Source organism: Phyllopteryx taeniolatus, chromosome 18, assembly GCF_024500385.1.
Source record: "Phyllopteryx taeniolatus isolate TA_2022b chromosome 18, UOR_Ptae_1.2, whole genome shotgun sequence".
NCBI classification, from domain to species: domain Eukaryota; kingdom Metazoa; phylum Chordata; class Actinopteri; order Syngnathiformes; family Syngnathidae; genus Phyllopteryx; species Phyllopteryx taeniolatus.
In genome coordinates this window covers 9232313-9354208 of record NC_084519.1, presented here as the reverse complement: position 1 = coordinate 9354208, position 121896 = coordinate 9232313, and the positions used below count along the sequence as shown (strand labels likewise).

The window sequence follows — 121896 nt, the reverse complement described above, 5'->3', positions numbered from 1 at the left end:
AGAAACCAGCATCCTTTTGTGTCTATTTTTATAGGTGTTGGGTGAGATAGATCCAACAATTCATTAGCTTCAAAAGAAAAAGACTGAAACTATTAACTTAACTGCATATTTCACTCGTTAAAAATGTTCTCTTTTTTGAAAATTTTTCTTTGTGACGCACACAAATTCAACTATTAGACAAACACGACAACGGAATAATAACTGAGCCCTTTTTTTTTTTTTTTTACATTTTAATAAAGTAAAAGTAAAGACAGTGGGTGCACAGAATGCGAACGTCACAAATCATAAATAAGTGTTTTTGGGCTTGGAATGAGTTAATAATAATATATCTCAGCAGGTAAATGAACACAAAGATTACAGATGAGCCCAAAATTAATCATACCATTGACTTCAAATCAAGATCTGATCAGCGTATGAATCATTGTGGGCCTAACAATCCGTGCTAAATTTGTAGAATCCTCCTCGAGAATTCCAAAAGGAAATAATTCAGCTTACTGCTGTATTTTTTCCGCTTGGGCATCCAAAATAAAACATAACAGTTTTATACAACGAATAGTAAAAGACTTGACGTACAACATAAAAGTGAGCTCACTGTGTGGCGAGCACCCTTATGGCTGGCACTTAAAATCAAAACTAAAAAAAAAAAAAAAAGAATTTAACAACCTGTGGAAACTGGAGATGCGGGAACAGACGTTGGGATTTTCAGGGTTCATGGACATGATCACAAATGGAGAAGCCCCTTGTTGCGTCGAGCATGATGGAACATCTGCAACATAAAATTCCATTATATGCATACATATTTAAATAGATTAAACAATAGAGACAAGGGTGTATAATCACAATATTTTGTTCAACATATTTGACAAAATGTGTTGATCAGTGGCAACTCTTCAATTAGCAGGCGTTAGGGCGCCGCCACACCACGCACGGTGGTCACCACATTACATTCCTTGAAGACAAACATTTTTCATCTAAATATTGTTATTAAAAGAAAAAATATTTTGACGATTTTTAGATGAGCCGGATACATACTATATAGTTAATGATGAGAAAAGTTGTTGATCTCTGTTTTGTGATTTTGTGATGTATTTCCGGTCTGGGGCGCAAAATTCTTTACGCATCGACTCGGGTTAAAAGTTTGACATTTGACAAAACTCCTTTTCAATGCAACAAATAGGACCGAAGTGGGGCGCAATATTCCAGCTTCCCGAGCTGGCTGACGTCACATCTGACTGTCACGGCTCGGTCTCTTTGAACATGTCAACTTCTAATCAAAACCATTTCAATAAACTAAATCAGTAATTATTTTAAAATACAACTGAAGTAAATTTGGTTGCTCAACAAACCTTGGGTGAGTCCGGACTGCCGAACGGCGAACATTCCAGGGAATTCTCTTTGTCCGAAGAATTGTTGTGACGATGCTGAGCAAACTTCCTCTTGAGGGCCTCGGCTATCAGAACCACTGGGTCGTTCGCAATGGTCGCGCCCCCTTTGATACACCTCCTCGGGACTGGCGTGCCACCTGGTGATCTGCAACGGGAGAAATTGTCCTTCCTTAAATGTAAACAGGTGAGTGTCAGGATTGGGTATAAAAGGAACTTTCCCGAAAGCCTCAGTTGTTCACAAGCAAGGATGGGGCAAGGTTCAGTTTGAGTTTCTTCAAAGTAAAATTGCAAGCAATTTAGGAATGTCATCATCTACACTCCATAATCTCATCAAAGGATTGAGAGAAGCTGGAGAAATTGCCGCATGTAAACGGCAAGGCCGAAAACCAACTCTGAATATCCGTGATCTTCGATCCCTCAGGCTGCATTAAAAACTGACATGATTGTGCGAAGGATATTGCCACATGGGCACAGGAGCACTTCAGAAAACCATTGTCTCCACAGTTTGTCACTACATCTACAAATGCAAGTTACAACTGTAACTATGCAAAGATCAACAGCTCTGTGCCTGAGCTCATCTGAGAGTGAAGTGGAAAAGTGTACTGTGGTCTGACGAGTCCACATTTCAAATTGTTTTATATAAATAATGAATGTCATGTCCTGCGGGCTAAAGAGGAAAAGGACCATCTGGATTGTTGTCAGTGCAAAGTTCAAAAGCCAGCATCTATGATGGCATGAGGGTGTGTTAGTCCCCATGGCATGGGTAATTTGCACATGTGTGAAGGCACCATTAATGCTGAAAGGTACTTACAGGTTTTGGAGTGAAATATGCTGCCATCCAAGCAACGTCTTTTTCAGGCACATCTCTGCTTATTTCAGCAAGACAATTCCTAGCCACATTCTGCATATGTTACAACAGCGTGGCTTCGTATTAAAAGAGTGTCAGTACTAGACTAGCAGACTAGCTGCTAGCAGTCCAGACCTGTCTCCCATTGAAAATGTGTGGCAAATTATGAAGTGCTAAATACCAATTCCCTGGTGATATAACACAGTGATAAACATACTGTACCCGTCCCAGTTTTTTTTTTTTTTTTTTTTTTTTTTACGTGTTGCTGACATCAAAGTCAAACTAAGTGAATATTTAAAAAAAAAAACTGAGTTAATCAGTTTGTACATTAGATATCTTGTTTTTGTAGTGTATTCATTTGAATATAGATTGAAAAGGATTTGCAAATCATTGTATTCCGTTTTCATTTAGGTTTCCGCAACATCCCAGCTTCATTGGAATTGCCGTTTGTATAATGAATACAGAGCAGGGATTCAACTGTCAAACTAAGGCCAGTTTGTAAACAGTTGGTGCTTCAATTCAATGGACATTATGCTGATCCTTCCATTTATTCCTTGACAATTTTGTCATGTTGTTTGTGGTTCAGTTAAAAAATAATGCAGTAAAGTACACTGTATGTGGCCATGTTGTTTCCCGATAAGAACACCAGGGGTTACAGTTTTTCAGTTGCAAAGAGTTGGTCTGAGTGCAAGGGTTAATTCCCGGGTGTGCGGGTGTGAGTCGCTGACTGTGATTCACTCATGATGCCGTGTGTGTGCAGAGATTTTTTTTAATCTTTATACTTTTGTTTTTGAAATAATTTCCATGGTGTGTGTCTATCTGGATTCTTGCTCTATCGGGCTTGCTGTTCCTGTTCTGTCCGACTTTCTGTTCCTGCTCTGTTCGAACGCCCAACCTGTTCCTCTTTTGTCCGACTACCTGTTCCTGTTCTGTCAGACTTCCTGTTCTTTCTGACTTGCTGTTCATGTTGTGTCCGACTTACTGTTTCTGCTCTATCCGACTTCCTGTTCCGTTTGACTTCCCGACCTGTTCTAGATAAGTTGCTGTTCTGTCAGACTTTCTGATCCTGTTCAAATTCCCGATCTGTTCCTGTACTGTCAGATTTTCTGTTCCTGTTCGGTTGCTGTTATGTCGGACTTCCTGTTTCTGTTCTGTTGGACTTCATGTTCCTGTTAGAGGGTGGGTAAAAATACTGATTCATCAATGTATTGCCATACTTCCCCTGCAATTCAATATTGATTGAGCAAATCCTCTGAATCGATTCAATGCCGCAAACATGCTACTTAGTGAGGTATTACTTAAAAACCCTGTAAATCATAATAGCAACCCTAAACCTAATAAGTATAGAAATATTCTTCAAGTATACGTGCACTTTACTTTTTCAATACAGAGCTGTCATCATGTCTTTACTTTTGTACTCTATAAGCACAAATAACTAATTGGCAAATTTTTACTTTTATTATTATTTCCAAAAGAAAATGAACTTTATTTAAGTTTAAATGCACTTTACTTGTTCAGTGTTTAGGGTTTATACACAGCTGTCACTTTTGAACTGACCTCTCCACGGAGCGCAGCTTCACTTGCTTCAAGTCTTTGAGTACATCCAACATGGAGGGCGTGCTCTGAACAGCTTTGAGCTGTTTCGTGTCCGTGTCCTTCCCGTGACACTTGCGTCGTCGGATCAGCTCGCCTACGGACGACGAGCTGGGACATAGCGGCGGAGGAGGAGGAAGAGGCGGCGGAGGAGGAGGAGGCGGGGGAGCACAGCAAGGTGTGGATGTGAGAGCCGCAGGTGACATCAACGGCGTTCCGATTGCATTTTGGGACTCTGGGAGATCTACAAGTGTTGAAAACATCTACAAATGAGTATTGTTGTATCCTCTCTTTGTATGTGTTGCTGCCCTGTGTGTGTTAAAATAGCAGTTGCTTGAAGCTTTATATTCACTGTGACATCTATGTGCATTGCCTTTAGCCCATTTATGGCTAAGAAAAATAAGTTGAAAAAAAATATTTTAAAAATTGGCAAAAATCTGGGAATTTTTTTTCTTTTCTTGCGTACCCGTGGCCTGAGTGGCAGTAACAAGAATGGCTATCTGAGCTTGCAGCTTGAACAGTTCGCTCTCCAGCGCAGAGATCTTCTCCAAGGCTTCCGGGTTTGTCTTTTGGCCAACGCATCCGCCTCCCACCAGTCGTCGTCCTGGAGGCTTCTTTAGTGGTAGATGGTGCCTAAGAACGTGCAAATTGATCAACAAATGATAGCAAGTAGCCGGTGTTTTGTTTGTGTTCATCATGGTACCTGGTCTTGGCAAAACCATTCTCTTCATCCTCAAGTACCCACAGAACGTCAGCGAATGATGGGATGGCTGACGTTTCCATGGCGACATCCATGTATCCGTGCGGGCTGGAGGTGAGGAGCGGGAGCTGATGTGCCAAATGCGGAAGGAATGTAACGACAATGAAAAGTTGGAATTGAATTAGATGACATATTAAATCAAATTTTATTGTATTACCGGTATATAACTGTAAATAAAGGCACATTGTTGAATAAACAAGATTTTTTTGGAACAAAGGCATTTTTAAAAGATAATCTTCTATAATTATTACAGTATTGTTATTATTATTAGCAGTAGGGCACTTCTCAGAGAGGGGCGTTCATATATACAAAAGCGGTCTTAAAAATAGTTATGCTTTTTGCGATAAGGTGTTTATTAAAGAGACCTTTATTTTTAAACATTTTTATAAGAATATCTATTATAATTACTATTATTATTATTAAAAAACAAACAAAACAAAAACTTGCACTGCAAACAAAGTGAAAATTGAATATAAAACAAGTCAAGGTAGGACTGTACAGAAGTACTACCTGAAAGTAGACCCGTGCCGTGGGTGTCAGAGGCAGGTTGGACCCGATCATTCTCACAATGCTGCGATACTGTCCACACAGCGGACTGTCCCACACTGGCACCAGCTACATGAAAAGCACAAGAGGAGACAATAAATAAAAACTGAGCAACCATTCTCTGTATACCGCATATCCCTCACTAGGGTCGCGGGAGTGGTGAAGCCTATCCTAGCTCACTTTGGGCGAGAGGCGTGGCAATCATTCATTTTAAATCAATAACCCAACTCACCATTTCTGGAGGCACTCCAAAATAGTCCAGCACCATGTGCAGCACGTCCAGTGCATCCTCAAGCAAAGACATCGCAGCTCACTTTTTTTTCTGCTGACGGACACAATGTGACAACATCTTAAGTCACACGCATCACACCTGATGAACTGCACACAATATCGTGGTGCCTTGAGATACGAGTGACCCCACTTTACAGTTTTTCAAGACACGAGCCATTGGTCGGCTGGTGTTTCACTTGTAAACATTCAAGATATGAGCGGTGTATGGTGGCAGTAAACTCAACTCACTTCCCAACAAGCAGCAGTTGTGGATAGTGAACAAATCTTTAGCTTAGCGTAATGCTAACACATAATGGGAAACGCCATAGTGTTTGTGTAATGTATAGCATCCATGCGGAGGTGTTGTAAGGCTTTAAGGAAACAGATATTTGAACACAAACGGCGAACAAACACATGTACACCGATAATATAACAGTATTCACGGTTTTGTCAGCTCTTCGGGCAACGTGGCCAGCCCATTTCCATTTAAGGTTTTTTCTTTTTTGAATGATGTCGGTAACTCATGTCTGCTGTCTATCCAACTACATCTTTTCTTGTCGCGAATGCTTATTTTCAACATTTGGCATTCCAAACAATCTTCCTATTTGCTTGAAAAAGAAAGTTTTCGATCAATGTATGTATATGTATCTATATCTATATATATATTTAAATATATATATATATATATATACATACACACACACATACATACATACATGCACACCTCACAGTTCTGAGGACCGGGGTTCAATCCCCGGCCCTGCCTGTGTGGAGTTTGGATGTTCTCCCGGTGACTGCGTGGGTTTTCTCCGGGCACTCCGGTTTCCTCCCACATCCCAAAAACATGCATGGTAGGTTAATTGACAACTCTAAATTGCCCGTAGATGTGAATGTGAGTGCGAATGGTTGTTTGTTTGTATGTGCCCTGAGATTGGCTGGCAACCAGTACAGGGTGTACCCCGCCTCCTGCCCAATGATAGCTGGGATAGGCTCCAGCAAGCCCCCGATCCTTGTGAGAAGCGGCTCAGAAAATGGATGGATGGAGATGGATATATATATATATACACACACGTAAGCAAACTATAATAAAGTGCTATTTTCCTTCTTAAAATTTGTTTTTTTTTTAAAGTTTTTTTTTCCAGGGAGGCTTGAACGAATTAATGGAAATTGCATTCATTTCAATGGGGAAAGGTGATTTGAGGTTGCGACTGTTTTGAGTTACGATCATGGTCACAGAACAAATTTAAACCGGTATCTAAAGGCACCACTGTATGTTAAAAAAATAAACATTTTGTGAAAACTGCATCATAATCTTGGAAAACTGTTATTTAGAAATACTTATCTGCATTACCAATACCACCTGAACGTATCACAACCGGTCACTCACGTTGTGCCTATCCACCCTTTTGATTCTGATTCTATGCTTAAATTAAGCACTTTAACATGTGCCATAATTAGGTTTAAAATAACAAAATGCCAACAAAACCCGCATTCTTCCATTTGAGGAAAAAGCAACGCCATAAAACCACACAAAAAACAGGACATTTACAAAAATGCAAAACTCACCGTTTGTTCTTGCTTTAGTTACAACCTTCCCCATTCGCCCTCGTTCAAATTCTTCATTTTATAAAATTATAGGTATTTTTTGCAACTTAAAAAATGCAATAAAACCTTGTTTCATGCTCGTTCGGTTGACTCCGGAAGTCTTACTAAAGTCAAATAAAACGTTCAACTAGTATAAACCTCTCTGAATGGTCTAGAATGCGGTCGCCAATTGTATGAGCTGATGTTGCGGCGTAGCACCTCCGTTGACCAATCGCGTGTCAGCACTGTGATATCCTCCCAAATTTGTATTTGTGTCCACGAGCTGCTTTTTTCCTGGGTAAGAAAAACATGACCAGTCAACTTTAAAGCTTCATTCTTTTTAACAAAACAAATTCGTTACGCCAAGATTACTCGTTTGGAACATTCAGCGTTATTATCACGCTGATTGTTGATCTACTTTTATGAGTGTTAAAAGTAGTTAGCCACAATGCTACCGCTTAGCATTTGACACTTGGTTCAAATGTGTACTTCACGACCAAATAACGTGTATTGATGTGATTGGTGCATAATTAAACGTCTTGACAGTTTTTTCAAGATGATGGACGCGTTGTCGGTGGTGAGCCAGCTGCGGGATCTGGCCTCGGAGCCCCAGAACCGAGAGGCCATCGTGCAGGACCAAGGCTGCCTCCCCGGGCTGGTCCTCTTTCTGGACCACCGGAGCCCGGAAGTGCTGCTAGCCACCCTGCAGGTGTGGAAGTGTGTCTCACTTAAACACTGGCTCGAGCTGTACAGGAGATATTACTACAAACTACTGTATTGTCACTCGCTCCTAATTTCATCCTTGTAGACGATCCGGTACTTGGCTGAGTTGTCCCCCAACATTCCAACCATGAAGAATGAGCTGGGGATGATGGTGAGCCTGGAGAACCTTGTGGCTAGGTGAGGATCTGTATTTTTTGTGTGCCAGTGTTGTTAGCTACCTAAATGTAAGTTTTCCCCATTAATTGTTTTTTTTCCCCAAAGTGTATCTCAGCCAGAGACGACATACAGTGTTTGCCTGCCTACTTGATAATTTCACTGATTTTGGGGGGAATCTATCCAGTCCTATGCCTAAAAATAAAGAAAAAATACTCTTTGCTGTTTTATCCTGTCTTTGAAATGCTCTAATATACCACTTGATGCCACAAGGCCTGTCTAGTTGAAAAATTAAAAAACCCAAAAATTTAGAGATGCATGCTTGGTATTGGACAGCAGCCTCGTGTAAACTTGACCGAGTTAAATTATGTCTACCTTAACAATCATCAAGTAACACATAAGAATATACAAAAAAAAAGTCTTACATTTCTAGGATTTTATTTTCAAATGAAAAACATAAAAATAAAAAAAAAAGTTTAAGATTTGAAAAAAAAATCCCCAAATTTGGGGATACTTGTTTTGCATTAGACAATAGTAGATTACATAAATATCACAGTAGATAAAGAGAACCAGGTAAAATATACACATTGTTACCGTCCAATGAAAAGGACGCATCTCCAAATTTGTTTTGCTTTTTCAAATCTGGAAATGACAAAATTACATTGTTTTTGTTTTTCAGATTAAAAACAAAGCACTTAGAAATAAATGCATTTCATTGGACAAAAAATGATCTTGCCAAAATATTAGGACAGCAATCACCAAACTGATTTTGAAAGGTGATAAAAAAGCTTTTTTTCTAAAATGTTATTTTTTTTCTCTTGATAATTTGAAGTGAATAGAATACATTTTTATTTTGTTGAATTATGGCATGTGTAAACACTATCAAAACCACTTGCTCAGTGGGTCTTTAACTGTCAAGAACCACGCATTCCTTGTAGTACTAGTTGGATAGTACATAATGGTCATAAAGTAAACATTGTTTCCTCACATAGGGACGAGCTGTCTGTCGACGTGACGAGTTTGGCGAAGGAGGTGTATGGAATTCTCAGCGCGCCTCCTCGTCCTGTCCATCGTACGACGGAGAGGAGGCAAAAATCGCAGTTCTTCCTCAACTCGTCTAACAAGAAGGCCAAGTGCGTAACATTGCACATTCAGGGCCTGGACAGCGTTGTGAGTTGACATGAGACAGTCATACCTTGACTTACGAGTGCCCCAACTTGGAGTTTTTCCAAGTTGTTGTTTGGTCGATATAGATATATTTTTAAATTAGATTTTTTTTTTTTGTCGTCAGCCAGTTAAAAGACAGGTGCTAACCTGAGCTCACGACAGCCAACTCTACATTCTCATTCACTGCCTCCCACATCACTCAGCCTAGGTGCTGCCTTTTAAAGCCACATATTCAAAGTCACAGATACTACAGTGTGTTGAATGGGAGGATGGCAACCCCAAGTGGTCAAAAATAATACCTGCACCTAACATGCATATATTGTATTATGGTTTAATAATTTAAAATAAAGTTTGAATAATTGATTCTAAAAATATTTGCTAAATAAGTAAATTATGTGCTTGGTCACAGAACAAATTACACTCAGAAGTCAGGGTATCAATTTAATTGTGACGTGTTTATGACGCAGCACCAGCGAGGCTTGTGCGAGGAGGCTCTGCTGAAGGTCCGAGGCGTGATCAGCTTCACGTTTCAGATGGCCTCCAAGAGATGCACCGTGCGCATTCGCTCCGACCTTCCCACTGAGGTGAGGTGACACTTCGACGGGTACACTTGAGAAGCTTTGAATCGAAATATTACTCATTACTCGTATGTTCGCAGAGTCTGGCCTCAGCCATCGCCGCCACCAAGGTGTTGTCTGCCCAACAGGTGGTGAAAAATGAGGCAGGAGATGAGGTCAGTCCCACTTGTACCATCAGTAAATTACTAAGTAAAATTACTCAGTTTGACCGTGACAGACAGACAGACGTAATGGAAGGGTTTGTGACATAGTAAGTTCAATTTCCTGCTCTTTGCTATCACTGGTGTCATCAGAAAAAGACACAAAAAGCAAAACACTTTCATTTCATCCTGTTTATGCTAAAGTTTCCCAAGATTGAATCATTGTCCACTTAAATAAGCGGCTTCCCTACAATAATTTTCTGGGCCTCCTCAGGAAAAAAAGAACTCATACCACCCTTAGGAGAGTATTTGAATGCATTTCTAACAATGATAATACCACTCTAGAGAGAGACTTCTGAGCCGCTTATCCTCACAAGGGTCACGGGAGTGCTGGAGCCAATCCCAGCTATCATCTGGCAGGAGGCGGGGTACATAATAGCACTCTATAATTTAAATTATGAAAAATGTAAAGAATTTGACAGTTTTAGCCACACTTTTTGATCAATGGCCATTGTGCTGCTCCTTCTAGTGTGTGCACCTTGGCTACCTGGGGATAGTATAATACAGATGTACATAGACGGTCACTCAAAAGAAAAAAGCCGCAGTCATATTAGTCATTCTTCGCAGAGGATAAAGAATATGTCTACGTAAAGGGATATAACACTGCAAACACAGATGCTATTTTGTAAGGCTGTCTATCGCGTTTGTCTGTTATTTTTTAGCAATAAGTTAGCGGACTTTAAAGCAGTTTTGTTTGTTTTTAGATACACAATGTGTAATATACAGTATAGCAGGGGCGTGAAGAACCGCGATGTAGTGAAAAATACCCAGCAGATACTGTATATGAACCATAAATGTTGTTTACAGGTTCCAGTAATGAGGAATTAAACTTAAAAAGGTTGATCTTAACCAATCTACAATGGCTCCTCCTCGGTCAGGTCTTCATCCCGCTGAGCGCCTTGGGAGGGGCGGCGCAGCGCGAGACTGCTCTGCCAGACTACCTCCCTGAGGAAGAGGAGAGGCCAGAGAAGGAGGTGGACTGTGCGGTGTCGCGGACCGCCGGCAAGGACGACCCGAGCGGCAGCTGGCTTAATGTCGCCGCTGGTTTCCTGAACAGGACCTTCTACTGGTGAAAGACAGCAACACGGCCTCACCAGCTTCCCTTTGAAGAGCGAAAAATGTGTGCATAGATTGTGATTTCATTCAGACATTGGCTGTTTTGGTTTGTGAAGTGGCTTGAAAACTGTGCACTTGGTTCATGTAAATATTTCTGTTCATTCTGATTTGACACTTTTTAAACATTTAAGCTTCCTCTCTATACCTAATTTCCTCAAACAGACCATAAACGCCTTACCTCAAATAAACCTTCCCACCTCCCCTCAAGAAAAACTGTTTGTGCCAATTGTGGATTTTTGTAATAAACATCCACGCCCCAATGATTTGTCAGGTGGATAGTCTTCTTGAAAAAATAAACGCCAAACCTCAAATAAACCTTACCACCTCCCCTCAAGAAATGTAACTGGTATGTCTGTACCAATGGTGAATTTTGCGAGTTGTTACCCATGCCGCAATTAATCATGTACATAGTCTGAATCAAATGCTTCACCTCAAGTAAACCTTTTGTGCCACCAGCATTAAACAGAATTGCAATCTATATTTGTGTGGGAAATTGCCCACATTTTAAAATTGGATTTGTAAAAATAAAGGCCTCCCCCCTTATCCCAATCTGGACACAAACTTTAGATTTAAATGCTGTCTTTGCTAATGGATTACCATGTCCCAATTAACTGCCAGGTGCATTGTACATTCAAATAAATCAACGCCTCACCTCAAATAAACATCCATCACCATTGTAAGAATTGTATATATACACTGTATATTTTTAGCTGTGAGTGGAATTATACTTGGTATAAAAATGCCTAATAAGACACCCATTAACCTACTAATCACCAAGTACATAGTCCACTTGAATAAATGACTTCAATAATTGAATGGGCGGCACGGTGGACGACTGGTTAGAACGTCTGACTCACAGTTCTGAGGACCGGGGTTCAATCCTGTGTGGAGTTTGCATGTTCTTCCCGTGCCTGCATGGGACTTTTCAGGGCACTCCGGTTTCCTCCCACATCCCAAAAACATGCATGTGAGGTTAATTGAAGAATCTAAATTCGCCGCAGGTGTGAAGGATTGTGTGTTTCTATGTGCCCTGCGATTGGCTGGCAACCAGTTCAGGGTGTACCCTGCCTCCTGCCGGATGATAGCTGGGATAGGCTGCGGCACTCCCGTTACCCTTGTGAGGATAAGCGGCTCAAAAAATGGATGGATGGATAGAATAATTGAATGCCTCACCTCACAAACTTTTTTTTTTTTTTTTTGCCATTTCAGGAAATAAAAATGATGGGGGTACCACTAGCATTATAAACTATTTAATCTATTTTTAATTATGTGGGAAAATAACAAAAATAAAGCTCCTGGCCACAATGTGAAGATTCTTTTTTTGGATGTCCATGCCTCAATTCATTGCCAGGTGCATCGTCCACTTGAGTAAATGCCTCACCTCAAATCGATGGGGTGGGGGGAATTTTAAAAAGCATTTGTAGAAATAAAAGCCTCTCCCCTTATTGAGGCCTGGTACTCTGCATTTGAGTAGATGCCCCTTGTCACTGCAAAGAAATGTGGTACAAATACATTTTAAAATAAACAGCAAACAGAAAAGTTAACGTCAAAGATTTATTTTCAAATAATACAGCTGGAATAGATTTTCCTCTTTTTACTCTGGTTGTTCTTAGTAAAATATATTTACTTTCATACATTATTTATAGAATTGCTATATGGTATACACATTTCTGTTTAAGCCATTTGTGAGCTCACTTCTTTACCAACATCCATGTTGGCAGTACTGCACGAGACGCATGTCCAAGTGGAAAGGTTGTTTTTCGATTATCATCTTAACTTTATACGTGGTAAGGCGTCCGAAAACAATTAGCAGCATGTATGCCAAAATATTCACAATCAAATGAATGAGATTTAACATCTCGGGAGCTCGTCGTGAGCGTATGTTGAACAGAAAGTTGGGTTACAGCAATAAAGTTTGATATGTACAACAATTAAATAAACTAAAAAAAACAAAAATCTAAATAGATCTGTAGTAGCCCGTCCTAGTCCAACCCAGCACCTTGCCCCCAATCACTACTTTTTTCTTTTAAACACTGAGACCAGCTTAATGTCACGTGACACAAACCTCTTCCAACGCGTTTTTCCTGTAACATTTCTGAAGAAAACAAAAAGGTTCCGCTTTCACCTCGCATTGCTGACGTTGCCTGTCAAACTAGGAAGAAGAAAAACCATCAAGTTTTAGAATCAAAGACTTTACAACTCATCTTGGTTTGCTGTCACTGGTGGAGTAAATTTCAAATATTCCCCCTCTGGTGGTTATTTCAGAAAAGGGATAGAACCCAAAAAAAACAAAACAAAAAAAACATACTGCCTCAATCAGTATCCTCTCCTGAGATATTTAAGGGCGACCTTTGGGGTTACCATCTTTGGGGAAACGGATGCTCTTGTCACCGTGCAAGTGTCCTGAAAGGCGGAATTGAGCACGTCTACAATGCTCTAAGAGCCTTTTTTGGATTTCACATGATCCTCCGCATCCAACAGTCTTCCTTCCTGGTTCTCCATGGTCGGCTCATCCTGTCCGGACACACCGTCAGGCAACGTCTAAACAAAGGAAAATAAAGATGACTTAACTCAGTATTGCTACTTTGAAAGGCTCTGAATTATCTAACTGTGCATAACAATGACGTGTGGTGAGGATCATGGCTGGTGAGGCACCGAGAGAGTAAGATTTACAAATTTATTAACTAAAAAGAGTTGCGTATTTGCCGTAAAATACTGTAAGTAGCAGGACATTAAAAACCGGTAGACTTGCATTTTTCTGACCTGATAGTTGAAGCAGATATTTAATCTCTGGCGTTGGTCTTCGTTTATTAACCAGATCCCATTTTGATTGGTTGCCTAATTTTGAGAATTAGTACAAAGTTAGATATACGTAATATCGTCCACGTTTGGCTTTCATTTGGAGCAAATTTTAGAACGCAGGGACAACTGTCACCTCTTCACAACCGTGCCAATAAGTTGGTATCTCTTCCCTAATCAAATCTGCAACTGCGCAGTCAGAAGATGGACTAGTCCATTAGATAGGAAGGGGGAGCAGTTCAATGATCATAATAAAGAATTTAAAAAATGGTCGCACACTAATTAAGACAAACAATAATTGCTTTTGATCGAGAGGAAAAGCCCTTTTTAATGAGACGTTTAGAAAATTGGATCCCAGGCAAATTGCCTGTGCTTGCCTAGAAGTAGACTGCCTTAGTGAGGCAGAATACTGTCTGCCTCACCTCGTGCGTTTGTCTGGTTTTATACGATCAGTATAAATATTTAACACAAATTCTAAGTCCAATTCTGCTTGATGTCCCCCGCCCCCCCCCCCCAAAACGTCAGAAACCTGTGTTTTGGGTGAAACCAACCTATGTTGTAGTGCTAATTACTAAAGAACAGAAAAAACTAGAAACAAACCTTTATTTTCTGGTGAAAGTCTAGACCCTACTTTGTCTTTTGGTTGATTCAGTGCTTATACTGTAGCAGAACACAATATACTGTGGGGCGTGAAAGATCAGTCCAAATGCTCTAAAATGGCTGGCAATATGGGGAACTGTGCTTTGAAAATGGCTGTCAGTCAATGAATTAAGGACTAATGAATGATGAATTGATTAGGAAGAGTGTCCCAAGACCTTTGTTAATAAAGTGTATGATTTGATGTGCTTATGGAAAAAAAGCCACCTGACTTACCTGCTCCCTGCTGGGCTGCTCTATCGTCTACTCCACTGCCCAGAGGCTTTGGGAGGCCGTTCTCCCTGAAGGCCATGACAGGAACTCTCTCCTCGTCTTCCTCTCCCTCCTGCTGCTGCAGCTCATCTTCCTGCAACCTGGGATGCGAAAGCAGTTCAAGCACCTCCTCAAACTCTCCGTTCTCCCTGGGATATGATGAGGGGGAAAAGAGGCCTAGCACATTTAGCAGTGTACATACAAACATCATTTTGTAAGAATATTTCCTTTTATAGGGGGTCAGGCATGTTCATTTACTCAACTGCTGAGAATCAAACATCTATTGGAAAAAGGCGTTTACAATGGTACCTTGACTTACGAGTGCCCCAATTAAGAATTTTTTTTAGTTTTAGTAGCCTTCACGTGTTGATTTTTTCCTTTGTGTTGCGACACACGCCGTCATTTTTTGCGTAAATACAGTCTGCCAAGGAGGTTACGTTGATTACTTTCTGACTACTCTCTAGTGTAGAATGATGTGTGTGTGTAAGTCTACCTCTGCACAGGAGGGCAAACTGTGGCAGTGCTGGCGGTCAGGTTGGGGTCCGGTTGGCAACCGTTGCCATTACGATGCAGGGTCGGTGTCCCTTCAGATGGGCTCGGTGAGGCGGCGGCCACTGACAAACATCAAATTGATGCAAATGCTGATGTTTACTGTGCTTGCAATTCTTGTGTTGTCTATAATTCAAGTATTATAGTGCAAATACGAAGAAAAACATTAGGTTGAGTTACCTAGTCCGTCTCTGTTGGGGGTTACTTTCTAGAAACAGAAAACAACAAAAACTGATCAGCCATACAGGTGAATTTCAATGCATTTAAATTTGGTAGAAACATTCATCTATTTTAGTATTTTCCATTCATCCATCCATTTTCTTCCGCTTATCCGAGGTCGGGTCGCGGGGGCAGTAGCTTTAGCAGGGAATCCTAGACTTCCTATATGTTCAATCATTAACCACCACCAGGAACCAGTTTTCCGAAAGTCAATCCTTAATGTCTATATAAACATTTTCACTGGTGGCCATTTTCAAAGCTGCATTCCCTACTGCCAGCCGTTTTAGAGCATTTTGACTGATCTTTCAAGACCCACTCTCTATTGTGTTCTGTCACAATATAAGCAATGAAATAAAGGATAGACTCCCTTTTTTCACCCAAAAAAATAAATCAATCAATCAAAATTCTCTTTATTTCCTCTCTTTTGTAATCAGCTCGAGAACTTGGGCTGGTTTACATTCGTAAATAAAGCGGAGAAAACTTTTTTTGCGAAAAGCAGAACAGTGACTTTGACACTAATATTTTTTGCTTTTGTGAGACCTTAAACTATAAAAAAAACAAGTCAGACTGGTGTTTTTAGGATTTTTTGGCCTTGGCGGCGGTCTGCTGTGCCACATTTCGTCATTTGGTTACCTTATCTGTTGTGTCAGACCGTCTGGTCCTCTTCATTATCTCCTCCAGACGCTTGTGATGAGAACAAAAAGCGGCTTTTTGGTGCACATCAGGATAACGTTGAGCGTTTTAAAAGTGTTTGAAAACGACGTGTCACCTTCTTCCTTTCCAGCCGCTCGGCTTCCTCTTTCTGGAAGTGCTTCTCCCTCTCCTGCCTCAGTCTCTCCGTCTCCTCTTTCTGGCGAGATTCTTCCTCCTCTCGCTGATGATGAAGAGTGAGACTTTACTCCGGAATGGTTTCTTCACTGTCACTGCTTGTATTTCTCTGACCTGCTTCTGGGCTCTCTCTGCCTCCTCTCTCTCTTGCTGGAGTCGCTCCTCCTCCATCTTTCTCTCCTCCTCTTCCTTCAGTCTCCTCTCTTCTGCTTGGCGCTGGGCATCCTCCTCTCTCCTCACTCGCTCCTCTGCCTTGCGGCGAGCAATCTCCTCCTTGGCTAACCTGAAGAGATGCAGATTTTGATCTATTACGGGTGGGTCTATAATAAGGGTGTCAAATTTACAGCACAGTGAGAGAACATGAACCTGATTCCTCCGAACTTTGAGGCGGATGTGCTAACCAGTCGGTTACCGTCCCACCCATTTTTTTATTTATTTCAGTATTTATTTAGATATATTTCTTCATTTATTTCAATATTTATTTCAACATTTATTTAATTCCATTGTTTCTCATTTATTTGTTTGTTTGTTTGTTTTACTTGAGCTCAGATTGGGGTGAATGAGGTCCCTGCACTAAAAGGAGTTAGACACCCCTGGTCTATAACATACCCCCCCTCCCCATGTTAAACTGTACCCTTTTGGTACGACTTCGGAGGTTCCACTGAAGTCTTCTTGTGAAACAGCTTACCTCGCCTGCTCCTCTTGCTGCCTTCGCTCCTCTTCCTCCCTCTCTCTCTGCCCGCGGACCAGTCGCCGGTTCTCAGCTAGGATGCGGCTTGCCTCCTCTCGATCCATGGTCCCGGCAAAAGGCTTGAGAGCTGGGTCTGTAAAAAACCATAAATTAAAAATCAGCTCACATCAAATCAACATTTCAATCCCCAAAGAACTCACCGCTGGTGGTGGTTGTCATCATTTGCTCCGTCTTGTTATGGTCCGCCGGCTGGGGAGGACTGAGGACCTGCTCGTCTTCCACTTCTTGGGTTTTGCTGGGCGTTGACGGCTGCACAATCTCAGGCGACACCTTGACAGGGCGCAGGTTTCCGGGATGCTCTGTCCCGGGAGACTTGAGCATCTTTGGGGTTGGGGGGCATGCTGTGATTTTGTGAGGAGACCTGTTTGCAGGAAACAAACAGTGGTGAATGGTCTCTACTGACCGACATTTACAACCTAAATTCTAATAGTGGTTCCATGAAATGCATTTATTTATTCCCAACAGTCTGTTATATTCTACTCATTTCGTAGTGTTACTCTTGGCTGCACTGCTTCCAGTACCGTGTAGATTTTTTTGGTCCAATCAGATTTCAGCCTCCATGTATTCCCACGTCAATCTAATCTGCTCAAGGCCTTCAGAATGAGTAGCGCTGACCCAGGTAACTTTCACTATAATAGCAATGGGACTGCTTCTTTAACTAATCAGATCTGCATTTTGTCCTCACAGGCCGAGTTGATGACGTCAACATTTTTCCATCCTCTGGATGGATTGGTTGATCAGAGCAAAACTTGTTACGGACAACTTTGACTACGAAAACACATCTGTAGTGATATGTACTGAACACATTAATAAATTTAATATAATTAGCACTACTGGTGAATATGATGTATTATATTTTACATTTTTTGTCATATTAGGTAAATATTGATGAGAATTTATGTACATGGCACAGTTGCGTGCTGTTTTATTGTTTTGGTATACTGTATGCATGTATGTAAAAATGATAGGGATGTTTTTTTTTTAAACTACATCGACAAAAAAATAAAACAGCAATCTAACTGCATATTACTTTACCTGCCAGGAGAGGGCGCTGTTAATTTACTGTTCCTTTTGATGGGTGATGAGGACCGCAATTTGAGGGGTAAGGTAAGAGCAGGACCCAGGGGCAGCGACAGGTTGTTCCATGACTTCCTGGCAGAGTCGCGGTTCTTCTGCGGTGTCTGTAGAAGCAATTGAAAAAAGAGTTACCAAAATATCAAAGACAGCAATTACTCATCCTTAATCCGAAACTTGAATTGCGCTCTATGTGAGAGCCCACAAAGATGTTCGATCAACAAAGATTTGTTTGTCACACCCACTCACTGAATCCTTGAAGACCTCATGTCTCCACAAGGGGGCGCAAAATCCCCACGCCAATGATTTGCATGTCATGCCAATAGAAAAACATTTTACGTAGTTTTTATTTATTTATTTATTTATTTATTTTTCTTGTAGTCTGATCCGGGCATTACGTGTTGTCTGTCTCAGACGTGTTTTCTGTCCCACACCGCCGACATGTTTTTTTTTTGGGCCGGTCAGATATTTACAGTACTACGTCAAAAGACACGCGACAAGGCTAAAAGCAAACTAGCTTTTGGATTCAAATATACTGTGCACGATGGCGACGCGGAGTAAATGTCTTTTGCGGGTCATTGATGGGATCAGCAAATGATGATATTAAAGCCGATCACCCGACCAGCATAAAATGCTAATTATCTGCTGATACCGACAAGGCCGATAAAATTGGTGTAAAGTCTATTATAAAGTAATCCATCCATTTGTGAAAAAGTGAGACTTCAGCCAATAAGACAGCAATGTCCGTCAGACTCACCTGTGTGGTCCCGGTGGTCCTCCTGCGGGCAGGCGCGGATGAGGCCGTCTCCCTGCTGAGGCTGCGGTCATGGCTGCGGCTGTGAGAGAGTGGGTGGGCCTGCAGGGTCTTGAATGACAATGAGCCCATGGGGTGGCAGGACACTGAGCGAGGACACACAAGCATGGCTATGGTAACGAACCAGGTGAAGGGCGGGATGGTTTACATGGTAGTATAGATAGACGGGAGCCGGAGCAAAGTGGCAGGAATAAATGAGTGGAAGGAAGGAGTGAGAGTAAGGGAAGGAGAAAGGTTTGAAGGAAATTAAAGCATTAGTGCCACTAATTACATGCCCAATTCGATCAGACGTCAGTCCATGGTTTTAGTTAAACATGCAGTAAAGAAAAATATACACTGTTGTTAAAGACTGGCATGAAAGCTAAGAAGGTCATTAGTGAACAATAGTCCAAATTTCAAGTGATAGGAAGCAAAGAGAAAAAGGCAGGAGGAAAAAAGTATCCACCCCAATTCCGATCAGAGCTCATGTTGTATAGGTTACTGACAAGAATTCAATTTCCGAAGGTAAATTGAAGTCATGTAAAAGGAAGACAAATTGTGGAAGCTCTAAGGTCTAACATAATCAATTTTGAGGTATAAAAATACTCCATTCCATTGTCAAATAGTAGCATTTTAGCATTCTTAAATGAGTTAAGAATGCTAAAATGCTACAATTTAAGCAATGACCAAGGTCAGTTAGGCATTTTAGCATTCTTAACTGAGTTAAGAATGCTAAAATGCTACTATTTGACTTCACTTTGATTGTATGACAGTTACTGTCATAAAAGTGAAATCAATTAGGGCTGTAGATATCGAATACATTTAGAATCAAATTTTCTAAGTATTATCTCATTTATTATTCTGATTATAATTGATTTTGGATTATCAAATACAATAACATTTATATGTGAGGTGCCAGTACTGTATTGTATATGTGATATGATGTGCATATGTATAGTGAGGATAAGCCGTACAGAAAAGAGATGGATGGATGGATAGTTTTAAAAGGCGGGGCTTGGCCTGCTCAATGACATGGGCGTCACCAAATGAAAGTGTAGAGCTAACCGTTAGACAGTCTGTGTATTGAATTACTTGGCGTGAGCTGCAGCCATCTGCAGCTGTGAGAATGAATGTTTGTATTGTGTGTTTCTTTTCTTACTGATTGTTCAATAAAGCGATTGAAAGTGCACCGGTGGCTGTTTCTATTCTTGACCCCTTGTGGGGCGTTACAATATGCTCTTAACAAGTGATGGCATAATAAATATATAAAATATATAATAAATTAGCTAACACCAAAACATTACCTGTGTGTTGGCAATTGTAGACATGTTGTTGTGGTACACATTGCACTTTTTCTTTCTAAGTGTGAAATGATCCTACACTTTGGACATTCACTGTCTTTTACGGACTCCTCTCTTGTGGGCATCACGACAACTTATCTCTAAAAGGAGTGGTGCGTGCGACTGCAGTAATCTTAGACCGTGTGGAATGTTTCAAGGCAAAAATTTTGCTTAGACCTTTTTTGTAATCAAATAATTTGTTATTCGAATAATCTTTGCAGCCCTAAAATCAATAAAACCTTTACTTCTCTAAACATTCCTGTTGAGCTGGAGGCATAAAAAAAAATGTCTCACAAAAAATCTTAACTTTGATAACACGTCTTAACACTCTTGTTGAGCCTGGAGGCTATAAAAATGCCCCCAAAAGTCAAAGAAAAAGCTTAATGCAAAATTGCAAAATTTGGAATCTAGGACCTCAGGGATATTGGACTTTCCAATGTTCATGGAATTCAGTTTTTTACTGGCAACGAGGCAATGCAACAGTCAGGACGGACATCCTGAACTGCTTATGTGGTAAATGTGTGTGTGCGTGTATCTGTGTGTGCGTATGTGTATGAGCTATGAGTGCCTGATACAGGAAGTCGAAGGAAGTTTCAAACAGTGGTAATGCTTTGAGTCGCACCAAATCTGATTAACATGAAAAATTGTGTGGGTCAAGAGAGCAAACATATCAACAATGGCAGCGTTCCTATCAATGGCGCCCTCTTGAGCTAAACTGTGTGCATCAGTGCATTCCCATTAGCTGCCACAGGAAAGGTGGCAGGGCTTTTCGGCTTACCTGTTTGCTCTCCAGAGAGACTCACAGCACTGCAACTCCGTGCCAGGTAGGAGTGCGTGGGCTGCTGCAGGCGGTTCACCATGTTGCTCTCCCAGGGTGTCAGAGGAAGGCGGCGTGGACCTAGTACGTGCGCACACAAACACAGCAGACAGAGACACAGACCCACACACAGTTAGTGTTTTGATAACAACTAACTGCTAAACATAATTTAGTTTAGCAGCCAGTCAAAGCTGATTAACAAATGCTGCTGAGGCCGACTCAAACCAAGGTGCTCGTGGTTGCTGTGCAACACCCTCACCTGCATGTGCCAGCAAACTGCCTGGACGGAGCGAAGCACAACCCCCAAAGCAAACAAAGGAAGCGGAAGATTTAGAAAGGGAGTGCGGGGAACCCCCAAAAATATCAGACTTAAACCAGTAAAGTGTGGGTTGGGTGGCTTAGAGGCAGGAAAGCCCAATGGTGAGGCCATGCACTTCTGAGGCACATTCCAGAATAGTGCACTCAATTAGCCTGATAAGCTGCATGCATTGGACAAAGCACAGATCAGCTTGCTTTCATATTGAAGGCAAAAACTGGGCTGGAACCTGAATAAATTGATGATACATTTTACCAATGCTAAAAATGTGTGACGTCCGTCCGGATATAACAAACACCATGGAGTGTTTCCACAAAAACAAAAAGATTATCCTTCAGAGGATTAGAGAAAGGGGTCAGGCAACAGTGGGAGGCCCTTTGGACGCATTCTGTACATACACTACATTTTGAATATAAGACCATATGTATTTTTGTAGAGACTTAGTAGTGGACTACAAGAATGCAGACACAATGGTATCTTAAAGGTCCTACGCCATAAATTTTTTTAATTTAAAAAACATATATAATCTTTGATGTTCTTTCAGGTTTGCAAGATCATTTAGTTTGAAATTGCCCAGGATGCCCTTTTCAAGCTATTCTATTCTTTTACGCCTGGCATTTGAAACGGTCAGATTCCACATTAACATTCGACATGTAAATAAGCTTTGCTCTGATTGGATCCTTGATCGCCTCAATTTAAATATGGACAATAGCTTTGCTCTGATTGGCCGTTGGCGATTTTTTGGGCGGCCGAGCATTCATAGCGACTGATCGTTCAATGTAGGGTCTTCCTATCATTGTGAAGCAGAATTCACCAAGGATTGGATTGTTCACCCACTAATAGAGAAAGTGAGTAGAAATTACTATTTGACTCATAACCCCAACGATGAGGGGATGTGGGTGAAAATAAAAGAGGAGAATATTTTGAGAGGCTGGTCCTGGGCCCCATTCACACGCTCTTGGACGTTTTGGCGACAATGACCGCAAGCTTCGCTATTTAATCCACAGTTACAACACACATTATAAATTTAGTCAAGTATTTTTGTACAACACAACACATGCATGCTTTTACATACTGCATTCGCATGGCTTGGTGGCAGACGGCTGTTTCTCGTACAATCAAAACCCGAGAAATGCACTTCCAGTGTGTGTGAACGCTTATGATTACAAAGGCATCCTCCACAAAATGTGCCTGGACACAGCACAATTCTGGTTCTGAAATCCTGAGGAATTTGTCCCACAATAAAATGAAGCCATTTATTCCTCAACTCCTCAGAGTTTGGCAGGTGCTGCAGAGTTTAAACTTTGCAAAAGACGCAGCCGCGTTGTCACTCAGCCATTTTTACTAAGATGAACAGGCAAGTAGCAAAAACGAAGTGGGCAGGTACATGTATAATGAGTGACATTTCTACGTCCCAATGACAGCAAATTAAAATCCTGTCATTTGCAAACGGTTTGGTGTTCGAAGGCTATTGCATTCAATCGACAAACCACATAGATGTCAAATTCAAACCAGGTCACTGACTCCTTTTGAGCCATGTTATGCATAAAACAGTAGAAAAAAAAAATTTGATTTTGATGGCATGGGACCTTTAACGTTTGAAAACATGTTCCGGGAAGATGGCAACAGCTAATTAGTTCAGATATCAAAACATTATTTTTTTGTATCAACTCATTCAACTGCCATGGACATTTATATTCATCAGCTGGAATCCAACCGTTCACTGCCATCGACAAATATATTCATCAAATATGTTTTTCAACTGTTCGGCGTGGACGGGGGGCAGCTTGTCGGTGATTTTCAAATTTGTAAACCCCTGTAATGATAACAGATGCCTGTGAATGACTGCATTGCATTGCTTTGGATTTTAGATCAGCACAGCTTTTGAGTCGAAGATAAAGACGGTGAAACTCGGCTTGTCACATCGATTATGAAGGAGAGAAATGCCAATACGTTGGATGGTGGATGAGTTTAGGCACCTCATACTCAAACAGAGTATGTATATGTGTGGAATAAACAGAGTACGCATTGCAGTAGTTAGTTGAAAGTGTGTCTCGATTGTTAAAAAAGATGACGCAGTTCATGGAGTGAATGGCGAACGCCATGTAAAAAAAAAAAGCCACTGACGTTCAACTACTAGAAGCATGTGGTGAGTTGGCGTCATTGACGGCCTGTTTCTTAGTTGTATATCTGTAAATAATTTTTGACATCAATAACCCTTTCTCAGTATTGTTTACATTGTTTTATAGTTTGAGGTGTCACACAAGCAAAAAAATATTAGCATCAAAGTCACTGTTCATCTTGACATGCCATTTTTTTCTGACTTTAGTCACAAACCACTGTTTTGGGTGAAACCAACCCATGTTTTTACAGCTGATTTCTAAAGAATGAAAAGAATAGAAAAACTTCTGGTGAAAGAAGAGTATACGCTTTCTTTCAGTATAATCGGTGCTTATATAGTCATAGAAAAGAATATTCTGTAGGTCTCAAAAGATCAGTCAAAATGCTTTAAAACTGCTGGCAGTGGATATGGGGAACTCTGCTTTGAAAATGGCTGGCAGTGAATGCGTTAAGAAAGGTCACATGATGGTGACACATTGGACATGGAACAAATTAAATCACTTCCCATTGTTTCCCGTGGGAATTTTTTTTTAAAATCAAAACAACTTTGGAGTCAACCAGCTTCACAGAAAATCTTGTGTTCCACTGTAATTGTAGTTACAAGATTATTAATCTCAATTTCTTTCAATAGGTAAAATCTCAACAGTTTCCAGCCCATGATCTTTTATGAATAGCAGCTAATCTTTTATTATTGTTGGCATCAAACACCTGTGTTTCTGTGGTGGGTGGTCATCCCCTGGTTTAGACAGGTTTTGGACGGAGCTTTGTTTATGACAGGGGTAGAGGTTGTTCTCGCCTTTAACCCTGTAACATGTAGACATTTAATCCAAAAATAGAACATGTCACTGCATTCTTATAATAAAAACAGTCAGGGCCTTGTGGTGAAAAACGTGTTTGGTGGCGCATCTGTAACAACAACCTTTAGACAAGCTGTCATCACATTGTTCTCAGGTAATTAGAAATATAATATCTCGTGCCCAGCATACAGAGAAAAGGCCTTTATGTGGATGAGATGATTTTTTGATGGAAAAAAGTAGAGCGAAAGCAATGAGATTATCACCTGTACCGGGGGTAAAAATACACTTCTTAAGTTAATGGTGCAAGTAAAAATCTAATTGTCTTTTGATTTACCTCGGTCAGGCGAGTGGAGGAGCGTGGCAGAGGACAAGGACAGGCGCTTGATCATGACGGCGTCGTGCTGTTTGGATAAATTCACCGTGGACACAGACCTCCTGTCTGCATCTGGAAGCAACCAAAATAAAGTCAAGCCTCATAAAAGATGAAAAGATGAAAGAGATTCTTTCCTTATGAGCTTTACTAAAATTCAGGCAATGAATGTTTCTAAAGGGGGGAAAAGAGAAATTAGTGCTAATACTATATCATCTATCAGCTAAGGGACTGTTTCTGAATACAAAGTCACACAGTGAACGTTGAGAAAAAAAAATGTAAACAAGTACACTAATGCCCACGTGTTAAAGCGAGGTACACACATACTGACAATCATTTTTACTCCCTTGAGATGATATTAAAGAAGAGAAAATATATGAATTAATTCATACTTTTTAATTAACCAATCTTAGGAAAGAAATAGCAACTTCATATGTCTCACAAACCATTTGTCATGCTATAAATGTCAAGGAGAAGCGTTTTCAACGGCAATCTAGTTACTACATAAAATAACAGTTAGCACCATTCTACCTCTCACAGGTCAGTCATGGTACTAGGACAGAACTCTGGTTTGGGGGAGGACGCTGGCAATCGTTATTAGAGATGTGATGTGTGTGGTCTGTAAGAGCAGGAAGCACACGCAGTGATTTTTTATTTTTTTTTGCTTGTTATTTGTGGGGTCTCTCACATTTAACTCATTCACCACCACAGACATTTATATTTGTCAACTGGAATCCAACCGTTTTCTGCCACCGACGTATATATTCGTCAAATAGGCTTTTCAAAGGGTAGGCGTGAAAGAGTGTTCACCCATGAAATTCAGGATTTTTAAACCACTGTAATGACTAACAAATCCCTGAGATCAGCACAGCTCTCGAGTAGAAGATAAAGATTAGGCGGTGAATCTCAGCTTGTCACATCGATTGAGGGAGAGAAATGACAACATGGAGGAAGTTGGACAACTTCAGGCACTTCACACTCACAGTATTTATATGTATGGCATAATCACAGTATGTGTGGCGGTAGCTAGTAGAAAGTGTGTGTCACTAGATGACAGTTCAATAAGTGAATAATACCTGAGTAATACCTTTTTTCTGGTGAAACAGGTCTACTCTTTCTTTTGGTAGGTTTGTTGCTTATATTGGCAGAGGCCACAATATTCTGTGGGTCTTGAAAGATCAGGCAAAATGCTCTAAAACGACTGGCAGTATGAAGGAACTCTGCTCTGAAAATGGCCGGCAGTGAATGAGTTAAAAACAATGGTCAAGACGTTAAAAATCGGTATTCGTGTATCCCGCTTAAGATGTATATGGCAGGAAAAAAAAATTCTATGTGCCTGCCCACGAGCCAACGTTGCAATACAATATTCACTTTGGGATCTCATTCTGTATCCGCAGTGGACACTGAAAGCACTCGGCACATGCTCCAGTCCAGCAAGGTCGAGCGGATAGAGGAAAGCAAACTGGACAAAACCTGGACCAGGAGGGCAGAGGACAATGCAATGCAGAGAACAAAGAGGGAGCCAGGTGGAGGGACAGAGAGAAAGTGATTCAGAGAGGGCGGATATGTCAAGTTCAAATAAACATGCCTAAACAATACTGGCACAAGGGATATTGTTAAAACTAAACACTCTGACTGCAGGAAAAGTGGATAAAAATGTCAGCGCTCTCAAGGGACCTCAAAGCCAACATTGTGAATCACCATACTGTCCGCTGAGGAGGTTTGTGAAAATGTGATGTCAGGGAGCATACCGGTCGGCGAGCCGGAGCTGTTGGGGTGCAGAGGTCCACCCCAGGACCAGCGGTTGGTCTTTGGTCTGGTCACCTGACTACGCTCCATAGTCCGCCGCATCACAGCCTCATGACGAACCTTCAGTCACAAGGGCAATGGAGATTTATTCCGGAAAATTTGAATACAGTCACACCATATTTACCATCTGAAGTGAATTCAGAGATTTGTTTGCAAATTCATTACATGCTTGAACATAATTACTGAAAACGTGCAAAGACTGAGAACAATGTAGTCTTCAATTGTGGAGTGTTCATCACGATTTCAGTTTTCCAGATTTTTTTTGGGTGAAGCTAAAACGGCGCCGCATGACGCACTTTGGAGTCCACTGTCCCACTATATCAAGAACTTGAGCGCCTTTCTTTGAATCAGTGGTTATCTGGCACAATTGTGATGTGCAGTTTGCTAGCTAGCTATGTCCACACCCCAAAAATGCATCTTCCCTTTCGGAAAGTCCGCTGGCATGGCCAATTTAGGGTGTCTGGTTGTGCACGTACATCCTGTAATGAAGACATTTGCTTCGAAATAATGTAAATCTATCATTTACTATAGAAAAAGTAAAATTCTTTCAAATATAAGAGTACTGCATACTATGTAAAAGCTTGTAACACATAAATACGTAAATATAGATAGTAAAAAAAAAAAAGTAATATCAAATGTCGATAGAGTTAGTGTTTGTTTGTCAATGTTAAGTATTCAAAAATGTTTAACAATGTTCAAAATGAGAATTTTTTTATTTTATCAATAGCATCCTCAAGTATCATTATTTTGAATGAATGAAAATACAACAAAATTGAAGTTGTTTTGTCAGCCATGACAGTATTACACTGCTTTTACTGATATTGTAAGTTGTTGTTTTTTGTTGTTTTTTTTGGGCGCGGTGGAATTGTTTCAGTACCGGAAATACAGCATTTTTTGCCAGTGTTATGTTCACACATTTTGGTATGATCTGAAACCAAATTGTTGCGATCTTATCACCTTGTCATCCTCCAGTTTCTGTCGTCGCTTCTCCTCCACAGCCAATCGTCTCTGCTCTTCCTTCATCCGCTGCTCCTCCAGCTTCCTCCTCCTCTCCTCGAGGTGCTTCTCGTAGTGCTGCCTGGCTCGCTCCTCTCGCGCCTGCCACTGGGCCTCCTTGGTGGCTGGCACGTGGCACAACAACAAAAAGATGAAATCACGCAAAAGTACCAAAAAAAATGAGACGCACATGTCACACAGGCTTAAAGCAGTGGTGTCATGGGTCAGCTGTTGATCATGTGACTTGGCTTTAGTACACAGCAAATCCCTTCAGCCCCCTTCAGCAACTCGACCACCGTCCAATATTTACAACAACAAATGCAATTACCTGATTCACTCAAACACAGACATGCCACACATCTGTCGTGGTATGTCCCGTATACGCCATTCCCAACAAAAAACACAAGCATCAAACACATCAAAAACTTCAGCCCTACTGGCGCCCATCACATTATGTAATGAGGTTGCCTTGGCAACAGGGTGCCTGGCTTTTGGCTGGATTTTTATATTATGACTTGAAAAACTGTCACTTCACTCACTGTTACTTCACTCAGTAATTGTCTTCGCAAAGACAAAAAAATATATAGCCAACTATATAGGAACATAACGTATTTCCTCAAATAGCATGCCTGTGTAGATTTCCAGTCATCCAGGTCATAGCAATCCACAAAAGTCTAATCGAGGCAACTGGTCTCTTCTTGGGTGTTAGAGATTGTTCACTTTAAATTCAAAAGCCTTCTTGAGGTGAAATATTTTCCGGTGTGAAAAATGTAGAACTGAAGAAGCCTTTCACCAAGAAGAGTCCAGTTGCCTTCATTCAACTTTTGCAGATTTCTCATTTAGTGTTGCCCCTTTAAGCCTTTAAGAGATACGGTGCTTTCGCCCCACCCCCAAACCCTCTGCATTTGAGTATGTATAAAGAGACAAAAACACAGCAAACAACAATACACACCATTCAGCTTCTCGCGTTCCTCTCGACGCTCACGGGCCAGCCTCAGTCTCTCATCGGTTTTGTTGAAGAGCAAAGAGTCTGGACACAAACAGTTTCATGGAATTGAAGTGTGAAAGACTGATACTGTGTTACCTATGCCAAGGCTTTCATTGTTGTGTTTTTTGTGTGCGGAAGTGTTCTTACTTTGAAATATTTCTTGTATTGTGTTCAAATTTAAACTTCAAATCTCTGTCAAAGCAATTGTTGTATGTAAAGCAAAAAGCAGCAGTGTAACAGAACCTAACAGAAAGTGTCATTGAATATGTTCAAAAGCTTTTATCTCTGTCACATCTCATTTTAAATCAGGACTTTCCTTGTTGTGTTTATGTAAGGTCTTGTTACCATTGATACAGAAGACACTTCATGTAAGATCCTCGGGATATTGGGTTTTCGAGTACAGTACTTTACAGTACCTTTACAGGTGAACTTAATTTCTCTAGGCTTTAATGCACATGTCCAACTGTAAAAAATTTACATCAGGTGTTTGATCCATGAATGAACCAATAAATATTCTGGTTCAATTAGAATGGACAGTTTGCACAAGGTACATGATGATCTCACCAGTGATTGGCAAAATAGTTTCAAGTTAACTATGTGCTCCATTCACAACAGCGGGAAAATGAACGGACAGAAGAATTTGAGCGCTTTAACTGACAGATATATGAGTAAATATAATGCGAGTTATACTTTCAGCAAACAGTAGGTCAAATGACCATTGCTGTGTGCCACTTTGCACTGGATAGATTCGCTATAATAGCAAAATTAGCTTCCACATTTTCTTGAAGACCCGAGCGATGGTATGGAGTTTGCGACTAAAGCCTGTCTACCTTCAGCAGTACAATGAACTTGATCCTTGCCGATGTGTCCATAAACTAATTTGACCAGATTTTAATATAAACCAACCAGAAATAAATTTGCCGATCACTCGAAAGCCAAATATCCCTGACATTTTGAGAGTAATGTACAGTATTTGTATTTTAGCTGTGTAGCATGTTATTGTAGTGTCATGCCTATTTTGGGTGGTGGAGTGTTGCAGCTGGGGCTGTTGCTGGTGGCCGCGGGGGTGGGAGTGGGCGTCGAGGTCAGGGTGGGAGAGTAGATTTGTCCAGAGAGCGATGAGCTTGGCCGGGCGGGTGAAGAGACTCTGCCATCGTCCAATTTATAGAAGGATGCTGCACGAGAGACAAACCAGCATCAGTAAACAAACCCCTAAGAACGGAGAACACCTATCACCTACAGGGCTTCCTCGGTATACGACTGTCCATACCATCATGAACGAGGAACCCAGTACTTTCGTTACAGTACGACAATGAAATTGTGACCCAAATGAGACCCAAGTAATGAAGATCCCTTAAACGTAACTGCATTTAGGACTTTGACCAGTGGGGTCAAGCCCCCGTATCTTCTCTTTCCCTGACTTACCCCGACCCTGTTTTACTGCCACTTCCCCAGAGGTGTTACTGTGGGGAATTCTGCATCAACCAACACGGGACAAATCCTGAGGAGAAACACTTCCAAGGAGACTTCTATCTGCAGCGCATTAATTAAGTTGACTCTCACAGCACCATACCATGTGATAAATGTTGCCCACTCTGCATCCATTGCGTCCATCCTCGAAGGGGGATGCATCCAATCTGTGATACCTTCTCAAGGTCCCCCTCCAATTGTTTTTTCTTAGTTTTCCTTTCCCATATTTGGGGGGGGGGGGGGGGGGGGGGGCTATATAAATAAACTTGACTTCGTTGACACTCCATTTTACTTGATGATTTTTAAAATATGCATGTCAGGTCATGTCCACAAGTATAAAAAATAAAAATAAAAACCTAGCTACAAGTTTAAAATTAAATCCAGCGTGTTTGTATCAAAGCATGAGCGAGGCAGGCCTCTGGAGAAACTAATCTGTCCCAGAAAGTTAAAGTAAATCCCCTCAACTGACAGACCTCAACAAATGGACTACATCCTGTTCTATATCTTCTTTTCCACACTGTTTCATTATCACTTCAGCGACATGTTATCTCAATGTAACTACACCACCACTTGTTAATGGTGACACAAATAAAAAGCAAATCGAGCAGTTCACACATTGACAACGCCACCCTTACATATTTCAATGTTTTATTCCCGAAAGGGCACGGTAGACAAAGATGCAAAGGTATTAAATGTCACGGTCTCCATAACATGGAGTGTGGAGAGTATGAACACGTCAACTCTGCCTCGGGGACTTGCTCAGCATTGGAACCGGTTTCATGTTGGCTTTTGGTAAAACAGGAAAGGCTGGGCTGGGCCAAGTTACAATGATGTCTCGTCCTCCTATCCTTTCCGCTAAAATCATTTTCTTCAAACAAAGGATTTGTTCATCAGTCATGATAACAATGTGTGCTGCCGGCAGACACCACACCGGACACGAGTGAATGAATGAATAACAAAGTTTTGAATGTCCGTAAAATGTGGCAACACCTGTGCCACCCAATACGAAAGAGGTATAAAGAATTCTGCATTTAAAAGGCTAACAATACTGTTTTGATTGACACTCTCAGGGAGGTATTAATTGAACGTGTTTATTATTGCTGTTGTAATTTACAGTGGTCTAAAACTGCATTGCTACACTGAGCTTCAGAATAGTGCTGCTGGAAACTTCAAAATTACCTCATAACATACGAATCAGTCAGCCCGAGACACACTAACAAACAACAAAAATGGAGAAAAACAAGAGTCTGCTGTATTTGCTTATGGACTGCGCAGCAAAGTGGAGACTGTGGAGTATAGTACTGCAGCATCCAGATCTAAGGCACAGCTAATGTTTGCATGCATGTTTACTTTTGTCATTTCTATCAATGTATCATGAAAGGTTACAATGACACTGCAATTTTATTCTAGAGGAGATTGAGGGCACCGAGCAAACAGACTGCTGCAGCAAAATGTAGATTGTGGAGTATAATTCTATTGTATCCAGGGTTAAGGCAGAGCATGTGTGTTTATTTTTGTAATTTCTAGTTGTGTACTCTCTCAAAAGTTACAATGACACTGCAATTTTACTCGCGAGGAGAGTGAATGCAGCAAGACAAAGCACAGTTGTAGTAAAGTGGAAACGGTGGAGACTACTACTAAAACAGTGTAAAATAATGTTAGCAAGTGTATATGCATCATCCATTTTCTAGATTTGGATTTTTTTTCTGCTCAAGGTTGCAGGGAGAAAATATCACAATGATGCGAAGATCACGAACATGCTCAACAAATGAGTGACCGACGGTGGTTTACGTCAAAGATTTTGCTTTTGACTTCGCATGCTTAGAACCGTGGCTGATCAGGTCCTATTTCTAGTACAGCACCTGGTCAGCTGGTATAGCTAAAGGAAAACACACAAATTGTTCCAACATTTTCGTCCACTTCTAAACCTGAAAGCTGCCAGCACCAGATGTTTGGATTCCAGTTAATTAATCCGGCTAAGAATCCACTACATCACACACCCAATAAAAAGCCCTTGTGTGTCAACTTTACACCTTCTGTTATAGTGGCTGTGACAGAGGTTTTGTCGTCAGTGCTGTTCTGAATCACACAAATGCACAAACTTATCGTATTAAGGCACATAAACGTAACGATCCGCAATGATGCTTAAAAAGTAGGAGCAGTAGTATTTTAAAATGTATTAATATGTTGCCGCCATAGTCATACATTTTAAGATATTCCTTCTCCTACTTCTCATCAACATCTTGGGCTCCACCTTACAAAAGCGTGTGCAGTCCATTTCAAATGTAAAGATCTATACAGCAATGCAACTGATTTCCTCAGTGATCCCAAATGTATTTACCTGAATTCTGCATCATAGCTCCAGAGGTATGATGTTTAAATAGACCTGCTGAAGCTCCTACTAGTCAAACTGGAGGCTCAATACCAATATTCGTAGGTTCTGCAAGCATTCTAAACAAGTAAAGATAAGTGTGCATCCAGAGTCCATGGTGTGATGGGGGTAATGATAACAAAAAGGCAGAAATTCCAAAATGTGGGAAAAAGGAGCCACTCAAAAGCCAATACGAAAGAGGGAGGAAAGTCAGCTGTGAACAGTCACAGACCTTGGGAGTCGACTTATACGAGACAGGTTGTGGAAACTCTCCAAAGTCCTTTGTCCATGAGAGTGTGTTTCGTACCAATGTGTGTAAAAGAGACAGAGAGTGAGACATTGGGAGAGTTTAATCTGGCCCTCCCTCCCCTCATGTGTGTGAATCCCAACCCCCTCCCTCATATCCCGTCATTCACTGGCAGTCAGATTAAACGGTAAGAGTGAGCGATTAATGCTGCACTGTCCAGGCCGGCAGCTAGCGAGCAAGCGCACTGCATGGCTACTGTGTTCGCCTGTAGACTGAGAGGATTAGCCCAAGCTAATGCTAAGCTAAAATCTGTGAACTCCAGCCAACACAGAAGCAGGGAGTGGTCAGAGACTCTTCCTTTCCAGCCCTAAGATGAACATCGAGGCTGAGGAGGAAGGGTGATACTATACAGACATTTGCTCTTTAGATTTTTCCTAGTCCCAAATTCTTTTCGGGTCAGGTCAAATATTAGTAGCTGTTTCTCTTTTAAACCCCACCGTAAATGTCAACTTTACAGAGGCTGTGTTGGGTGGTAGCAGTCGTGGCAAAGGTAATAAAAGTCCCCAAATTGCACCACCGTATTTTTTTCGTGATGGGGGAAAAGGGGTGTGTCTACAGGGGTCCTCAGTTTATGACAGTGCTGATATACAACATTTCGAGATTCCAAACAGCGTGTATTAACTACTTGTGCAGCCCCGTAAGAATATCACGCGGCACAAAAAGACACGCTCAGATACCATTGTACTTAACATTTTTTGTTTGATTGTAGGGCTGAGGCTATAGAATATTTTTAGAATTGACAAGTCTAGCAATTATCCCATCAATTATTCGACTAATCGGATGAAAAATTTGTTTGCATTAGTAAACAATACCAATCCAAAATATGCACGTGAGGCCCAGGATCATTTTTGTCCACTTAGGGATGCCATCCTCACGTATCTGTGACTTTCAACGTATGTGGCTTTAAATGCTGGGGCCTGGCCTGGTGAGTGATGTGGGAGTCAGCGTGAGAGTTTAGAGTGGGCTTTTGTGAGCTCAGGATAGCAGCTGGCCGTTTACTGGCTAACGTTTAGCCAGTGAGTCCTTGGACGTCAGTTGTGGCCATGCAGCTAGTGTATGAATGTGCTTATTACATGTTTATTTTGGCACACTTTGTTCAATAAAGCGATTGAAAGTGCACCAGCGGTTGTGTCTATTCTTGTCCACCCATGGATGCATTACAATATGTGATACATTACAATATGTACTAACTAGTGGTGTTAGGATATATTAAATTAGCTAACGATTTTTTTTACATTACCTTGTATTGCCAACCGTAAACATTCAGTTGTGTAAGCCAGATCTGCTTTGCAGTAGACACAGTCATCTTTCTTAAGTTTGAAATGATCACTAAGTTTGGACATTCTGTCTTTTACTCACACTTTCCTCCTGGCTCAGCGCCAACGCACCAATTTATTTCCACGAGAGTCTGCAGTAACATTAGTCCATGTGGAAGAATGATCAGTGCGAAGCTTCGAGGCAGAGATTTTACTTCGACTTCTTTTGTCATCGAATAATTCGAGTTCTTTGAATAAATGTTCCAGCCCTATTTGATTGAAGTGTTTATCATACAACTGTTTAGTGTGATGATGACTTTTTTATTGCGATAGCCTGTGTTAGTTATTACTAGACTACGACGCAGGTTCAGGTTGCCACCCTAGGAACTGAACGACGTTGAAAACTGTAGATCCCCTATTTCTAAATTATTGTAAATACAGGGGGGGAAAACAGCTTTGTTACTCTTCTGGTTGTGTCTGCAGTCCCTTCGTCAACTCTCCTCTATTATTTATGCTCTAAGTGAGCAGCACATGAACACTTCCTCGCGTGTGGCTGCAGCCAAACCAGGAGGACCATGTCTAACACTAAAAGAAATGTATTTATTCAAAGCCCTAATCATATTCTTTCTGTGTCCCAGGCATAAGGACACAGACACAGGATAAACAGTCAGGCAAGAGTTTACAACTGCTTTACAAATCAACTAGGACCTATGGGAACCTCACTCAGTCTGTTGCACATGTGGGATGGTCGTCAATACAACCACAATGAACTCAGTTGTTTGAGTCAATCTGTAATACTAAACCGCATATAAAACAAACTACTGTAACGTGCACACTCCTTGTTATTCCGTACTATGGTTCATGGTTGTTCCTGGAAAAGGAACAAGTTCATTGAAAAACATTGTCAACTCTGCTTACTGACAAACTACAACAGCAAAGCTGTGTGAATCCGCTGCCCTTGCATTGACCCTTGTCAGTCTTGCCACGCCAGCATGCAGGTTACAACTCACCTGGTTACAAACTGCCCGTCAGCTATCTGCCATCCTGTCAAGCGATTTGACAGGTACAGGATATTTCTTCAGTAAGAGCAAAAAGTACACAAACAAAAAATATATATACTTTGACGAACCCTCCTTTCCATTGGTGGGACTCTCTAGACTTCCCTGACCCAGATATTAGCAGTTCTTCTCTATCATACACAAATCTTCATTTCTGGGAATACCTTTGGTCTTCTTCCTGATACCATCTCTCAGTCTCTGTCCCTCCTCTTCCTCAGTAATTGTGAAGAGTGTAGGGATAGCTGAGCGGCTGCCTCTCTTCCTCTGCCTTGGTTTTGAGCCCAGTCCTCTCCCTTTCCTCCATGGCATCTCCGCCTTCAAGCCATCCCAGCCCCTGAAGAGACTCAGTAGTGGTGGTGGTGGATGCCAGATGATGATGATGATCCTCTAATAGACTCTCCTCAATGACAACATGAACGCACAGAAGCTAATGCTCGGAGCCATTTCCGTGGGCTGCACATTACTGCACTTTGGCCGAGGGAGCAGGAACAGCAAGGCACACCGTCCCGAGTAACACGTCGAGAGGCCGGGCAAAGGAGCAAAGTACAGCGTGTGACGAGAGACCATCTACTTGCTATGTTACGTCCATCCGCAGCCAGCCAAGCCAGAAGCGAGAAGAGAGAGAGAGAGAGAGAAAGAGAGAGAGAAAATCAGGGGGCCTTGCCAAGGACGAGCTCTTAAAGTCAGGCTTAGAAAAGACGAGTTAATCCACAAGCTAAAGAAACACGGTTCTTTTAATTTTTTCACTCCTCACGGGATGCTGGTATTCCCAGCAACCCCATTTCCCCCTATTAAAACTCCTGTGACTCAGTCCTGGAAGCAGTCAAAGGAAAGCAGGGTCCGACATGAGCCAAGTTGTGGTGGCCCAAGTTAATACTGGCCCCATATATTCATGATATAATATGATAAATTTCAGTCATTACACTAGCAACAGGATGTGCTAGTGCCATCTTTGTGAAATGTTCTATTAAATAAAAATGAGCGCTTCAAACGCCCCTAAAATCCTCCATAAGAAATAAATTAACGAAAATCAATTAATTAAAAATTAAAGTATATGACCTATTCTACTGTCCATACTGCTCTTCTCACCAATAATGATCCATTTGCACGATTTAAGTGGAGTTTTTAGGGCAAGGGACACGTGAAACATAACAGTAATTTGGAAATTTCGGCCCGAACGAGGTTATTGGTGGATATTTTTAATTTCAACTTGTCAGCCAGAAGTATACGATACGAAAGGGTCGAGGAGATACTTTGATAAATAATGAAGTTATACTGATTTCCTCTAATTTGAAGGCGTTTTTTACCAGATTTTCTATAGCTGATATCACACAAAATTGTCCCCCAACAAGTCAATTACAGTATTTCTGACACAAAAAAACAACTTCTCCGGGAGCCATCTTCCGATTTTCAAAATTCTTGGTGCGTTGTACTCAGGTTGAAGTGGCCATTCCAACGGTCACATGAATGCCTCCACGAAATGCTTTCCACAACTTTTTTAATATTAAAAAAAATAACTCAATGCATACCGGCTAGCTTATTTTTTAAGGATAACCATAAAAGCCCGAATTTTTTTAATAATCTGCATACTGTATCATCAGGCACAACAGTGCTAACTTCCAATGAGTAGTCCACCAATAAACCTAACCATCCTTTAACAATAACTGGAAGTTCATCCATCCATTTTCAACACTGCTTATAGGGTGGCGGGGCGCTGGAGCCTTTCCCAGCTGACTTCGGGCGAAAGGCGGACTACATCCTGAAATGGTCGCCAGTCAGTCGCACATATAGACACAGACAACCATAACTTGAAGTCATGACATACAAATTCATATTCAATAATTATAAACAAGCAGCAGGTTTGTTACAGTATTAGAATCTGTGTTGAATTTGCATGTCATTGACATTGTATCTGCAAACTTTACTGGAGTGGAGGGAATGGGGGAAAAAAGGGAGGTCCGAATGCTGAATATGGAGCTACAACAGACTAGGAATAAAAGGCTGTAACGTTATCGCAGTGTGTATTATTAGTGGCCTGCCCACTGATACTCTAAATATTAGGACTATTTGCATTGGCGTGTGTGCGCTACACACTAAACTCACAGCTACCAAAAGAAGGCAAACATTAACATAACAAACAACCAGACCGACAAGCCCACATCTTAAAGGCCGGCTCAAGTGGCAAAAATAAATAAATAAATAAATAAAAAATAAAAATTCAAAGTATGTGAAATCAGGCTTCAAAATGGTCAAGAATTGAGACTTCTAGACGCTGTGGGCATGTCACTGAGTGCTCTGAAACCCTGGCCCTTGGAACTTTCAGCTGTCAGTCAAATACATATGCCTTCCAGGGGAGGAGAATTCCCAGATATGCACATTGTACATGTTCTCACAGGCTGCAGAGAAGGACAATTTTGCCTTCGTTGAAATTCAGTGAGCCGTGCGTCATGCTGCTATGGCATCTGAAGGTTCCACCATATGCGGCCACAGCAGTGCAATGCACCGCGCACCACCAGGATGATTTTTGTCCTCTGCTCCTCCTTGCCCCACGACTTCACGGTGGACAACGGTGAGGCTGACGACCCCAACGCTGTTGCACCGGACCGCTGGCGGCTACTCTAACCACCGGATCCCATCCAGTTTGAATGGATGGGATCAGTTTGTTATGAATCAGTTTGTTATGAATAAGGAATTGGCGATTACGCTGAATGGCCACTGTATGGAATACGGCCGCTTGGTAATTATATAATGGGGGAGAGGCCAGAAAGTATACACCCCAGGCCCAGCCCTCATTCGCCATGAGCTAGTTTTTAGACCTGCCCAAATAATCTAGCAAGCTCAGACGGTGAAAAAGAGTTTTAAGCTATATATCAACAATTCATGGCTATATTGTTCTGTCTTTGCACGTTTTTATCAATTATTTTCAAACATATTTAATAGACTTTACACCGATTTTATCGGGCTGATCGGTATCGGCCCATAGTTAGCATTTTATGCTGATCGGCTTTAATGTCATAATTCGCCGATCCGATCAATGACGTCATTGATCGGCTCCGCAAAAGACATTTACTCCGCGTCGCCATCGTGCACAGTATATTTGAATCCAAAAGCTAGTTTATTTTTAGCCTTGTCGCGTGTCTTTTGACATAGTACTGTAAATATCTAATGGCCAATGTTTTCAAAAAAAATTTCTAATAATCTTTTCGGCGGTGTGGGACAGACAACATGTCTGAGACAGACAACACGTAATGCCCGGCCGGATCAGACTACAAGACAAATTTGCTCTTTCACGATTGAAGTATGTCAGACTACTGCAATAAAATCTTGTATTCCGAGACCACATCCCGTTTTTTATGATCATTGGGCTTTATCTTGTCAACTCAAATGCGACCGGATACACTCGTTACCGTGGCAACGACAACAAGAGTGGAGCGCGCCGACTTTGTATTATAAGGACAAAATGGGGAAAAATGTGTGTTGGTGGTCACCGGTGCTCAGGACAGTAGAGGACGTTGGTTTAAGGCTTGCTTGAGGTATGTTCACATACTTTGAATACGATACAGCTCGCAAACAGGCAGCAAAACGTTACGTAGCCTAGCAAGCTAGTGGTACCACAAACGGTTGGACGTAAACATGGCGCCGTTCTGTCAAATCATGCTCCAAAGTTTCGGTGTGGGTGAAGTAATTTAATTAAAAATAAAGTAATTTAATTACAGTAAGTTAGCACCCATTATTTCTGTCATGTAATGTTGGTTTGACCTGACTGATTAGAACACACGATCTGACTAGAGCAGTGACTTCCAACCTTTATGGAGCCAAGGAACATATTTTACAATTGAAAAATCTCACGGAACACCAACAAACAAAAATTTCACAAAAAGTGGATACATTAATTACTGTATGTACTTCCTGCCATCTAACAGAAGACCATTTATCATTTGTTCTGTCTGTCACTACGCCTCACTGGCATAAATAGATGAACAAAGATACATTATTTATTGTAAATATAATTTTTTGAGCAATTAAGTACACAAGTATATACAGTAAATGAACAGGTCATTTGAATAGACGATTCCTCCATCTTGTGATTGGATCAGTGATCGTTATCATTTTTTTCAACTCGCTGATTGGTCCCAAAAATCCTGACCGTGTAAAGCCTAATATTTAATGGCTTTAGAAACAAATCAGAAAAATTAGTGGGTCTGTCAACACGGCACAGTGTTAAAATTTTATAACTTGACATAATGATTATATAGTGCAGTCTTAACAGCATTAATAGAGCAAGCCTGAAACTCATTTTGCAAAGCAAATTGCCTAATTTGAGAGCTTCGCTGAATATGTTTTACCATTAAACAAATAAAGTGGAACCTGCAAAGTCACAATTCCAAATTAAGGACATTCAACTGAGGGCTCCACTGTATTTTAATATTCCACAAAGCCAACCTGCTCTTGGCCCTCGCAGGATACAGTAACTGTAATCCTACACTCAGGTTTTAAACAGATAGGCCGGGCTTCACGCACGCATCGAAGTTGTTATTACAAATGGCTGTTCATTCATTATTCTCAAACATTGGATGTTCGTGTCACACACAATTCTTTACTTCCATGAACAAAAGAAAGATAGCCAAATATTTTGTTTTCTTTTGTTTGCTTACAGTGATAAAAGTCGTTATTTATATGGCAATTATTTAATAAACGCAATCTGTGTTCATGCATCGTCCAGGTTTTTATTTTTTATTTATTTTTTGGTGGGTGGGGGGGGTCTCCATTGCCTGCGTCGCAACTTTTTACTAAAGTTAAGCAGTGTAAAAATAATTGTGCTCATTTTAAATACTAAAAAGTATAGCAGTCTCTAAAAATAATCAACCTTGAAGACCGCCTGTGGATTAAAGAAATAAAATGATGAGTAAACTAGTGCACATATCCGTGTTTATCGGTCATTCTTCAATTTAAAAGAGCCAGCAAATGGCGTGCGGGAGGTTTTCAAACAGTTTTTTACTTACAGGCAGCAGGCTAAATTAAAACTATTGTTTTTGCTAACTGATTGCGGCTACACCTGTCACTTCCAGCAGAGTCGTTAGTGTAATGCAGTTGAACTGTCAGCGGCAGGTGTGTGCCTGCAGCTCCGGACTAGCTTAAAATATCAACAATGGCGGCCAGAAAGTACACGGAGCACAGTTTAATAGTTTTAAACAACAAGAGTTCTTTTAGTCAATGTAAAAGCAACCGGTGTCGTAGGCTCTTTTTTTCTTTTTCTTTTTAATCCTTCTCTCGTGACCGGCGGACTACTACCGTACTTTGGATCGCCTTCGTTGAAACACGAGGGGAAAACCAACAACTTGATGTGTCGCTTTTTTTCTCTCCATAATATTCACTTTTAAGACCAACGTCGACGGTCTTTCGGGGTGTTTGTGCAAGTTTGAGGCGCTCGGGGACTCACCTTGGGACGCTGGAGATGATGCGTCGTCGCTGCCATCCTGGTCCGCCATTTCTCCTGACGTCACCCGGATAACCTGCCCGGAGGATTCCGGCTCGGCTCCCCGCCCCCCTCACCTCATACGGCCAGGTAGGAGGCGAAAAAAGACGCCGTGGCCGGTTTTTAGACGCTCTGGAGCACTCGTCGTAACTTAAACAACTCCTTCACCAGTTGTGCTTGAAAATGTTTGCGTTATTAGCAGGACGTTTGAGAAAGACTTTCAGGCAAAACTACCTGTTGTGTTTACTATTGTGATGCTGACATCTACAGGAATTTAGGTGGTAGTCCACCTGTTGAGTCGCTCATTTAGTTTTTGTTAAGGAGGCGTGGTAAATACAGGCCTGGCTGTGATTGGCTGCTTTGTTGCTGCTGTCTTTCGTCACATCAGCTATCAATTAAATTGGCAGAGCCAATCATTTGCATTCTGGGTATATAGGGGTAAAACGTCACATTGAAGCCCAAACGGTAAGTAGAGCTGCACTTAATTTTTGTTGGATGCACACATTAGCATTGGCCAACAGCGTAAGATTCTGCTCGTACTGTGTAGTTGTGTGTAGTTAGTATATAACGTAGTGCCTCCACAAATGAAAATAGAATCCACTTGGAAACTGCTTTAGTGCGTGTGTGTGTGTGAGGGTGGGGGGACAATATGTCTCCATTTTATATATATATATATATATATATATATATATATATATATAAAATACAATTATTAACAACTGTTGTTGTTGAAACGTTGATTATTAACGCATCGGCATGATTTATTTTACATTTTCCAGCAGAGGGCGCTCTAACCTTTTGTTTAAAGTCAATTCGACTGCCAAACAATCATTGTGCACAAAAATGACAAGTTCATAATTAATTTTAGTCATGTTTACAAAGCATACTCATGGAACATTGAAAACTACATTGGAAGGGTTTGTTTCTACCTGACTGTTTATATTACATAGTCTGGTTTATCTACTATTTTGCCATGTATTGCCAACAATGAGCCAATTTAAGTTTGCCACTTCTGTCAATCAGTAGAAAAATACACACATTAAATACATTCCTCATATTAGAGGTTAAATTAAGAGACCTCATTAAAGGAGAGTAGGCCGTCCGCCTAAGCCGAGCATAATTGAGCAAGGCTTTAGCATGCCTGTCTGAACGTATGCTAATCTCTCATCTCGATGCTCCACTGTGTAGGCTTACCGTGCTGTGAACCCGCCGTGAGACGGCCACTGATTGGCGGCGGCGAGACGGAAACCATGGCAACCAGCTGTTTTGGCATTTCCAGCCACGGATGAGGAGGCAGACGGGGAGGAGAAATTGGCCTGCAGGTAAACAGACGCCAGAACCTGACTACAGCTCTTTGGCTCTCGAGTGTGCAGTGGGGCCTTGAGTTAAATTCGTTCCGTGACCACACTTGTAAATCAAAACACTCAAATCTCAAATCATCTTTCCCCATTGAAGTGAATGTAAATGGCATTAATCTGTTACACCCCCGCAAAAAAACACCCCAAATTATTTGTATTGTATTTGTATTGTATCAAAAGAAACATTGCACTCAACTGTATTTTACATATAAAAACACACAGTAATGTCATTTTCTCTTACCATAACCAGCAAACACAGAAAATGCAAGCACAAAACACAACTGTACCCAATGTTTTGGCCTTCCCTTTTTTACTGTGGTGCCTATATTCGGTTGGCAAAAGAGCGTCATGGCACCACCAAGCGATATGGTCTTTACACTTCAAGGAAACCAATGTGAATTGATGGTGGCTGGATGTTAGGAAGTTTGCTGCCGCCATCTAGCGGTGGGGGTCTGAAGCGCACTCACATCTCATTTGAGATACTTGTACTTGTTTCCCAAGAGAAAAAAATTGGCCAAGCCACAGCTCATATATCAAAAAACACGTGTCAATCTTATCTCAAGGCTCCACTTTATTTTTTTCTGGCCCGCCATGCATTTGTGAAAGCAAAAGTGGGTGAAAATGGATGGCTGGTTAAAGGTGAGACATCAGGTTTGGTTATTGCCCGAGGTGAATCTCAAGGTCGTCTGTCTTACTTGTTTTCACCTTTTATGATGAAAGATTCTCCAAATTGTCTTTAATTAGCTCCCAGGAGATTTGGTATTTTGAGACTCCCCCCCTACCCAGGCTCAATGCTTGGATGCCTCATCAATGAATTACTAAGGAATGTACACACTCAGCAATATTTATTATCTTCCTATTGTTTGGAAATGAAGACTGACATGGATTGTGTTTGTGTGACACGTCGATCAGATGGATGTAAGACATGTCCGTTTTGGTGTGTTGAGCCCCTTTTGTAATGCTTGGGCTTTTTCCTGCGCAGTGTAAAGCCAGGGGAGTAAGCACAAACTAGGAGCTGATTGATTTTGAGGGATTTTCAGAACCTAGTCTGGTTCACGGCTTTGCGCACTAGATGACTAGTTTGACAGTATTTAGACTTTTTTTTTTTTAAAGGGACCTATGATAAAACATTACTTATTAATTGCTTATACAGTGTTCCCCTGCTATATTGTGGTACAGTAGCAGTAGCAGTTCGACATTTGAAGGTCTTTTTAGACCCTATCCATGTTATTCACGGAAACTTTGGTTTTATTAACCGATTCCCCGCTTATTCGTGAAAACTGCCCGGTTGTAAAATATATGAATATGAAGTTAACAGAAATACAGTCGGAGGAAACACCGAGACAGGGCATGTCCGTGAAGTAAACAGACCGTAAAAGGGCCGTTACGTCCATGATGCAATGCAGCATGACGACACGTTCGCAAGCCCTTACAAGAAAACACTCAAAGTTGTGCATGTGCATGAAATGCTTCATGTGGATGCTTGGTTCCAGAAAATGAGTGACTGAGTACCACGGGCAGGTGGATGAGTTCGGTGAGGACTATTTTCAAACCACTGAAAAAGGAGTGGATGTACAAAAATCAGAACAATATTGTGTTGAAAAAGATTGCTGAAAACCAAATCTTATGAAATCTGGGGTGTACGAAAACCAAGGTTCCACTGTTCTTACTTATTGTAATGCCTTTGCACCGGAAATGCGTCACGAAATCAAACAACAGTGATGAACAAACAACTTTATTCATCATTAGTTATATAAATTTATTCTGCTCATCTTAATTTTTTATTATTTTACCACGTTGGTCCCATTGAGATTAAAAACGTTTATTTAAAAGAGACCTACCGGTAGTTATCTAAATGGAGATATACACACATTTTTTGTTTATTTCAGGAAAGTAATCAGTGTCAGTGGTGGGGCAGCACCCTAGCGCCCTCTATTGACCAGTCACCAGTCGTTAGATTTTAAAATGGAGCAAAACTATTGTTTTGGTCTTTGTTTTGGGGGTTGCAAATATTTGAAATTGGAAGACATTTGTGAAAAATACTGAAAATGATAGTCTTTAGACAGACTGGCCCTGCATTTTCAACATCCTGTTATTGCCAACCTAAATGGCAGCCAGTGCAGCAATTTCACACAAATGACTGCAGTGACATTGTTGCATATGCTACTTTTCATCGCTATCAGCCCTTTGATTTTTTTTTTATTTTTTGCTCTTTCAGGACTGACTCATATGCCCTTTGTCTCACTCTGTCTCTTTTTTCTCCATTTATCCTCATGGTACCTTTCCGCCAGCAGACAGGACCACCTCCATAACAACAAAACTTTCAGCTATAACAGTTGTGTTAACGCTGTTGGTGATTGATAGCAAATAATTGCCTTTAATTGTACGTGGTCTCTCTCTGATTGTTTGTTTGCTTGTCGCAGACAAAGCCTGTCGTCATACATCTACATGCATCTACACATTTCACTGGAAACAGATGGCGTGAAGTAGAATGATCTGAATTCACCCCCTGTTGATAGACTGATCCCCCCACCAGGACATAACCACTCCCCTCTATTGTCATCTAAATAGGCCTCGTCACATTCTACTTGCTGTATGTTATATGCCGAGATGACCAATCACTGCAGAGGAACACCAAAAAAGAACAGTTGATGCACAAACAAGCCAGTAGGCATATGGCAATTTGACCCAAGTAAATAGTGCTATTCATTCTTAAATCCCTGCTATTAATCCCTCTGATGCTCGTATTCTATTTCTACGCTGTGTTTGTTACAGCAGTTTTTACTGTTTATCACTAAGAGGTTCTTCTTGTGGACCTGTATATGCCCCCAACCCCCCACATAAAGAAGAAGAATCATCTTTTATTGTCATGAACATGCATGCATGCACGTACACGAAATTTGTTCTCTGCATTGAACCCATCACAGTGAACACATACACATGTTAGTGGAACACACTGGAGCAGGGGGCAGCTGAAGCGCCCGGGGAGCATTTCGGGGTATCGGTGTCTTGCTCAAGGACACCACAGCCGTGAGTCCGGAGGATGTTGGCGGATGGTCCCGTCGGGGTTTTGAACCTAGGTCCCCCACGGTGGCAGGCGATGATCTTAACCATTGGGCCACGGCTGTCACATATTACCATTAGTATCACAGAAATCCGGAGCATGATGCCACAGACGAAGTTTGAGGCTGCTTGTTTACTCCAGAAATTACATTAATGGCTCATTTTGTTGCAGTTAGCAGTTGATAATTAACTAGACTTTGGAGTCCAATATGTCGTTACCTTAAACCACAGGTGTCAAACTCAAGGCCCACGGGCCAGGTCTGGGCCGCCACATCGTTTTATGTGGCCCGCGAAAGCAAATCGTGTGTTTCAACTTCCATGATTCTTGCTATAATTTGTACCAAAATTTCACATTGATATACATAATAAACAATAACATTTATATTGCAAGCATTTTTTCCCCCAACCCCCATCCCAAACGTCTTCCATTTCAGAATTATGGAGGCCACTGTGCTCTTATGAACCTTAAGTGCAGCAGAAATTTCTTTGTAACCTTGGCCAGATCTGTGCCTTGCCACAATTATGTCTCTGAGCTCTTCAGGCAGTTCCTTTGACGTCATGATTCTCATTTGCTCTGACATGCACTGTGAACTGTAAGGCCTTATATACACAGGGGTGTGGCTTTCCTAATCAAGTCCAATCAGTATAATCAAACACAGCTGGACTCCAATGAAGGTGGAGAACCATTTTAAGGATGATCAGAAGAAATGGACAGCACCAGAGTTAAATATGTGTCACAGCAAAGGGTCTGAATACTTATGATTGTGTGATATTTCAGTTTTTTTTGTTTTTTTAAATCAGCAAAAATTTCAACAATTAAGTATTTTTTTTCTGTCAATCTGGGGTGCTGTGTGTACATTTAATGAGAAAAAAAATTTACTTAAATGATTTTAACAAATTGCTGTAATATAACAGAGTGAAAAATTTAAGGGGGCCTCAAAAGCTTCTGTATCCACGATGTGCATATATTTATAATTTGATAATATAATATTTTTTTTAAATATTAGTTTAAATTGAAGGTGTTTAGTTGGTGGTTCAAATCTGGGCAACATTCCATGCTTGCATGGGTGTTCTGCAGGTAATTTGGCTTCCTCCCACATTCCATCGATGATTTTAAATTTCCCTTAGGTGTGAATGTGATTGTGAAACAGTATGTGCCAAGTCCAGGGTGTACCTCTCGCCCAAAGGACGGGCTCTAGCTCATCCATGACCCTAGTGAGGATAAGCAGCACAGAAAATTGATGGATGGATGTTCAAATTGACAAGGTATATTACATTTATTGACCCAGCAGTGACAGAAGGGACTAGAGAGCAGAAATCACATTTCTTGATGGTTAAAAGTGCACTAGCTCACTTTGACTCTATGAACATTTTTACTGTAGCGAAGAACAGACATATCAGGAGGGTTAAAATACAATTGACTTTAGCTGGACTGTAGTTTGGTATAATACTGCTGTAGTAGTAGTAGTACTAGCAATGTTCATCATTGGCAAGAAAGCCTGTGCAATGTAGTACATGTCTACATATTTTATGCTTGAAGTGCAGCAGTTGTATCATTTATGTCTGACGCTGGAAAAATGAATGGACTCACTCTAGTGAAATTAAAGAGATTTCAAATCGCAGAGTTATGCGTCACGCACACGCATGCACGAATGAAAGCATACTCATACACACACACACAGGCATGCACACACACACACACACACACACACACACACACACACACACATTGTTTAGTAGGACATGCTTGTTAATGTAGAATTTATAAAGTCAAGAAAGGGGGCAGCTCAGTGGATTAAGTTGTACCCATAGAATAAAATATTTAGTTAATGGTCCAAAAACCATCTGGTTAGAGCAAGTGGGAGCTTATTGGTCGGAAACAACCTATTATGGAAATGGAAATACAGTGTTCCCTCGCCACTTCGCGCTTCACGTTTTGTGGCTTCAGTGCTTCGTGGGTTTTTCCAAAATATTCATTAAAAAAAACAGCCATATCGGCAGCCATATTACGGAAAGACATGTTGTTTCATGTTGATGAGCACGAGAGAAGGTTTCCCTGCATGCCAAACAAAGAGATGAGTTGACTCAGAGGCTTTGTACATGCCTGTACTGTACGGGGACTCATACAAGGCGCGTGATTGGTTCCCGGCGCGACATCGACCAATGAGAGCATGAGTGGATTTATCCCGTGAGCTGATTGGCTGCGCATCATCCCAGCCTCACCCAGCATCTTCCCTTGTAGTGTCTCGCCAGTCTCGTCCACGCTGTTGTGTTCGCAATAACTTTTTGATATTGCAGCCATTTGCTAAAATCATTTAAGTTAATTTTTTTCCACATTAATGTACACACAGCACCCCATATTAAAAAAAAAACTGAATTGTTCAAATTTTTGCAGATTTATTAAAAAATGAAAAAATGAAATATCACACAGCCTTAAGTATTCAGACCCTTTGCTCAGTATTTAGTACTGGATTTGGGGATCCTCTGCCATTCCTCCTTGCAGATCCTCTCCAGTTCTGTCAGGTTGGATGGTGGTGGACAGCCATTTTCAAGTCTTTCCAGAGATGCTCAATTGGGTTTAAGTCAGGGCTCTGGGTGGGCCATTCAAGAACAGTCACGGAGTTGTTCTGAAGCCACTCCTTTGGTATTTTAGCTGTATGCTTAGGGTCATTGTCTTTTTTGAAGGTGAACGTCTGGCCCAGTCTGAGGTCCTGAGCACTCTGGAGAATTTTTTCGTCCAGGATATCCCTGTACTTGGCCGCATTCATCTTTCCTTCGATTGCAACCAGTCTCCCTCTCCCTGCAGCTGCAAAACACACCCACTGCATGATGCTGCCACCACCATGCTTCACTGTTGGGACTGTATTGGACAGGGGATGAGCAGTGCCTGGTTTTCTCCACACATGCCACTTAGAATTAAGGCCAACAATTTCTATCTTGGTCTCATCAGACCAGAGAATCTTATTTCTCACCATCTTGGAGTCCTATAGGTGTTTTTTTAGCAAACTCCATGCGGGATTTCATGTGTCTTGCACTGAGGAGAGGCTTCAGTCGGGCCACTATGCCATAAAGCCCCGACTAGTGGAGGGCTGCAGTGATGGTTGACTTTCTAGAACTTTCTCCCATCTGCCGACTGCATCTCTGGAGCTCAGCCACAGTGTTCTTTGGGTTCTTCTTTACCAAGAGCACCAAGGCTCTTCTCCCCCAATTGCTCAGTATGGCCGGACGGAAGGGTTCTGATCGTCCCAAACGTCTTCCATTTAAGGATTATGGAGGCCACTGTGCTCTTAGAAACCTTAAGTGTAGCAGACATTTTTTTGTACCCTTGGCCAGATCTGTGCCTTGCCACAATTCAGTCTCTGAGCTCTTCAGGCAGTTCCTTTGACCTCATGATTCCCATTTGCTCTGACATGCACTGTGAGCTGTAAGGTCTTATATAGACATGGGTGTGGCTTTCCTAATCAACTCCAATCAGTATAATCAAACAGCTGGACTCCAATGAAGGTGTCGAACCATCTTAAGGATGATCAGAAGAAATGGACAGCTCCCGAGTTAAATATATGAGTGTCACAGAAGGGTCTGAATACTTATGGCTGTGTGATATTTCAGTTTTTCTTTTTTAACAAATCAGAAAAATCAACAATTTGTTTTTTTTCTGACAATCTGGGGTGCTGTGTGTACATTAATGAGGAAATAAAATGAACTTAAATGATTTTAACAAATGGCTGCAATATAACAGAGTGAAACATTTAAGGGGGTCTGAAAACTTTCCGTACCCACTGTAGAGACAAAGTGGAATCAGTCTTCCACTCGAAAGGAAGTGAAGAGATGCTTGAGATGATGTATCATCTTTAGCCACGACATACACTGTGCCACTCTGTCATTTTCAGTTCTCTAGCAGCTCTCTTCCCTTACCCCTTTCTTTCCCCTCATCCCCCTGTGAGGTTTGATGGCTCACCGAATCCAATAGGAAGATGTGAAGGGGGAGAGTGAGATGGCAGAACATATGGGAGGGAGAATGGAAAATGAATGGGGGGGGGGATGGTATTGGGAGACAAAATGTACAGTATGAGGATTTGCAGGGCTATTTCACAAAGGGTGTCTGCCATGCTGACATTTCCTCATGCAGCCTTTTTTGGGAAAACAATCCCATTTCCCCTGGCTTTCCATTCCCATTGCTTCTGATTTCCCGGGAAATCACACTCTGCTGGTGTGAGATGTGCTGGTGTGCAGCCAGGTGACTGAAAGGGTGAAGCAAGGGTACAAGGAGAGTACAGAGTAAGGGGGGCTCCCATCCTTAGCTATTCCACTCACGTTCACCTTGCAGTCCCAATTATTCAAGTCAGCATGCACGAGCGTTCCCTGCCAGCCAGCTCGCCAGCCGGCCCCAGCTGTGAAAAGTGGGTCATGGAATTTAAAGATGCACGCTCAGCTTCTCGCTTCCCTGCACCCCCATCTTGACTCGCAGCATCCGTGCAGCTCCTGCAGTACCATCCGCAAGGCTGTTTCTGAATATATGTCAGTGAATCAGAAGACATCCATTCTCAGCATTCTCTGCGGCATCCTATTCTTTCACGATTCCCCCCCCCCCCCCCCCCCCTCCATGTGGCTAATGACTCTTTGCTTCAGCCTTGCAGTGTGGTGCCGTAGAGGGAAATATTCTACCTAGCAACAGCGTACAGTAGGGCACTAGGCTAGTCATATGGGGCCAGACTGGCAGCAGAGAAAGGTTACTCATGCGCACAGTGAGCAATAAAGTCATACTCTGATGAACTCTACATGCAATCAGACGGGCTGGCCTACGAATCTACAACGGCCCACATGGACCAGCTCTGGAGACCACCTTTTTCATCCACAAAACAACATACGGTTTCTTAAAACAGCACAGAGTTGTCTGCATTTTATTATACGCAAGAAAAAACAGACCACACACACCTTACACATTACATTTTTTAAAAACAAGATTGCTTATTGTGGACGTACAGAAGAAGAAAAACAACAGCTGAAAAAAAATGTAATCTTAATAAAAAGTATAAAAAGGAACGTGAAATAAAAATCTCTGGGCCAACAAATGTTCCCCGTTGTCCCCTCCACATCCTACTTTAAAAATACATGCAAAGCCTTCCTATATTGACACTTTTAAAATATTTCCCCATAAATTATAAAATATTAACCTATTGCCCCTGAACTGCTTCTCAGTAGAGGAAAAAAATCCTAAAGGTGGCTCAGCACGAAACCCGGACGCATTGCACTCTCCTGCAAAAGGAGTCCTCCCGACAACGCCATTGCAGGCAACGTGTGACATTTTAGTCCGACGTTACACAGTGAAAACACTTTTTTAATACAGCCACAACCTGGGCAGGACATCAAAAACAGCACCATTTTTTCCCACAAGTTCTCCTGGATTCTCTCTGACGTGTGAAGTCTCGTCAATTCTAAATAAAAGTTCTATAAAGTTAAGAAGCTAAGTTAAAAAATTTGGATTATAAGTTACTTATATCTATACTCTGTCAGTGTTTACTTGTTGTTAGCATGCAAGACGGGTACTTTGTGCTCAAAAGAAAAATCAACCGTCACCCTCCTTGAGTGTCTTTGGCAGCTGAGGAGGATTTTGTCCATCGCGATTTATTTATTCATGACTGAATGCTTGTTATTGTAAGTGGGTCTTGATTGTAACTGCACAGCTTTACTGGTGTAAATAAATCAACAATCTGCCTCTTAAACTTGCAATTCTGCAACTTTAACACAACAAGAGTTGTCATAAAAGTCACCGTTTATGTTTAAATATCTTAAAAAGTACTGTGCCTGCCTGATAACTCTGAGACTGTCCTGCTGTTTTACATTTGGCAAGCATAAATATTTCAAGTTGTCCACAGACTATTTTTCTTTAGGTTGTTGGTATTGTTAAGGTTCAGTGCTGAGAAATAGTCATACAACATCCTGAAAGTCCTTAAAAGGCAAGCCCTCATCACTGACAATGAGTTAACTGTCATATTTGGACATCAAACTAAATTGCCAACTGATATGTGTTGAGAAAAAATGGGTCAAACATGAGCGAAGGCCACCAATCATCAGGTTTGTAGTAGGGAACTACAATACCCATCATGCCTTGCTGCGCTGAAAAGCACACTAAAATGGGTAAATAGAAACATCCTCACATATTTTAAATGCCTAAAAATAAATCCCCTTTCATTCTAACTATGTATTAAATTAAAAACTCATTTACATTATGCAAGCAAGAATAAGTTACAGCGTGAGCAGGAAATGACTGACACTTTCACATGAACAATAAATGGCAGTAACAACAGAACACCTCAGTAAAAAAAATTAAATAAAATAAAATAGTGAAGCACTGTTTTTACATAGGGCTAGAGCTAATTTCACAGCAAATTCAGTACAGACGTAGATCCTCCCTTGTTTTTGTTGTCGTTGAGATTTTTCATTTCAATGGCTGTCAGGGGCTCAAAACGAGGAAATCTGAAAGGTAGGCGACGCTGTTTCCTACGTACCCTTTTAACAGTCCAGCAATGTATACACTATCCTTGTCATTGTGTGTGTGTAGCGAGCGAGTGGTATGCATGGATGGTTGCGGAAGTGATGCGGCTTATGTTCGGATGAGTTACTGAAGTAGCCGTGTGGATGAGGCGATGTCAGGGTCCCCGACATTATAGACCCTTCTTTGACGGAGCACTGAGCTTCCTCATTCCTCTTATCCTGCCCAGCAACTCGCGGACAAAATCCTATGAGAACGAAATACAGAGAGAGGGAGAGAGAAAATTATAATTGGAAAGCAGTGCTCATACACATACACACACAGTTATTTATTCTGTGCATGTCTTATTCAAATGACTGCAGGAAAACTATGCCGAACATTTTTTCTGATATCGTTAATGGTGCTACACACACTTAGTATACACACACATACCGTCTTTTGTTTAGGACAGTCCTTTAACACATTCCATGGTTATGAACGTGTAAGAATACATGGTCAACGTAACACAAGAAGGCAAGCTCATTTTTAAAAAAATTTTTTTTTTCTAATCAGTTTATTTGAAAGGGGACAATGCAATTTCATAAAACACATGAAATACACATGGTTAAAAAAGCCAGAATTAGCCAGAAGGCTAGTTTTCAGCTGTAGTCCCCTGGCCATGATGTAAAAAATCAGTAAAATACATCTACAAGACAATATAATACAGGATACATAATCAAAGACTTACTATACTATTAAGAGAGAATAAAACCACAAATCATTTGATCATAGCAAAAAAACAAAAAACCATCATAACATACTTGTTCTGTGTCGGCAGCTATAGGTGTTAACTAGCCACATTTTCAGTTTTTTTGTGAAGGCCTTGTATGTTGTAAGCAGTTTAACCTCCTCAGGTTACTGTCATACTTATTGTGTTTTATTTGATTGTTGTATATTTATGGTCCAAAGGTTTTTTTCATACAATATTTATTGTAATTAAACCTTTACTACTGCGTTTTCCATTGTAACAGCAAGTAATTGTGACATTTCTACAGAATATTAATGTAAAATTCTGTGAATCTAATATTGAGCCTTGTGGAACACCGACAAAAACCATTTGCAGGGGGTCCTCAGTTTACAACAGAGTTGCGTTTTTACGGCCGCAACATAATCCAAATTTGTATGAAAGTCGGAATGCGCAGTAGTCTATCACTAACTTATGGTAGTGTGATAATAAAGTTATAATTACATTAAATATTTGTATGGGAAACACTTGTAAAGCCATAAACAAAACACTTACCGGTACTTGAAAAGCAGTAACTGAGCGTGACGACATGTTCTTTTGCCATGCACCGTTTCTAACCTCGAAATGTTGTATATTGCATGCTGTGATCTTGCTGCCATGTTACGACGTTCTTAGATTTTTTTCTTTCATCATTTGGCCAAACAGGCCAACATTTTGGAACAGATACAGCACGGCTATCCAGAACGAATGTGACATTCGCATAATTGTGTTGTTTTTTTTCCTTCACTAGCCTGTGAGTGACAGTTTATGATAGGCGGTGTGATCCTGGCATCACGGTGTAGCCTGACAATTTAACTAAAGTTGAGTGAAACTTATCCACACTTCCGTTTAATGACTACTTGGAGATGTGGCGGTATGGCCTTTGAAACAAACAAAAAATTACATTAAATCATTAACTAAAAGACAGTCAAGCGTGTGAAGGTGAGTGCAAGGATAAAGCAGTGGAATATAATCCACCTCACTACAGTATACCAAAATGACACATACTCATGACCTCATTCATGATGTCTAGAGAACTTTAACTCCCTCTGTGCCTGTCCCCCTTTTCGCTCATTTTCTACTCTACACTGTTCCGATACGCTGCTTTCCAGCATCCAGTTGTCGTTTAACATTGTAGGCTATAGCTCAAGTAGCATTAAGAGAGAGGTTATGTTTTGATAGGTTAGTTAGTTTCCGTGAACTAATCCGCTCAGCATGAAAAGCATAAAGCGAGATCTTCTACATGGACACTAAATAAACGATTTCCACTATACCAAACCACCCAAGGAGGATGCTGTTACAATTCACTTACATCAGGGTCAAGTGGGGCGGTATCATTTCTTTTAGTGAGCTAATTACAATTATTTAAAGAAAACATGAAGGACCCCGGTGAAACACATTTTATTTTAATTTAACGGTCAAGCATTTCAGAAAAGCATTATCATTAAACAAAACAATATTTAACAACTTCTGCCAGGGTATGTAAACTTATGAGCACAACTGTACATATATGCAGTCATACTACCCCTGTCAAATTGGAATGAAAGTGTACGCTACACCTTTTTTGGTGGTCGCATATTAGAATGAAAGTGTAAACCTCTCTCATAACCACAGTCATTTTCATATTACCCCTATACCTATGTATAATGTGCACTATTGACTTTTGACAATTTCTGGGGGGAAAGAAATGCGCATTATACACGAGAAATTACGGTAACTGTTTGCCACTATGCCAAGATGGCCAACAAGGAATTCATTACAATCTACAGTAATCCCTTCCTTTATCATTCCAGAACCACCCACAATATTAGAAGTAGCAACCATATATTTATTTTATTATTTGTCTGTATTTTAAAGCTTTATGCATAATACCAATGCAAAATATGCACGTGAGGAACAGGTATTATTTTTGTCCACCTGGGGTTGCTATCCTCACACTCTACACTACTATCTGTTTCTCTGAATGAGTGTGTCTTTAAAACGCGGAGCCTGACCTGTTGAGTGACGGAGGAGTCAATGAGTGAGAATGTAGAGTTGGCTAACCCGTTAGCTAGTTTGCGTGTTGAGTGACTCTGCGTCGGTTGTGGCCGTAGCAGGTGTCATCTGAGTGTGCTTACATGTTTATTTTGTTACCATTTGGTCAGTAAAGTGATTGAAAGTGCACTGAGTGCTGTCTAACATTAACCACCTGTAGCTGGATTAAATTTCGCTCTTTCTCGCGGTGGTAGGATATATTAAATTAGCTAACGATGTTTACTTTACCGCAGATGTGCAGTTGTGTAAGCCAGTTCTACTTTTCAGTGGGAACATACACTTTAACTTCTTGTTTTAAGAATCAGAATCATCTGTATTTGCCAAGTATGTCCAAAAAATTTTGAATTTGTCTCCGGTAATTGGAGCCGCTCTAGTACGACAACAGACAGTCAATTGACAGAGAACACTTTTGAGACATAAAGACATTGAGAAAAACAGTCACTGAGTGTACAGTGATCCTAAACTTTGCCGTTTACGCACTTTATTCCTGGCTTGTGCTTATTGCTGTGTGAGTCTGCAATAACATTAGTCCGTGTGGAAAGATGATTGCCACAAAATCCCGCTAAATAGCAAATAAATCTGTGATAATTGGATATGTATGATTTAAAAATCTGCGATTGACCACAAAAAGTGAACCAGGATATGGTCAAGGATCACCTCCAGAACTGGAGTGAAACCATGTCATGATTTTAGTCTAACAATGAACACGTTGAGGATTGTTTGACTTTGGCAGAGGTCTGCAATTAAGTTCTTTCTGTCAATATCAGTTGTTTACATCCAGATTTTTCCCTACATCAACGCTCATTGCTTTTTTTATATTTTACCTTCTGTGTGAGCTCTTAGTCTTCTTGGTGGGATTGTGTTCAAAATGACAGCTGCACCCCTCCATTCTCAGGGGATTACGGTGGGTGTGTGTGTGGCTGGGGGGGGGGATTTAGACTGACTATACGAGCTGTCAACCTAGCAGCGCAGGAGGCGACCTTGTAGCGGTTGTCGACTGATCTGATGCCACATACAGTGGAACCTCAAGTTACGAACTCAATTGGTTCTGTGCCCCATTTGTAACCCAAAATGCTCTTAACCCGAGGTAATGTTTCCCATTGAAATGAATGGAATTGCAATTCATCCGTTCAGTGCGAGTACAAGCACAACTAATGCCCCTTTTCCATTGTACAGGTTCTACCCCCCAACCAGCCTGGTTCCGCCTTTTTCCAATACACTTTTTAAAGGCTATGACTATGGCACTGTTCCTCAGATCCTCTTCCGACCTGGTTCGAAAGCCCAGGCCGGGGAGGGCCGTGATGTAACTGTCATTTGAATTGCCGGCAGATGTAGGCGTTTCTTTAAGTGCAGTGACTTGTCACTTTCACAATCATGGTGTCTAAAGGCTGCCGCATACCGAGCAACGCCGCAGAACCCGACTGAACTGTCGGGTAGTGTGCGTGATTTGGCAACTGTTTTCATGAGTGGCTGTTGAGTCTGCCACTGGTTTTGCTACAATTCAAAATTTGAATCGCTGTCTTAACGTCACCACAGAGAAGCTTTCCCTCACGGGGAAAACACATTTCCAGGTTTAGCGAACCGCGCCGTCACTCCGCATCAACCCATGTAAAAAGTATACACTATAAAAGATCAAATATTGTTTTACATCAATACTTAACTATATTTACAATGTATAATGTACCTGTGAATGCAAAAACAAAGCTTGTGACCAGAATGTACGCGAACATACCTACACGCTGGGTACGTTCAAATGAATGAATGAAGCCAGCGAGCCTCCTTTCAAATATCCACACTCTCACTTTTATTCTCACCAACACCCTCTCTCTTTAGCAACCTGCTTCTTCCTTAACTATTAATCTATCTTTTTATGGTTTAAGGAATGTGATAAAGTAGAATACACAGCATCAAACGCCTATACAGGCTTGCCGGGCTGTATGACAAAAAGCTAATGTGATTGGCCACCCGGAGCTTTTAATCGCCATCAAGGCTTAACTCCACCTCATAAAAACCACCTAATGTACACACTTTCACATTCAAGTAGTCAATTTACACACATACGTCACCGGTGTGTATGTGTGTCAACAAGCATCCATTGAGCGCAGACTTCCTGGATATGATGCTTCAAAGCACACAGGGGCCACAAACATTTACAGTAGGTCACTGGTATTGAGTGTTTTACTGTACCTACACATGAAAGGCAGACTCACCTCTGTTGGTTTGTAGCAGTCTATTAATGACTCCTGTGCATGAAAAAAGAAGAAAATGATTAAGGGATATATTCAGATTCCTTCAAAACACAATTACAGTGGTTCCTTGAGATAAGAGTTTAGTTTTTGACCGCGCTCGTATCATCTTTTCCTATTGAAATTAATGGAAATGACAATCCATTCCAGCCGCCCCCCCCCCCCCCCAAAAAAATGTGTAACGTGTTTTTTAACAAGGAAAATGGCACTCTATAAATATTGTATAATAATGTTTATTGTACCTTATTAAACATTTAGTCATAACATAATGAAATGGAATGTAAATAATTCAATTAATGATTAATTCATCCTTCTGGTGTGTGCAACTTGGCCTCCAGGGGGCGGTATAATATGCAAACATGAATAAAAGTTAAAGTGTTACTCAATTACTGTAGTAATATTAGTCATTTTTAGCAGAGGATAAAGAATGCCTGTGAGGATTGTTATATTGTCTGTCTATATGTGTTGCTGCACTGTTTGTGTTCAAATATCCGCTTAAAGAATTATAACTACATAGATGCTATGCAATAGGCCGTATGGCGTTTCCCATTATGTGTTAGCATCAGGCTAGAAGTGCAGGTCATTTGAACACTGTTGTTAACCAAAACAGCAGCACTGAAGCACAAAAGCTGTTTCTCATATCTACATGTTGTAAACCACTTACTGCATAGTGTTAAATATGATGTCATATGCAAAGGGTGCAAAGGGTAACAATTAGCTATCCAGTTGAAAGGATACTCCACAATGTTGTGTACATTCTGTGGAAGTACATGACTTATACCCATTCTGCCTCGATTCTAGCTGCATATGTCCAGAATAGTCATATTTAATTTATTTAGAATTCCATGTTCACTGATAAAGTGTCATATAGAGTGGTAACTTAATTTAGGAGTCTAATTTGTTCTGAGCGGCATGGTGGCGGACTGGTTAGAGTGTCTGCCTCACAGTTCTGAGGACTGGGGTTCAATCCCCGGTCCTGCCTGTGTGGAGTTTGCATGTTCTCCCCGTGCATACGTGGGTTTTCTCCAGGCACTCGGGTTTCCTCCCACATCCCAAAAACATGCGTGGTAGGTTGATTGGAGACTCTAAATTCCCTGTAGGTGTGAATATGAGTGCGAATAGTTGTTGTTTGTTTATGTGTGCCCTGCGATTGGCTGGCAACCAGTTCAGGGTGTACCCTGCCTCCTGCCCAAAGATAGCTGGGATAGGCTCCAGCACGCCCGCGACCCTAGTGAGGAGAAGCGGCTCAGAAAATGGATGGATGGGTAATTTGTTCCGTTACCAAGATCGTAACTCACTCTACTTGAATATCAAATAAATGTTCCCTATTGAAATACCATGAATCTGTTCCATCCCCTTTAACAAAGAAAAAGAACATATTAAAAGAGAATGTAAAAAAAATAAATAAACTGGTTGTAGTAGATGTGTACCATCAAGGGTTGTGGTCTAGTGACTGACATCAGGAGCTGGATTCAGATTGGCCAAATACCGTAATTTCTCCTGTATAATACCCATGTATAATATGCACCCCCAAAGTTGACCTCAAAATTCTGGAAAACCCTTCAACCTATGTATAATGAATTTTTACAATGCAAAGTAAAAAAAATAAAAAATTTAAAAAAATGACCAAGTGACATCTTGCAACTTGTAATTTGGGGGACTTTGAATCAAATCAAGGTACCACTATGCCAATAACAGCTGCCGCCTTCATCTACAGTTGAGTAAATCAACATTATCAGGCGCCAAAATACAACGTCACAGCAGCATACCTGCAGTTTGATGGCTCTCTCGTCGTCACTGTTCACCTCCAAAAGGTCGTCGATGTCTATCTCAACCTCGGGCATCTCTTCCTCCTGTGGCAAGTAGTAAGAAAATGGTGGAAATCAGTTTCAATATTCAAAATGGTTTCCGTGTTTTGGCACAGACATGCCATGGAAATGTCATCGCGTTAGTGACTCTTATGGTTTGAGGCCGTATTCTGTGTAAACGGCCCTTTAAAAACGGAATGCATGATGCCTGATGCTGTGGTAAAGCACGCACACAAGCCCCCATTTTCAAATGGTAGTCTTTGTGACTACTGCCATTTTGTTTCATGGAGACACATCAGTCTCAAATCATCAAATATTAGGCTGGTTTACAAGCCGTAAACCAGCCTAATATTTGATTGGGTTAAGTTTCAAGCAAAATGCAAGTGGCATGTCTCAGCTGACTCTTCCTTTGCGTTTAGCCTGCGGCTGTCGGTGGCATTCAAGCTCGTGGAGAGCGAGGATGGAAGGAGGATATTTTATATTTTCGCTGTCGGCTTTAAAGCTCAGCCACAGTGATTACAAAAAAATAGCTACCAATTATAGCTTTTGTTATTCCAGGGTAGGCGAAGAAAATGTGTACGTGCTACTCCTTTCTAGATATTTTGTCGGAATATTAACGAGATGCCCCTCCTTGAGCAGTCACCTTATCGTGGTGGAGGGGTTTGTGTGTCCCAATGATCCTAGGAGCTAAGTTGTCTGGGGCTTTATGCCCCTGGCAGGGTCACCCATGACAAACAGGTCCTAGGTGAGGGACAAGAAAAAGCACGACTCAAAAACCACTTATGATGACGACAAACGATGGACTCAGTTTTCCCTTGCCCGGACGTGGGTCACCGGGGCCCCCCTCTGGAGCCAGACCTGGAGGTGGGGCTCGAAGGCGAGCGCCTGGTGGCCGGGCTTCTACATAACGGCAGTGACAAACAGATGCCAGTAAACGGTGGTGTTGGCTTTGGATTTGAGATCAACACCGTTCTTGAGTTGAAGATAAAGATTAGGTGGTGAATTTCAGCTTGTCATCTTGATTATGAGGGACAGAAATGCCAACGCTGAAGTAGGACAACTTTAAGCACCTCACACTCGAACAGAGTGGGTATACTGTATGTATGGTATAAACAAAGTATGTGTCGCAGAAGGTAGTAGAAAATGGGTGCCGGGAGAGAAAAAATGACACTGTTCATGGCGTGAATGGCAAACGCCATGTACCTTAAAAAAAGCAACTGATGTTCAGCTTGAACCAAGCGGTGAGTCAGTGTCACTCAAGCCATATTGTTTAGTTGTAAAATTCTTACCCCAAAAATATTTTGCTATCAAAAGCACATTCTTAATCTTGTTTTTTGTTGTTTTATAGTTTGAGGTGTCACATAAGCAAAAAGTATTCGCGTGAAAGCCATTGTTCTGGTAGACGTGTTTTCACAAAAGGCTGGGTTTCCCCACTTTTTGGTGAAACCAACTCATGTTCTACTACGGATTAGTAAAGAATGGAAAAGGCTAGAAACAAACTTTTTCTGATAAAATAATAATGTCAACTCTTTATTTGGTAGCATTGGTGCTTATTTTGTAAGACAACAAAATATTCTGTGGGTCTTGAAAGATTAGTCGGTGTTCCAAAACGGCTGGCTATAGGGGAAGCTCGGCTTTGAAAGCGGCAGTGAATGAATTAAAAGGTGTTTTGAAGCATCTCGCTCTTTCCCCACACAAGCACACCCACCCTCCCTCCCTCAAGCCCTTTCGTTGAAAATAGCCTGTCATCTTATTAGCATGACGTGTGCATGGGCTTACATGCAAAAACATGAACTGGAGAGATGGATAAGCCATTTCAATGTGAGAAGAGATAAAGAGCTGTTAATTAATGCATATACTTAATCACATATTTATAGAGAGGGGCTTGATCTGCCGAATTTCCATAGTACACACCGAATTGCCATAGTACACACACATGCAAGGTCATTACAGTACCTTATAGGTAATAAATTAAGGTACCACTTTAATCATAAAAAACGCAATTGTTAAAAATGGATGAAAAAAGCTAAATGAAAGTGTCTGGCAGGGTTGTCTGACGTGTGAGACAATTCCACATGTCAGCAGGCAGTCTGTCACCCTCTGTTGCAGCGATTGGTGACAAGTGGGGCAGGCAGGCATGGGCCTTGTGTGGAAGACTGGTTCCTGGAGGCCATTGCCAATGACACACACATGCGCGTGCACACACACACACACACACACACAGAGCTGCCAGCAGTCTTTTGCAGAGTGATGTCGACTGCAGGGCTTTGTGTGCCAGTCCAGCTTGACAGAAAGTATGTTGTACTTTGCGACAACCAGAATGGAAATCAGCATGCAGATAAACACTACCACCGATTAGGAGCATCAAATAGATGAGGTCACTCAACCCCTAAGGAAAATTATTTAACATCTTGTCACTGGCGACGGCTGTCCTGTGGAAATGTATGCACCAAACTCATGTAAAATGCATGATTTACTGTATTGACAGTGTGAAAACAAGCTTGGTGGAGGCTTTCTGATGTTTGAATAATTCCAGGAGAAGTTGAGTCTAAGGCAAAGCGAGTTTATTTATATAGCACATTTCATACACAAGGTATGCTCATTGTGCTTTACATGATTAAACGCATTTAAAAACAAATCCAAAAAAAACAGCTCATAAACATTTAAAACAAAGAAAAAATTAAAGTAGAATTAAAACACCGTACAGTGCAAGAAATATTTAAAAGTGGAAATGTATGGTGGCCTGGAAGTGCAAAGCAATATAACAAATTGTGAAACACTAACATTTCAGAAAACACAAAAACAAAACACGAAACACTAACATTTCAGAAAACAAATTAACAAAACACGAAATACTAACAATTCAAGAACCACAAAAACAAAAGTAAAGAGAAAGTGTGGATATTATCAAGGAAGCTGCCGGCTCCAGTCATTTTTGAACGTACAGAGCGAGGGATCTACCTTGCATAAAGTTAAAAAAATGAGTGGAGAAAGGCTGTGGGATTTCCAAGAATGTCTGTGAAATGGGCCCCTGCCTTTCCGGGTTTCTGAAATTCCAATTTGTTTCATCTTTTTGCAAAAGTCTTTATTTTATTTTTGTGTTTCCTGAAATGTTAAAGTGTTTCGTCTTTTGTTAATTGGTTTCCTGAAATGTTAGTGTTTTGTGTTTTGTTATTTGTGGTTCCTGAAATGTGAAAGTGTTTAATTTTTGTATTTTCTGATATGTTAGTGTTTCACAATTTGTTATATTGTTTTGCACTTCCAGGCCACCGTAGAAATGCTCTAAAAAGCATGAGAAAAAAGACGTTTTTAACCTGGACATTCACATTCACACTTGGGGCTGACATCACTTCTGTTGGCAACTTATTCCATTTGTGTGCAGCATAATAGCTAAATGCTGCTTCACCATATTTGCTTTGGACTCTGTGCTCCACTTTTTTACCCGAGTTTGTCGATCTCTCGTCATCACTCAACTGAAACAAATTCATTGTTTTCTGTATATTACAATACGTGAAATGATGTGTTTTATTTATAGCGTAGCATTTAAAATAGACACAATGTGGCTGTATTCACAGTTGTAGTTTGTACCAGAAATTCTTTGTCTGCTTGTTTGGTGTGAATCAGGGTTCAAGATGTTCGCTCTTGACCAAACAAACTGCACCAGAGTTCGCTTGCAAGCGGACTGAGACCACCTTTCCATGGTGCTCTTGGTCCATTTGCTTGCTTCACAAAAGAGTTCAAGATGATTGTGTTTGCGCCTTACCAAATTAACCGCAACAGAGTTTGGTTACAACCGTACCTAAACCACCTTTTTCAGTCTTTTACCGCCTTTTCTAGGGGTCTCAGTTCACTTGTTTGCGGCCAACCAGGTTTCAAGATGATTCTATTCACTTTTGACCAAATGAATTGCACCAGAGCTCCCTTATAAGCAGACATAGAGCCCCTTTTTTAGTCTGGTAGCACCTTTCTTGGGGTGTAGATCCACTTGTTTGGTGCTCACCAGGGTTCAAGAGGTTTGCTCAGCTTTTGACCAAATGAATTGCACCAGAGTTCGCTTGCAATCGGACCGAGACTAACCTTGGTCAGCTACCAACTTTCAATGGCGGTATCGGTCCATTTGCTTGCTGCAAACCAGGGTTCAAGAGGATTGCTTTCAGACTTGACCAAGTTAACTGCACCAGCGTTGGCTACCAAGTGGACCACGACCACATTTTGCAGTGGCCTTGGTCTGCTTGTTTGTGTACACCAGGATTCAAATGATCACATTCACTGATTCAATGATCACATTCACTGATTCAATGATCACTGACCCAACGAGTCACCAGTTCAGAGACCACCTTCCTTGGCCCGCTACCAACATTTCAAGTAGTCTTGTGTCACTTTTTTGGTGGGCTCAGATGATCGTGTTCACACTTGACCAAACAAGCAACACAAGTTTCCTCACAAGTGGACCAAGACCGCCTCTTCTTGCTTTCCTAGTCCGCTTGTTTGGTCTGCAACAGGGTTCAGACAATCGTGTTTGGACTCAACCAAACAGTCAGAGTTTCCGGTTAAGCCAGCTGAGACCATCTTTTCTAGCTGTCTTGACATGATTGTTTGATTTGCACAAGGTTTCAAATCATCCCACTCACACACAAACAGGCTGCACAAGAGTTTCGCCGCAAGCGAACTAAGAACACCTCTTTTTGCCTTCTTGGTCTGCTTGTTTGCTGTGCACCAGAGTTCAGACAATCATGTTGCAGAAACTGGTTGAAAACAAACAAGAGGTACGATGGTGCGTGTAAATGAGGGTGCTTACCTTTAAAGGAGAGAAAATGTTTATGTAATTAATTAATTGGCGTAATGCATATGCACAAGACACAACAACCAACAGAAAGTCTGAAAGCACCCGGCCGGCGTGTTTGCTGAGCATGTGACAGACTTGTTTTCACCAACAGCTGAGCAGCCAGCAGCAGTTTGTCTGCTTCGTCTGCTTTGAGGTGACTGAATGCTAATGCAAGGGGCCCGACCCGGTGACTCATAAACTCCATTCAGACTGAATTAAACACTCAAACTTGTCACATAGCTGTTCACAGGGAGTCCCAATGAATGAAACCTGACAAGCGTACAAAGGTTGTACTGAAAATTGGCTAATGCTTTGGCAAGAGATCATTTTTAGTGGTTGTTTAAAGACATGTTTCAACAAAGCGGTCCAATTCCACTAGGCAAGGTAATTTTTGAAGCAGTAAAACCCCCTGACTGAGCCTGTTCTTCTAACACAGGGTGTGTTGGCGGGATTGGCTTTCGCGGCTTTCGTTACGCAAATATTGTGACATCATAGCAGCAAACACAGAAAAGGAACAAATGACAACAATTGACGACAATTATGAAACAACACGAAGATGACAAGCTTTGTTTCCATTCCATTCCCTGTCGACCAATCAATAGACTGGTATATCATCCTTTCAGGGACTGGATTAGTGCAGTGCCAAAGGGTGTCATGGAATGTGGGAGAGTATGGATTGGTTATTTTGATACCGTTCAAAAGTTTTGTTAGTGGAAATGCACAAAAAAATTATCCCAAAAAATTGGCAGCTGACCAGCTTTTAAAGACTGTATGGTGTTTGACTGGTACTGACTGGTTTCGCTTTACCTTAGATGTCCACTTTCATTGGGGATATCGTCCATACAAACTACTATGCTGCTTTGAGATACGAGTGACCCGACGTCTGAGTTTTTCGAGATACGAGCTTTCAGGGGCGGTGTCTGATATGGGCGATACGGGCAGCCGCCCAGGACGGCCTTCTCTGGGGGCGGCACGCCAACCTACAGGGCTCCACCATTTACCTATTTTGCCGAATGTGGAAGTTGGTTGCGCATAACCCCAATTAAAACTAAGTAGGAATTGACCTTTATACCGCTCTGAGGTGGCCAAGGCGCTCACACCATTAGGAGCAGCACAAGGTGCATTGAATTTAATGAAAGTGTGACAAAAAACATTCAATTTTCTTTAATTATATTTAATTATAATTACTGTATGTTATAAAGTATAATACTATAGAATACTATTTTTCTCATAAAATAAACTAAATTAGTTGTTTTTTGAGAGGCTGCAACAGATTAACAGCATGTCTATTCATTTCAATGGGGAAAGATGATTTGAGATGTGACTCATTACGAGCGTTGTCAAGATACATATTAAACTCTTATCTCAAGGCACCACTGTATACATGGCAGTGGCTAGCATTCGGCAACTGGGAAGAAACAAAGTGATACGCTTGAGAGGAATAATACTTAAGAGGTTTACATCGGATCTAGGGAGTTGGGGATGAACACCAATAAGTGGGTCACTTATGAGGCGGACAGGAAGAGACTGATTTCGTAACAGAGAAAAAGCTCACTGCTCAGCTATCTTCGGTGTCGCATCAAAGCGTCGAGGAGCTCAAGGTGGGATGAATTCATCCTCAGAGACCGACTGCAATGCAGGGAATCTGCCGAGAATGGGATGAAGATGAAGGTTAACCCGGGCTCAACTTGTGCGGTCTCTTCTGAAGGCTTGTCAAATAGAGAGATTGCTAATAGGCGATGTTATGGACGAGCATCCCTCCACCCCCCGCCGTCCACTGCCTCCCTCCGGCATCACAGTTTGCTGAAACCATGCAGCACGAATGAATTTACTGGATGAAGTTATAGCTGGCTGCGGCAAGAGCTCTTTCCCACGCTGATTCAGCGCTACTCCAGAGGACACCTTACATCACAGAAGCTCGCAGAGGAGGACTACAAAGAACAAAATGCCCTCAGAGGAGAACATTTATGCATATTATTCATACACCACTAGAGAGGAATCATAATTGATGTGTCCTGTTACAACCCTTAAAAAAGGTGATTTAAGACTAGATCCTGCTCTCTGTCATAGGAAATGATCTTTTGAGGCTTTGGAAACTGGCCAGACACCACTTCAGTTTCATTTAAAAGCAATAGAGTGTATTGATCAAGTGTTGTGTCATTATCCTTTGAGGTATACAGTTAAATACAAAGATGATTTTTACTTAGACTTCTTAATGGCTCAATCCTTTTTTTGGCCCATTTTCAAAGGACAAACAAGCTTCTTTTACTTATTTTTCCCACGTGATTAATAAAGTAGCTACTGTAAAACTCCCTCATAATCGAAACAAGAAGCAGAGATTCACCGCCTAATCATTACCAAAAGCTGTGCCGATCTCAAATCAAAGCAGTGCAATGCTTCTATCTACAGGGATCTGTTAGTCACTACTATGGTCTACAAACATGATTTTCACAGACAAGCTGTTGCGAGACCCTTTTCCGTGCCTACCCATTGAAAAACGTACCATAATTTCTCGTGTATAATGCACATTTTTTCCCCAAAAAAAATTTCAAGTCACTAGTGCGCATTATACATGGGTATAGGGGAAAATGGAAAAAAAATCACATTTTATAAATGTATGCCACCATATAGAGGTTATGAAAAAGCTGTACACTTTCATTCCAAAATGCCACCGCCACCTAGAAGTTATGAGAAAGGTGCACACTTTCATTCTAATATGCCACCGCCACGTAGTGGTTATGAAAAGGTGTAGCCTACACTTTCATTCCAATATAACAGGGCTACATATGACTGCATACATGTACTGTTGTGCTCATAAGTTTACATACCCTGGTAGAATTTGTGAAACATTGTTTTTTTGTTTTTTTTAATATGACTGATGACTGAACAACAACCATCATTAATTTCTTTATGGTTATGTTTTGTTTAATGATAATGCTTTTCTGAAATGCTTGACCGTTTAATTTGAATCCCATTAAAATAAAATTAAATGTGTTTCGCCTGGTCCTTCATGTTTTCTTTAAAGAATTATACCCATCTTACAAATTCTGCCTGGGTAATCAAAAATATGAGCACAAGTGTGTGTGTGTAGAAGCATAATCATGCATTGTATATAGGTAGAAGGGTTTTCCAGAATTTGTAGGTCAACTTTGGGGGTGCGTATTATACATTGGTGCGCATTATACACAAAACATTGCGGTACTTGACTAATATATACGTAAACAGTTGGATTCCAGTTGACGAATATGGACATCCGCAGCAGTGAAAGAGTGGGGAAAAGGGGTTCAACATGCACACTTTTACCACCGTTATTGCCCATTGAACCATATGCTACACCATCAATATCGCCACCATCACAACCCCCAGAAGCAACAATTGCTTTCGTCACTACAGGGCAGGAGAAGTGAGTGGCGAGTGCTGAAATTTCAAAACTCTGTCCCAGCTTTCTGCATTTCTCTTTCACATAATCGCTTTCCCACCTCAGAATCCGGGAAATTAGCAGGTTGACACTTACTCCCCCCAATTCTGTGTCTGTACCTTTCACACAGGAAAGCAAAATGGGAAAAAGCTGGCTTCAATGGGCAGTGTGACTGGGGTATTTGTTACCATAACAGATAATATAGGTATTTAATTTTGATAGTTTCACATTCCGTCACTATTGTAAGAGCTGTTTGTCTTAGTGACTGGAGTTTGTTGTGTCTTTCAAGTACATATTATACATAAAAATCTACCATTTGTCTTAACAAAACACAACACAAATCATTTGGTGTGAGGGACTCTACTGTTACTGTTCGTGTAATCATGGCAAATCCAGACGACTCTCTAAGACGTCCATGTTTAACATCCATAAAGTACTGCAGCAATATCAACCATGACCATCCTATGACTCGATCACACGGTGTTGTGTTTCTGGAGTGCACATGATTTATTTCACTGTATTTACCGTGCACCCAGTTTCCCTCCACCCTCGAGGGCTAATGCATTGACAGCTGTGGACTTCTGCCCTCATCAGAGCAGGCCTGGATTCAATCACCAATAGCACCCTTGGACAACTATCAACAGCCATTGACCTCAGAACTTTTTTTTTTTTTTTTTTTACTTTGTGTTACAGTCCAAAATGTAAGTTAGGAGCGAGTTTCAGATATGTCTCAGCTTGAGTGAAGTGGAAAAAAACAAAGGCGCTATGGACTCATTTATTGCCATCGAAGAATTTATTTGTCAAGTATGTTTTTCAACTTGTAGGCATGGATGAGAGTCTCGCCCAGCTTGTCAGTGAAATTCAGGTTTGTAAACCACTGTAATGACTAAAAGATCCCTGTAGATGGCGACGTTGCATCACTTTGGATTTGAGACCAGCATAGCTTTTCAGTAGAAGAAAAAGATTAGGCGGTGGATCTCATCTTTTTACGTCGATTATGAAGGAGAGAAAAAAGACTGTCACCCCAAAATACCTTAAACATAAGCATAGCTTAACTGTACTGTCGTGTTACAATTACTGAACTGCAACTTTTCTGTTGCTGTACTGTTGGTCTACTGTAGCTTTAGAGTTACTGTACTTTAAATGTATTGCTACACTAGAGTGTAGCTGTTATGGCACTTTATCTTTACTGTTACTACACTGCACTGCACGGTGGCCGACTGGTTAGAGCGTCAGCCTCACAGTTCTGAGGTGCGGGGTTCAATCCCCGTCCCCGCCTGTGTGGAGTTTGCATGTTCTCCCCGTGCCTGCGTGGGTTTTCTCCGGGCACTCCGGTTTCCTCCCACATCCCAAAATCATGCATTAATTGGAGACTCTAAATTGCCCGTAGGCATGACTGTGAGTGCGAATGGTTGTTAGTTTCTATGTGCCCTGCGATTGGCTGGCAACCAGTTCAGGGTGTACCCCGCCTCTTGCCCGATGACAGCTGGGATAGGCTCCAGCATGCCCGCGACCCTAGTGAGGAGAAGCGGCTCAGAAAATGGATGGATGGATGGATGGAGAAAAAAACTCTCAAAATGCTCGTAAACGTGAATGATTAAAAGCGCACAGCCAACACATTAACACTGCAGTCCGTACGGTATATAACCAGTTAATTTTTTTTACATCGTCTTTTATTCAGTTTTTATAAAGTAGAGTGCTATTTGTCTTTATCAAAAATTGCAGTGTTTTGGGGGGGAGTTGGAACAAATTAATAGCATTTCAATTAATTTCATTGGGAAAAATTCTGATATACGTAAGTCAATGTAACACTGTACATTATTTTGATATTGTAGGTATCCTGTAAATGATGCATTCCCATGACCATTCCAACTGACTTTGACGGTGGAATCAATGAAGTGCTCTCCCTCTTTCTAGCTTCCTCCCCGTGTGAATGACGACAGTGTTTTCTCACCATCCACAACGAGCCAGTGTTTGTACGCATCAGGCTCCAGTTGATAGACTGATCCAGCCCCCGCCCGACAATGAAAGCAATGAGAACGGGATGTCATCTGGAGACAAGAGGACATCTCACACTTTCCAACGTCTCAATGCGAAGGGATGCACACGCAGCTGCTTCTGCCTCATCGCGCTCATCTTTGCAGATGACGAATGTTTCAAGACTTAATTTCCCATACAAAAATTTAAAATGAATGCCTGTGTGTTCAACCCTTTCGACACAACTTATGAAATACTTTGGATGAATACACATCAATTCCGGATGTACGAAAACAGGGACCAAATTTAGCCGGAAAAAAAATATATAATTGAAAACCGAATCATACAAAAACTAGGGCATATTAAAAGTACGGTTCCACTGTACAGTATGTGCCTTTTAGGATTGACACCTTACTCACAAAGGAATACAGTATATCAAACAACAAAGCTAAGAAAAAACTACAATTCAATATCTTCCCCACTATCTAATGGCTTCTTCTTCTTCCTCGACAAACACAGTGTTACCTTTACCCTTGGTTGCGCTTTACCAAGTAATATGCGAGGCCACTTTTGTTGGCTTCAAACTGTTTTAACAGCTGTCGGCTATCCGCTGACGAATAGGCCTCCTTGTCAGTGCCTCGTGATTTGTTTAGTAGCAGATGCTTGTGTCCGCAGGTGCTACGTGAAACGTGTCAACATACACGCGGCCCACACACTGACACACTTCTATGAATGCAATCATATTGAGGCAATTCAAATGACAGCCAGATAAAGATTTGCCTTCCAGAGACAAACAATAACCTTCCATGTGTCCGATCCATAAACAGAACAAGGTCATTCGCGACGGCGTCCAATCGACCGGTTGAACCTACCAGTGTGTGTATCTGACAGCTTCACTCAATCATTTGACATTTTAGTCAACCAGGCGACGATATTCGAAATATTACTAGGGTGAGCTACGTTTGCTTGGCAACAAAGTTTCTTTTGAGGCTAGCATCCATCATATTTGATTATGGTTCACATCTCAAAACATTTGTAAATTGGGTCACTCATCTCTCAAGTCACCACCGTATGACGAAATGCCAGTATTACAAACCACAATGGTACCTTGACTTACAATTGCCCCTAAATTACAATTTTTCTTTATTTTAGAGCTGTTGCTTCAGCTACATCGCTGCTCGAGTGAAGTAGAGAAAAAATGAGCAATTAATGTACGGTAATGCCCTTGCATGTGCACATGGAGAGTCACAGTTGCACTTTCAGGTGTTCATTGAACGGGACAGTCAATCACGCAAATACAAAATGAGAACACTTGCAAGGAGGTGCTGGATGCCACAGCTCAAACCCAGACTCTCACATGCAGACTAACCGAGCAACCAGACTCCAGCTCCTGACATCACTCACTCAGCCACGCTCCTTAAAGGTGCACATCCAACAAACGAATACTACAATACGTACAGTATTTAAACTTTATAAAACCAGTTTATTTTTTTACATTCTCTTTTATTATGTTTTTATACAACACTTTGAAATGTTTACATTAGTAGCTGGAACTGGTTGAAGACATTTCAATTCATTTCTATTGGGAAATTGATTTGAATCCCAAGTCCTAAGGTATTGCTCTGAGGCTATCGAGCATTGCTAATGATTTGGCTTCAATTGCACCATTTTACTCGCCCTCTGTGACTGCGCAAGGTTCAAATGACACACTGGCTATTGTTGGTCTTTCCTTGGGTATAAGAAAATGCGTGAAAGGCGAGCAAGGAGAACGATTGGCAAGGTCACAGGAGAAGCGGGGCTAGAGGTGGAAGGGGGGGCTGCTACAGGAGATAGATAATGATATCTATAGTGGAAAAATACATGAGGGGGGATGGAGGGATGGGCTCTCCATGGCACGCAAGCATTGCCTGGAGACATGCTTCATTCTTACAGCTTCATGCACAATTGTCAATGAAAATATGCTCTTATAGCATTTGCTCCAATTGCTTTCACTACGGCGGCCGACTGGTTAGCACATCTGCCTCACAGTTCTGAGGACCGGGGTTCAAATCCCGGCCCCGCCTGTGTGGAGTTCGCATGTTCTCCCCGTGCCTGCCCGGGTTTTCTCCGGGCACTCCGGATTCCTCCCACATCCCAAAAACATGCATGGTAGGTTGATTGAAGACTCTAAATTGCCCTTAGGTGTGAAAGTGTGCGCGAATGGTTGTTTGTTTCTATGTGCCCTGCGATTGGCTGGCGTCTGGGAGGCATCCGAATCAGATGCCCCAGCCACCTCATTGGTCCGTTGTGGTAAAGAAGGAGCTAAGCTGAAAGGCGAAGCTTTCAATTTACCAGTCGATCTATGTTCCTACCCTCACCTATGAGCTGTGGGTCGTGACCGAAAGAAAGAGATCCCGGATTTTGGGCGAAACCAACCCATGTTCTACAGCTGATTACTAAAGAACGGAAAAAGCTAGGAACCAACTGATTTTTATCCGGTGATAGTCTACTCTTTTTTTGAGGTAGGTTTGGTGCTTATATTGTCACAGAACACAATATTATGTGGGTCTTGAAAGATCAGTCAAAATGCTCTAAAACGTCTGGCATTATGGGGAACTCTGCTTTGAAAATGACTGCCAGTCAATGAGTTCATACATTTAATTATCAGTGTAAAAAAAAAAAAATCTTTGTAAAAGCCACAAAGAAATCGTCAGACCTAAAAGCACAGGTAACACCTCATACTATACACAGGAATATACACAGGAGGCCTGACGCACATCACTGTAACGCCGGGAGTGCGTGCACCCGTGACTAAGTCTCATCGAGCGAGTCTCTATTGATGGCCAGCCATGAAAAAGTAGGACACGGCGGCGTCTATGGTTACCCGTGCGACTCACACAAACGCACAGTAACTCTCACTTCCGGAGGAGCCCTCATCGATTTTTGTGATTCATCACTGCCAGTGCCAGAATGGCGATTCATCACCACAGCATTAAACTCCACTGCATTTCGGCATCAATCTGCTTCTTCTTTGACAATCACACCATGTTTTTGTAGTTCAATAAAAAAAATATATACAGTACAGTGTACTGTATGTGGAGGCAAAAACCCGATACAGAGTTAGTTTTTTTCCTTTGCAGTGCATCAGTAGCCTTGTTGTGCTCAATTGCTTGGTGTTCAATAGAGATGGGCGAGTCCCGACACCAGGTATCCGGCTGATACCGGCCTTATTTCAAGGTATAACAGCCACTGATAGTAAAGGCAAAAGAAAAACATCTGAACTTGAGTAAGTCCTCGTTGCCAGTAGGTGGTGCCATACTGTGGGGGTTTGACACATCGGCAAATCATAATGTGTATCAGAAAGAAGGAAAGGTCTTAGTTCACAATTATTTGTCATTGTGTTAATTTTATGTATCAAAAATACTAGTGGTTTCAATACTCAAGAGTGAATATTCATACTGGTATCAGTCTAAAATGTAAGTGGTATCGAACATCCCTAATCATTTTATATGTACCTGTGGCTAAAAAGAAGAAGCGTGGAGTCCCTGTCGCCGAAATGCACAGGTCCTGTCAGTGAATGGAGCAATTGATTATTGCCAACAGCCTCTCAAAATAACACTCTCTCCATAATATTGCCTGTTTCCATTCTTCGTAGAAATCTGCTTCTTCCTTGACAATTGTGCTATGTTTTTGTGGTTCAGTAAATGATAATACAGAACAGTACAGTCTACTGAATCTGGAGCCTCAATACCTAATACAGGGTTGTAGTTTTTCTGTTGCAGTGCATCGTTGCCTCTGGCTGTCCTTTCCCACAAGCGAGGGTATTATAGTAAGTCAGTACACTGTAAAAACCCATTAAAAAAATAAAAAAAAAACTCTTGTATTGGATGTCATTCGATTGCTAATGTGGAGTCCTAATATTGGGGTTTGTTCAGTAAGCCAATTTTCTGTAATTCTCACTACACATATATTCCAATTTACACGTACACTGAGATCAATGAGCGTCTCTTGTTCTGTATTAGGTTTGCATGGGAAACTGATAGCATGTTCGACCTTTACGTCAGCACTACACACAGGCACACACGCACAAATATCTGTTCTAATTTAGGACCTAATACAGAGGCGCTAACGAGCGTGGTGACAGTGCGACTTCCTCTTTACAACGTAAAATCAGCACAATGTGCGTGTGTGCGCATATGTGTGTGTGTGAGAGAGGAGTTTCAAGCCCACCTGCTCAAACAAGGCTGTCATCTAGCATGTCGTAATGACTGAGGAGGATGAAAGTGAGCCTCACCTTGTGACCAATGTGTCAAGGCGAGGGGAGCCTCGAAATCCCCATAGGTCACAACATTAGGGACACCTGCACAATCAAATGATCTAAACCGGGTTCGAATAAAAGAGCGGTATCGCAACAGGAAGTCATGTTGGGCCTTTAGTAGTGCTGCCCCATGCAACTTAAGTTCTATTAGGAATGTTACCATTTCTTTCACCAATCATATTACATGTGTGCTGTTATATTGCTTTGTACAGTATTGGTGGTATTAAGGGGTAGATTACTTTGAGTAAGTCCCCACTAAAAGAACGAGGTACCAAATGCACGGCCCGCTACTGAATTCGAACCTTTCAATTAAATTAAAACTGCAGACATCGACCTCTACCAAGGCCCTAATCCTAATTTAAATGAGTGCCAATTTAAATACCACCCATAGCTGATTTTTGTCATTAGGAATCATGCATTATTCAGTGTGAAATTAAGTAAAATGTCAGAGAAAAAGCATAAAAGGGTAAACAGAAAGGCAAGCGAGGGAACTTTCACCAGACGCTGATCACCCACAGGGAAATAAAAGACCAGGGAGGCTAAAGATAGAACCAAGGAATTCAAATCTCAGGTGAAATACAAAACCCTGTCAGCACCATGAGACGGATGCCGCATAACTGCAAAAAGCACGTCCAACGTCAACACTTTACTCTGAGGCAACTCTCGAGCAGTACGTGAAATTTCGTACATGGCGCACAACTGCTGGTGACGGACATGCAAGCCCAGAAGGCTTAGAAATATAAAGCTGGTCAAAACCTCACACAGACGTTCTAGACTTAAAGCCACATTTCCAACAACCGGTACAATTCAGTTTGGATACGATTATTTGAGTAACTCCATTAATTTATTAATTTGGAGTTGAAGCAAGATGTCTGCGTTGGAGCTTCACAGTGATCAACCTGAGCTCACAACAGCCAACTCTACACTCTGATTCGCCGGCTCCCACGTCACTCAATACGCCAGGCCCCACCTTTGAAAGCCTCACAGATTCAAAGTCACAGATACAATAGCGTAGAACCGGAGGGTAGCGACTCCAAGTGGACAAAAATAATACCTGCACCTCACATGCATATTTTGTATTGGTATTGTTGTTTGAAAACTCCGGTTTCCTCCCACATCCCAAAAACAAGTCTCTAAATTGCCCCTATGTGTGAATGTGATGTGCGAGTGGTTGTTTGTTTGTGTGTGCCCTGCAATTGACTGGCAACCAGTTCAGGGTGTACCCCGCCTCCTGCCCGATGATAGCTGGGATAGGCTCCAGCACTCCCGTGACCCTTGTGAGGATAAGCGGCTCAGAAAATGGATGGATAGAAACTGGGGGCAGCAAAAACATTTACTGCTGCAGCAAAGTCGAGACTTTGGAGTCAACCAGCCATGGTTTACGTCATCCTGACCAGAAAAGCTGCCAAAAGTAGGTACAAATGGGTTGTTTTTTTTTTTTACCCTTTTCAACATAAAACTGGAAACATAACTTTTATGAATACCACAGCAGGACTATAAAAAAGGCACAAGCTTGCAAACCAGACCATTTATAAAAAAAAATAAAAAAAAAATAAAAACACCGGACAAGGGTTAAGTATCTTCTGTTGAATGTTATCTTTGGTAATGGAGGTTACAAAAGTACTGTATACAAACATAGTACAGTACGAGACAAGTAAATCATGAGTATGAGACTCATTCCCTGCGTGGATGTCAGGCTGCAAACGCGAGGGTGCCACTCTCACGGTGCGTCGGCCAAGCACGCGGCTTTGCGTGTGTGTCTGCGCGTGTGCATATGCGTGTCAGTGTGGACCCTCTGCTGTTAGACATGCGGTGGGATTCAGTGCCAGAGGACGCCATTGGCTGGCGAGTAGACGAGTCACAGCATCAGCACATCCTTAACCCACTGCCCTTCTTTTCCTCGTCTCCAATGTTGCCAACCCCCCACCACCGTTTACCCCCCTTATCTCCCTCTTTGCTCAGCTCTGGCAGCGTGTGGTATCACACACACACACATTTATACATACATACACGCTCCTCCTGCTTGTGTGTACGAGTGAAGTTGAAAACACGACTGCCATAAACATACCTTTGAATGTGCAGGACAAAAGGGACTCGCACACAATGAATGGAGTCATAGATAGATAGAATTTATTCCACAATTCGGTTTAGGGGTGAGAAACCTGAGGCCCGTGGGCCATATGGTCTGTCGCCCCATTTATTGATCGCACCAACAGAAAATGAGAACACTCGCAGGGAGCTGCTGTAGGCCACAACTCATGTGCAACTCGACTCCAGCTCACTCACTAGGCCATGCCCCTTCCAGGCACACATCAAACACACGAATACTTCAAAACATACAGTAATTACACTTCATTAAATCGGTTTATTCCACTCTTTTATTTTTGCTCAATAAGGAATAATAAAGAACATCCCTCCCTTCACTGTACAGCTTATCCTCATTTCATCTTTTTTTTGGGGGGGGGGGGGGGGTCTTATTGGCATGACCCTATGAGGACTTTATCCAACTTGAATTGGTCAAGAAGCACTCATTGCTGCAATGAGTGAGTTGATCAAATGCAGGAGCAAAAACCTCTCAAATTCGATTGCATGAAAGTGTGTGGGAAATGAACGGAGTCGCTGCGGTTGCACAGCACTCACCTCGCAGTCGTACAGGTCGCTGAGCTGCTCGATGATCCACTCCTCCAGCACCAGCCGCTTCCGCAGCTCCTTGCGGTCGTACTTGACGGTCACTTTACCCTGCCGCTTCTGCACCGGGTCGTCGGAGCCGCCGCCGCCGCCGCCGAGCGGGGCCGAGCCGGCGCAGCCCACGCCGGGCGCAGCCTGGAAGAACACGCGGCTAGCTGCGGAGGGCAGCGGCGGGGCGCTCGTCTCGGTGCTGGCGGCCGACATGGCTCTTGACTAGCTGGCTGGCTTTTAGTGGCTAAGGCGTGGGTAGAGCGTGTCGAGTGGGGCTGCAGCAGACTGTGGAGTGGTCGCGAGAATTTTAACAGCTGCTATTTAAAGCGCAAACGGTCCGAGGGGGCGGGGCTTGCGCTGCTTGGAATCAGCAACTCCCGATTGATATGCAAATCAAATCAGGTCAATGGAAAAATTTGTCGGCAGAGACCAGCAAAAATCAAAATTGTCGATTTATTGGTAACAATTTGTCATAATATTTTTACATGACATAAAACAAGTGGACTTCATGACCTCTCTGCATTTTTTTATCGTTATTTTTTTTTCTTTGTTATGCTCAATCAATCCTTCATACTGAGCACAACGACACTGGACACTTGCGGTGAGTCAGTGACGCCACCTCTTGACCAATTGTATAAGAACACAAAAAAGGTAGATCACTGTTTTGCAAGTTGGACGGCTATAGACAGACAGACAGATAGATAGATAGACAAACAAAACTAAATTGTCACAGCAACAGCATTCACAAATAAACACGCATTAATAATAATAATAACAGTTAAAAACAATAAGATTCTGTTCTCACAAAATTCTCATAAAACACATTTTTTCACCTAACATTACATCCTTTTTCTAGTAACGTTATGACTTTTTGTAGAAAATATAACAACAACATGTTTACAGTATGCTAATATTACAATAACATTCAATCTTTTATGGCTTCTGTAGGACTTTTGACTTTTTCTGTCCTGAAATTAGAGTGTACTTCTCCTATTGTTCAAACCGTTTACTCAATAAAAGAATAATTTTGTGATTTTACCCTCCCCCCCATATGAGAAATTTATTATTTTAAAACCACAACCGTCACTGTGTAACACCCCATCTTTTTCCGCGTCGTAATATGACTTTAACCTCGATAAAATAAGACTCATCATTCACGTTCATGATGAGATAAAATACATGTGGTAAAATGGCTGGCCAAACAACAGAAAATGAGAGCACAAAACAACACGCCATGAACATGAACTAATAATCCAATTGTATCTCCTGATAGTGGCCGGATGTTGTAAAGTTAGCTGCCGCCGTCTAGTGGTGCAGTGTCCAAAGCTCACTCATGTGAAATTTTTGCTTGCAACACACGAGTTTAAAAATCAACTAAGCCATGGCTCGTAACAAACAACTAATTGTGGGTCTCGTAAGTCAAGGTACCAACCACTGTGTTAGATTTTTTTTTCATGTAACATTATGACTTGTATCTACTAATGTTAAATAGAGTTAAAAAAGAAAAAAAGGTTGACGACAAAAAAGGAACTTATCCTTGTCATAAAGTGACCTGGTGATATAGAGTAACTATGTGACTTTACTACATGAACTTTAAACTTTAGACTAATGTGCTTCCGTCAACATTCTTTAGCGGAGCCCCGAGCTGATTGGACGTTTCAGACCCACTTCGCGCGTTGCCATGACGTCAATTCAGCAGAAGTTTCTTTGTGGGCAGCCAAGTGGCCGTGTGTCCTCTTCTCTGTCCAGTCATGGCCGCCGTGTCCGTCCTCACGCCGGTTCTGGCGCTCGTGCTGTGCATGGTTATGGGCTTCCTGGCGGTGAGGAGGCGTCTAACCAAAACCGCCGCTGAAACAAAACCGTGGGTGGACGAGGACCTGCAGGACAACAGCGAGGCCCAGACAAGAGATGATGGTAAGAACTTGATGTGGTTTTAATGTAAGTAAATAAATAATCAATTTTATTTTACTGGGGAGTGGGCCTTTAGTTTTCATTAAGCTGTATTCTTAATGAACAGGAAAATTAAATACACACTACCGGTCAAAAGTTTTAGAGCACCCCAATTTTTCCATTTTTGTTTATTTATTTATTTTAATGCAGTTCAGTTTTTCATTTTATCCTCAAATTAAAGCACAGAACAAGCATACTGTTCAAGTTATATAAAAAAAAATATATTTTTTTTAATCATGGAATCAATCTACAAACAAAATGTATTCTAAACCTTTGACTTATTAAAGTAGCAACCTTGGGCAGCTATAACTGTTGAACACACTTGTGGCATGATCTCGAAAATGAAAATCAATTATTCTTCAAAAAGTTCTTCCCTACGCTGTTGTGAAAGGGCCCATAATTGCGTGGCACTTGTAGGTTGAGTTGCTTTCACTCTTTTGTAAAGTTGAAAGTCCGGAGACTGTGCTTTTTGACTGGTCAAAAGTTTGACAACACGGCAATTTTTGTCAAATCTTTTTTTTTTTTTAAGTTGAAAGTCAAGTTGTTCAAGTCAAATGAATAGCTTGAAATGGTACTCAATGAATAGCCTGAAATGGTACAAACTAAGCTACGTGGTTACCCAAAACAGAAAACTAAGAATTATATTAAATATTAAATTATCAGAATTTCAGCATAATACAAAAGGGCACAAATAAACCGAGGACCCTGTAGAAAACTGGTGGCTTTCCACAAGGCTCAATCCTCAGTCCACACATTTATACAGTGTATAGTACTGCCTCACAGTTCTGAGGTTCTACTGTAGTTTCGGCTCCAGCCTTCCTGTGTGGAGTTTGCACGTTCTCCCTGTGCTTGCATGGGTATTCTGCCCATATCTTCTTGCCCATATGCGAGTGCAATACAGCACCTTAATGGCACCATTCTTTTTAACTCCACTCAAGCGGTGGTGTATCTGAAGCTTGATTGTAACTAAAATTTTGGCTGGCAAGAAAACAAAATCAAGCAAGTGACGTTTCTGGACTCAAAATTCATAAGTTAGGGCAGTCGTAAGTGAAGGTGCCACTGCAATTGGTGTGAAGGGAGCATGTTGAAAGTGAGAGACTAACATTGTAGTAAGTTGGAGAGGAGCTAAGTTTAACCTGGGTTGTTAGTGGAAGTTACGTAAAAAGTCTTCACCTCGTGAAAATACTTGCGCACTGTATTATAAAAAATATATTTAAAAAAATGAAAGTGATTTATTTTTAAGGGTAATGTTAAATGACTGAAATGATTTAAAAAAAATTGGGCTTCATAGTTTGGGGTACATTTACAGTTTTAATGTAGGAAATTGTAAACATTTTGGGGGAGGCGTCAATTACTTGCAGGTTTACTGTATCAGAGGAAATACGCTAATGAAATTTTCAGCTTTCGTTGCTTGATACGTTCCAGAGGAAGGGGAGTGGGAGGATCTAAACAAGCAGGAAGAAGTTGCCCATGTGCCTTACTCGCCTCAGCGCCATCCCGAGGACCAGATGCTGCACAGATCTCAGCAATTCTACGCGCTGATGAACCAGCGCAGGTCTGTCCGCTTCATCAGCCCAGAGCCCGTGCCGCAGGAAGTCATCGAGAACGTCATCCGCACCGCAGGTATGTGGGCATGCTGTACAGTAAACATAACTAGCTATAACTAGCTGTGATGTTTTCAATCCCTGTATCATTCATTCTTTCTTGTTTTCGATTGTATTATATGAATCCAACACAAAAAAGAAAAGAATGTCCGATTTTTTAAACAGTATTTCAAATTCAGGCTCCGATCAAAAATACATAAGGTACATATTTGTCAAACGGAATCCAACTGTTTACTGCCACCGAGGAATAAATTTGTGAAGTACTGTACGTTTTTTTAACAGGTAGGGATGGAAGAAATAAAATGGCTGATGGATCATTTGATGGATCTGAAATCAAATTAAGTCCTGTGGCCATTTTTCTGTTTTAATTTTTTTTATCCGAGTTTAAAATTTATATCTGAGAAGATGTAATTTTTCAGGGATTTTTTATTTTTTTTGGTTGCATTAGATTAAATAAAAAAAAATGGATTGTTTTCAACTGACCTGGGCCAGGTACTGGACCAAGCGGAGCGCACACTGAACCCTGGACCTTTGTGGTGGTCTCCGACCCGGACACCAAGCACCGGATCCGGCTGATCGTGGAGGAAGAAGAGGAGGTCAACTACCGCCAGAGGATGGGAGACAAGTGGGTCGGTGACTTGGAACCACTCAGGTGAGTGCGCGCCATCGTTAATTAACATCAGTCTTACACCTGCTTTGAATGTTGCTGTTTTTTTCACCGTAGGACAAACTGGATCAAAGAGTACTTGGATATCACGCCATACCTCATCCTCATCTTCAAACAGACATATGGAATCTTACCAGATAAGAAGAAGAGGACACATTACTACAATGAGATCAGCGTGTCAATAGCCTGTGGGATCCTACTGGCCGCACTGCAGGTGAAATAACACGGATCTACAATTTTATTTTTTAATACAGAGCCCGTTGTTACTATGAGGAAAAAAGTCACCAATAATAGTTATGAGAAAAAAAAAATTGTAATTTCATGTGAATAAATTCAAAATTGTATGGTAAATGGGGTAAATTTATATAGCACTTTATCTACACCATACGGTGCCCAAAGTGCTTTACAAAGCCTCACATTGACCCATTCATGCACACATTCATACACCAATTTATGAGAACTATAATGTTATATTACTGAAATCTTTACAGGGAAAACAAATAATTAACACATTCACTGCCATTGACGGCTTTATAAGTCAAATATCCATGTTAACTGGGAAGGCTGGCCATGAATGAGTTAATGAGGAAAGTGTAGTGGAGAGTATGTAATTTTAGGTGAATTAAGTACCTAACGCAATTTTGATTTACGATTTAGTGCCCCACCATTTTGTGTGATCTAATTTTGCAGAGAGTTTGCGCGTTCACTCTCTCTCATCATCTGTCCAATCTTAGAATGTGGGTCTCGTCACTGTGACTTCGACGCCGCTCAACTGCGGCCCTAAGCTCAGGCTGCTGCTCAAACGACCAGCCAATGAGAAGCTGCTCTTGCTGCTTCCTGTTGGCTACCCTGCCAACGACGCTACCGTGCCCGATCTCAAACGCAAACCACTGCAGGACATCATGGTGCTCATATAAGGGAGGACATCCTGAAACTGAATTAAAGATTTATGAACAAAAATGTCTACTTCGTCTTAGGTGTCTTTTATTCACGCTTGTATTCACACCTATGGACAATTAAGTTTTCAATTAACCGAACAGGCGGCACGGTGGATGACTGGTTAGAGCGTCTGCCTCACAGTTCTGAGGACTGGGGTTCAATCTGCAGCCCGGCCTGTGTGGAGTTTGCATGTTCTCCCCGTGCCTGCATGGGTTTTCTCCGGGCACTCCGGTTTCCTCCCACATCCCAAAAACATGCATGGTAGGTTAATTGAAGACTCTAAATTTCCCGTAGGTGTGAATGTGAGTCAGAATGGTTGTTTGTTTATATGTGCCCTGCGATTGGCTGGCAAGCGGTTCAGGGTGTACCCCGCCTCCTGCCCAATGATAGCTGCGATAGGCTCCAGCACGCCCGTGACCCTGGTGTGGAAAAGTGGCTCAGAAAATGGATGCATGGCTGGATTAACCTAACATGAATGCTTTTGGAATGTGGGTTGAAGCAGGAAGTAGAGAAAACCCACGCAGGCACGGGTCCTCGTGTTTGTGCGGATTTTCTCCGGGTACTCTGGCAAATTTCACACAGGAAGGCCGGAGTCAAACCTAGAACCTCAGAACTGAAAACTGTAAAAATCTTTGGACTGAGTATGGAGCCTTGTGGGACGCCGCTGATTTTCACCTGAGACCTTGGTTTATGACTCCCAACTGCAAGCACGGGGAGAACATGCAAATGCCACACAGCAAGGTCAGAGCCCAGATTTGAGCTTGGATTCTTAAAAATGTAAGGCATATGTGCTAACCACCAGATAATTGTGCTGGAGCTAACACATAACGTTACCATTTGAAACCCCTTAAACTGTGTGGATTCGTTTGTCTATTGAAAGCAAGATAAAACATGTTCTGATTTGAACTGCACTTAGTAATTACTCACTTAAAATAATTGAAAACATATACATTACATTTTGCTGTTAATTAAGATATAACACAGCTTAATGAAAACTGTAGGCCTACTTCTCAGTAAAATAGAATTGTGTAGTTTTATACTGCGCCCAGGTGGCCAAGGTGTGCAATGAATAGCACAGTGTGCACTGATTTTAAGTGTGACAAAAACTTTAATTCTTTCTCTATACTCAGTTGTTTTTTTATATGAAGTACAATATTGTAGTATTTTTCTTATTAAAACTTTTTTTGGGGGGACTGGAATGGATTAATGGCATTTCCATTCATTTCAATGGGGAAGGATGATTTGTGATACGAGTGTTTTGAGTTATAAGCGTGGTTGGGAGACAAAGTTCAAAGTTCTCACAAAGAACTCACAAAGTCCTTCACATGGTAGAAATACAAAATCACAAACTGACATTTTACAGTTACAAGTCAATACATGGGAAAAATAAAACCAATAAAAAAAAAGCCAGCTTAATATGTTTTCTTTTTAAAATGTCTACGGAAACAACATAACCTATGTAATGCAATTAATACTCATTTAAAAAAATATTTTTATGATAGTATTATCATTGAATTACAGTATTTTTTAACCAGGTTATTTGGAGAAACAGACTGTTGCTGACATTATTAATTTAAATTTGTTACTTGGTAAATATCATATTCATTGTGCCAAATGGAGAAACACTAAGCCCTCCTGGATTTATTAATGATAGTAATAGTTTTCTCATACCTTTAAAAAATTTGACATGCAAATATAGTAGGAAAAATAAGTGACATTGCTTTCTGGGTATTATTTAATTTTTCATTTCTTGTCTCTGTTCCATTATGTGTCAATTTAAATGCCTAATTTATTTTGTGATTTAAATGCAGATGGTTACTGTATTTTGGTTGATAAAGGTAACGGAAAGAGAGGAAGGGAAGAGGGGAACAAAGAGAGACTTTTTTGCTATTATTATTTTTTTCTTACACGTCTCTCCGTTTTAGTTTTCATACTGTCATTTTTTTAACGTCTTCAATAAAGTATTTTTTAAAAGAAAAAAATTAAGAAGCCTGTTTCTTCCCGGTGTCGTGTGCGCGTTTTAACCTCTTGACGCCGGTAGAGGCAACATAACAAGAAGCAGTCCGAACACGCCACCAACGAAGAAGAGGAAGTCCATTGCGCATGCGTACACCACGTACGCTCATCTCTGCTGGATGCTAACTGGCTAACGGTCTGTCCGTCAGTTAGTAAGGAGCATTCACTCAGCGGTCGGGCTACCTCCAGCAGAGGTGGGACGTGCGTGCCGCGGCGGCGAACGACGCTTGGACACCCAGACGGTGGCGCCGCGAGCGACGAAATGGCCGGCCAGCAGTTCCAGTACGACGATAGCGGCAATACGTTTTTCTACTTTCTCACGTCGTTCGTGGGACTCATCGTGATCCCGGCCACCTACTACCTCTGGCCGCGGGATCAGAATGCTGGTAAGGCCCTGTCCGATGTCGGGCTCCGTTGCTAACTTAACCGAGGGACGCTTCCAACGAGCGTCCCGAAGCCGTTTCAGAATTTATTCGCTATCCTTCATCTTAAGCTCTTTGTCCGCACTAGTAACGTTGTTTCCGCCCCACAACTGCCGTATGACATTTCTACATACTGTTAAGACAACTACATGTTACTAGTGAGGCAGGACTGCGCAGTAGTTGCCATCTGCGCGCTACTAGTGCTACTCGTGAAGTGCTAGATGTTAACCAGTAGAATTTTATTTTGTCACTGGATTTCTATAAAACCGATTGAGCATTTATTCCATAATGTTTGTTGTCCACTTTAGGATCCATATACTAGCACGCTCTTTGTCGTCACTATAGGACAATTTTGACCTACTTGGAGGACAACTACACGTTAATAGTGGGGCAAAACTATCCACTAGTGTGATACTATTACTAGTGACACAATTCTTCTAGTTAACAGCCAGTGCTTCACTAGTCCCACTAGTAGCGCGCTGATGTGAAGTCGTGCAGTTTCGCGTCACTAGTAACACTGCTTTCCATAGATGGCGCATTTTGTTTCTATACCTAAGTGTAATCCTTTTGGCTAACAAATTAACTGCAAAGGCTGTTTTGTGAATTACCCCCTATCAAAGAATGCCATATATAGTGAGTTTGCTGTTTGGTAGTGCTGTTGGATTGTGTAGTGAGTATAAGTTATATAGTTCCCTCAATGTATCCCACAGTGCATCTTGAAAAGTAGTGAACAACCGATGGATTGTCATGTCACCAGAAAAGCAATATATACCAAGATGCATTGTGGATGCATCGCAACATGAATGTCATAAAGCGCTTTGTTTGTATTCATTTTGTAAAATACACTCAGCTTAAAACCATATAATGTTGTTGCTATTGATTTGTTCAATATTTATCACAGAAGGTCAACCATTTTAGCTGAGTCATTGTAATTAGTGGTTTTCCTAAACAATTGTTCGTTCTGACGAGTAGTCTGTATACTCCACTGTATAAAAATCCATATACAGTGGTCCCTTGAGGTTCGAGTGACCTGACTTACAAGTTTTTCAATATATAACATGTCATTTGGCTGGGCTAATGAAGAGCCTCTATATGTGGGTGTCATCATAAAGAAACAAATATTTAAACACAAACTGTACAGCAACACATATAGACAAGCAGTACAGCAATACTTACAGGCATGTCTTCTTTATCCTCGGTGAAAAACGACTAATATCACTCCATGTTACCAAGTTACAGTGGTTAAATGAAATTCTTTGTTTGTCTACATGACTGTACTATACTGCCACCCGCTGGCCAAAGTCACGCACACTAGAAGGTACGACAAATTAAACTTCCATCACTGTAAAGTGAGTAGGGAATGAGCGAATGATTCCGCATGCCTCTGCCTACTCCCTAACACTATGTAGGACTTTACAGTGAACTATCTCGGTCTACTATATAAAAATCCCTTTGTAGTGATTAGGGAGTAGGGTTACCTATGAGGGAGTCGATACATTTGTGTAACAGCGACCTTTATCGCGCTGATAAGAGCTTATCTGGACATGTTTGTCAACAGCATTGGCTATAGCGTTACAGGCTTATGTAACATATCATAACAAGCTTGACTTGGCTTCTTGCCATGTCATCACTGGCAGCAGATGCTCGATTCGCAACATTTACTAACATTGACACTAGTGAGGCGTGGGTGGTACCCCAATGAAATGAGGTACCTCAATGAAATGACTCTCATTGCTGTGACACCATGCAGACACAATCAGTCCACGCTGACACTCAGATAGCAGTGGAACCTCAATGAAATTAAGTACTTCTATGAAACTGTGCCGACACCGAGGCATGGGTATCCCAATGAAATTTGGTACCTGATTGAAATGACTATGCTGATGCTATGAGGCATGAGCGGTACCTCAATGAAATGAATATGCTGACAGTGTGAGGCATCTGTGGTATCAATTTAATGAAGTACCTCATGGAAATGACTAAACTCACACTGTGAGAGATGGGTGGTACCTCACTGAAATTAGGTACTACAATAAAATGATGATGCTGACACTGTGAGGCATGGGTGGTACCTCACTCAAATGTAGGTACCTCAATGAAATGACTATGCTGACACTGAGGCATGATTGGCACCTCAATGAAAATAGTTACTTCAAGGAAACAACTTTGAGACATGAGTGGTATCACAATGAAATAACTGATGTTATTGCTGAGACCACGCAGGCACAGTGAGTGCATGCTGACACTGTGAGACATGGGTGGTACCTCAGTGAAAATGAGGTATCTCAGTGAAAATGAGTGGCATTATTGCTGTGACACCATGTAGGCACAATTCGTGCATGTTGCGAGGTGTGGGTCGTACCTCAGGGAAAATTAAATCTGTTGTGACACCAGGCGTACACAATGAGGATACACTGATACTGTCATACATGGTTGGTATGGCAATGAAAATAAGGTATTTCAGGGAAAAGGAAAAACCTCAAGGAAATGATTGTGACATGCCTTTTGTGTGTGCTTTTGCAGAACAATTGCGTCTGAAAAGCCTGCGAAGGGTGCACGGCAGGTGCTTGTGGTACCGGCTCCGGCTGATGAAGTCCCAGCAGAGCATCGTCCCCACGCTTAAGTGAGTCCAATTGGCGTATGGCATTTGTATGTCTTCTTCAGGGGGAATCACACCAACTTCATAAGATGCTTTATCAGCATCTGCTTTATCAGCATCACAACCCCATTTTGAAACGCTCGTCATGCTGCTCTACAAAAAGATGACGCTCTAAAATTAGTTGCTTTTGTTGCTATTTCGGTACGAGGGAGTGTCAGGCCCCCACTGTCAAGACAATACTGAAGAGATTATTGCTACGGAAGGATTACGAGAAGAAAGTTGTTCTCTAGTAAATTACTACTTTCTGTAAAATGTCCTTTTCTTGTTTTTCTCAATTGTATGACTTGTAGAATTGCGACATTGTTACATATTTTTCCGTTCATATTGCAATTTCATTCCTATTCAGTTACAACTTTTTTCCCCCTAACATTACAACTTCAAAGGCTAAACTAAATTACTCCTTTTCTTCTAAAGACATTTTTTCCTCAAATAAAAATGGCATTTTATCTTTTTAACTTTTAAAAGTTACGACATCCTGTTCCAACCCAATTTTTTGTTGTAGCATTCCAACCTTTCCGCTTCAAAATAATTTTTTGTTCTTGTTAAACTGACTTTTTAGAAATGACAAGTTTATTGTTGTACATTTAGGACTTTATTTTCGTGAAGTTTTTCCTCTTAATTTTACATACAACTCTCATAATATTACTTCATTCAGTAACATTCCGCGGTTTCGACTTTATTCGCAATAATATCTTGGAACATTCCAACTTTTTTGTGACATTACTTCCTTATAACACAAAAATACATATACCCATATAACTTTTCTCAACATTTCGACGGCATTCTTATAAGTGGCACTTTATTCTTGTAAATTTAGGACTATTTGTGAAAAAATAGTACCTTATCTTTTAACATTAAAATATTTTTCTCAGAACATTTGTTTTTTGTGATCTAAATGTTTACAAATGTAAGTGTGTTATAACAAGTCTAGATGTGTTTAATGTGTATCGAAGGGCTCAAAAACAAATTCCTTAAAATGTATATCATCGCTGTCGGGCCTTGTATCTACCAAAACATGTGTCAACCTCAACATCATTTTATGTGGCCCGCAAACGCAAATCATGTGCATCGACTTCATGTTTCTTGCTAAAATGCCAAAATTGCTAAGTGTCTTCACTTTTAAAAAGACTTAGCTTTTTTTTTTTGGGCCAATCTCCCCTTTAAAATAATAATAGTTTAACAGTTTTTTACTGATTTCAAAACTAGTTATGAATGAATTTGTTGTGTATATGTAATAATATGCAGCAGTCATACATTTACATGGGTTCAGAGTCATAGCAGCCCTCTGAGCGAAAGGATAACTACGATGTGGCCCGTGACGAAAATGAGTTTGACACCCCTGATTTAATATGCCACAAAAGCAAACACCTGTATAACGTCATTGTTCCAAAATCTTTTTCAATGATCCAGAGCCACGAGCGATGCAATGAATAAAATGATGAGTCGACTAACCCGTGTATTTTCGCAGAGCGAGTAAATGGAGATTCACAACACTTCTCAGACATCTTGAGTGTTCAAGAGTGTCAATAGGTTTTTCACTTTAAATTGGTTAATGTTGCATAAAAGTAACAGACGAAGTGGAGACAGAGCAATCGTTTCGATTTGTTGAAACATAATATGTGTAATAATATTTGGACAAACGGGATTTCCGCCCGACAGCGACGTTACGATATGGTCACTATATTCCAGATTTACACATATTGCAAGTGGGTTTGGAACATATCCCCTGCCATAAATGCCGGTTCCCTGTATCTATGCATTTTTCTCGTAATGTTACGATTGTATTCTCAAGAAAAACACAACTTCATTTCATAACTATTACTTTACCCCCCCTCATTATGACTTTTTGCAAGCAAAATTCCAGCTTTTTCCTCCAAGTTGGACTTTTTAGTTGAGTGTATAAACTTGTACGTTAGTGTAGAAAGAATTCTAGCTATTTAGTCAGATTGTAGCTCGTAGATGATGCTGACATGTTTGTTGCCTTTCGTCAAATCAGGACTGGGGTGCTCTTTCCAGTGGCCTGGTGTTCAGTATTCCTGCCTCACTCTTGTTTGTTTCCACTCAGCCCAGTTTATCTGTACACCCCCCGCTCCCGTCTCATCCCTCTTAAATGATCCCGCTGTGTGCGCTGACGGCGTGAAATAGTTTGCAGTAAGCAGGCTGATGACGGCGTCTGTCTCCTCCGAGCGGCTGTGTCATCACGCCGCCTTTGATCGTCTCTTTCCGTCGGTTTTTTTTTTTTTCTTTTTCCTTTACAGTCGCCGATTACTCTTTACTGGCCAGAGGAGGAGGGAGGGTTGTCATGGCAACAGATGCTGATGCAGAGCAGGCCTGCGGCCTTTGCTATTGTCATGGAAACAAGTTCCACGCATGGATGCCAAACATCTGAACCTGGAAGACGATGATTGGAATGACGCTCAAAGAGATACTAGGCTTTCCTTAATGTCTTTAAACTCACCCTCATTCCGCATACACGCACTATTTTTACGAGAGCCAAAAACAAGAGGTCTATTAAATATTCTGTCCTTTAAAACATAATCATTCTCACTTTACCAAGGAGTATAAAAGAGAAAAATAGTAATACTAGTAGGAATAGTAAGTTAAATTATAATAATCTGGCTTTTGACAAAAAATGTTCCATCGTTTCTCAATAAAGTAATTTCTGCTATATTTTATAACATTTTAACCAATCTTATGTCTTTATTTCATTTTTATTACGACTTTATTCTCATGATTAAAATTAATTACATTTTCGTGACATTGCAAATATTTCTCATAGCATAACATGTTTTTTGTGACAGATTTTTTTTTAGGAAAAAAACTAACCTTTTTCCTGTAACTTTGCTGCTACATTCTCGTATTTAAATTTTTTTTCTCTCGTAACATTTTCGATAGTATATTTTTCCCCCCAGTAAAATTCTACCTTTTTGTAGCATTGTAACTAAACTTTTTCCTTGTGCTTTTTTTTTTTTTTTTAATTTTTTTTATATACCTTTTACAATTTTTTTTTTCCCTTTTACAAATTTGCCTGTTCGCTAATTAAAACTTTTCGGATGCTATTTGCCATCCTATCCTTATCGCAGCCTGTAGTGGTCTCTTGGTGTCAAGGAAGTATATTGAAATTAGTTGAAATCACAGAAATCTACATCCACCAACATGAATTGAAATTCCCATTTATGGTCATGTTTGGTTCAAGCTGCTAGCTCTGAGTGCAAGCGTAAAAGTGTTTATTTCTTGTTTCCAAGTCATACTGTTAACATTACATTGACCCGTGAAAAAACATTGTGTGTGTTTTCAGGAAAACTGCCTTGTTATTTGGCTGGGCTGTCTTCCTGCTGCTTGCGTACAAAGTGTCCAAGCTGGACAGGGAGTACCAGGAGTACAATCCTTATGAAGTCCTCAGCCTGGACCCGGTAAAACTGCATATATTTTAAAACACTTTCTAAAAGCGTTGTTGAATTATTTGGAAAATTACTCTCTCTCACTGGTATTCTCTGTCGTCACAGTATTATTCCCATCACGTGAAATGTAATATTGCCACTTTTACGCTTTAAACTGTTTTCTTGAAATAGTAGTTTATGGTTTTAATATAATTCTTTTCAGTCAAATTACCCTCGTAAAACTGTGATTTTTATTTATTTTATTTTTTTAACAATGTTTCAAATAAATTCTCAATGGATTATTAGGTCTGTAAGATTTTTAAAAACAAATGCCTTTGCCCAAGTCCCTGATTATTGATGTAAAAAAACAAAACAAAATCCCCATAATTTTTTTTTCTTTTAAAATTCAGAAATAATTCTCATTAAATTACAACTTTTTACCTTTGAAATGAGAGCGTTGTGAATGGTACCACTGGATGGAATCCTGTCTTAATGTTTGTTAGTGTAGAAGAAAATTAGTGTGATTACATTTTTTGGGGGTCTCTCTAGGGGTCATCGCTGTCTGAAATCAAGAAGCAATACCGCGTGCTGTCGCTCCAATTCCATCCGGACAGAGGCGGGGACGAGGCCACGTTCATGAGGATTGCTAAAGCTTACGCCGCGTACGTGTCACTTAAATCGGTTCAGTTGAGAAACGCGGCTTTGAGTATTTAGTGTACCTCATTTGCTCGCAGTCTCACCAATGAACAATCCCGAAAGAACTGGGAAATGTACGGCAACCCGGACGGTCCAGGCGGTGAGTATGCGGTCTTTGTGTGTGTGTGTGTGTGTGTGTGTGTGTGTGTGTGTGCGTGTGCGCGTGCGCGTGCGTTTGTTTTTCAAGATGATTAGTTGAGGTTTGAGTGAATGGAATGGAAGGCTGAACTTGTTTCAAAACCTGTTTGTCTTTTGCAGCCACCAGTTTTGGTATCGCTCTGCCTGCCTGGATTGTGGACCAGAAAAACTCAATGCTGGTGTTTATCCTTTGTCAGAGCTAAGACATTATTAAACATATACATTTGTCTATGTGCAGTGAACCTCCGTTTATCCATTTAAGAATCATAGGGGGCACTAGCGATGTGAACTGTGATATAGATATATATATATATATATATATATATATATATATTAAAAAAAGCCTTTGTGCTCTCTTTTAGGTCTTGCTGGTGTACGGTCTGGCCTTTATGGTCATCCTCCCTGTTGTAGTGGTAAGTGGTCCTGTTGTATTGGTAGAAGCATATTGTTGTTTTGCTGCGCTCATTTTTGTATACTCCAGGGCACGTGGTGGTACCGCTCCATCCGATACAGCGGAGACCAGATCCTCATCAACACCACTCAGCTCTTCATGCACTTCATGTACAAGACACCCAACATGAACATGAAGCGTACGTTTCCTCTTCCCCCCACCATATAACTGTCTTGAGTTAAATATCAGTCGTTCTCCTGACCCAACCTGTTGAAAAATGAACAAAAAAACTACGGCTTCCAGCCAAGAATATCAACAACGTTCTATTCAAAATGTTGAATGAAGAGAGCCCTTCTCCCCCCAAAAAGTCCCATTCAACAGGGAGCAAAAAAAAAAAAAAAAAAAAAAAGAATTCCACTTCACATGCCTAGCCTCTGCTTTTTGCTCAACCCTTTCAGGCAATGGATCTTCATATAGAACTCTACTTGCATGAAATCTTTTGTCGGGATATATGCTAAAATATATTTTTCCCAACTGTATGTTCTCTATTAAGAGCCATCCATCAATTTTGTAAATTCGTATTCCCGTTAATTCCCATGGACATTTTCCAACTCCTGGAATTTTGCAATGCTGTGAAGAATTATTTTTTTCTTTTTATTGTCTCCAGGGTTAGCCATGGTGCTGACGGCAGCGTTTGAGTTTGACCCACGCAACAATAAAGAAGCCACCATCCGACCCACGGACAACATCGAAGTGCCACAGGTAAGAATCTCGTCATTCCTCAACCCTCTTTTCTGGTCATCCGTCTCTTTCTACCCAACTGGATGAGGCAAATGGGTAGCCTCACAACAAGTGAATAAATTCCTTTGATTCTATCTCTTGTAGAAAAATTCCAAATATATTTGAAAATTCAAATTTTTTCCACTCAACCCCAAAAAAATCCACAAAATGTGGCTTTTGTCTCATAAAATTGAATGCTTAATAAAATATGTATTCTTGTATAATTAAGAATTTTTTTCCTGTCATATTACAATTTAGTCATAAAATCAATTTTCTCTCCACAAAAGTTTACCTTGAATCCATGGAAATTATGACTCCAAGTCTCTTTAATTAACCGAATTTTTGTAATATTGTAACCTTTTCTCTTGTGAAACTCCAACTTTCTTGTGAATTACAACTAAATTCTAATAAAATTTTGGCTTTTTTGTAAAAACACATTTTCCATGTAAACGTCACATTTATTGATGTAAAAATTTAAACGTCTTTCCCTTTGTAATAACTAAAATTATTTGGCTTTTTTTTCTTGTAAAATTCACTTTTTCTGGAAAAAAAAGTCATTTTTTTTTTTTTTAATTAAAAAGTCCTCTGTAAAATTCAGACTTTGTCATTATTATGACTTATTTGTTATGAAATTATTTTTATGTAAAAATTTTACTCTGCTTTTTTTTGGCCCATATGATATAGGACTGCCTTCTTTAAAATGAAGACTTTCTACTGTAAATTTGACTTAGTTCTTGTAACAGTTTTCAGCTATTTCGTAATATTCCAACTTTATTCTTTTTTAAAAAGCACCCTTTTTATCATTTAAGGACTGAAATCTTGTTAAAAAAAGATTTTTTTTAATTTCTCACATTATTAAGATTTCAGTAAAAATTTCACGAATTTTTGGGATAAAATGTTATTTTTGTCTTTATTCTCACATTTTCACTATTATTCTTTTCAGCACAGCACTTAAATTCCTTTAAAAAATGCACTAAATAGAAATGAATAGCACATGGGGCAGTGTGTTGGCACAATCATACAGAAGGGTGATCGGCTTCACTGAATTATATCTTCCTTTTCCCACTTTTTGCAGTTGATTCGCGAGTTGGGAAACATCAATGTGAAGAAGAAGGAGCCTCCCTTCTGCTACCCATACAGTCTGAAGGCCCGGGTTTTGGTCCTCTCTCACCTGGCACGCATGGATGTGTCTGAGGAGTTGGAGGAAGGTCAGTCACTTTACTACATTTGGCCTGGCGTTGGAAGTCAACATTTAACCTGAGCGAGGTGGGTGTGTTCACTTCAGATCAGAGGTTTGTGGTGAGGAAGAGTCCAGCTCTCCTCCAGGAGATGATCAACGTGGGCTGTCAGCTCACCATGATGGCCAACAGCAGAGGAGGTCAGCACAAAGCAATACAGAACAGTGACACACGTTTATTGCAGGGGATACGTTCCAGACACAACCGCGGTAGGTGAACATCCATGATAAAGAGAGACCGTATCGATGCTGTTGTGCAGAATCCTCGGATGTCCAAAATTATTATTTGAAAACTATTGAACCGGTAAGAGTACGCTGGCACGTTTTGACTAATGCGTTTTAGCTGCCGCGCCTGCGTACAGAAAAGTTTTTCTTCTTAGTTTAAAATTGCTTTACTTTAACCAGGATCCCTCGCCATACCTTGGCTGCAGGTAAAATCGCGGGCCTGTTTTGTGCTTATTGTGTGCCATAAATCCTTGCGGACTGGACCAAGCTGTCCCATTTCCAGCTAGCCTGCTGGCTAAATGCAAGCCTCTTCCAGCGGAGAGCTCGTTTGTTTATTTATTTATTTTTTTCAAACTTAATGTAAATCTCTGTGAAGCTACAATGCGTACATGTGGAGAAGCGATGCACACTAAGTCAACAGGAAGTCATGGGGATTTGCGTGTCAATCTGAATCACCACTGATTTGTTCATAGCACTAATATTTTCAATTTTATATGTGCCTGTGGGTGAAGTAGTGGAGCCAGCAGTCTCTGTCACCAAAATGCACGCGAGCGATGTACGTAGCACTGGGTACAACCAGTGAGTGGGGTCTAGGCCGCCTTTCAAAATATCCACACACTCCTTTAGTCTCTCTCACTTCCCCTGCTTGGGGCAACCCGCTTCTTCCTTGACAATCACACTCTGTTTTTATAGTTAAATAAAAGTGATACAGTACAATATAAGGGGTGTAGAGCCTCAAACCCGATACAGGGTTGCAGTGTTTCCGCCGCTGTGCGTCTGTAGATGTGCAAGGCTCAATCTCTCAATGTGTGGGGTGGGAGTCCTAAACTGTTTTTTTGTTTGTTTTTTTGCTCGCTGCGATGCTCCATTCCAGTCTGGTTCGGCTGCGTCACGCTCTTTACATCGGTGACAGCATGTTCTTTAAAAATCATACAATGTGATTATCTGGATATTTACTTTTTTTCTTTTTCTCTCCTCATTTTGAGGTGTACCTGTGATGAAAATTACAGACCTCTCTCATCTTTTTAAGTGGGAGAACTTGCACAATTGGTGGCTGACTGAATACTTTTTTGCTCCACTGTGTGTGTGTATATATATATATATATATATATATATATAAAGTAAAAAAAAAAAAAAAAACTTACCGTATGATGCAAAATGCCATAGACAGGTTTACAGAAATTAGCATAGCTGTTACGATAGGTAAAAAACCTTCAAACAACTGGTACTTTTACCTAAGTGGAGCTGCAACGCATACAAACAGCATACTGTACAAGCGATATAGCAGGTGCGCTTACGATTATCTACGATATAGCTGGGGTTCATTTTAAATGAAAAGGTGGCCTGCGTCATTAGAATGACTTCCCTTCATCCAGGTTTCCACGCTCCTCGCCTGGTCACCATCGAGAACTGCATGAAGCTGACCCAGATGATTGTGCAAGGCCTGCAGGAGTCAAAGTCACCCCTGCTGCAGCTGCCCCATTTCGAGGAAGAGCATCTCCGTTACTGCATCTCCAAGAAGTACAAAGTCCGGAGTCTGCAGGACCTGGTGAGCCTCAAAGACTCAGACAGACGTAGCATGCTGCGCTTCCTGGGGGAGGAGAAATACGACGAGGTTATGGCTGTGCTCGGCAGCTTCCCCCACATCACTATGGACACGAAATTACAAGGTCAGCTTTTAAACATACAAGCATGTCTAGTAGAGTTACAGTTTGGGGGATTGACTGTTGATTCCCCTCTCCATCCGTGTGCTAGTCCTCGACGACGAAGACAGCAGCAACATCACAGCGGGCTCCATCGTCACAGTTACGGTCACCTTAACCAGAAAACGAATGGTGGTAAGCATCTAATACAGTGGTCCAAACATAGTGAGCCAAGACATATATGTGACATTCGAAAAATCTCATTGCACACAACCAATAAAAAGTCACAAAAAGTATACACAGTAGTGTCCCAACTTCATGGTTTTACGAGTTACAAGCCACCACTTGGCCGATTTATTTATAAAAAAAAAAAAAAAAAAAAAGGGCGAGCATAATTTGGAGTTATTAGCAAAGATTCCAGGTATGGCGTTTAAGTGAAGTTTAAAATATAAAATAAAAAAATTAGTAATTAAGGTGCTGTAATGCCCTCGCATGTGGGCAAGGAGAGCCACAGTTGCTGAAGCATTCTCAGCCGTTTGTTGAACAGAACAAACACACAAATACAAAATGAGAACACTCGCAAGTAGGGCTGCTGTAGCCCACAACTCAGGCCCAGACGCTCACACACACACTAACCGGCCAACCAGACTTCATCTCCGCACGCCATTCTCTATGCCACGCATCCAGGTACACATCCAGTAAAACAATTCATGTAGTAATTACACTTCATAAAATAATTTGTGTTTATTAGGTTTTTATACAATACAGTGCTATTTTTCTTCATTAAAAAATCGTAAAAAAAGTTTTTGTTTTTGCGGGCAGCTGGAACTGATTAATGAAATTTTAATTAATTTCATTTGGAAAAATGTATTTGGTATTAAAGTAACTCGTCTCAATTTACTCATCTGTTGTATGAAAGGCAACCGGTGGATACAAGTTGTGTACCATCTAGTGCAGGGGTGGCCAACTAGTCAGAGACTAAGAGCCACTTTTTTTTCTGTTACTGCAAAGAGCCACATACACGGGTACACATGAACATCATCTTTTAATCATGTATGCACGCATACACAGACCTCTGCTCAGCCAGATCTAATGAAAATAACCACACCAACATGATAATATCAGTAATTTTCAACAGTTAACATTGTGTGCACTGTCTCACACACACAAACTCTCAGTTCAAGCAAGTCCACAAACAATAATAGAATAATTTTCAATAACATCTTTCTCTTACTATGCTGCTTAGTGAGACTTCTGGCATTCCTTATCTTGAACAATCCTCTTCAAATCTGGCTTGTATTCTGTTGTTGCCACTCTGAGCAATTCTTTCAAATGAGTGTCAGTCAGAACAGATCGATGCTTTGATTTCACATGTTTCAGGGTAGAAAACACAGACTCGCAGACGTACGTTGACCCAAACATGGACAGTATCTTAAGCGCAGCTCGTTTGATGTTGGGGTATTTTTCAATTGGGACACTTTTCCAGAACTCAACGGTCCCTTCCCTTAAAACAGCTTTCAGTTGATCCTCCTCACAAAGGTCGATCATCTCCAACTCAGCCGCAGCCTCATCTGTGACGAGCGGGGCTTTCAAACAGTCTGGCTTCCAAGCCAGCTGATATGATGCAAGCGTTACGGTCTCCGAGTGTTTTGTAAATTTTTTGAAAAACTGCACCTGCTTTTCTGCCTTGCTTTTCAAAGCGACCAACTTGTTCTTGCGAAGTTCAGTCCCTTTTGGAAATTCCTGTTCGATGTTAGGGTGGAGTGAGCTGAAGTGACGCTGAAGATTTGAAGCTTTGAAATGCGCTAATGCTGCGTGACATATAAGGCAGATCGGCTTGCCATTACGTTTAACAAAAAAAATATAAACTCTCCCACTCTGGCAAAAACGTCCTGTGTTCTACTTCATATTTTCGTTTGGCTGTGCTTTTTTTCCCTGCCATTTCAAGAGGTAACTTGACGGAAATTGTTTACAACACAAATGATGTCACACCAAAGATTCTCTCGTCGCTCGTTTGACGTCACTCAAACAGGCTTACATGGTCAGTGTGCCATCTAGCTGTAGGGGGAGTGAATGACAGCGCCAGCCAAGCATTTTTGACACATGTCATGTGACAGCTCCTGAAGAGCCGCATGAAACTAGTTAAAGAGCCGCATGAGGCTCGCGAGCCGCGGGTTGGCCAGGCCAGATCTAGTGGAACAGCATTTAATTGTTCTCTTTGTAACTATGCATCACTGGCATAGATACATGAACAAAGAGATAATTTTTTACTAAATAAAAAATATTTATTTATTTTATCTATCTATTTTGTATAGCGCTTGTCCTCATTAGGGCGGTGGGGGGGGTGCAGCCTATCCCAACTGAAATACAAAAATTTAACTCTGTAAGGAGCACCAGAGGGAGCTGTTGCCTTATTGCCTGTAAAAGGTGCTTAACACTGTCTGTACTTTGTGTGTAGGAGGTATTTGAAAAAGAGCAGGAGTCGTTGCCATGTCCAGGAGAGGAGGTGGGGGCCCCCACAGAGGAAGCAGTAAGGACTGACTTTCAATGAAAATAGAAAGCCGTATGAGTATTTATTTGTTATCCTTGATATCTAGCTTAAGGTCCATGTACTTGTTTGCCCCTTGTCCTCACTAGTTAAGGCTATTCAGTCCACTAGTAGAACGACTAGGGCACAAAAGTAGAGTAACTGTGTCTTACTATTAAAAACGTTTCCACGAGTGCCACTTTTGGCCTACTCGTGCGACCTTGAGCTGGATAACCTTGATTATGAATGAATGCTTAAATAGCTTTCCATAAATGCACCTTCTGGAACTTTAAAACCGTGCTAATGTTGTGTCACATTTTGGGGGGACTTGTTCAGCAGGGAGATGTGAATAAAGCCAAAGCAAAGCAAGTGTGGCAGAACAAGAGCAAAGGCACCAAGAAGACTGCAAAGTCCAAGAAGAAAAAGCTCACTAAGAAGAAGGCCACGCCAGGACCGGTCAAAGGCAAGCAGGCCAACGGCAGCGTGGCGGGAAATGTAAGTTGTACTATCGCGCAGAGGCGCGGTCTTCATAAATAAGCTCAGCTGAATGCTGTCATTGTGCACGCGGCAGGAGGTGGCCTCGGCGGCCAAGGAGGAGGAGGAGGAGATCTCGGACAAAGGCAGCGAGTCGGACGAGGGTGAGACCAACAAAGACTCTCCCAGCGAGAGAGATGAAGACAGCGACAAGCAGAGCGACACTGAGGTGGACGAGATGGCTGGAGACGACGAGGAGGTCAGGAAGCACGAGACAATAACTCTCACAATAAAATACTTTGCTATCCTAGAATACACCCTGACCATACCTTAGCAATAAACTATCTTGCAATATACCTCAAGGCTAGCAATAAATACGAAAGAATAGAATATACCTCAACTCTACCAAGTCTGTCCTAGAACATATGTTAATCCTGACAATAAACCAGACTGCTAGAATACACCCAAACTTTATCAATAGACTACCCTAGAGTACACTCTAAACCTAATTGTACACTTTACTAGAATACATTCTAATCCCAGGAATACACCATCCTAGAATACACCTTAACCTTAGCAATAAACTATTCTATCATGCACCCTAACCTAAGCAATAGACTATCTTAAAATACATCCAATAACAATGTACTAGACTACCCTGGAATACACACTAATAATAGCAGTTAACTGGACTATCCTAGAATACCCCTCAAACATCACAATGACTATCCTAGAATACAACGTCAATAATAAACTACAGTGGTGTGAAAAAGTGTTTGCCCCCTTCCTGATTTTTTTATTTTATTTTTTTTGGCATGTTTGTCGCACTTAAATATTTCCCACCATCAAACAAATTTCAATATTAGTCAAAGACTACACAAGTAAACTGCAGTTTTTAAATGAAGGTTTTTATTAAGGGTGAAAAACCTACATGGCCCTGTGTGTTCGTGACCTCAAGCTGAAACGAACTTGGGTTCTGCAGCTGGACAATGATCAAAAACACACCAGGAAGTCCACCTCTGAATGGCTGAAAAAACACAAAATGAAGACTAGGCGACTCCGAGCCTAATCCAAGTCCTGACCTGAATCCTATTGGTCATGCTCAAAAACCCTCCATTGTGGCTGGATTACAACAATTTTGCAAAGATGAGAAGGCCACAATTGCTCCACAGCGCTGTAAGAGACTCATTGCAAGTTATCGCAAATGTTTGATTGCAGTTGTTGCTGCTAAGGGTTTAGGGGGCAATCACTTTTTCACAGTGGGCCATGTGGGTTTGTATTTTTTTTCTCCCTTTAATAATAAAAACCCTCATTCAAAAACTGCATTTTGTGTTTATTTGTTGTCTTTGACTAATATTTTAATTTGTTTCGATGATGGGAAACATTTAGGTGTGGCAAACATGCAAAAAATAAGAAATCTGGGAGGAGGAAAACTCTTTCTCCACACCATTGTATCCCAAAATACACCTTAACCATAGCAATTAACTATTCTAAAGAAATCCCTAACCTAAGCAATGGACTAGACTTTTCCTGGAATACACCCTAGCAATGAACTAGACTATCCTAGAGTGCAACCTGACCTTATTAATAAATAGCCTTATAATGAACTAGAATATCCTAGAATGTACCCTAACCCTCGCAATGAATCAGACTATCCTATCCTGACCCCAGGAGTGGGAGGCGCTGCAGCAGAGCATCCAGAGGAGAGAGCGCGCCCTGCTGGAGACCAAGTCCAAGGTGACGCACGCCGCCTACAGCCTCTACTACCCTGAGGAGAAACAGGAGTGGTGGTGGCTCTACATCGCTGACCGGCGGGACCAGACCCTCGTGTCCATGCCCTACCATGTCTGCACGCTCAAGGACACTGAGGAGGTGGGTCGTGCTTCACCCTCTTTAAACCATCCAGGATATAGTGCGTTTACTGTTGCTAGACGACCAGTCACATTGAAAATGCATTTTTAGGTCTTTGAAAAGTTAATGAATAGTAACATTTTCGACAAAGCTTTGTGCAACTCAATAATTTTCAGTGGTCTGGCTGAAATGTGTACATTTTAGAAATAAAGTCAAAAGGTTATGGAGAAGTCATTGAAAAGTTATGGAAAGCTATTGCTAAAAAACTGTACAAACCCTGATATTCAAGTGTTTCATGGCGGTTAATATGAAGAAAAAGATTTTCTGCCAAAATTAAGCAAATCCATTTAGAATGCTTAGCAGGGCCACATTAAATGATGCAGTGGTCTTCATCTGGCCCCAAGGCCTTGACTTGACACCCATGTTGGGTGCGCAACAATGAGCACTGAGCGCAGCTGAGAGGTCTAATGAGGTCGATGCGTCACAACGAGCCACCCCTGCTGTGAAGGAGCTTCACGGCGGCGCAGTGACCCGTCAACTGTCCGACCGCCAATTAGTGCGTTGTTTGTTTGACGGGCGGGATGTGCGCCTTCACGAAGGAAATTGTTGTTGTAGTGTGGGCATCGTCATTCATTTTGTGATCTTGACACGTTTTGCTGTATGTGATGGAACAATGCTGTAAAAATTACGCACTGAGGTTAATGCTGGGCAAATGTTTCTGTTACTTTCTGCTACACTGGAAACACCTGTGGTGATGTTTCACTCATGTTTATGTGTCATGTAGTAATGTGTGCGGCTGTGTTTGTCCAGGTGGAGCTGAAGTTTCCGGCACCTTCCAAAACGGGCAACTATCAATATTCTGTCATCCTCCGCTCGGATTCCTACTTGGGACTGGACCAGATCAAACCACTCAAGGTGACTGCTCAAAGCTCTACGTCTGTCTGAGTGTGCGTGATTGACAGTCAATGTTTGAGGTGTCCCACTCTAACATAGCGACAAATTGTGAGTACAGAGTGCCAGGGTCAGCGCATGAAGGAAAAAAGAAATGGATTCATGAGTATGGCGGTGTTGGAATGAACGTGTGAGTGAGTAGAAGAATTGTTTGACAGTGTGAGTGAATGAATGTGTAACAGGGTGAGTGACTTCATGAAAGTCTGCCAGTGTTAATGAATGAATAAATGTGTGGCAGGGTGAGTGTGATTCATGAATGAATGTGATGGGATGAATGGGCATACTAATGTATGGCCAAATGAATAAATTAGTTTGCTAGGGTGAGACGGTGAGGAATGAATGCGAGTGAAATACCTAATGACTGAGTGTGGAAGGGTGAATGAGTAAGCGAGTCAAGGTGTGACATAGGGAATCAATTTGTTTGAATGAATGAATGTGACAGGGTAAGCAGCATAGTAAATGCATGAATAAATGAATGATATTGGAAGGGTGAGTGAGTGAATGTGAATATGAGAGAATATGCAACAGTGAGTGAGTGAAGGGATGAGTTGAGTGAGTGAATGGTGCGGAAGGGTGAGTGACAGGGATAGTCAATGAATGAATGAGTGGATGAATGTAGGTAACAGGGTGAGCAAATGAATGAGCGAGTGTGGCAGGGTGATGAAGTGAATGAATATGTGACAATATGAGTGAGCGACTTGATGAGTGAGAGAATGGATGTGGAAGGGTGACTGAGTGAGTTAAAATTAATTTGCGACAAGGTGAGTGAGTGACAAAAGGCTAAGTGACTCGATGAGTGAGTTAATGAATGTGAGTGAGTGAAGGTGACAGAGTGAGTGAATTAATGAATGATGGGCAGGGTGAATGTTAAGTGAATGAATTCCTTGAGTGTCTTAGTGAATGAGTGAATGAATTGGTGTGGGAGGGTGAGTGAGTGAATGTGAGTGAATTAATGTGACAAGGTGAGTGAGTGAGTGAGTGAGTGACAAAGGGATAACTTAATGAATGAGTGGAATGGTGAGTGATTGATTGTGAGTTAGTGAATTCAAACTTTAGTGAGAGTGTGAATGAGTGGAACAGGTGAAGGAGTAGATGTGCAGCAGGTTGTTAATTAAGAATTAAATAATGAATGAAAGCTTGACTGATAATGAGTGAAGGAATGAATTCGAGAGGGTGAGTGAGGCAGTGTGAGATACGCTTGTGTTTGTGCTGTGAAATATTTGTGTGCGCCTTGTGCACAGCTGGAGGTTCACGAGGCCAAGGCCATGCTGGACAACCATCCCCAATGGGACATCCCAGACACGGAGGAGGACGATGAGGAGCAGGAGGACAGCGAGGGCATCGAGGAGAGTGAAGACGACGATGACGACGACAACGACTGAGCACGCGCACTCTGTCAACACCCCGGCCCCGGCCGTCCCCTACTTCCTCCACACACACTGACGCAAAGACTCAGCCCGGGACATTTTTGTACACTCTGGTCCATATCCTCTCCCAACACGCCAGCGCTCGCCTCTTTTCTATGTGTGTGTGTGTGTGTGCATGTGTGTGGGTTTCTAACCTGGTAAGAATGTGTACAGGTGCGATAAAGTGGGGACTGGAGCAGCCATCTTGTGAGAGGCCATGTGTGTAGAACAACAACAAATTGTGTTCCTTTCGCCTCAAGTTGTCACAATCACTTGACAGCACACCACACCAAATCGACTTTATAATAGTACTTAAAGGGTCACTATTAAGAACCATGCTATTTTCTAATAGTGTCATCATTAGTCCTTCTCTTACTCTGCACACTAGTACATAGTAGGTTTTTGTCGCACCACATTCCAGTGTGTCGTCATCGCCCGCAGAAGCCTTACAAATACGAAAAGTGTGATAAAAAAATAAAAAAGAAATGTACAAAAATATTTTAGAAAGTCCACTTGGGTGCCATGCACCCGCCGTTCTTCTCGGCTCGGCAGTATTTTTGTTTTCTTTTTGTTAGCGTAGTTGACCTTTAGCGCACCCTGTCTGGGTGATTTATTTTTGTTCTAAATGCTTATTTGTTTTGTAAAAATCCACGTCTATTTTTTTGTTTTTTTTTGGGGGGGGGGGGGGGATCCTTTCAAAGCTGTGTTAACTGGGAAGGGCAGCTTTTTTTTGGGGGGGGGGGGGGGGGGGAGTTGTGTCTTGAGTACATACGATCCACTAAGGAGGCAGCCCGTACGCTAATAGGTGATAGTGTAGAGCAGGGGTGTCAAACTCATTTTCGCCACGTCGTAGTTATCATTTCCCTCAGAGGGCCGTTCTGACTGTGAACCCATGTAAATGTATGATCGTATATTATTACATATACACAACACATTCATTCATAACTATTTTTGAAATCAGTAAAGAACTGTTCAACTATTATTATTTTAAAGGGGAGATTGACAAAAAAAAAACCTTAGTCTTTTTAAAAGTGAAGACAATTAGCAATTTTGGCATTTTAGCAAGAAACAAAGTAGATGCACATGATTTGCCGTCGCGGGCCACATAAAATGATGTGGCGGGCCGGATCTGGCCCTCGGGCCTTGAGTTTGACACCTGTGGTGTAGTGTGTACATACGGCTGGCCAGTAGAATGTAGCGTCAGTGATGTGACACTGTGCTGAAGTGTGCAGGGAGGACCTTTATGGCAATCCGTTTGAGCATTTATTTGATATCCATCATATCAAAGTACTAGTACGGTCTTTGTCCTCAATAGTGAGACAATTCACCGGACTAGTTGGATATCGAATGGATCCTTGCACGGGTTGGCGTAGCCCCTCGTCTCCTCTCTCTTTCGCTCTCTCTCTCAAAACCCCTCCTGTGACAAAATTATTGTATTCGAAGTATCCCAATGACTCCTCCCTTTCTGCCACTCGTTTACAAAGGAACTGGCATTGTAAATGGATTTAAAAAAAATAAAATAGTATATTATTTGTATTTAAAATCATTTCAAATAAAAACTTTTAAATGAACCATTGACCCCACTCTTTTGGGAAAGACTGATGTACGTCTTAGGTACTACAAAGGAAATATTTCAGTGTTTTGAAAATGTGAAAAATATAACAATTTATTGACAAAGTGTTGACTGTCAAAAATATGAATACATTTCTATAGTACGTTAAATCAAAAACCTTTTAATAGATTGGAATGTATTTAAAATGTTTTAAAAAGACATTTGTAGAAGAAAACATTGGGTGAAAACAAATTAAAATAAAGTATAAAACACCCATACAAATTAAATAGAAAATATATTTTCAGTAATGCTGTGCTGAAAAAAAATCTACAAATTAATATACAGTCCAGCAAACAACAAGAAAAATTGTGAACTACACAATGAAAATGTTTTAAAATTATAACTATCCATACTATAATTGAATAAAAGGGATAGAAGATAAAATAGTTGGTATACAGTAAAAAAATTAAGTAGAAGAAAAACCTACATAAAATAAAATCAGAAAAAAAATAATCTATATATAATCATAGATATATGTATAGATTAGATGGAATTTATTTACTGTATATAAAGTGCCCTGGAGAATTTTCCCCCTTAACATTTCTTTTTTTTTTTTGCAGTTTTCCCCACTTTGATGTTTAAAGTCATTCAACAAATATGAGACCAAGATAACCCAAGTAAACATTTCATTTATTAAGGGGAAAAAAAAGTTTATTCAAAGCTGCTGTGTGAAAAGTAATGGCCCCCGAAACCTTGTAATGGTTGAACCACCCTCAGCAACAACATTTGAAATCAATAATTTTCTGTAACTGGCAATGAGTGTTTCGCATCTGTTTGGAGACATTCTGGCCCACTCTTCCTTGCAGAATTGTTTTAATTCAGCAACATTGGAGGTTTTTTGAGCATGACTGGCCTTTTTAAGGTTAAGGTCAAGCAGAAGTCCGGACTTTAACTAGGCCACTCCAAAATCTTTTGATTTCTTTTGTTTTTGTTTTTTTTAAACTATTCAGATGTTGACTTTCTGTTTTGTATCGTCGTCCTGCTGCAGAACCCAAGTGTCCTTCAGCTTAAGGTCACAAGTTGATGGTCGAACATTCTCCTTCAACATTTTCTGGTAAGGAACAGAACAGAATTCCTTCAAGGTTCCATCAATCACAGCAAGTTGTCCACGTCCTGAATGAACAACTTCCAAACCATCACACTTCCACCACCATGTTTGACTGTTGGTATGATGTTGTTTTTCCAAAGTGCTGTGTTACATTTGTGCCAGATGTAAGAAGACACACACCTTCCAAAAAGTTCAACTTGGGTTTCGTCAATTCATAGAATATTACCCCAAAGATTTTGGGAATCAGAAGTTTGTTGTTTTTTCAAAAGTAAGATCAGCCTTTGTTCTTTTTGGTCAGCAGTGATTTTGGCCTTGGAACTCTGGCATGGATGCCATTTTTGCTCAGTCCCTTTCTGTTCGGTCATGAACACTGACCTTAACTGACACAAGGGAGACCAGTTTTTTTTTTTTTTAATGTCCTGGGTTCCTTTGTGACAACCTGGATAGGTCATCGCAGTGCCCTTGGAGTAATTTTTGTAAGCGGGTCACTCCTGGGAAGCTTCACCACTGTTCCATGGGGTAATCAGGCTCAGGTGTGGTCAGTGAAAATGAACTCAGCTTTCCCAAAAAATGGATTAGCCCCAGTTAATTCATGATTTAACAAGTGGGGCAATTACTTTTTCACACAGGGCCAGGTAGCTTAGAATAGTTCCTCCTCCTCCATTAGTAAGTAAAGTCACCATTCAAAAACTGCATTTTACATTTACTTGGGTTATCGTTGTCTATTTATATTTGTTTGAAGATCTTGAACGTTAGTGAGGAAACTGCAAAAGAAATGTAAGAAGAAAGGGGCAAGTACAGTACTTTTTCACGACGCTGTATGTATGTTCTGACTTAAATTCCTGGCCTTTTTTTTACCTGACGTAAACACAAATGTGTGATGGAATACATTATGCATGCATTGAACACACACACACACACACTGTACTTGATGAAGCGTTTATTTATTCCCGGTGTCTCACATGACTCTAGCACGCCTCTGGATCGACTGTCTGTTGCCATGGTGATGCCCTGTCTGCGCTGTAAATACATTCAGAAGCTTTGTGAGACGCACACATTGATTGGAGAGCGCACACACGCACACCGAGTCAGCCTTCAGCCCCTCCCCCTGTTTTGTAATTAACTCTAAGTAAAAGATGATCATCAGTAATGGGACACGACTGATTGAGGTGGGACATCAGGCCATGTGTAATTACTTTCCAAGATTTATGAGTCTAAATACAAACAGACAGTATTGCATCCCCGTATTGCTGACCTGCGGTTTACATGTTGGTTATTATTGTCCCTCTTTTTATTATTGTGACAAAGCACACACTTGTAACACACTTACATCCATGTTTTCTCCAAAATTTTCCATCCAAAATAAAACACATGCATTGTGTTTCAAATAATAGAAAATGGATAGATATGTTTTTCATTGGTTACTTTGTATTAGAAACATCGGTCAGTATGAATTAAGAAGGAAAAAAAAACAACTATTTTCTCTATTATCTTGAAATAATCTAACAAATTGGAGCTGCGTTTCTAATATAAAAACAACTTACAATCTGTTATTTAAATACATTATATACAGTTACGGTATATAAACACTGAAAATCATATCTCCAAATATTGTTAGATTTTTGTTTTTGTCCAAAACATAACATAGAATATATTGCCCTCCCCCCCACAAAAAAAAATATTTTCGAATCTTAGCTTTTCCCCCTCCTTCTAGTGGGTTTACAAGCGAAAAAAGCCTGAGCTGCAACCCACTGTAATTACATTAAGCAAACGCACAGAGTTTGAGCTGTGGGATGTTAGAGGCGTGTTGCCATGGCGACGGAAAGGGGACACAGAGGGGGGCCGGGGGGTAAAAAGAGAGAGAGAGAGAGACGGAAGGAGGGAGAGTGAGGGAGGGAGGTGCATGCATCTTGACAGCAGACAGCCGAGGAGCCTGTTCGTTGTTCGAGTCCCGCCGCTGCTGCTGCTGCTGCTGCGGCCCGACACAAGGAGACCAACCGGACGGCCTGGTAGGCACCGCTCGCTCCTTCGCTTTGTCCTTTGTCATCACCGGTTTGATGCAAGTGTGAGTGTAGTTAGTTCAGTGGAAGATAAACCGCCGTGTGTGTGCGCGCTGGCTTGATTGATTGTGCGACTTCTGTGTGTGGTGTGTAGTAACACATACTTTATTGCAATGTTTGCAGCTGGAGGGGGAGGGTGTACTTGTGAAGTACAAAACATTATGCAGCTTGGGGGTACATTCCAGACCCAACCACCATTGGTGAAAATCAGCGAAATAGAGACCCTATTACAAAAACATACAAATAAAATAATTGTACTTCCCCCACACACTTAAACTTATTAAAACATGTTTTAAAGTTTTCTTCCTCTCACTGTCAAGAATTAGTAGACTATCGTATAACATCACTTTTGGGAAAGGAAACAAAGGCTTGTTCACTGCATATTTCTCTAAATAAGAGACCAAGTTCACTGCAGTTGAAGTTAAAACTGTCGCATTAAACTAAAACAATTAAACATTGTCCAGTGGTACAAGACAAGACAACATCACTTTTGGGAAAGCAAACAAAGACTTGTTCACTGCACAGTTCTCCAAATAAGAGACCAAGTGTAAGCTTATTCAAGCTGTTTTTTTCCCACTGCAATTGAAGTTAAAACTGACGCATTAAACAAAAACAAATCAACATTGTACAGCGGTGCCTTGAGATACGAGTGAAGGGACTCACAAGTGTTTCAAGAAATGAGCTGTCATTTTTTTCCCGCCCCTTTAATTTGCCAGCACAAACTTGCGACACGAGCACCGTATGACGGCAGTGACTCAACTCACTTTACAACAAGCAGCAGTTTGTCAGATAAACCAAATATAAAACAATGACAGCATCACATACTGTAGCTTTGCCTTAATGAAGTATTTTTAGCTTAATGCTAACAAACAATGCAAAATGCCATGGATGGGCTCATGATATTTGTCCACAAACGGTGCAGCAACACACCTAGAGGGACAATATAACTATTACAGGCATATGTTCTTTATCCTCTGCAAAGACTGACTAATATTACTTTCATACTGAGGAGCTGAGACCGTTTCCATGGACCGTATTGTATATCCATATGGGTGTCTTATACTGTCACCGGGTGGCCAAGGAACAACAGAAGGAGCAGTGCAGTATCCATTGAGTTGAAGCACAAAGTGTGACAAAAGCAGTTTAATTCTTTATATTCGATTGAATTATGTCATTACTATTTATTTTTATGAAGTACAGTAAATATGGAGTACTATTTTTCCTCATTAAAATATATTACATTTTTGTTTTGATTTTTTGGGGAGAAGGCTGGAACAGATGAATTCAATTTTAATTCATTTCAATAGGGAAAGATGACTTGAGATGTGTGTGTTTTGACTTGAGAGCATGGTCCCGGAAGGAATTCAACTCTTATCTCAAGGCACCACCGTATAATTAAACACCAATATGTTCATCCAAACCATATCATTTCATCTGATTAGTGTTCGTGAGCCTAATGCTAACACATAATGCGAAACGCCATAGACAGGCGAATGTAAATTAGCACAGTTGTTACGGTAATTCTAAACAACACAGAGCAGCAACACATACAAATAGAGCATTTAATGCACGTCTCCCACTCAGGTGTGATGAGCGGCCCGTCAGGGGCTCTGCAGATGCAGGCCCTGGGCCCCCGCTTCCGGGCGGTGGGGCCCCCCGGTAAGGTGCCCGGCAGGAAGAGGGGGCGTCCCCCGACCCGCAAGCTGCACTTCCAGAGCTCGTACTACACCGAGCCCGTGTGTGTGGCCCCCAGCGTGCCCAAGAAGAGAGGCAGGAAGCCCGGCTTTAAGGTACATCTGTGCATTGGACTGGTACTAGTACTAGTGCTACTACTGTTAGTATTACTATTAGAATTATTAGTACTGCACATACATAGTTTTTTAGTTAAGTAATTTTTTTTCAATCTGTTCATTATATAAACAATTATCACCCAACATTAATTCCTTCCTGTGCTACCTCTAATTTCCTATAATTTAGCATGATTTTATACAAAAGTACACATATTTAGTATGAAAAAATACATATTTTATTGTATAATTAGTAGAAAACTGCCATTTCCTGGTTGATTTATTCACCAGTATTGCTTTCTGTGCTAATTATAAGTAGTAGAACCTCTAAATTTCACAAACTTATTACGATTTCATACAAAAACTGCACATACAGTGAACAGTAGATAAAACATTTTTTTTTCAGTCGGTCAATTTTATTAAACCAATATCACCTAAAATCTATTTTCTTCCTTTGCTTCCTCTAAATTACAATAATTTAGTATGAATTAATACCCAAAAATGCCCATATTTAGCAGAATAATTGCAGTACATATTTGATTTTGTAGTGAGTAGAAAGAAATGTATTACTAATATTTCTTTCTGCGTTATACTGTATGTAGCAGTAGCTCAAGGTCACACATTTTGTAGGATTTCATACAAAAAGTGCTCATAATTATCAGAACAATGACATTTTGGGTAAAAAAAACCCAACAGTAAAATGCTTAACAACAGCTCAGCGGAACATCCATGTGTGCGTTTGTGTAGCTGAAGTCCAGGATGGTAACATCACCGTTAGCTACTTCACCTCCCAGATGCACACCAGAACCAGAACTTGGATCTTTACCCCAGGATGCGGCCATCGTCCCCTGCTCTGCATCGCCACACGCCCTCACAGGTAGCTAACTACACGCATAAATGCAACACAGGTCCTGCCTAACGGGAATATAATAAATGCTAACAGACTGTATTGGGGAGTAACCAATTACATGTAACGAGATTGCATAATTTCATTCCAAAATGTTCGCAATTGTATTTACTGGGCAAAAAAAAAATGGTCGTTAAATTCCAGTTGCTTTTTGAAATGTCTGTGATTACAGTTTTAGTTACATTTGAAAAATTGCCGCAAAAGTTTTGTGTGCGTGTGTGTGTGCGTGTGTATGTGTGTGTTGACTTCCTCCTTCTAAAACCGATGCTTGTGATTGGCTCTCTCTGGTCATGTGCCGTAGTCTCAAACATGACAGTTTTTCCCAATATGACCACTTTGAGGTGCAATCTATTAGTTTGTCTGAGATTTTGAAAAGGCTGGACTTAATTACACTTTTGAATAAAACAACATTGATTGTTGAACTGTCTAACCTTCATAATTTTAGACTTTTGTATATGGAACATTCACTTTTCTGGTTTGTCATGTGAAGCGCTTTTTAAATTGTTTGTCATTAGCTCAACGTGGACAGTATCGTGTTTTCACATACTGCAACACATAATGCAACAAACACATTCTTCCACATTTCTCAAACACATTTTATTTGTATTTACATTTCATCATGTATTGTGATCAGTTCATTGTTAGTGTAAAGAACAACTATGTTTTTAATTCCAAAATAATGATCTATGTACTCAAAATGTAATTACTTATATTACTTTGAGAAAGTAATTGAACTAGTTATACTACTATTACATTTTCAACACGATACCTTGTAATTGTAACCAACTGCGTTTCCAAAATAATCTTCCCAACACTGCTAACACACCGCAGGTCCTGACAGGAGACAACACTGGTAACTATAACATGCCACAGGTCCTGACAGATAAACACACAAACATATCACAGGTGTGCCTTTATCTTTATCTTTTCATCTTCGTGTGTCTGTGTGTGTGTGTGTGTGTGTGTGTAGAGCGGCTTCAACCACAAGTGCACAGCTGTTATCTTCTTCTTTTCCTTTGGGCTTGTCCCTTTAGGGTCGCCACAGCGCGTCATCCTTTTCCATGTAAGCCTATCTCCTGCGTCCTCCTCTCGAACACCAACTGCCCTCACGTCTTCCCTCACGACATCCATCAACCTTCTCTTTGTTCTTCCTCGAGCTCTCTTGCCTGGCAGCTCCATCCTCATCATCCTCCTACCAATATACTCACTATTTCTCCTCTGGATGTGTCCAAACCATCGAAGTCTGCTCTCTCTAACTTTGTCTCCAAAACATCGAACCTCGGGTGTCCCTCTGATGAGCTCATTTCTAATTTTATCCAACCTGGTCACTCCGAGAGCGAACCTCAACATCTTCATTTCCGCCACCTCCAGCTCTGCTTCCTGTTGTCTCTTCAGTGCCACTGTCTCTAATCCGTAAATCATGGCTGGCCTCACCACTGTTTTATGTATTTGCCCTTCATCCTAGCAGAGACTCTTCTGTCACATAACACACCTGACACCTTCCTCCACCCGTTCCAACCTGCTTGGAGCCGTTTCTTCACTTCCTGACCACGCTCACCATTGCTCTGGACGGTTGACCCCAAGTATTTAAAATCCTCCACCCTTGCTATCTCTTCTCCCTGTAGCCTCACTTTTCCCCCACCACCCCTGTCGTACTGGATGCCGTACTTACCCATCACTTCTTCATCACCCCTATTTCCTTCACCAACATGTCCATTATAATCTGCACCAATCACGACTCTCTCTCTCTCTCTCTCTCTCTGGTATGCTCAGAATTACTTCGTCTAGCTCCTTCCAGAACTTCTCTTTCACCTCTAGGTCACATCCTACCTGTGGGGCATAGCCACTAATCACATTATACATAACACCCTCAATTTGAAGTTTCAGCCTCATCACTCGATCTGATACTCTTTTCACCTCCAAGACATTCTTAGTCAACTCTTCTTTTAAAATAACCCCGACTCCATTTCTCTTCCCATCTACACCATGGTCAAATAATTTAAACCCTCCCCCTAAACTTCTAGCCTTACTGCCTTTCCACCTGGTCTCCTGGACACACAATATATCAACCTCCCTCCTAATCGTTATGTCAACCAACTCCCGAGATTTTCCTGTCATATTCCCAACATTCAAAGTCCCCACATTCAGTTCTAGGCAATGTGCTTTCCTCTTCTCTTTCTGTCGAAGAACCCGCTTTCCACCTCTTCTTCTTCGACTTCGACCCACAGTAGCTGAATTTGCACCGGCGCCCTGCAGGTTGACGGCGCCGGTGGCGAACGTTGTTAACCCGGCCCACGACCGATCCGGTATGGAATTCTTTGGATGAACGCTCATATTTGCTTGGCAAAGTTTTAAGGCGGATCCCCTTCCTGACGCAACCCTCTGCATTTATCCGGGCTTGGGACCGGCCTACAGTTTGCACTGGCTTGTGCCCCCCATATGGCTGCATTAAGTGCACAGCTGTTATCACTTAATAGAATTCTTCCCTAGTCCAACGTAATATTTTATTGCTTTCTGTGCCCTGCGACTGGTTGGCAACCAGTTGAGGACGTATTCCGCCTCTCCTCCAAAATCAGCTGGGATGGGCACGTTATAACCGCAACCTTCGTGAGAATAAGCGGTGGATGGAAAGATTGGGTTATGTGTAAACGTTACACACCATAGGCATGTCACCTCATCTGCTATAAGAGACTTGTTTTGCTCATCATAAACTATAGGAAAATAGTAAAAAAAAAAAATTAATGTTCAATAATATTAATAATAAATAATACATTTAAATAATAATAATAATCCTAATAATCATAATAATACATTTAAATGATAATAATAATAATAATAAAATACAAAATGTGTGTGTGCATGTTCCTCACCCAGCAGAAACATCGGTGCCTGACGACTTCGTGTTCGAGCCCTCCACGGACTCCAAGCGCTACAATTCGGTCTTCGGAGTGATGACGTCGCAGTACAACCGGAAACACGGGTACGGTTACCGGGGCAACAGCAGCGGCTGCCCCACACCGAGGATGGCCACATGCAGACCGGATACCAGTTCCGGAAGCTTCCCGGAGGCCAACAAGAATGGTGACTTGTTGACTTTTACTGGGGAAAAACAAGTGAAGCAAAGTAAAGATACAATGCAGTAACAATAACGCTATGATTTTGAATCAATATCGCTACTGTACAGGAACAAAAACGTTTAGGTTTTGGAACAGTGAAGTCACAGAAAAGTAATAGTAAACCTACAGTACAGGAACATTATACTGTAGTTTAGAATCCATGAAGCTACAGTACAGTAACAAGAACATTATAGGCAAGCATCAATAAAGCTACAGATCAGTAACAGAAAATCTACAGAACAGTCCCATTATACTATATTATCAATAAAGTTTAAGTACAGTAACAAGTTACAATATAGTAGCAGTTAGCTCCAACACAGAAACACTATAGTGTAGTATAAATAACACTGCAGTGTAGTAACAGTAAAGATAAAGTGCCATAACAGCTACACTCTAGTGTAGCATCAATACATTTAAAGTACAGTAACTCTAAAGCTACAGTAGACCAGCAGTACAGCAACAGAAAAGTTGCAGTTCAGTAATTGTAACACGACAGTACAGTTAAGCTATGCTTATGTTTAAGGTATTTTGGGGTGACAGTCTCAGGAGTGTTCATCATGACATGTACAGTACATGTAGCATGTTAGCATGTTAGCATCAAGGTAAGGGACAGTGTGTGTAATTCAGTTTCTAGCGCGGTGGCGATGGAGCCGGGAGAGTGCAGGCGTCCCCCAGGGAAAGACCCGTCAAGCTGGGGTGTGGACGAGGTGGTGTGCTTCATCAAGGACGCTGACCCTCAAGCACTGGGACCTCACGCGGAAACCTTCAGGAAACACGTGAGCGTGCAAAAAGTTTGGGTTATTGAGTTTTTACATGAAGTTTCATGATGAACCGCATTTTTGATGGACCAGTTTTTTTTAGATGTAATATTTTTTTTTTTCAAGAAAAAACTTTATTGTATGTGTCATAATTTTAGGAGTTTGCATGTTCTCCCCGTGCCTGCGTGGGTATTGTCCGGGTACTCCGGTTTCTTCCCACGTCCCAAAAAACTTGCAATGGTAGGTTGATTGAAGACTCTAAATTCCCCGTAGTTATGAATGTGTGTGCGATTGGTTGTTTGTTTATATGTAACTTGTGATTGGCTGGCGATCAGTTCAGGGTGTACCCCCGCCTCTCGCCCGAAGATAGCTGGGATAGGCTCCAGCACGCCCGCGACCCTAGTGAGGAGAAGCGGCTCAGAAAATGGATGGATGGATGGAAATTACAACTCCGTTGTGACTTTTTCTCCCTTGAAAAAACAGGAAAAATGACTTTATTCTCTTCAGATTCATACTGGTTAACAAAACGATATCTTAAATATTATTCTTGTAATTGTACAATAAATTGTAGTGGTAGTATGATAGTTGTTTTTCTTTTTAAATTAAATTGACCTGTAAAGATTATACAGTGAGCCCCCACATATTTGCGAATTTGCCTATTTGTGTATTTGTTTTTGGGATGCTCCTCCGTTATTTGGAGAAAAACACGCATATTTGCTGCGAATGCCAAACTACGAATATGCGGGGTTTTACTGTATTCCTGTCTTCAAAGTAGAGTATGACAAGTTTGTTTCCAGGAAATAGATGGCGACGCCCTCCTGCTTCTGAAAAGTGAGATGATGATGAAGTATCTAGGACTGAAACTGGGCCCCGCGCTCAAGCTGTGCTACCATATCGACAGGTTGAAACAGAATCGCTTGTGACTGTGCTGCCGGGGTCAAACGTCCCACGGCTGCAGCAAGCAACGCTGGAAAACTGGTGCTTACATGTTTGGTACTCCATCAGATCCAGATTTAGCTGTGCTGAACAGCTAGGGATGAAAAACACTTATTTGGTGCTTAAATTGTACCTCAATATCAATTTATTTAACCACTAAAAGATAGTCCTGCTGCTGCAGTATTATCGTGTGAATGCTGAACAGATTCTTCAAAAATTCATTTTACCACCCCATTTAGATTATTCAGACGTTCACTTTTTTGACATTCCTAAATTTCCACTTCCAAAAAACTGACCTTAAAAATGTTGAACCTTTTTTTTTTTTTTTTTTAAAGTTTTACATTCTACATTTCAGTTTCACTTCTGCAGTTTCCAGTTAATTCTCTTCAGCGTTCACACACAATTTCTAAAGAAATCTTAAGCTAGTGATTTTCATTATGTTAGTGCAAAGCAGCATGTAGCCAAGTTCTTCCTCTTCACTGCCTTACAACATTTGACTTTCATTTCACTGTACAATATTATGACTACATGTCTCAAACAATGTAACTTTTCCCATGTATTTTTCGGTATGTATATTAACTTATTTCACGGAATGGAGGCAATGCTTGTAAAGTTTTTTTTTTAAACATGGATTGTACCGCACTCAAAATTTTTACTGTTTTGTGTTTTTTTTTGTAGTCTGCAATAAAATAGACTTGTAAAGTAGCATATCAATGTCTACGTTATAAAAAGTACTCCTACTCTGCACTTAATTAGAAGCACAGGTACTTGTGTAAAAAAAAAAAAAAAAAAAAACTCTAAAAGTAGAAGTAATTATTCAACTCCTGTACCCAAGTGAAAAAGTACAAACTCTGAAATTTGACAAAGGAGCGCAACCGCTTTTTTTTTTTTTTTTTTACGTCGCGTCATCATCCGTGGAGGTTGAAAAAGTAACGAGACCATTTTGAAAAAGTATATAGCTGAAAGTACAGATAACCGTTTCCAAATGTAGGTAGTAAGCCTAAAGAGTCAGAAAACGTACTCAAGTACAGATACCTGAAAAATATTATTAAGTACAGTAATGAAATAGTGTTTTGTTACTTCCCACTGTAAAAAAATAAAATAGAAATCTGAAACATGACGTAAACACAATCACCTCGGGGTGACATACAATCAGTGGCAAACAGAGAGTATTGTATTACAAAAAGATATTATAAAGAACACATAGATCTGAGGTTTTAATGGCTTTCGTTCCTGGAGTGTCTAATGGTCCTAATATATTGTTTGACTTCGTTTACAAAAATACAAAAAAAATGTTTTCTATTAGTATATCGGCATTTGTGTATAGGCCATTTAGCAATATGATTACATTAATAATATAAAAGGTTTTTTTTCCCCACTACAGATGGATAGTAAATGCAGCCCAAAGATATATGTACAAAGCAAAAGGAAAGCTGCGGTTCTAGACAAACAGAAATCAAATTAAAAATGTCTTTTGTAAGAGATTGAGCAATTGCAAAATAAATGAAAAACATCCTAGCAAAAACAATAATTCATATCTATATGGTTTTGAAATCATTGTAGAAACTCTTTACATGGGTAGAATATGTGAATTATTTTAACAGTTTAAGCCTTATCATTTTTTGGGCGGGAAGCAAAATTTATGATTATGTGACTAACAACAACAAGTCAATCAAGTTTACACCTTTACTTCATTTAGCTACAACCCAGGCTGAAAACTAAACTAATGGCTTTATGAAGTAAACAAAAACAACAACAACAAAACCTATATTAATAATTATGTAATATTTCGCGCTCGTGATATGAACAGATACCTCACGCCACCTTTGAGCTGCGTGCCTATGGTGACCCTAATCTAGGAGGGTCAAAGTCATCAGTGCATTCAATGTGTGTGGACGGCCAGAAAGACCAAGAATGCTGTTGTAACACGTTATGCTGCACACGGTAGCGTTCAATTAGAAAAGGAACTGGGAGTAACCTTACACAAAGTTATTGTTGAGGGCTTTTTTCAAACGTTATGAATTGATATACGCTTTGGCGTTGAAATAAAAGTAAACCTCATTAAAATCAGTTGTGAAATTTAAAATTCAAGTTATGACTTTAATTTCAATGTTCATGCATTGCCTTTGAAGGGAATGTCGACCTACCCAACATGGCCGCCACTTAGGCAAGTTGGTTACCCAATCTGGTACATCAGCATACACTTTCTGACATATCGCGATACTTGTACCTGTCACTTTACTTCCGGTATCACCGTGCGGTCTTGTGGGAGTAAGGAGAAGCTCGGCGCGATTATGGCAGACTTCTCGGAGAGGTCAGTGCAGGCGGCCGTCGTCGTGTCCTTCCTGGCGGGCTTCGCGGCCGGCTGGCAGGCCAACCGGATGCGCAGGAAGTTTCTGGACTGGCGGAAGAAGAGGCTACAAGACAAACTGACAGAGACGCAGAAGAAACTTGACTTGGCCTGAACGGACTCAACATTAGGTACACCTGCCCACAACAAAAAATAAACATAACGAGGTGCCGCTCTGAATGACCCAGTCGTATTCACATTAATTCAATAATATGTTTATTAATTTGCTTGTATTATGTTCGAAGAATCTCTCAATGACCGTCTTATCAGTCAGAAAGGTTATTTTTGTAAAGTCAATGGCGGCCTCTGGTGGCCAAACAAGAATGACGGCTTGTAAAATTAGTTTCTATCACACTGTATCTTTTCATATATATATATATATATATATATATATATATATATATATATATATGTATATATGAATGAATGAATGTGAGGATAAGCAGCTTATCCTTTCCTAATATAGTTTTAATTTAAAATAATTTCTTTTTCAGGTTTAGGACTGTGTGCTGCCCTACATGGGTGGATGCTGGATGTTCCTCGTTGGCCACCGTAGGAGGAAGAAGAAGAGCAGGAATGTCTGCCAATCAATCCTGAACTCTTTACAGTTGTCCGAAACCTGTAGAACACTAACATGGAAACTCAAGTGGTTGTCTCACTTTTCCATGTCAAACATGGTCAAATAATTATGTCTTCTAAGGATGACCAGGATTCACAGCACTGAGTATTAACAATAATGTCTATGGTCATGTAAATATTACACAATTAATACCAACAAAAACGTGTACTTTGAATAAAATATACTGCTAAGAAATACTTTCTGGTTTTGTTGTGTGTGACGCAATGTATTGAATTACTCACTTCACAACTGACCCAACTTGAAACGTTTGTCCTGAGTGACAGGTTACATAGAACACTAATCAGTCACACTACATTATCATTATCATGGGAAATGTTTTTACAAATGAAGTATACATTTACTGCCAGGTTAATACTAAACGGTATTGACACCAACGTGATGAAAAACTACGATGTGCTTCAGTTTGCCAGGCGGTGGTTTTACACTAAGCAATGGCGGTCTCTGCTGGCCAAACGAATAACTGCAACTAGTAAACAGTTTACATCATATGCAGCGCAACTAACTAACTTAAACAGCAGCGTAAGAATATATGTTACATGGCGCCAGAAGGCACGCTTATTTGCCACCATAGTTACTGTTTATTGGATTGTTTTGTATATATATTTACTATAACCATAAACCACGGATCCCTTGTAGATAAGCACCGGTAGTGTTCCACAAGACTCAATATGAGGTCCACAGACTTTTATGTTGCGATGTACATAAAATGCCACAAGTACTTGCTGCTACAGTAGAAAACTGACTGCATTCCACAAGGCTCCCTACTAAGGCTCAGTCCACAGATTTTAACAGTTTTGACGGTACTTCCTCACAGTTATTTCTGAGATTCTGGTTTCTACTTTAGCTCTCTTGTATGTTCTCCCTGTGCTCGGGTGGGCTTTCTCCAGGGTAGTCTTGCTTTCCTCACACTTTCCAAAAACATAAGTTCATTGAAGACTAAATCATCCGTAGGTGTTAATGTGAGCAGGAACAATTGTCTATGCAGTAGTACCACGTTCATCGTGAGGGTTAATTTCCAGAACTGCTCGCGATAAACTAAAAATCTGCGAAGTCGTGAGCATATATTTATTTTATTATTTTTATATATTATAAAGCATTATGAATTTCCATACGCTCTGATTAACCTTTCCCATACTCACATAAACACTTCCTATTAGGACTGGGGCTATCAAACATATTTAGAATTGATTATTCTATTGATCATCCCATTGATTATTTGCGTAATAGCATTAAACATTTTTTTTTGCACAACAGCAATACAAAATATGCATGTGAGTTGCAGGAATAATTTTTGTCTACTTGAGATCGCCATCCTCACATTCTACACTGCAGTGTCTGTGATTTTGAATGTGTGTGGATTTAAAAGGCGGGGCCTGGCCTGGTGAGTGATGTGGGAGTCGGCGAATGAGAGTGCACAGTTGGCTGTTGGCTCAGGATAGCACCTCCTCCCGACTTGAATACAAATTTGAGTTACATTACAACCATGGAACCGAATTCTGTCTTAATTATGTCTTAAACCAAGGATCCCCTGTGCCAGCCTCCGTTAAATGTGTGTATACAATAAAATGTGCCTTTATAAAGATAATACTGCATTGTTGAAGAAGCATCACTTCCAAAACAGCATTATTGTCTGTAAAAGAAGCAGCTATTGGATCTCATTAGATCAGTGATTCCTAACTACATTGGTGTTACCCAGTTTCAATTAATTGGTACGAAACTGATTTTTCTACAACAAATAATATATCTTTGTAAATCTCTCTATGCCAGCGACATATTGTAAGAGGCAAAACAATTAAAATCTCTTCCACTAGATGGCAGAAGGCACTTACGTCACCTGTGTATCCACTTTGTGACATTTTGTTAGATTTTTTTTCTAATGTAAAACACCTTATAAAATACCTTGGCTCAATAAAAGTTGCCAAACACCACTTTAGATTGTGTACCTAATGTCAAGGTCAATGTGTGCAATTTAACTCATTCACTGGCAGCCTTCACATATTACACTATGTAAAAATACAAAACTAAAATGACAAATGAAAATGTTTAATCCTATCCATAGGTGGTGCAAGTGCACTTTAGGATCAAATGCACACTGCCCCCCCACTGTGTGTTAAATGAGACGTGAGCAGATGTTTTTGTCATTAACATCCGCGTATATCAGGCCAATTACGACCGAAGATGTGAGAACATGTCACGAGCGGATGGAGACGTCATCTAATAATAAGAATAACGAGTCATTCATGCTAACATATATCTGTATTTAAGCGCACGTATAAAATATGATTTGACAAGAGTTTAAGAGCTTTATGGGACTCGACTGTAGTTAATATGATAAAGTGCTGAGTCACGAGGGAAATCAAGTGCAGGTGGCATTTAATTAGACGTGCGTTTATGCATTATGTCACGGTAAATGCTAAATTTATATTCCATTTTTTTTTTTCACAAAGTAATTGCAAAGTGTTTCATTAAGTTGTGTCAGCAGTGGAGTAGAAAGCACTCCAACTACTTAAAGGATAACCCCCCCTTTCTTTTTTTAACATATATATTTTTAAAGGGGCCGTAATATCGGGAAAACTTCACTTAAGTGCTGGAATTTATGAGGACTGGACAACTGGAGAACCGAACCCTTCATTTTCACATTTATTTGAGATCCTTGACAGCCATCTTAAGTCTGAGTAAAGTGGTGCCTCCACTTACAAGTTTAACTCACTCTACGACCACGCTTGTAACTCAAAACACATTTCCCTATTGAAATGCATGGGGATGCCAGTCCAGTTCCAACCCCCCATAAAACACAAAGAAAAGCGTTTAAAAAAAGAAAAAAAAACACTCTACAGTATTGTACTTTATAAAAACATAATTAAATCGAATGTGAAGAATTAAACAGGTTGTGCATCATAATTCATTGTGACGACTCCCGGTGTGCGAAACTTGCCCACCAGGGGGTAATATATTACAAGCATAGGTATATACACAAAGAAGACGGTCACAACTGCTAAGTAAGCTACAATAATCATTGTTTTTTTTTTTTGCAGAGGATAAAAATAGATAACAGTAATAATAAGGCACTGCATTTATAAAGTGCTTTTCCAGACACTCAAAGACACGTTACTATTCATTCACTCCACAGCCGCTCCGTGGTGGTGGGAAGCTACATGTGTAGCCACAGCTGCCCTGCGCGTAGTCTGACGAAAGCACGCCTGCCATTCTGTGCCTACGGCTCCTCCGACCACCACCAAACCATCCAACTGCATTAGTTCAAGGGTAATGTGGGTTGAGAGGCTTGGCCAAGGACACAGCGACGACATGCCCTTGACCAGGGATAAAAACCAGCCACTCTCCGGTTGCAAGCCGTACTCTTATCCTCTGCGCCAAGCCGCCCATGAAATATATTCATATATATAATGCAATATAATCATAATTCACATAATCTTGTGCCGCAAAAAGAAACATATCAGGCAGAAGAGTGACTGATGCTGATAATTTCTGCTTTTGTGACACTAACTATAAAACAACGAAAGACTGCCAAAGGGCTTAATGCAAAATAATCATTTATTTATTCATATACAACTAAGAAGCACACTGTGAGCGACACCGCTTCAACGCATGGCTCGAGTTGAACGTCAGTGGCTTTTTTAAAATGGCGTTTGCCATTCACGATCGCGACACACACGTTATACTATCTACAGCGACATGTTCTGCTTATACCATACATGCATACTCTGTTGGAGTATGAGGTGCCGAAACTTGTCCGACTTCCAATGGGGCATTTCTCTTCCTCATAATCGACAAGACACGCCGAGATTCACCCCCTAATCTTTATCTTCGGCTCCGAAGCTGTGCTGATCTCAAATCCAAAGCGATGCAACACCGTCATATACAGGGATCTGTTCGTTTAAAAGCCTGAATTTTGAAACCCTCTTCCACTGTTGAAATACGTACTTGACAAACATATACTGTACGTCAGTAGATTCCAGTTAATGAATAGAAGCGTCTACGGCAGTGAATGAGTTAAATGCGCGAGACACGGCATAGCCTACTTTTTGAAATTGGGTGTGCAAAAAATAAAGAGGAAGAAAAAGAAAGAGACGGCAAAGGCAGCTTAGGGAGAACGAGAGAGCGAAAGAGTCACGGGAGGAGGCTGAAGTGTGTTTGCTTTCTATTCTGGAGAAGGTCTCGTAATCCTGCATTGGCTCATGCTGGGCCTCCACTGTCATCGACGCCATAGCTGCTGCACTTGTGTGTGTGCGTGTTTGGCAAGTCCCTGTTTATTTAGCAACAAGCTGTGCGTGACTTTCAGAGGTGATGAGGATGATGAAGTGAGATGACAGAACCGAAAAAGAACCGCCATCCATCCATCAGTTGCTCCTAATTCAGCTAACGAGATCTATTCAGCTTCTTGATTGGCTCTCTTGACTGTCAGATTTTTTTTTATGCCCTCAGGCTGCAAAAAAACAAAAACAAAAAACAGGGAATTAATGAGAATATGATAAAAATGTTCATGTCAGGCTAAAATGGCAACTGGTATCTTATGAGCCGAATAAATGAAAAGAATTATGAAATGAAAATATATAAAAAAAACTAATTGTCATGCTAATAAATCTGAATAAATACCCAAAACAATAACTGATAGATTTAATCATGAAAAATCCACAAATAAATAATAAATACGTCATAATACATGAATTTATTTAATAACAAATAATACATGGCATACATTTTATGAAAAATAAATAAATAAATAAATAAATGGAATAAAATATATAGAATAATTTGTACTAAACAGAAAAAGCAACTAATGAATAAAATTAATCCCAAATAATTTTGAAAAAGTGTGTAACAAAACATGAAAACAATTAACAACACATGCAATACATTTTCTGATAATCAATAAATAAAATAAAATACAATGAAAATACACAGTAACTATTGAAAATAACTAAATAAACTAACTAAATAACTAAACTATTGAAAACGTAATACATTTTATGATAAATAATAAATATATTATCGTAATTGTTATAATGGCGGCACGGTGGACGACTGGTTAGAGCGTCAGCCTCACAGTTCTGAGGACCCGGGTCAATCCCCCGGCCCCGCCTGTGTGGAGTTTGCATGTTCTCCACATGCCTGCGTGGGTTTTCTCCGGGTACTCCGGTTTCCTCCCGCATCCCAAAAACATGCGTAGTAGGTTGACTGAAGACTCTAAATTCCCCATAGTTATGAATGTGTGTGCGATTGGTTCTTTGTTTATATGTGCCCTGCGATTGGCTGGCGATCAGTTCAGGGTGTACCCCGCCTCTTGCCCAAAGACAGCTGGGATAGGTGAGGATAAGCGGTACAGAAGATGGCTGGATGCATGGAAAAGCTGAACTGTATTGTAGAGTACAATTATAAAACTGTAAGTTATACTAAATTACTAGTATAAA

At 40.9% G+C, this 121896-nt stretch overlaps 8 protein-coding genes and 3 long non-coding RNA genes across 22 annotated transcripts; 7 read left to right on the top strand and 4 right to left on the bottom strand.

Moving 5' to 3' along the window:
• Window positions 1-237: 237 nt before the first annotated feature.
• On the bottom strand, window positions 238-7173 carry mtfr2 (mitochondrial fission regulator 2). Of its 2 annotated transcripts, none has more exons than XM_061753338.1 (8): window positions 6968-7173; window positions 5364-5456; window positions 5096-5200; window positions 4529-4653; window positions 4292-4458; window positions 3790-4069; window positions 1347-1530; window positions 238-766 (listed from the first exon to the last, which is right to left on the bottom strand). In XM_061753338.1, the coding sequence occupies exons 2-8, from the start codon at window positions 5433-5435 to the stop codon at window positions 722-724; spliced, it is 978 nt and encodes a 325-aa protein (XP_061609322.1). In that variant the 5' UTR covers window positions 5436-5456; window positions 6968-7173; the 3' UTR covers window positions 238-721. The 2 variants fall into 2 exon arrangements, with proteins under 2 accessions (XP_061609322.1, XP_061609321.1); XM_061753337.1 differs by having other exon boundaries at window positions 5364-5453.
• LOC133468013 (uncharacterized) lies at window positions 2905-4784 on the top strand. Its single transcript, XR_009785358.1, has 2 exons — window positions 2905-3411; window positions 3751-4784. It is a non-coding gene; the product is annotated as an uncharacterized LOC133468013 (long non-coding RNA).
• armc1l (armadillo repeat containing 1, like) lies at window positions 7133-11185 on the top strand. Its single transcript, XM_061753340.1, has 7 exons — window positions 7133-7283; window positions 7532-7694; window positions 7794-7885; window positions 8854-9031; window positions 9496-9612; window positions 9687-9761; window positions 10685-11185. The coding sequence occupies exons 2-7, from the start codon at window positions 7542-7544 to the stop codon at window positions 10877-10879; spliced, it is 810 nt and encodes a 269-aa protein (XP_061609324.1). The 5' UTR covers window positions 7133-7283; window positions 7532-7541; the 3' UTR covers window positions 10880-11185.
• Window positions 11186-12462: 1277 nt separating this feature from the next.
• Window positions 12463-40601, bottom strand: map7b (microtubule-associated protein 7b). 9 transcript variants are annotated; one of them, XM_061753332.1, is made up of 20 exons: window positions 40301-40600; window positions 29412-29573; window positions 28363-28440; window positions 27372-27535; window positions 26357-26474; window positions 24570-24680; window positions 24147-24242; window positions 20963-21082; window positions 18809-18975; window positions 18013-18158; window positions 17118-17338; window positions 16915-17050; window positions 16341-16509; window positions 16168-16272; window positions 16032-16082; window positions 15360-15387; window positions 15124-15244; window positions 14595-14779; window positions 13686-13760; window positions 12463-13463 (listed from the first exon to the last, which is right to left on the bottom strand). In XM_061753332.1, exons 1-20 carry the CDS (start codon window positions 40347-40349, stop codon window positions 13453-13455), a joined length of 2313 nt encoding a protein of 770 aa, XP_061609316.1. In that variant the 5' UTR covers window positions 40350-40600; the 3' UTR covers window positions 12463-13452. The 9 variants fall into 9 exon arrangements, with proteins under 9 accessions (XP_061609316.1, XP_061609313.1, XP_061609311.1 ...); XM_061753329.1 differs by lacking the exon at window positions 40301-40600 and adding an exon at window positions 35025-35435 and having other exon boundaries at window positions 14595-14731; XM_061753327.1 differs by lacking the exon at window positions 40301-40600 and adding an exon at window positions 35025-35431.
• LOC133468014 (uncharacterized) lies at window positions 39916-70165 on the top strand. 2 transcript variants are annotated; one of them, XR_009785359.1, is made up of 3 exons: window positions 39916-40426; window positions 41525-41658; window positions 68262-70165. It is a non-coding gene; the product is annotated as an uncharacterized LOC133468014 (long non-coding RNA). The 2 variants fall into 2 exon arrangements; XR_009785360.1 differs by lacking the exon at window positions 39916-40426 and adding an exon at window positions 40772-40801.
• Window positions 49628-75755, bottom strand: ppp1r14c (protein phosphatase 1, regulatory (inhibitor) subunit 14C). Its single transcript, XM_061753341.1, has 4 exons — window positions 75259-75755; window positions 58063-58146; window positions 56258-56290; window positions 49628-51497 (listed from the first exon to the last, which is right to left on the bottom strand). The coding sequence occupies exons 1-4, from the start codon at window positions 75508-75510 to the stop codon at window positions 51423-51425; spliced, it is 444 nt and encodes a 147-aa protein (XP_061609325.1). The 5' UTR covers window positions 75511-75755; the 3' UTR covers window positions 49628-51422.
• Window positions 75756-76904: 1149 nt separating this feature from the next.
• iyd (iodotyrosine deiodinase) lies at window positions 76905-80480 on the top strand. Its single transcript, XM_061753339.1, has 5 exons — window positions 76905-77211; window positions 78673-78870; window positions 79344-79503; window positions 79576-79732; window positions 80253-80480. The coding sequence occupies exons 1-5, from the start codon at window positions 77049-77051 to the stop codon at window positions 80433-80435; spliced, it is 861 nt and encodes a 286-aa protein (XP_061609323.1). The 5' UTR covers window positions 76905-77048; the 3' UTR covers window positions 80436-80480.
• A 2076-nt stretch (window positions 80481-82556) lies between these two features.
• On the top strand, window positions 82557-102824 carry sec63 (SEC63 homolog, protein translocation regulator). Its single transcript, XM_061753765.1, has 19 exons — window positions 82557-82859; window positions 85419-85518; window positions 88853-88967; window positions 89484-89596; window positions 89669-89730; window positions 89889-89947; window positions 90131-90181; window positions 90250-90358; window positions 90827-90921; window positions 92015-92147; window positions 92225-92317; window positions 93778-94071; window positions 94157-94239; window positions 96503-96574; window positions 96908-97066; window positions 97143-97304; window positions 98717-98917; window positions 99707-99811; window positions 101089-102824. Exons 1-19 carry the CDS (start codon window positions 82736-82738, stop codon window positions 101227-101229), a joined length of 2271 nt encoding a protein of 756 aa, XP_061609749.1. The 5' UTR covers window positions 82557-82735; the 3' UTR covers window positions 101230-102824.
• A 2038-nt stretch (window positions 102825-104862) lies between these two features.
• LOC133468190 (uncharacterized) lies at window positions 104863-115843 on the bottom strand. Its single transcript, XR_009785429.1, has 3 exons — window positions 115708-115843; window positions 111538-111766; window positions 104863-104933 (listed from the first exon to the last, which is right to left on the bottom strand). It is a non-coding gene; the product is annotated as an uncharacterized LOC133468190 (long non-coding RNA).
• On the top strand, window positions 104927-114185 carry scml4 (Scm polycomb group protein like 4). 2 transcript variants are annotated; one of them, XM_061753767.1, is made up of 6 exons: window positions 104927-105922; window positions 107558-107763; window positions 108508-108637; window positions 111545-111748; window positions 112411-112559; window positions 113339-114185. In XM_061753767.1, exons 1-6 carry the CDS (start codon window positions 105817-105819, stop codon window positions 113462-113464), a joined length of 921 nt encoding a protein of 306 aa, XP_061609751.1. In that variant the 5' UTR covers window positions 104927-105816; the 3' UTR covers window positions 113465-114185. The 2 variants fall into 2 exon arrangements, with proteins under 2 accessions (XP_061609751.1, XP_061609750.1); XM_061753766.1 differs by having other exon boundaries at window positions 111542-111748.
• LOC133468189 (mitoregulin-like) lies at window positions 115710-116643 on the top strand. The gene is made up of 2 exons (XM_061753768.1): window positions 115710-115958; window positions 116322-116643. Exon 1 carries the CDS (start codon window positions 115772-115774, stop codon window positions 115940-115942), a length of 171 nt encoding a protein of 56 aa, XP_061609752.1. The 5' UTR covers window positions 115710-115771; the 3' UTR covers window positions 115943-115958; window positions 116322-116643.
• The last annotated feature ends 5253 nt before the right edge of the window (window positions 116644-121896 follow it).

Excerpts from the sequence above, each read along its gene's own strand:
- mtfr2 (XM_061753338.1), bottom strand. The coding sequence starts at position 5,435 with ATGTCTTTGCTTGAGGATGCACTGGACGTGCTGCACATGGTGCTGGAC. Across the intron at positions 5,201-5,363 it reads TTGGAGTGCCTCCAGAAATG|CTGGTGCCAGTGTGGGACAG; the intron begins GTGAGTTGGGTT and ends CTTTTCATGTAG. Across the intron at positions 4,459-4,528 it reads AATGGTTTTGCCAAGACCAG|GCACCATCTACCACTAAAGA; the intron begins GTACCATGATGA and ends GCACGTTCTTAG.
- armc1l (XM_061753340.1), top strand. The coding sequence starts at position 7,542 with ATGATGGACGCGTTGTCGGTGGTGAGCCAGCTGCGGGATCTGGCCTCG. Across the intron at positions 9,032-9,495 it reads TTCAGGGCCTGGACAGCGTT|CACCAGCGAGGCTTGTGCGA; the intron begins GTGAGTTGACAT and ends TTTATGACGCAG. Across the intron at positions 9,762-10,684 it reads AAAATGAGGCAGGAGATGAG|GTCTTCATCCCGCTGAGCGC; the intron begins GTCAGTCCCACT and ends CTCCTCGGTCAG.
- map7b (XM_061753327.1), bottom strand. The coding sequence starts at position 35,169 with ATGCCATGGAGGAAAGGGAGAGGACTGGGCTCAAAACCAAGGCAGAGG. Across the intron at positions 24,243-24,569 it reads CCTCCACTCGCCTGACCGAG|GGTTAAAGGCGAGAACAACC; the intron begins GTAAATCAAAAG and ends TACATGTTACAG. Across the intron at positions 18,159-18,808 it reads GGACCACCGGGACCACACAG|ACACCGCAGAAGAACCGCGA; the intron begins GTGAGTCTGACG and ends TTGCTTCTACAG.
- ppp1r14c (XM_061753341.1), bottom strand. The coding sequence starts at position 75,510 with ATGTCGGCCGCCAGCACCGAGACGAGCGCCCCGCCGCTGCCCTCCGCA. Across the intron at positions 58,147-75,258 it reads GCGACCTGTACGACTGCGAG|GAGGAAGAGATGCCCGAGGT; the intron begins GTGAGTGCTGTG and ends TACTTGCCACAG. Across the intron at positions 51,498-56,257 it reads ACTGCTACAAACCAACAGAG|GATTTTGTCCGCGAGTTGCT; the intron begins GTGAGTCTGCCT and ends TCGTTCTCATAG.
- iyd (XM_061753339.1), top strand. The coding sequence starts at position 77,049 with ATGGCCGCCGTGTCCGTCCTCACGCCGGTTCTGGCGCTCGTGCTGTGC. Across the intron at positions 77,212-78,672 it reads GGCCCAGACAAGAGATGATG|AGGAAGGGGAGTGGGAGGAT; the intron begins GTAAGAACTTGA and ends GATACGTTCCAG. Across the intron at positions 79,504-79,575 it reads GGTGACTTGGAACCACTCAG|GACAAACTGGATCAAAGAGT; the intron begins GTGAGTGCGCGC and ends TTTTCACCGTAG.
- sec63 (XM_061753765.1), top strand. The coding sequence starts at position 82,736 with ATGGCCGGCCAGCAGTTCCAGTACGACGATAGCGGCAATACGTTTTTC. Across the intron at positions 92,148-92,224 it reads GTCTGAGGAGTTGGAGGAAG|ATCAGAGGTTTGTGGTGAGG; the intron begins GTCAGTCACTTT and ends TGTTCACTTCAG. Across the intron at positions 97,305-98,716 it reads TGGCTGGAGACGACGAGGAG|GAGTGGGAGGCGCTGCAGCA; the intron begins GTCAGGAAGCAC and ends TCCTGACCCCAG.
- scml4 (XM_061753766.1), top strand. The coding sequence starts at position 105,817 with ATGCATCTTGACAGCAGACAGCCGAGGAGCCTGTTCGTTGTTCGAGTC. Across the intron at positions 108,638-111,541 it reads ATCGCCACACGCCCTCACAG|CAGAAACATCGGTGCCTGAC; the intron begins GTAGCTAACTAC and ends TTCCTCACCCAG. Across the intron at positions 111,749-112,410 it reads CCCGGAGGCCAACAAGAATG|TTTCTAGCGCGGTGGCGATG; the intron begins GTGACTTGTTGA and ends TGTGTAATTCAG.
- LOC133468189 (XM_061753768.1), top strand. The coding sequence starts at position 115,772 with ATGGCAGACTTCTCGGAGAGGTCAGTGCAGGCGGCCGTCGTCGTGTCC.